General features: G+C 41.0%; 12 protein-coding genes and 2 non-coding genes across 19 annotated transcripts; 5 read left to right on the top strand and 9 right to left on the bottom strand.

Moving 5' to 3' along the window:
* Positions 1-5,027: 5,027 nt before the first annotated feature.
* On the top strand, positions 5,028-13,923 carry ccdc33 (coiled-coil domain containing 33). Its single transcript, XM_061077224.1, has 10 exons — positions 5,028-5,081; positions 5,878-6,068; positions 6,159-6,222; positions 10,975-11,170; positions 11,933-12,021; positions 12,121-12,264; positions 12,380-12,461; positions 13,449-13,489; positions 13,612-13,698; positions 13,795-13,923. The coding sequence occupies exons 1-10, from the start codon at positions 5,028-5,030 to the stop codon at positions 13,921-13,923; spliced, it is 1,077 nt and encodes a 358-aa protein (XP_060933207.1).
* A 438-nt stretch (positions 13,924-14,361) lies between these two features.
* LOC133009385 (cholesterol side-chain cleavage enzyme, mitochondrial) lies at positions 14,362-17,030 on the bottom strand. Its single transcript, XM_061076876.1, has 9 exons — positions 16,759-17,030; positions 16,379-16,534; positions 16,051-16,250; positions 15,748-15,951; positions 15,463-15,623; positions 15,232-15,398; positions 14,869-14,947; positions 14,574-14,765; positions 14,362-14,484 (listed from the first exon to the last, which is right to left on the bottom strand). The coding sequence occupies exons 1-9, from the start codon at positions 17,028-17,030 to the stop codon at positions 14,362-14,364; spliced, it is 1,554 nt and encodes a 517-aa protein (XP_060932859.1).
* Positions 17,031-17,659: 629 nt separating this feature from the next.
* Positions 17,660-21,256, bottom strand: stoml1 (stomatin (EPB72)-like 1). Of its 2 annotated transcripts, none has more exons than XM_061076292.1 (7): positions 20,977-21,256; positions 20,173-20,279; positions 19,924-20,073; positions 19,065-19,268; positions 18,769-18,985; positions 18,463-18,660; positions 17,660-18,305 (listed from the first exon to the last, which is right to left on the bottom strand). In XM_061076292.1, the coding sequence occupies exons 1-7, from the start codon at positions 21,116-21,118 to the stop codon at positions 18,100-18,102; spliced, it is 1,224 nt and encodes a 407-aa protein (XP_060932275.1). In that variant the 5' UTR covers positions 21,119-21,256; the 3' UTR covers positions 17,660-18,099. The 2 variants fall into 2 exon arrangements, with proteins under 2 accessions (XP_060932275.1, XP_060932273.1); XM_061076290.1 differs by having other exon boundaries at positions 18,463-18,663.
* Positions 21,257-23,704: 2,448 nt separating this feature from the next.
* Positions 23,705-25,993, bottom strand: nr2e3 (nuclear receptor subfamily 2, group E, member 3). 2 transcript variants are annotated; one of them, XM_061077092.1, is made up of 8 exons: positions 25,915-25,993; positions 25,437-25,587; positions 25,220-25,323; positions 24,837-25,100; positions 24,505-24,692; positions 24,168-24,408; positions 23,977-24,082; positions 23,705-23,837 (listed from the first exon to the last, which is right to left on the bottom strand). In XM_061077092.1, exons 1-8 carry the CDS (start codon positions 25,991-25,993, stop codon positions 23,705-23,707), a joined length of 1,266 nt encoding a protein of 421 aa, XP_060933075.1. The 2 variants fall into 2 exon arrangements, with proteins under 2 accessions (XP_060933075.1, XP_060933076.1); XM_061077093.1 differs by having other exon boundaries at positions 25,437-25,563; positions 25,894-25,993.
* Positions 25,994-36,912: 10,919 nt separating this feature from the next.
* Positions 36,913-49,062, top strand: arih1 (ariadne ubiquitin-conjugating enzyme E2 binding protein homolog 1 (Drosophila)). Of its 2 annotated transcripts, none has more exons than XM_061076602.1 (14): positions 36,913-37,389; positions 40,333-40,400; positions 40,495-40,642; positions 42,462-42,554; positions 42,642-42,697; positions 43,318-43,384; positions 43,540-43,646; positions 43,777-43,819; positions 43,932-44,003; positions 44,406-44,536; positions 44,768-44,825; positions 46,270-46,533; positions 47,029-47,141; positions 47,224-49,062. In XM_061076602.1, the coding sequence occupies exons 1-14, from the start codon at positions 37,102-37,104 to the stop codon at positions 47,306-47,308; spliced, it is 1,593 nt and encodes a 530-aa protein (XP_060932585.1). In that variant the 5' UTR covers positions 36,913-37,101; the 3' UTR covers positions 47,309-49,062. The 2 variants fall into 2 exon arrangements, with proteins under 2 accessions (XP_060932585.1, XP_060932586.1); XM_061076603.1 differs by having other exon boundaries at positions 46,273-46,533.
* A 1,146-nt stretch (positions 49,063-50,208) lies between these two features.
* On the bottom strand, positions 50,209-60,849 carry c8h15orf39 (chromosome 8 C15orf39 homolog). Its single transcript, XM_061076604.1, has 4 exons — positions 60,569-60,849; positions 54,367-57,556; positions 53,533-53,567; positions 50,209-52,076 (listed from the first exon to the last, which is right to left on the bottom strand). The coding sequence occupies exons 2-4, from the start codon at positions 57,512-57,514 to the stop codon at positions 52,071-52,073; spliced, it is 3,189 nt and encodes a 1,062-aa protein (XP_060932587.1). The 5' UTR covers positions 57,515-57,556; positions 60,569-60,849; the 3' UTR covers positions 50,209-52,070.
* Positions 60,850-65,947: 5,098 nt separating this feature from the next.
* ppcdc (phosphopantothenoylcysteine decarboxylase) lies at positions 65,948-72,231 on the bottom strand. 3 transcript variants are annotated; one of them, XM_061075906.1, is made up of 5 exons: positions 71,927-72,231; positions 70,139-70,234; positions 69,598-69,726; positions 69,345-69,513; positions 65,948-66,639 (listed from the first exon to the last, which is right to left on the bottom strand). In XM_061075906.1, exons 1-5 carry the CDS (start codon positions 72,095-72,097, stop codon positions 66,551-66,553), a joined length of 654 nt encoding a protein of 217 aa, XP_060931889.1. In that variant the 5' UTR covers positions 72,098-72,231; the 3' UTR covers positions 65,948-66,550. The 3 variants fall into 3 exon arrangements, with proteins under 3 accessions (XP_060931889.1, XP_060931890.1, XP_060931891.1); XM_061075907.1 differs by having other exon boundaries at positions 71,954-72,228; XM_061075908.1 differs by having other exon boundaries at positions 66,576-66,639; positions 69,418-69,513.
* Positions 72,232-73,705: 1,474 nt separating this feature from the next.
* Positions 73,706-77,603, top strand: hacd3 (3-hydroxyacyl-CoA dehydratase 3). Its single transcript, XM_061075905.1, has 11 exons — positions 73,706-73,881; positions 74,534-74,576; positions 74,672-74,745; positions 74,839-75,003; positions 75,122-75,167; positions 75,345-75,455; positions 75,562-75,689; positions 75,815-75,927; positions 76,457-76,563; positions 76,646-76,777; positions 76,873-77,603. Exons 1-11 carry the CDS (start codon positions 73,804-73,806, stop codon positions 76,947-76,949), a joined length of 1,074 nt encoding a protein of 357 aa, XP_060931888.1. The 5' UTR covers positions 73,706-73,803; the 3' UTR covers positions 76,950-77,603.
* On the bottom strand, positions 77,350-82,332 carry ints14 (integrator complex subunit 14). Its single transcript, XM_061075904.1, has 11 exons — positions 82,053-82,332; positions 81,857-81,964; positions 80,485-80,640; positions 80,055-80,173; positions 79,826-79,968; positions 79,647-79,739; positions 79,072-79,216; positions 78,817-78,950; positions 78,400-78,515; positions 78,155-78,220; positions 77,350-78,069 (listed from the first exon to the last, which is right to left on the bottom strand). The coding sequence occupies exons 1-11, from the start codon at positions 82,272-82,274 to the stop codon at positions 77,836-77,838; spliced, it is 1,536 nt and encodes a 511-aa protein (XP_060931887.1). The 5' UTR covers positions 82,275-82,332; the 3' UTR covers positions 77,350-77,835.
* Positions 82,333-83,312: 980 nt separating this feature from the next.
* On the top strand, positions 83,313-86,942 carry LOC133009009 (sodium/potassium/calcium exchanger 1-like). Its single transcript, XM_061076410.1, has 6 exons — positions 83,313-83,559; positions 83,822-84,894; positions 85,181-85,426; positions 85,508-85,597; positions 85,843-86,000; positions 86,137-86,942. Exons 2-6 carry the CDS (start codon positions 83,917-83,919, stop codon positions 86,354-86,356), a joined length of 1,692 nt encoding a protein of 563 aa, XP_060932393.1. The 5' UTR covers positions 83,313-83,559; positions 83,822-83,916; the 3' UTR covers positions 86,357-86,942.
* A 1,764-nt stretch (positions 86,943-88,706) lies between these two features.
* LOC133009386 (sodium/potassium/calcium exchanger 1-like) lies at positions 88,707-94,405 on the top strand. Its single transcript, XM_061076877.1, has 9 exons — positions 88,707-89,753; positions 90,837-90,896; positions 91,128-91,236; positions 92,196-92,276; positions 92,906-92,979; positions 93,122-93,367; positions 93,444-93,533; positions 93,910-94,076; positions 94,156-94,405. Exons 1-9 carry the CDS (start codon positions 88,707-88,709, stop codon positions 94,403-94,405), a joined length of 2,124 nt encoding a protein of 707 aa, XP_060932860.1.
* A 2,005-nt stretch (positions 94,406-96,410) lies between these two features.
* Positions 96,411-120,009, bottom strand: dennd4a (DENN/MADD domain containing 4A). The gene is made up of 31 exons (XM_061076621.1): positions 119,972-120,009; positions 115,405-115,736; positions 114,966-115,212; positions 114,804-114,873; positions 114,536-114,705; positions 112,911-113,149; positions 112,759-112,825; positions 112,547-112,605; positions 112,294-112,438; positions 111,735-111,910; positions 111,270-111,370; positions 109,989-110,207; positions 109,445-109,590; positions 108,773-108,793; positions 107,223-107,356; positions 106,778-106,910; positions 106,196-106,402; positions 105,955-106,083; positions 105,722-105,866; positions 104,299-104,421; positions 103,242-103,352; positions 101,867-101,944; positions 100,909-101,753; positions 100,609-100,825; positions 99,678-99,769; positions 99,395-99,570; positions 98,285-98,663; positions 97,686-97,803; positions 97,285-97,447; positions 97,132-97,196; positions 96,411-96,756 (listed from the first exon to the last, which is right to left on the bottom strand). The coding sequence occupies exons 2-31, from the start codon at positions 115,710-115,712 to the stop codon at positions 96,620-96,622; spliced, it is 5,220 nt and encodes a 1,739-aa protein (XP_060932604.1). The 5' UTR covers positions 115,713-115,736; positions 119,972-120,009; the 3' UTR covers positions 96,411-96,619.
* On the bottom strand, positions 102,259-102,332 carry trnai-aau (transfer RNA isoleucine (anticodon AAU)). Its single transcript has one exon. It is a non-coding gene; the product is annotated as a tRNA-Ile (tRNA).
* Positions 120,010-123,370: 3,361 nt separating the features above from the next.
* Positions 123,371-123,442, bottom strand: trnaq-cug (transfer RNA glutamine (anticodon CUG)). The gene has a single exon. It is a non-coding gene; the product is annotated as a tRNA-Gln (tRNA).
* Positions 123,443-126,301: the final 2,859 nt, after the last annotated feature.

The raw sequence follows: 126,301 nt of genomic DNA on the forward strand, positions 1-126,301 counted from the left end.
TTATCCATCTCCTACTGTTAAGTGCTGTGGAAGCTGGCGTTTCCCTCCCAGGTCTCTAATTACAGCAGTTGACTGTATGTGACCTCAGGCCCATGTTTTCAGGAAGGGATGTGTGTGTGTGTGTGTGTGTGTGTGTGGGTGAAGCTTCCTGGGTGTTGACATCATTGCATCACTTGTCTGCCCTCTGATGTAAATTCAATCCCTGTCACCGTCCAGCCAAAACAGAAATGATGCATTAGACTGCAAGCGTGCCAACCACTCCCTCATCAATCTCCGTGGCCTTTTCACAGCCTCAGACAGAACAAGGCGTGCCGATCATTTTAAATATGTTTAATTCATTTAACTTTCTTTGTTGTCTTGCTGTGATGTTGTTATTGCTGAATTTCAACACTGACATTGAATCATTTCTGCTAAACCCGTTGAAAAGTTTGTTTGTCTGAAAAAAAGTTTTTATCAGACACGTGACAAAACTCTCCACCTTTCCCTCTCGGGAGGTGTCCCCCTTGGATCCAAGCGACATTAGCGTTTTCATGTTTCTCTGAAATGTTCGACGGTAAGCTGGCTCCGGTAAATGTCAACTGATGTGTTAGTCATTAAGCTGTGGTTGTGTAGCATTTTGGAAAGGTCATGTGGAGCCAGCGGGGGAAAAGCAGCCACTGATACTGGGTGTACTGTGGCTGGGAGTGGCATGAACACCACAGCCAGCTGTTAGCATCACAGGGCGGGTCTGGATTGTTCATTGTCCCATGAGGCTTAATCATACTTCAGTAAATGAAAACACACAGGAACTGGAAACAACAATATTTTCATTGATTGGAATTAGTGTGTTGTTTTCCTTTCAAACTTAAATTCCTGCATTTTATTCAACTCAACTAATGTACAAATTATGAGTTTAGAGGTAAATGAACTTTACTCCAATATTTCAGCCCTGTGATGAACTGGGACCAGTCCAGGGTGTAGCCGCCTCCCACTCAATGTCCGCTGGGATTGGACGGATGGACGGATGGACGGATGGACGGACATTATAGCTGCACCTCAAACAGCTATCACAGTGTTGTGTAATCTACAAGTATATTTTAAATCCTATAATTCACAATTTTCTGAAAAGAATTTATAAATATTTCAGTATACAATCCCTGATCTGTGCTTAACATATTTTAAATGTTGGACTTTTCTTGTGGTGAAGCATTTTTATATATCGTACTGTTACTTTAAGGATCAGAAAATAATTCTTACACCACGCCTGTGATAGTCAATGCAACGTTATGCCTTTTGTTTTCTAGGGATCGGGGAGATTTAAACATGATGATAATATGGCTTTTTTTTACCAATTTAGCTAAAGAGAGACGTGATGTTAGGCTCTTAATTCGTTTTATGAGTAGAGGGAGTTAATATTATTATATCATATCATATATATAATTTCTGTGTAAAGTCTGGAGGTTTTATTGCAGCTTTATCTGAACTGCCCCACTGTTGTTACTGATCTGTGTGTTTGCACTCACCGACCTCACTATTCATTATCTTCAGGGCCGACCCTGCTTTTACGTGTGTGTGCCATTTGTTTATGAAGTGTTGTGGTTCAACGGCAGTGTAACCAGAATTGACAGATGTTGATTTACTGATAATCCTTGGCTTTGCTCTCGGTGTGGACCTCGGAGGCTGGCTCTTCGCTCCTCACACGTCCTTGAGTCAAAGCTGCATGTTGCCCTTGACACTCTCTCTCTCTCTCTCTCTCTCTCTCTCTCTCTCTCTCTCTCTCTCTCTCTCTCTCTCTCTCTCTCTCTCTCTCTCTCTCTCTCTCTCTCTCTCTCTCTCTCTCTCTGTCGCCATATTTTAAAATCCTTTATACCCACAGTCCACTAACGGCTCACTGCAGATGTGATTTATTCTGCTGACAGAGCACAGATGTGATTACACACTGAGCACAATATCATTTTTCTCAAGGGAGCCCAGTGATTAAAATTGCTGATGCCTAAGGACACATTTTAGTCACGACTGGTCGAAACAACAATTATCTTAAACTCAATTTGACATATATAAATGTTATTGAATCTTGAGCATGTTGCATCTCAATTATTACCAATTCGACTGAATTAGAATAAGAATCGAATTACAAATTCTAGTAAATAATAATGGTGATAATGATTGATAATATCAATGTAAGGTTATTATGTTGTGTACAGTTTTACATTCCCCTTTGTGATTTAAAATATCTGTTACCTGATATTTTTCTTTATTCTTGTAATATTTTAAATTAAATCCTTGGTGTGTTGCTTTTATTCATTAACTCTTTGTTGGTTATTATTTATTTGCTGATTTTGAACATCTCTTGTTCTTAGGTCTCTCTTGGAAAAGAAACAAAAAAAATCATGAGACTGTCCGATTAAATAAAGACTAAATAATTATGAAATTAAAAAAATTGACTGAATATCAATATTAATGAGCGGGCTTCTCAAAAATAGAACCATCTGTGTTTACATGTGTATAAATGCGGAACACTTGTTGTCCTGCTATTGCTTCTCTTGTCAAATCAAATTATTGCTCGACTAAGATCTGCACTGTATCAGCACAGATATGAAAAACAGACCAGACAACCCACACTGCTTTGCTAAATTCCTGGTGTGACTCAGAGACCATCCACCTCTGGGGTTTTTTCTTTCAGCTTCAGTTGCTATTAGTTCTCCAACATCCCTTTTACCCCAGTGGCCATTAGCACACTACAAGTATTTCCGCTCGGCTTGTCATGAGGAGACAGAAGCTGAAGGATGCTGAGGCCAAATGTGGGAGAAAACACAGGGAAAAGGACTGACGTCTGGGTCAGATGAAGGTTTGAAGCAAAAAAAGAAAGAAGTGGAGGACAGAAAAGGTGGGATATGTAGAGGAGGGGCCGGAAGTGTAGTGAAAGCTCCTGGGAGCCGCCTTGCTCTGGCAGCCTAATTGAAGCTCTGTGTGGCAGGCGCCTCACAGCTGTCACTCCAATGAAGAGGCCATTTGCGACATTTTGCAGGATGTGTGCTGAATTCTGATGATGTTACCTGGAGCCCAGGCCACAGACCTAGACCACCACTGACACACACACACGCAGCACACGTCCCAGTCTCCTCCCCAGCTTTTCACTGATTACATGTAACAGGGTCAGAGCCATTCTGAACACGAGCCGCGACCAAAACAGAACATGTGAATATGAATGATTGTGTTCTGAGGATTGTATAAATTTGTCATCCAGTTTCATACATGTTAATGCGATATTAGAGTCCGGGGGAAGCGTTTTCAATTGTACAGGTTGTCCCTCGTTGGATTACATGAGAATATGTCTTCTAGCAGAGCACATAGCTGCAAGCACCCACCCAGTGAATTATTCATCATGAATTAAAGCAGTCAGCTATGAAAATATTTGTACAAAAACTGAATAGAGAAGATTTTTGAAATGATTAAAACGATTTTTTTAAACAGATCCATGCACGTGTTCATTACTAGGTTATTTGTTATGAGTATGATACGTATCATACATTTAATTCCCTGTTAAGGTTGGATCAGAACAGACACGTATTGGCGCAGTCTAATTGTGACATGTACATGTTTGAACGAGAGGCTTTTTAAGCATATTTGTTTTTCTGTGTCCAACAGAATATATCGCTACTGAAACTACTGAAATTGAAACATGTTTTAAGAAGTGAACCTTTTACCTCTCAAACGTTTAAAAAGAGTATTTACATCATTGTTTCCATCGATGACTGATGACTCTTCCTGGCTTCCCCCACCTTAATCATTAAGTCTCAGGCAGATCCAGTTCCATCAAATGTTCGTCAGCCTCAGCCTCCACCACTAATGAGCAACTTAACCAGGGAGAGATATTGATCTATTGAGGGTTTTCACATTTTAATACAAAGACGTGAACATAAACACTTTTAGCAAGTTAAGCTTTTCTTTATTTACATTTTATTCACAATATGCAAAAAAAGCACTCACAACTAGTCGATTATTTATTTGCTTTAAGCTCTGCTATCCAGAAGTTTTCACTGTCCTGAAAGAGGCATGTTGAGCTACTAAAACAGCTCTTGCTCTCATCTTGGTGACAATAGACTGTGGAATATTAAATGGGGTTTAAAATAGTTATTTATCTTAAGACCAAACAGAAACACTTATTCAGAAAAGGACATATTTCATAGACATGGCGTTTTCACATGAAAACAAAAAAATGAGCCCTGTAAAAATTAAATCTTGCTGGGCATTAATGAGTTGACATCAGACCCTAAAATGGGAATAAATACCCGGCAGGAGCCACAGGTGCTGCTCAGCATGTCATTTAAAAAAATCATTAATCAATCCTCATCAATCTGCTTATCCAGGCCGAGACAGATTCAACTCGTCTTTGCTTCCATTGTTTGTCACATGCAGCTTCCAGCCATAAATATAAGGCCTGATTATATTATTTTTTGGTAATGGTAAACAAAGCAAAAGTACTCACATCACACTTTTACTATAAAGCTTTACTTTAAGAAGCAGTACCACAGAGTAATAATACTCTAAACTCAGATTTGGACTAAAGTAACATGTGAAGCTGCAGCATCAAAATCCACTTTAGGCAGCAAATGTGATCACATTTTGCAATTTAGTGTCAAATCTTGAGTTTTTGAGTTCATTGGAAAGTCCGAAGATACAGTTATTCTACAGTATAAGAGGAGCTTACAGCCTATGTGGGAGCCTGTAAATAGAATATGTACATATTACACACAGTTATACACACATATTATATAATGAAATACACAATTTAAATGTGTATTTTAAATGTTTACAACCTGATTATGTCCTATACAAGTGCAAGTATCTTTTCCATCTCTGCAGCCTGTACATCAACTCTTGAATATGAAACCCGATACGACGTTTGATACACAACACAAATCTTTTCCTCATGGGTCTGAAAATGCTGCTATGGTTTCTGTTGTGGTTACAGGTGGATCGTCCACACCCACACATCAGTGTGGTGTGTATTTCTTCCTAAAGAGGACTCTGACATTTTCTGTTCGATGAAGGCCTCCAAAAAGACTAAATCTCTGAGCAGCCGTGCAGCTGCAGTGAAGGTAGGCTCTGACTGAGTTGAGGTATTTGTGTTAGAACGAGAGCCTGTGGGAAGATAATAGATAATGACTCTGTTTCACATCGTTTCTTTGACTCCGTGCTACCTGGCAACCACGACCACTGACAGTGTGCATTGTATATGCAAGGCTCATACTTCAAGGACTATTGACTAAGAGCTCTCTAGATATAAAGTGCGTACTGTGTGCATGGCAACGTAACAGCCTTTATATCCCGGAGATGAAGAGGAGGAACAGGCTACATAGAAACACAGTGAGTGATGTGAGGTCAGAGCTACAACATTTTTGGGATAAAAGCTTTAATTTTCTGTAAAAACAGGGCTGGTGTGTTTAATGCTACCATAGAGCATTTGTCCTCCCACATGGTTATTGGAGATTGCTGAGCAGTTTGCTTCTCGAACATGTTGTTGTTTGCCTGTGTTGTTTCTGTTGTGTATCTAACCCTTGTGTTTACATAACATTTACTTTACTTCCTGTTGTGTATTAATAATAATTATATTGTTTTTTCTTTTTAGTATTTTTCCTTTCATTTGACCTTATTCAATCCTAATATTTAGGAAAGTACCAACATGATAAACTTTACCTATGTCACAAAGGGGCTTCACACATATCATGTGCAAGCAATTTACATTAAATATCCGTATCAACATCAAAAAAGTATGTTTGAGTGGATAAAGAGGCTGTCCATGCAAGAAAACAAGAAGACCATTAGGGTTAAAATATTCCTGAGACGATTTTTTACTCGCAGCTTTTGACACTGAAGACATTATTTCCTCTGCAGCCTCAGAAGGATGGTTATCATCTCCCATCTCATGATGCCCTGGCACAGATCCTTCCTGGTTACCGGAGCCCCGACAACAAAGCGAAGGCTGAGCTCCAAAATGCAACCCCACAGCATCAGAGGAGAGAAGCTACACAGGCCAACAAGCCCAAGATAAACCAAACATATCATGTGCATCATCCACATAAACGGTGAGACAGACCATGTGAGAAACAGCCTCTGCATAAAGGGACACATTTTACCGAAGTGAGTCACTTTTATTAAATTTGTCCCTGCTTCAGACCCCCACTGCATGATTTTGAGGGTGATCCCATCATGGCAGAGATCAACGACCTCCAAACTAAGGTGAATGGATATAATCAATACATAAACTTAATCAATCAGTGAGGCAATCCCCACTGTCAGGATTAGTTAGTGAACAGGGACATGGAAACCCTTGTGAGATTAGGCACTATACTGCCACTGTATACTGGGACACAAAATGGCAGCTCGTGGATCAGATTAACATTTCATAGAGGGATTGAGGGTAAAGTTGATGTGGTTTAAACGTCTGCTGAAGTCTGAGACTGTTGTACTAAATATCCTGGCATTTTCTCCTATTGTTGTGAGCTTTTCTTCACAATCAATTCTTTAACATAGTCGCCCTAAAGAATGGAACTGAAGAGTGGTCGGTACTGTAGCTTCACAGCAAGAAGGTTCCTGGTCCTAATCTCCGTTTGACGGTATTTGCATGTTCTCCCTGTTTTCGTGTGGGTTTTTCATCGCGTACACCGTATTCCTCCCACAGTCCAAACATCATGTCAGGGGTGTGACAAGCCTCTCACCCAATATCAACTGGGATTGGAGCTCCCTCCTAGACCCTAAAAGGATATAGTGGTATGGATGGATGGATGGATGGATGGATGGATGGACACACAATACTGTTCAGATTTGAGGATTGAATGAGATCTGGGTTATAACTGCAAACATTCGTGGATAACACCACTGCACCTGCATGATGGTATTTATAACAGATTCCAATATTTAAACTTCATTCTTCAGTGCAGCTTTGGTTAGCTGCTCTTGGAGAGCAGTGGGAGTGTTCACCAACAGATGCATAGACTCCTTTCTTTATTTTGGACACAGACTCATCACAGGGAGCCGTCTATCCCATCATGCCTGTGGGGGACACCCCTCCGTCTAACAGAGACACCATCTCATCTACAGTCATGATTGTCACCTCCTGCCTTCCCTTTCAATTAGATGCTCAATTTCACCATTGTGTCCCACGGGAGTAACAAGCGCACCATCCTTAGATTGGAATCCCCTGATATATACCCCTACACCCCCCACACACCCCACGTCACCCCGCTGCAGGACCCTGCTCTCAATTCAATTCTATCTATTCAACTGGATGGAGAAGAATGTGAACAATGACATACAACAGGCACATACCTTAAAGAGAAGCCTTGATAACCGCACTCTGCAACAGTGTGGTTTCTAAAAGAATGAAACATAGTATAAATTGTAATAATTTGATGATTTACATTATTTATAATATGGTGCAAACAATGTTCAGAGCAAAATAAGTCAATCCCAGACTGTGTACAAACGTTTTTTTCAATTCACAGGATCCGAGAGCTACTCATCGATTATTGTACAAAAAGACCAAAAAGGGAATAAAAAGAGATATTCAAAGGGGAAATGGTGAAAACACGTCTGACCTGTAATATTTTATATTGTTTTGACTTTGTAAAGCACTTTGTAAATTTTTTTTGAAAAGTGCTGTATAAATAAAGCTTATTTATTTATTTATTAGGGCCCGAGCACCGAATGGTGAGAGGCCCTATTGAAACTGTAAGGATTTTTATTATTTCCCTTTGGGGGGCTTTTTCAGGGTCTAGACATACTCAAAAAGTTATGAAACTTTGCAGGAAATTCAAGGTCTACGGATATTTTAGTATTCTGGAGTAATTTGAATTGGGTGTGGCAAAATGGCTCAACAGCGCTCCCTGGAACGCAGCCCCTAGGTTTCCCTTTGACCGATCTTCACAAAAATCGTCGCCTACGTGAATCATGAACAGACAAACAAAAAAGTCTCAAGGGGCATTATGAAAAACGCAACAAGAAGCCCGCCATTTTCTATTTAGTGGCCATTTTGGCCATATTCCACATTTTTACTTTGACGTATTTGTCCCAGGGCTTTCATCAGATTAACTTCAAATTTAGATGAGTGTTGTTATGGCAATTTTACGTAGTCGTCAGGAATAAAGAGTGAATCAAACAAACTGTTAGTCTGTATTTTATTACGAGGCCTCGGACACAAATCAAACTGAGAGCAAGGCTGTCTGCTTGAGAGTGCAAAGAGTCTCTCAGGAACTGGCAGTTAAGAAGCCCCCCTGAGTTCCTCAAAACACTCAGAGGGACTTTACACAAACACATGAACAGCACACGTGGACAGGCAGATCATCTGATCACAGCATCAATAACATCATAAAGAAACTTAAGATATAGCATTTGAAACAGGAACTTTGACTAGACAGTGTCTAGACACGATCTCCAACAATAGATTTTTAGAGAAAGTTTCGGGAACAAACACACATTCAATGACTCATATGAACCCAGGTCACTTGATGCAGATGAAAACAGAAGAACTTATGATCAGATACATTTGAACCTGTAATGTAATGTAATGTAATGTAATGTAACCTGTGTTGACCTTACAGGCACTACAGGAACAGTATAATTTTCCACTACAGTGTCATCACAACAAGATGGAGATAGAAACTGATTTAGAGATCGATTTTTCATCACACCGTGTGACCGTGGCGTGGCATCAAAGTTTGATTAAACGCCATCAAAACACGAGGTTCTGTATCTCGGACATATTTAGTTCAATCGAGTCCAAACTAGACATGTAAGACAAGAGTCCCGGCCTGATGACATCTACACAGAAATCATGACTTAAAATCACAGCGCCCCCTGGTGGCTTCAGGAAATGTCTTGTTTTTTGCATGTCTTACAGTTGGATTTATTCCTCCTCATCCACTGACCTCAACCATGTCAAACTGTATCAAATGGGTCTCAAGACATTGATAATGAAGACATAAGATTACTGTGACTTTTCATCAAGCGCATTATTAATGGAGTGGCATCAAAGTTCATCAGCTCGCCTCTCTATGCTGGAGTTAGGCTTCATTGTTCTAGATCCAGAGCTGAGTTCTGTAAACTCAAATAGACTAGAGTCATTAAAAGCAGTGATTTAGATTCTATGTGTAAATCTTTAACTTCTTTTGTCTCCATGTTTGTTGATCAAAGTACGTCATGGTGACGTTTCTGCTCTGCACAGAGATCAGCTGTCGATCAAACACTGACCTTCCTTTATCACACATATTTAGTTCTCACTTTGTGAGAAATCTATAATGACATTAACATGAATGTGTTTGAAAGAACTAATGTTGCTGTTGTTTTCTCATTAGAACCCGAGCACCGAGCGGTGGGAGGCCCTATTGTATTTTGAAGGATTTGCATTTCCATTTTGGGCTTTTTCAGGGCGAAATTGCTGTAACTTCGGTTTTCGAGTTCAACTTTCCTCAAACTACGTGTGTAGCAACAGCACCAAGTTGTGGTAACATTGTCCAATTGACACAAAATTGCTCACGCTACATCAGAGCGTCTGCTTGAGCAGATCTATATGTCGGTACGTAATATTAGTGATGGCGCCACCTACTGGCAACAGGAAGTAAGCTTTGTTTTACAACTATCATTCAATTTACATGAAATTTTCACATTGCGATAGCGTGGACCGTAATGAGCAATAAGCAGGCAAGGATCCACATCGCGTGATGGACGCACGAAGTGAAGTGTTTATCCCTGCCGCAGAGCGCAAAACACATGCAATGCAGAGACGTCTGTTGGTCATCGATCGCTCTCTCCACCGACCACTACATGCTCCAACGTGCGAGTGCTCAGGCCCGCCAGTGCTACAACGTAGCCCTAGTTATTATTATTATCATCATTATTATTATTATTATTATTATTATTATTATTATTGTTAATAAAGCGTGTAGATTCAAATGAATTTTTTTCTTTGTTTACTACTGGAGGTTAGCTTCATTTGACATTTATATATATATATAAGCATTTCTCCATGAGCCTTTTCAGTCAATACAATATATGTATTATGTAAAGCTTTAGTTATTTTTTATAATTCTCTTCATTAGGTTTTGCAACATAGTACAGTAAAATAATCTCACTTTGTGAATATACATCCCCTCCTACCCTATAGGATTATTGTTTACACTTTCTTTAGACTCTAAATTGTTTATACATATTGTTTAATGTGAGTTGATGACTGAATCAAATCAAATACTTTCATTTCATTTCATAAGAATGTTTAAGATTTTTTTTTTTCTGTCTTGCCCCTGAAATCCCCGCAAGACTTTAACATTTCCTGCTACAGTTCAGCAAATGGGTTTTCACAATAGGAAGCTCTGTGAATGCAGCGCCCCAATTTATGCAAAATCCTCAGTTAAAGCTCCTGTGGCCAAACTCCTTCACAGGAGAGGGTGTTATTGTCCCTCTGGATTTGAGGAGTTGCTGTCTGAACATATTGTAGCTCACCCTCAGACAATTGATTAACACTTCATGGATTAATTATCTTTCTTTTAGGCTCAGATACGTCCTATTTGTAAATTCTTATGTTATGTGCTTATCCGAAACCAGAAGAAATCAATTATTTATTGAGACCATGATGAACTGTACATGTGATATGTGTTTGTCTCTGAGCTGTTTTTAAATCCTCTCAGTACACAGACATGTCGACTACATCCTCCTCGATTTAAAGATGGAGCTGAAGAGACATCTAGAGGTGGAGATCTAGAACAACAAAACCAAACTGTGTTTTTCAGTTGTTAGGCATTGGCCATGTTTGATTCTTGAAATTTGAAGAAACAAAATAGACAAGGTTTGATAACAAATTACCTTGGAGGGAAGCTGAAGGGGATTTGCCTAAAATGGGAATTCAAAAACAAGGCATGAAATTACCCGTTTACAATGTAACAAGTATCCCCCTTTGAGCTCTTAGTGTGAGACTGACCGGCAACACTTCTCCATCAGGAGTTGGAGAACTATCGCTCGGCCGTGAGTCGGATGGCAGAAGACATCATAGCACTGAGGACACAGGTGGTGGCGTTGGAGACAGAAAACAGTCGGCTCCGCACCGATCTGTCTCTGCACCAGGACCTTGGCCGAGATCTGCTGGATGACACAGACATCGCCGTCATGACCAAAGCTGAGATTGCTGACCGTATAGGTGAGCCACAACATGTAGGTAATTACTCAACAAGTTTGTTTTCCATCCATTACCATTCCATGCAAAATAAATAATTTTATTTCTGCTCTTCAATAGTTGACATCTAATTTATAAAAATGCTCAGATTCAAAATACCCTTAAAAAAAGTTATGCAGTTTTCTTCCATGCCAGCGGTTGCTAAAGCGTCGCTCTGTGTTGTAAAGGCATTTCATTGGCAGATAAAGTAATGGTGTGGAGGCTGGCCCACTTTGTGTTTGCTAATCCTTGTGAGTGTCTCTGCCCATGCAGACTGTGCCATTTTGTGATAAGGCAGCTCATTTAGGCCACAGACCCTGATAAGCTCCGCGGGTATACATCCCTTATCTCCTGAAGGACATTTTGTGACCCTCAGTGAAAACGACGCTCATGAAGGTTTCTCTGCTGGCATCCGAGCAAAGGGCCAACATTTCAGTCCATTTCAGTCCATTCCAGAAGCAAAGTACTTATACTACAAGACTTATCAATCTGTATTTTTATTATTTATCGTTCAAATGTCCAAGCCTCAAACTTGAAATGCTCACCATGCAAAAATATGAAATAGTTCCATTGTTTATACATCTAACGTTAACTCTCATCGTAGATTTGATTTATTGTCAATGTACTTTTCTCAAATTAACACAATTCCAAAAACCAGTTCATTGAATCGGCACAAATCAGACGTAAGTGTATCTCTACACAGATTCATGCTTCAGAGTACGATTTGTCCTGCTATTCTTTTTTAAGCTTCTCTCAAATTCAAGCTGGCCAGTGAGACCAGTAAAGGGGTGACGCAGAGAGACAGAATCCAACAGCTGCAGGATGAGCTGATCAAGGTTAGAAGATACAACAAACTCTCAGAATACAAATTCAATTCAAACAGTTTGTGTTGATGCATTTGTACTGTTTCCTACTTTCCCTTATATGTTGTGCAGAAGAACCACAGAGAGAAGGAGCTGATTAAACTCACCAGAGGTCAGCACCACCAGCAGCAGCAGCACCAGCAAGAAGATCTGCAGCATCAGAGTTACGCAGCAAAGATGGCCACTTTGGAGACAACAGTGAAAAAACAGGAAAAGGTGAATAGTGAGCAGCATTGTCTCTTCGGCACTGATTGATTCTTACACAGTATTTTTTAATGGGGAGCACTTCTGTCTGGATAAATGTTTCATTTGTGCTATCCCAATTTTCCAGGTCATTGAGAAGATGGAGAGTAAACTCAGAGAGAAGAACAGACCAAGTATTGACAAGGGGCTGGTGGTTGAAAAGCACAGAGGTGAGTGTAAAGGTGAAAATACACACTCACAAAGCACCTCAGTAGAAACACGTCTGTCTTGGTTCCTGGAATCTGCTCCATGTCATCAGGACTGAATCAATGTTCTGTTGGACTCAGGTCTGGTGACTGAAGTTCACCAAACACATATTCATGCTCATGCTTCTTCTACTTTGTGACGTGGAGCAATATCATACTGTGACTGTAAAGGATGCATATGGTCAGCAGCAATACTCAAGTAGGCTGTGGCACACGAACGTGGATTCATCGGTATTCAGGGTGCCATCAGACATACCATTACTCCATTACCACCTTGGACACAAGGCAGGTTTGAGTTTATCGCTGCTGTTTCAATCGGTGTGCCTCAGCAGAGATTCAGATTCATTAGACCAGGCTTCTCTATAATCTTGATCTTCTGTGGATTTAGACCATTCGCCTCATGGTGGATACGTTTATAGTCTGTGATGCTGTAAAGAATGGTAATCTGAGCTGCTACAGTTGTTCTGTCAGCTCCAAACATTGTTTTTGCCGGTCTTTCAGCAGGATTATGCAAAAATTAATCAGATTTTATTCAAACTTAAAGGTTGAAGTTTGGGCCAAGGAAATAATTTTCTTCAACATTGCGTTTCTTCCTCCCAACATTTTCAGTTCTGAGAATATTTCATGGATCACGATGAAAAAAATAACCAGTCATGTTCAGGGGACTGATATTTATGAGTGTGTGCAATTTGGTGCAGATCCAGATAAAAATCTGATAAAATCTGGATCTAGTGAAAAAAAGATAAAAAGCTGGATCTAGTGAACTTAAATTTGGTTTCATTTGGGGACTGTTGGGCCTCGGTGGAGCTGAGCACTTTACTGAATGACTGTTTCAATGTTTTTTACACCATTCAGAGAAATTGCATGATTGGCCGAAGTGGATAATTGAATGACGGATGAAGGTGTACAGTTGGTGTATATTCACACTTGTCACATCTCTCTGTGCTGTAGGTTCGACTGACTGCAGAACAGAAGAGGTCATTACAGCACAGGTACAACCACGGAGTCAGAGCTCAAATACAAGCCCAGCATCAAGACTCCATGTCCACTAGAATGTATGACAATATCTTAATTTTGTCTTATATCTTATATATGTATATCATGTATCCCTCAGACAAAAGAGGTATCACTCAAGGAGAGACTGAGTCTACTTAATAAAATGGAGATGGCCGATGCAAGAGTCCATACACTGGAGGCTCAGGTGAGATACTGTGGAACTAAATTATTAGTTAATCAATAATCACCTTTTCATTATTGTTTTATTGCATTTTTCACCTTTTGTTTGCATCTGTCACAGCTGGAGGAGAACTCTAAAGTGTGGGGGAAACAGAAACAGGAAATGTTGACTAAACTAAATGAGCAAAGGCACGGCTTCATCGGAACATCATCCTCCACAATCCTTCATAATGTGTCTTCAGTCCGTTGAAGAAATTGAAATAATAATCAAATTAACAATAAATAATATTTATAATAAATACGGTTTATGAACTTTTTTATTCATTTGTGATTTTGTTTGGAATTTACACTTGAAATAAAGGTACATGTCAGTACATTGTACTGAAATTCACAGACTACACATTTCAATCATTACTAAGTAATGGTAGTACAATTCATATAATTGCTTTATTCACCAGTTATCAAATTACTGAGGTAATTCCTACATGGGCATTTATGCTGTTTTCCTTCCTAATGCTTAATTCTTGCTTTCAGTCAACATAACAGATTGGAAGATTGTATTTAGTATATTTATTGTATTGCATTATAAGTTCTTTACAATCATTTTTGATAAAGATCTTCAAAAATTAACCTGACTTTATCACACTCAAAAAATGTTAAGTAAGTAAGTTGAGTAACAAATACAGTGTTACCGACTCGTTTGCAGTGGTTTCAGAGTCAAAATAATAGGCTTCTCTGGTAAGATGATTAGCTCGAAGGTGCTCTGCACGTCCACGTGCCGTTGTTTCTCCACCCTGAAGTTCTCCAGCATCTGCAACAAAATGAAGCAAACGGTCAATATGATGTGTAAACGTGCAACAAAGCAGTGTGAAACTGCTCTTCGTTCTCTGTGTGTCTCACATGGATGAGGAAGAGTTGCATCTCTGTCTCTGCTATTCTGCGTCCCAAACATTGACGGGGGCCAAAGCCGAAGCTGAGGTTTCTGAAGTAGTGCATCTCCGTCCTCAGCCAGCGGGACGGCTTATACTGCTCCGGACGAGGAAACACCTTGGGGTCTCTTCCCATTGCATAAAGTCCCAACTGAACTAAAGTCTAAACACAAACCATAAAAGGACACCAAATTTAAAACATGAAATACAGTGAAAACATCAGAAAAACATCTGAAAGATTATTTCTAATTCCGACTGTCTCTTACCCCGGCTGGAATGTGATAGTTTTGAATGATGACATCTTCTGCGATGTATCTTTGCAAGCTCACTGCGACTGGGTGTATCCTGACGTATGAAAGTGAACATTTATTAACTTTGTGGCAGTGGATAACAGATAAAAAGTCAATATCAGAGCAACAATAGTATGTGGAAGTGGAAAATGTATTATTACAAATGTTAAATATTTATCCACCATCTTATTAGTGGGCCTTTTATCCAAATATTTGTGACAAATGATGCTATGATGTATTGTTGAATACATCCAAAATGAAATCAAAGTCTTAAAATGCATCTTAAATCCACTGCCCTCTATCTCTGCAGTAAAATTGTTGTGCAACTATGTCAATCACCTCAGTGTTTCCTTCAGAGCTCCTTTAACCAGGGGGATCCGCTTCAGCATTTCATTCAAGTCTCCCTGGCTTTCAGCCTGAGCTGCTGCCACCTCCGCCCTCAGCTCCTCCTGGAGGCTGGGGTGCCTGGCCAGTTCGTACAACGTCCACAGCAGAGTTATAGAAGTCTGAAATACACAGAAAGGGTTATGTGGTTTTAAAAAGTCTGGAAAGCGATGATCTGCTTCTTACCGTATCTACTCCTCCGGCCATCAGCTCAGTGACGCTGGCCTTGATGTCCTCAATGGAGAGCTTGTCCTGCATTAGAAGTCTGGCTAGGACCCCTGGGTATTTCTGCTGATTTCCAGTCTCCTGTCGCGACTGCCTGTAGATGTTTTGAATGCATCGGTCCGCTGAGGCAACAATGGGATGTAATTGAAATGAAAAGATTGTGGTTTTCAAGTGACCTAACTAAAAACACTATGATATCAAAGCTGTCTACATGAATGTTCATCCTGATTGTCCTCCGAGTCTAACCTTGGTTGAAGATCCCATCCCAAGCCGCCACGTGGTCCCGCCACACCTTGGCTCCAACCAGTCTCAGCAGACCGGGGGGGATGTATAGCATGGGTGAGGTCGTCTTGAACATGAGCGTGATGCAGTTAATGAAATGTTGAGCTTCAGGGTCGATGTAGTCCTGCATCAAACCCAGACGCTCGCCGTACAGCACCGAGCTCACCGCTGTGGATGAGAAATGATGTGAGGAGAAAAATAGTGGCACCAGCCTTCACAACGAGAAAAATATATAAATATCAATTGATTAAAAAATACCAGTCTTACATTCTAGTGCAAATTTAAAGAGCTCTTGAGAGATGTCGGTTGTCCATTTGTTTTGGCCACTTTGCTTTATCTTCCTGTGAACTCTGGCCACAAAATCCTGTCCCACTTCATCCAGCAAAGGAACAAAGTTTTCCATTATTTTGGGGGAGATAACCTCCTTGTTGAGAACCACTCGGTTTGATCTCCAGTCATCTCCATTCCTGTGGAAAGACATGGGCGTTAACTTAAAACTAGCAGGGACAGTCTTATTGCATTTAATAAAACATGCGTCAAAATATCAACAGCTGAAATTATACAGTTAGAAGGGGAAAGTGATGATACAACATACTTGAGTAAAACTCCATATTTGCGATTCCTGTAGTCCCTGTACGCTGTCCACGCTTCAACATTCAGCCTTTTTGGATAATGGCCCTCAGCTTTGAAGAGGATGGCAGCATCCTCAGGATTGATGATATTTACACTTTCATAATTACCTATTTTTTCTCTGAGATACACAAAGAGAAAACGAGAGGTGAAAATGACATAGCAGCTGGTTGTCTTGCAGAGGATTGTTGGTCACAGATAATCGTCATGAATAAAAACTAGTGCATTTGGACTAGGAAAATTGCATACACTCACGTCAGCCATTTAATATAGTTTCTTACTAATGACAGACAGTATATGAGAACACTATGCAGTCATTTATACAAACAGCCTTGCTTTTTATACCTGTAGATGGGTCCAAACTTGTTGAAGTTTTGCACCATAATGCGGTGAAGGTTTCTGAAGCCATCTTGTTTCCAGAAATTGTACAAGTTGGCCACTCCATTCTTCCACCGCCCAGGAATCTCGCAGAAAGGCCTGACGACGCTGCCGCTCCCTGGGAACACCTTTTTGATCACTGGTACACTGCTGCTGCAGCGCAGGCCTAATGTTGCCTGACCTTCTCTGCAGGACAGGGGCAGCTTCACAGTTCTGCGCCACACACTCCATCTGGCCATCCTCCCAACAGAAAGGCTCACTCTGCTCTACCTTCAGCAGCTACTCCGGCTCTCCCAGGGACATAGGCTGGACAAGGAGGCTGATCTAAATACTCACACACCCCCTTGCTGCGCCTATCAAGGTTTTTGTTGTGGAAGAAGAAAAAAAATCCTTGCAGATCCAATTCTGATGCTGCTTCTGATGTGTTTGAGTCACTTTGGGGACTGAAGATCACAACAAGGCATGTCAGGGTCGGCCCTGGCAATGTTGGAGACCTAGGCGATAAAATACATAAATGCTAATTCCTTCCTTCCCTCTATCATGGCAATTTTGCAATCCCACTCTGACAACAAGGAACGAGACACACATCTCTTGCAGTATTGAATATTATAACTAAAATTATATATACTCATAAAAGTACTAACTACAAATTTGGAACTCTGATTAACCATTATATTAATAACTATAACCAAAATTACCATATAGATAGTTAGCTAAGTTGAAGGATATAGAGATCTTGACAGTGTAGAGCAGTAGATCTCAACTGGTCTGGCTTTGGGAGACACCATCAAACCTTACTGACAAGCCGCGACCCAAATCAACGAAAATGTTCAACTTCTCAAATGTTTTTAATGAAAAGATGGTGCAGTTTGAAACTGAGATAGTACAGAATATCACAGTATGACTATGTCAACACAAAAAAAAAATTCAACACTCAATTAGCTGCATTTTAATTAAAAACCAAAAAGTGCATTTTAAGGACACAAGGTAATACAACATACATAACAATTCAGTAACCTAAGTAAGTACTTAAGTAACTTAAGTAAGGAGTGGGAATAGAAGGCACTCCGCTGCATAATAATCCCCTTCAAAATAAAAGCACAGGATTTTTTTCTTCATTTTTTTTTTTGCCCAGTGTTGTGACTATTCCAACAGAAAAATTTGCTGAAGACCTTCAAAAATGTGTTGTTTCCGTAAACAAGCATTTGCTTTGATTTGTAAAGGAAGACAAGGCCGTCACAGAAATTCACTTTAAAACAAATATAATCAGTGCACACATGAAAAACATCTATTTTCATTCAAGCTTTGCTAAGATCTCTGATTCTTAAGTAGACCTATGAGTTCCTCGAGCTTCATGGCTGTCGAAATGTCTCCCTGGATTTTAAGTCTGCCACTGGTGTATGCAGCATATGGTCGGAGTTCGCCGTGGAACATGGCCAAAAGGTCTCTGTCGCTCATACTCAGTGTCACATCTGGCTCTCGGCACAAGGACCCTGCTCCAACTGCACCACTGCCTACAGAGCACACACACAGAGTAACAGAGATATTTGATAATGTTAATACAATTTTCGTTTGCTTGATACATTTACTTTATGTGACTTGCATTCAATTACAGGATTTATCTCAATACAAATTATTACTGGATATTTACTACAACATATGAACCATTACCTTGGCTTAAATCCACAAAGTAAGTCCGATGGTGTCCATCTCCTGAGCTGATGTCAAACTGGAAGCAGGCCCCAACTCGGCAAACCAAAGCTTCAGAGAGATGGGGCTTTACCTGGCTGAGCAGCTCTTCGACACAACTTGAAGTGGACACAGCATTCTCAGGGACATTGCTGAGCTCATCTGTAAATGTAATGCAGTCTTCTGAGGAGGAAAATTCATAGTTTTATTGTACACCATCATTTTACAGGTACAAGTACATGTTGTATAAAAGCAGTTTATATAAAGTCTTATGTTCTGGGGCTAAACCTTGTTGAGGATGTGAACTCCCAGTACGGTTCAGAAAGTGCATGGCCAACTGCTGGATGGGGCCAGTGAGGCCTTCCAGTCCAGGCACAGATGGAGGAAGGATGAGGGATCCAGATCCAGAGGGGTATTCTTCTGGGGCTTTCAGGAGAGAGCCTATAGTAAGCTCTACCCTGTCCACCTCCAACCCCCAGGGCTGAGTCATCTCATTAATGTCCATCTGCAGACACCAAGAAAGGATTAAAGTCTGAGCTGAATCAGTGAAAAGCCAGCGCAGAGTAGCTTTGATGTCGTCTCACCCCAAGATATTCTCCCAGTTTAAGCCTCTGGGTCTGGATCTCCCGCACAGTCTTCTTGGCCAGGCTTTGGGTCAGAGCGTTCTGCGCCGTCATCCTGGTCGAGGCATTCAGGTCCTGGACTGATACGACTGACAGGACAGGGTTCCAGATCCTGAACTGGATGTCTGCTCCCACTGACAACAAACCGTCATCTTGAGTGGCAACCTGCAACAGCAGAATCACATTTGTATCAAAATGACAGAAGCGTTAACTTTGACCTACCGGTAATACTTTTAACATTTGCCACAATTTATGGAAAGAACCGACAAAACATTAATCACTGTTTAATACCAAACAAATTGTTTCCGAAAAATTAGGAACAAAGTGCTCAGAAGGAAAATCTTACCATCATCAAAAAAAGTGACATAAGCTTGACACGATGGGAAGTGAGGTATTTCATTGATGAAGCTGTTCTTGTGATATATTCTTATAAAAAACTAAATGTTGCCTTGATCCTGGCATTTGCATTGACTTGCATTGACAACTGGAAGGCTAAGCAATGTGAACATGAGAAAAAAAGACATTGACATGCTGCTGACATTAAAGCATTGTCACATGAATTACTGGCAGCATGATGATACAACTTGAAGTATCACACACTAATCAGAGTTATCTCAGCATCCGATTACTCTTTTCACCTTCATACTGAACAACATTGTACCCACACTGCCATCTGTAGGACAAAGTAAAAAATACACAACCAACAGAAATAAAGGTGTAAGTGGAATAAACAAACTCTAAGCATCCATGTACATATAGCACCTATTTCACCTGTTTGGTTTTCAGGAACATAAGTCATTTAGTCTGTTTGGTTGTTTACCTGGCAAGGAGGGATGTTGAAAGCACGGGTACGCAGGTCAACTTTCTGCCACTGGTCAATGAGAGGCAGCACGAGGACAATCCCAGGGCCCTTCGGAGGACAAACTCGCCCCAGACGAAACACTACCATCCTCTGGTAGTTAGACACCGTCTGCAGACAAAATCAGTGGCAGATGATTGGTTGCTTTTATCCTCAGAGAGTGGTTGGACATGCTGTGGTGAGACTGATGAGGGAATAATTTCAGCCTACTTTCAGTACAAACCATCCTGTGATAGGGAAGGTCACAAAGGTGCCGATGTAGATGAGAAAGATGACAATCATGTTGCAAGTCCAGGAGATCCATCCTTGGGAGTTATCTTAAAGAGAAGAAACAAATGCTCAATCTATAGTCACGGTTATTAAGGGTGTTTTCAGATAACCAGTTGTGGAGAGAAATAAAAAATTGTTGTAAAATGCAATCTGTTGCTTTGAGGGCCTTGAGATTTTTATTTATAATTTATTTTGTTTGTTTTTTATTTTAATTTTTTTTTTATTTACCGTGCACCAATTCACTTTTTTTTTAATTAAACTTAATTTTTTTATATTTTTTTATTATATATATATATATATATATTCTTTTTTTTTTTTTTTTGATTTATTTTTGTTTTCATTTAGTTAGTGATCTTGAGTTTTCCTTTAATGAAAAAAATGTGAAAATACAAACAAATACACGTATACAACGTATATATACACACATAAAAAACACGAATATAAATGTTGTATATATAATATCCAATGTATGTTATTATAATATATTTTCCAAAAACATAATAACTGTAAATGGTGAGTTTGAAACGAAACTAGTGGAAACATAAACATCTACTGTTCTTGATAAATGACAAGGTTATTTAAAGAGTAGAGGGAACTCTCTTAGTTACTTAGATCTGGTTATTTGATGCTGGGTGTGTTTGACCATAGATTTATATATAAAGACTATATATATATATATATAGTCTTTATATATAAATCTATGTGTTTGACGGTCATTATAGAACAGTAACATGTGGTAGTTACCGGTGAAGTCGTTTTCAGACACATTGGGGATGTAGTCGTATGACAGTCCTCTGTGGGAGCTGCGCTGCGTGTCTCTGTGCACGAACAGACCCGGAGTCGTCCCGGAGTCTCCCTGACGCAGCGGCTCGTACTGACTGAACATTGTGCTGTCGAACTCACGCTGTTTCTAATGCTGGGTCTATTCGTACTGTTTACCAGCGGTGAATACGTTGTTATGGATGCGTAGGTCGTAGGGCTAAGCTAAGCTACTGTGACGTTGTTCCGTGTTTTGTTGCAGCTCTTCTTCTCGTTGTTCACTGACTCACCAGTAAATCCGCTCACTACCGCCACCCTCTGGTCATGTAGTCAACTGCAGTTTCCAGTTCAGGACCATAGACTGTGTGTAAAAGTGTTCAGGACACAGCAGAGTTTAGCAGGGGGCCTTAGCGTCACCAGAGTGTAGCCCGATCCTCTGTGGACATGTCCGGCTCAGCCGCCTCTTGCAACCCGCACCCAGGGCCGGAGGTCGAACCCCCGGACCCAGACACCCAGGGTGACACATAAATAAATAAACAATAAGGCAAAATAAACAATAAGGAAAACCAGTGAAGGAGGTAAAATCATTAAAAGAGATGTTTTAAAGCAGCTTTATTCTATTTATAATGCACACGAATTCCACCCTAGCTTTTAACAATAATATGGTACACATTATGGTATATGAGTAATAAAATAAAATAAAATAAAATAAAATAAAATAAAATAAAATAAAATAAAATAAAATAAAATAAAATAAAATAAAATAAAATAAAATAAAATAAAATAAAATAAAATAAAATAAAATAAAATAAAATAAAATAAAATAAAATAAAATAAAATAAAATAAAATAAAATAAAATAAAATAAAATAAAATAAAATAAAATAAAATAAAATAAAATAAAATAAAATAAATCCTGCACAGACGCGATCTGCGAACCTCATACTCAGAAGCGGACTGCGCAGTATTCATTTAATTTAATTTAATTTAATTTTTTAATTCATTTTTTTTCTTTTAAATATTTTTCTTTATTTCTTTATTTCGGCATAAAGATGGGGAAGAGTAGGGTTACAACCCCCAACCTCCTTGTTGGAGAACGACCACTCTACCCCCTAGGCCAATCCTATATTAACATTGAGGATTGGATTACCGATTAATACCCATGAGAAACTAAGCACAGGAAGAAGATGGACAAATTATTGGGTGTGTGTGTGTCTGTGTCATTCTATGTTCCTTTTGATACACATTTAAGAGAAAACCATTGTATTTTCTTCTTTACTACATATATTTGACAGCCTTACTTATAAATTGCTTTTATATTTTTGGATTTTAGATACTTCATGATTTAACATGCTTTAAAAACCTGTTGTTAGAGAATAACCCAGTAGTTTCCAACCTGCGCTTCTGAAGCCAAGAATCACAGTGTGGGACACATTTAATTTAATATAATTCTGAAAATTCATGCAAAACCTTCTAGTTTATAATCGGTGATCAAATAAATGACTATTGATATTGTTCCCATCAACTAGCACAAGGAGTAAGGGTCACTCATTACTTATCATCTGATGAAAGAGAAAAGCTACACATTGTAGGAAAACATGCTGTTGCCATGCCAACAGTAACAACTTCCGAATTAACTGGCTCCGTATTTCAAAATAAAGCTCACCAAAACACTGCATGCTTTTCAGAATAAAGGCAAGAGCTATGCTGCTGAACATAAAGAAGAAATGAACAGATCGTTTCATTGAAAACAAACAGAAGATCTATTGACATTTAAATTTTTTGTTGTCAAATGGCTGTTAGTACTATTACATTAATGTCACTCAGTAAAGCACACGTCCACCAACATTCCCCTTATAAAACCACATTTAGATTCATTAGATCCTGATTGTTATTTGTCATGCTCAGAAGAATGGGACGTGTGTACAGACAAACAGCTGAAAACATGATGCCTCTGGTCACAGGCTGTTGCCGTCACAGAGGCCTAAAAACAAGGCACAACAACCACACTGCAATGTGGCAACTGTTTTTTAATTACCTTTCATACTTTTAATACAAATTCAAGAATCAACTGTACACATATGTAGAAGAAATATTCTTTGCACATAAACACAAAAATTAGCAAATCAAATATCTGCAACACGACATTTGACATCAAATACTAGTATTCAAAAATACACTGGAAGAAAAGATTTTGAGCAGGACATTAGGACTTGTTACATTTAATTCTTACATATTGGCTGTGAGGTACAACAACACTGATAACTCTGTTATGGGCATAAATTAGCCAAAAATATCAACTGCACCAGATTATGTTAAATAACCTAAACTATATTTTCTATGTTTTGTATGGTTTATATTCTTTGTTGCAGCTTTTTGTAATTTGTCTTACAAAATGTATTTAGGAAAAATACATAGTTTGATGTAATTTAAAGTAGAACATTTACCTATATAAATTATTTGTAAATAAATCTGTGAATGAAAAATTAAAACAAAAATAAGAAATTAACTTTCTTACATCAGAATTTCAGAAACCTTTACATGTTTTTCAAATGATATAAAACGATGGCTGAGTTCCCAAGTGAGTCCATATGACAATGATAGACATTCTTCCATTTTAATTTATACACACCTGTGCCTTACCTACTGTCTATTATGTTGAATTAAAAAATAAGTCAAAAGCAGGTGTAATTTTAGCTTCTGTTGATGCTTGTTCAGTTTTTGAACATGTCACACAGCAGCTTTTCCATGGGCGTGCTGCCAATCGTCTTGTGGAAAAACAGCCGCTCTATTTTCTCTGAGCTCACGAAGCGAAGCGATGGCAGCAGAAGCAACATTTTCCCAAACCTTGATGGACAAAGAGCAAAGTAGCATGAACTTAATGTATCTATATTTCCATTTGCATGACAAAATTCACAGACTCTAGATGTTCTTATGATTGAAAATCTTTGCATGCTGTCAGAGAACAGAAATACAGCAGGCTCACCTGGCGCTCTGGTCGGGGTAGATTGAATGAATATGCTGACCCAGCAACATCTGTGATTGATCCTGCAGATTCTCCACCTGCTCTGGGTCTTTGAGGCTACGTGTCTCTGCTCCAGGAAGTCAAAACCACACATTAGTCACAATGTCCATTAAAAAAAATTCAAATCTATCACTGAATGAACAAACCCTTACCTGGCTTGAACAGTACAATGGCCTTCAGGCAAGCAAACTCAGTGGGGTCAACAGCCAGGGCCTTGAAACGATTGAATGCCTCCTCCAGGGTGCTGAGGTCAGCGATGGGCAGGCCGATCCTGGTCTGTTGTGTCGGGGACAGATCAGGCAGAGAGAGTAGAGGACAGCTGTCCATGGGTAGAGACCACTGGATGGCGCACAGGAGGAACATCTCACTCCAAGCTTCTTCAAGAAGAATCACCTGAATAGATCACAAAAAATTCCCCCTTTGTGGTAAGTCTTACCCCTTCAGTCATATGTCATTTTGTTCCAGTAAACCTATGGCAGTCAGTCTCACCTGGTCTCGGAATGGCAATTGAGCGAAAACCGGCAAATTTTTTGCCCACTTGACCGACATGAAGAGGAGCCGTGCCGATGTCTCATACACACCCTCTGAACAGCTGGCAGTGTACGGGGACATACGGAAGTCAGAGGGAGTCTGATCTCTCTCTGAATCGTTGGTTGTCACATCGATATTCTCCTCCACTGCACATTAGATACAAAGAGAGTCAATCACATGTAGAGGCAATACTTGTGCTAATACTAAGAAACCATAATGCTTTTTAATGACTTGTCCCACGTTTGACTCCTTGTTTGACTCGTGTAATCGCTGTACCCGTATGATCTTACCATCCTCGGGTTCCAGCTTTGCACAGGTCTCAGCCGTCAGTAGGCTGACCATGAAGCGATGGTTGTTGTTGGGGTTGCTGCAGGGCTGTATGGAGGCAGAGGTGGTGACGGACGAGGTGACCAGAGGTCTGCAGACGGCCGACAAGTAGGCAGCAGAGGAGGTGAGTTCACGTGTGGTGGCCAGGTGCTCCTTTTTACTGTCCACGCTTATGGAGTCAAGACTGACATGTGCTGTGCTTCTGGGCTGTCGCTCATTCTGCACAGCTGCCAAGGGGACAGGTAAATAACATGTTGTGTTTTACAGTACATATTAAATAATAAATCATGTAGAGAGCAGGCAAAAGTAGAGGATTTATAATTTACAGTCAACTGGTATTTCTCACCATCTTTGTTCATGCCTGCTTGGAGACATTTCTTTAGTCGACAAGCTTGGCACTGGTTCCGATGAGCCTTGTCAACAGCGCACCTGCCAGTTCCAGCCTGACACCTATGATTTAGGCAAAAGTGTGATTTTAAAACACAAAAATGTAGATTTAGTTTTTCTCTTATTTACACGAGCCCTCATAAGATATGCAGTTTTATGCATTAAGTGCAGCTCACCTGTATATGAGTCTACGTCTGACACTGCGCTTGAAGAAGCCGCTGCAGCCGTTGCAGGCGTAGATGCCGTAGTGTTTACCACTGCTGGAATCTGAGCACACTTGGCAAAGCAGGCCTTGGCCAATGGCTTTATCTGGGAATGAAATTGTTTCTGTCAAGAAAGAATACAAGCAATCAGTATTTAAATTTTCAGACAGAAAATAAAATATTAATTTAGTTTACGTTACTGATTATGTGTTTTTTCTCCTGCCTATGTTGCTGATTATCTATTTTGTGATTATCATTTTTTTTATCTTCAAACTAAACTAAAGTTAGGTCTCAATTTTACAGATTTTAAGGAAATCATATATACATTGTTATATCTTCATATTCTAGGTATTCCTAAACAATACACAGTAAATGCAAACATTATGGACAACATAGTTCTAACACAACTATTTGCCGTACAATGATAAACATATAACGATTGGCGGCTCACCTGAGTTCTCAGTTCCATCTGTGCAGTCATTTGAGATGTCCGAAGAAAACATGTTAATTCTGGTCATGTGATCCTCCATTTTGAGATGAGTTCTAATATCTGAACTTGATAATTAAAGGTTTAAGTTTCCCCTCCTGTACAAAGTGTATTTCTGTAGTTGCCTGGCTGAATCAAATCATTTTATCAAGTCATGTATTGACCCAATGCAAAGCCCTGAAAAACAAAAAAAGCCTAATAGTTCGATGTAGTTTCTTCACAAGTTATGAGAAAGTAAACCTAAATTTACTCAGACGATCTTGATCTGGTGCTGACTTCCTCTCTCTCTGTGGCTTCTGATGTAATGTTGGGTCAACGGAGTTCCCAGTTCGTCTTGCTTCTTTCTCTCTTGTTAGAGTGAGTGTGTGAGCCTGAGTCGTGTGGGGGCTTTCTGGAGGAAGACAAGGAGATTAGCAACATGCGCTGTGTAAGCAAATGCTGATTTGCCATCCTCTTAATCTTTACTGTCCATGAGGATGAATCAATCAGTCACACCCCTCACAAGTATGATCGTATTCCACAACAGGTGAACAATGGAAAAGAAAAATTATATATAGTTTATTCTCACATTCACTGCCAATAAACAACTCCTAATGGAAAGACTACTGCATATTGATGGTCACCAGTGTCTCCTGATTACAAGTATAGTCACAAATTGTGTGTGACACAAAATATATTTTGTATGAATGATTATTATCATGAACAAACCTGAGGAGAGGTGTTTGTATGTTATCTAGCTTATTTAAAATCTGATGATGCTGGTTGAAACCAGCCGTGAGTCCACGACTGCATCAACTTATCTACCTGTTGCTTAAAAAGCAGTTTATTAGACTGTACGTATAACTGCACAAAAAGATATGTCAATAGACTGCTTATTGATTATTTGTCTTTCTCCTTATACACATATGTTCCACACCATCCTATTAACAGTGTTACTCTGCAGTCTGTGCCATATTGGCCCTGTCAATGACACTAATGGCCTCAGGAGCATTCACCCCAAATCAGCAAAGTAGCTTAACCTTCCATGAAACGTGGGCCTCCTCCTGTCGGGGGATCACATAAAGGGGGGGTGATGAGAAGAAAAACAATTAGTGCAGAGATTGAAAGACCAGCAAAGAGTTGACCCTTAATTCCATTCCTCGGCCATATGGTGGCTGCTCTCTGAGGCCTCAGTCGGGCTAATTACTGACCCGAGTACAATTTACTGTTAATAAGGATTTTCTCTCTTTCTTTTCTTACCTTAAGGTATTAAAACAGGAAATGTCAGAAACATCAGCAGCTGCGCTCGCTCTTTTCTTTCCCCGTCGATCAAGCAACAGTCGTGGCTGAAATCATTATTGGAAGATGGGGTTCAGCTCTTAAATCAGACTAACAACCAAGACGCTGAAGGGACTGTCTGCTCTGTCCTCTGCAGTTTGATTTCTATCACATCAGTAATCCCTATTAAGTCACACTTGATTTTAGGAGGACTGCTTAGTATGAAAACAGAGCTCTTTCTGTTGACTTAAACTGGTGTATAAAAGGATTACAGATCACAGGGGTGGAGCGGAGCCGCTTGAATTCAGAACATGTTGTCCCGATCAAATGTTTTAAATGCCCCTTTTGAAGCTACTTGTAATTTGAATTATTTTCTCAGCTATTTTTGTCTGTGGGAAATGGTAACAATCTGGAACTATTGCACATACCTCCAACCAAGGCCCAACAGTCTCCTTAAATTCAAGCTGCACCAAATTCCAAACACTCATGGATATCAGTAGCCTTAATTTTAAAAAAAAAATCAAGATCCACGAATTATTCCCAGTGAAAATTGAAAATGTTGAAAAATGCAATGTCAAATCAAATTAAAAACCAAAATCCTGGATCAGTCCCCTGATATTGCACACCAAACTTTGATAAATTATTTATCTGTATTACTCCTTGCAAAGAAACATACAAACAGACCAATACACACAGACAGGGTTGGGATGAGAAATGTGGCAAAATAGTGTTGTGAAGTTTATGCTTGAAAGACAGTTATTCTTTTTTCTTTACCCTGTAAGTGTTTTCATTCATTATCACTCATTATTTGTTATGTGCACTTGTTACAGCTTGTTTGATCGACCATGGGATCACTGGTTCAGCCCAGCATGTTATAGATGTGTGCTTTCTTTGTTTGCGTCTCACTCTGTCACTCAACACTGAGATCCACAGCAAGAAGAAACCGCAAGAAGGGAGCAGAGAAAAATGGGGGAGAGAGGAGAGGTGGGTGGGAAAGAGGGGAGAGAAGAGAGAGAGTTTTAACTGACCATTAAAAAAATTTTCTTCCACAACACTGTCTTTCACAGGAAAACACTTGCTTTTACATTGCACGGTCAATCTATATACCTTCTCTGTTCCTTCTCTCTGATAAGCCTGAAATACATTTCATACTGACCTAAGCAACACTGAGTATTGTAATCTGGAGAACCATGTCAGATTACATAACATGTATTACTCACATGTCAGAGGGAGCTGATTATCTTGTTCTGCACGTTAGCAGATGAGATATTACCTTTAAGGTGTATACTCACAGGTCAATTCTGAGAAAAACAATTGGATGGTTCATATAGGGTAATTTGTCACTGATAATAACTTTACACTAATATAATATATGGGCTCTAAACAAGTCACACATAGTGTAACTAAAGAGGTATCAATAATAGTGAAACCTGTTATAGACCTCCCTGTCGTTTTCTCTGATGTCTGACTGTCCAGGTGTCAGCACAGGTAAGATGCTGTCGCCATCAGAAAAATGCTGCATTAAGGAGGCAGGTTGATTAGTGTCACGTTTCTTTATGCCTCAGCCCTGTGTGTGTCCTACACATGCAGCCAATCTTTAGCAGCCCGCTGCCATCAGCCAACTGGATGATTATGGATTTAGCTGAAACAATTGTGATGACAGAGGCCTGCGGGCGATTGAACACACGTCACCGGTAAAACCCCAGCTCAGTTTCTTGGCAGATCAGAGAGATCTCCCGTTCACCCGTCTGAGAGCCATTAGCCTTCGAGACATTTCGCCTATGACAAACTTTTCACTGTAATCAATTGCAGCTCATAGACAGTTCATAGACAGTTTTATTGTCCTTCAGATGACGCCCTTGAAAGCTAGTTCACATCAGCCTAAGCAGCTTTTTGATATAATCTCTTTGAGTGTCAGCTTTTGTCAAAGAGTGAGATTAACTTTTAAAGTGGTCACTGTTCTTTTTAGACACATGGACATGTGCCTCAAGTAGCTAGTACATAACATATGTCATAGACAAGACTGTCTATAGTTTTATACATTTTGGTCTAAAAAATGTAATTATTCTGACTTTTCATCACAATAAACTTACTACGGTTATTTTCTGTTTTTGCATTAAGCTCAAATTTAAAGTTAACCAAAATGAATACAGGCGGTCAAATGTTTGAGCCGGATAATCTTCTTCCTGCCTTGTTATCAAGTCATGACATAAGCTTCTATTACACTGCACTCAGCATGTCTATCTGATTCCAGGTCGCTGCAGAGAGTGGTTAACTAGCTTTGTTGGGTTCACTTCAGCATTTCCAGTGCCCCCTCCGCCAACCCCCCAAGTTAGATGAAGTAGAAGGATTGAGGTGTCAGCACTATGGCTACCAGGGATCGCCCCGCCTTGCCATCTGTTGCCACTACCCTAATCCACACATGGAGAAAATCTCATGTCTCAGTCCATATCAAAGTCATGTCACATCATTTTGAACAGGTAAATTAACATCGCTGAGGCCCGCTGTAAGATCGATGAAGGGGTCGGGAAGCTTATTTAGTTCTAGAAATTAAAAGATTTTAATCTTTATAGATATGATGTTCCAAATCATTTACCAGAAATCTAAAAGTTAACCCTAACCCTAACCCTAACCACAAAGCAGAGTGCATACTTCCATCAGGGCCTAACAGACTGCTTAAATTCAATCAAGCTGAACAAGGTTATAAGCACTCACAGATATCAGTCCAGTAAATATACCTGATTCTTTTCATCAAGATCCCTGAGTTACTCCCATATTGATGAAAATGTAAAAAGCTAAACTTCCTTTAAAAAAACATTGGATCTTTGTCCAGATCCACCCGAAATATCAACTGAATATGTACTGGCCCATGTCCCATCTTTACATTGGTAAAGATGCTCAACTGTTCGGTACTTTTGTTGCAATCCAGCTGGCAAACCAACCTAAAAAACAATGTACATGGGCAAAACACAACCCCAAACTAAAATGCAAGCAAATCTTTAAGTTATAGGTCAGGACAGAACCCATTACATTTTGGTGAGGATTTGGAAAACAATGCGAAATTAGGCCTTTTTCAACATTTTCAACATTTTCCCACGGAATATTTCATTAAAATCTGAAAGAAATTAGACATGTTCAGGGGACTGATATCTATGAGTGTGTGAAATTTGCAGCTTGATTGAATTTAAGGGGACTGCGCTTTTTTCTGATTGTCCTTCTGGCAGGTAAACAGGTAAACAGAGGATGGACATATATTGCCGATGGTGTACATGAAGCTTAATGTAACCAGACATGGATTAAGGTACATTTGAATGTAACCTTTCTGGCCTTTGGGGCAATCGGTGGTCGTCCTATTATATCTGCCAGGGAAGCAGACATGTTTAGGGGACTAGGCTTGAAAATTCAGATCTAGTGAATTTAGATTTGTTTTTTTCCTAAGGGGGCTGTTACGCCTTGGTGGATGTTTGCACTCTCCTGAATTCCATTCTAGTTTAAGCTGTTCTTGTGTTCATTAATGTTGTGGTTCCCAGGTTGGCCTCTAGAGAGAGACAGACGCCTTCTGACTGTATCACAACAGTTTGTTTACAGGGTCTTTGCAGCAGCTGCTGAGTCAGACATGCTGTTTGAGCACGGAACATGTATAGGTTTACATATCACAGTACAATAACTGTAACCACATCTCCTGGGCCACATCCATGCTAATTTGAATCCACTTGCATTACACTTGTATTCGTTCAATATATGACCAGGTCAAAGCAATTTCAACATATCAATCAAAGAAATTGAAATGGATGAGGAAACCCCCTGACCACAGCTTCTTTTTATTTATACCTATAAATGCATAGTGATTTCCTGTGTTAAAAAAATACAACCCTTTGATATGTCAGAAATACTTTTATTTGGTCATTTTCAGTAACACAGTTATTCAATATAAAATTGGACCAACAAGAGCAAGCTTTCAGCCGGACAAGGTTCGCAGAATTTGTACACGTCATCAGGTGGATTCCTGAAATTGATTCTGATGCTGCATAAGCATAAGAACTACTGTGGGCGCTCTCGATTGATTGGTGCCATCCCCGAGCTTCTAGGACCTTCGGGAGGGAAAAAGCCAATTTGTGAAGTGTTAGGTTTAGAGTTGCAATTAGGGTTAGGGTTTATGGCTAGGGTTAGGGTTATGTATAAAGAAAGGTCGTAGAGACTTGCGAGTAGGCTCTACCTCCACTAATGCGGGTCCTCCCGATCTATTTGTCCCATCCCCTAGCTTCTTCGACCTTCGGAAGGGAAAAAGCCAATTTGTGAAGTGTGAGGGTTAGAGTTGCAATTAGGGTTAGGGTTTAAGGCTAGGGTTAGGGTTAGGGTTATGTATAAAGAAAGGTCGTAGGGACTTGCGAGTAGGCTCTACCCGCACTAATGCAGGCCCTCCCGATCTATTGGTCCCATCCCCGAGCTTCTAGGTCCTTCGGAAGGGAAAAAGCCAATTTGTGAAGTGTTAGGGTTAGAGTTGCAATTAGGGTTAGGGTTAGGGTTTAAGACTAGGGTTAGGGTTATGTATGAAGAAAGGTCGTAGAGACTTGCGAGTAGGCTCTACCCCCACTAATGCGGGCCCTCCCGATCGATTGGTCCCATTCCCGAGCTTCTAGGACCTTCGGAAGGGAAAAAGCCAATTTTGAAGTGTTAGGGTTAGAGTTGCAATTAGGGTTAGGGTTTAAGGCTAGGGTTAGGGTTATGGATAAAGAAAGGTCGTAGAGACTTGCGAATAGGCTCTAACCCCACTAATGCGGGCCCTCCCGATCTATTGGTCCCATCCCCGAGATTCTTGGACCTTCGGAAATGAAAAACCCAATTTGTAAAGTGTTAGGGTTAGGGTTGCAATAAGGGTTAGGGTTTAAGGCTAGGGTTAGGGTTAGGGTTATGGATAAAGAAAGGTCGTAGAGACTTGCGAGTAGGCTCTACCCGCACTAATGCAGGCCCTCCCGATCTATTGGTCCCATCCCCGAGCTTCTAGGTCCTTCGGAAGGGAAAAAGCCAATTTGTGAAGTGTTAGGGTTAGAGTTGCAATTAGGGTTAGGGTTAGGGTTTAAGACTAGGGTTAGGGTTATGTATGAAGAAAGGTCGTAGAGACTTGCGAGTAGGCTCTACCCCCACTAATGCGGGCCCTCCCGATCGATTGGTCCCATTCCCGAGCTTCTAGGACCTTCGGAAGGGAAAAAGCCAATTTTGAAGTGTTAGGGTTAGAGTTGCAATTAGGGTTAGGGTTAGGGTTTAAGGCTAGGGTTAGGGTTATGGATAAAGAAAGGTCGTAGAGACTTGCGAATAGGCTCTAACCCCACTAATGCGGGCCCTCCCGATCTATTGGTCCCATCCCCGAGATTCTTGGACCTTCGGAAATGAAAAACCCAATTTGTAAAGTGTTAGGGTTAGGGTTGCAATAAGGGTTAGGGTTTAAGGCTAGGGTTAGGGTTAGGGTTATGGATAAAGAAAGGTCGTAGAGACTTGCGAGTAGGCTCTACCCGCACTAATGCAGGCCCTCCCGATCTATTGGTCCCATCCCCGAGCTTCTAGGTCCTTCGGAAGGGAAAAAGCCAATTTGTGAAGTGTTAGGGTTAGAGTTGCAATTAGGGTTAGGGTTAGGGTTTAAGACTAGGGTTAGGGTTATGTATGAAGAAAGGTCGTAGAGACTTGCGAGTAGGCTCTACCCCCACTAATGCGGGCCCTCCCGATCGATTGGTCCCATTCCCGAGCTTCTAGGACCTTCGGAAGGGAAAAAGCCAATTTTGAAGTGTTAGGGTTAGAGTTGCAATTAGGGTTAGGGTTAGGGTTTAAGGCTAGGGTTAGGGTTATGGATAAAGAAAGGTCGTAGAGACTTGCGAATAGGCTCTAACCCCACTAATGCGGGCCCTCCCGATCTATTGGTCCCATCCCCGAGATTCTTGGACCTTCGGAAATGAAAAACCCAATTTGTAAAGTGTTAGGGTTAGGGTTGCAATAAGGGTTAGGGTTTAAGGCTAGGGTTAGGGTTAGGGTTATGGATAAAGAAAGGTTGTAGAGACTTGCAAGTTGAAATTGCAGGTGATGGTGACACCACTCCAGAAAACCTGAGAAAATATAAATTGTGTAACAAATAATTGAAAAACATGTTGCTGTCACACCGTGAAGTTTGCTTGATACGCATCACAGCTAAATCTTGCAATCTTGAGATAATTACATTCTTTATACAGTTAGAAAACAACATGGAATGAGGACACTGAATGTGTGTAAAATGATTGCATTGACATTCTTTACTGTCCCCTGGTGGTGATGCTAAAAATGTCTTTGCATTAATTGCCAAAAGGTTGTGCCTATCCTATATTTAACAGGAAATCAAGTTTTGCCTCTAAATTAAACCTAGAAATCACAGCAGTTAAACTATAGCCAGAGCTCACATGTTTTTCTCTTACCTCTGAAGGACGGGGCCTCTGATCAAAACCTAGAAATCCTGGTTAAAATCACAACACACATAGGCATTTAAATGATCTGTCACGTTTGAGCCTATACCAGCAGGAACAATCTGCCTCTTGCACTCTTGTGTGGATATAAGACTCAGGAAACCCTGATAACACTTCCTTAAATAGTCTCATCTAGTAGTGGATGGAGTGTTACATGGAATTAGTTTGGCATTAAAGTTCCTGTGGGGGTTTCCCCTCTGTAGAAGAGCGTCAACAGCTCAGATTGTCCTGGTGGAAGAATCAAAATCGATACAACTTTCCAAATTTGTAGGGACTGTTCAAAATTGAGTTTCTTGTATTGTGATATTGAGCTCAGAAATGTAATGCAGCTGACGAAGCCCTTTGGATAAGAAAGATCAGTAGATAAAGTGAACCTTGTTACCATTTGCAGTACAAAATCTGAACAAGAGCATGTTTTTGAAGATCACACAGAGATTATATGAATCTTTAGTAAATGTGGTTCATTTGGCTTTTTAATTTGTCCATATCCTTGAGATTTTGCGTGACCATAAAACTGCAGGCAGGAACCTTAGTCCCTTCAACCTGGCAAATGAGATCACCCTTCTCCCATCTGATTCAGTTGATGTGAGCCATTGGAAAACCCCTTGAATTACAGGCAGATGCCTTTGTTCAGGGTGGAAGCAACTTTTATTGTTTTCCATCTTTGTTGAAAACATTTAGGATACTAGTAAGCTGTGCAGACAACTCTTATTGTTCCTGATTTTTTAACAGCTCACTTCATCTGGAGTGGTGCAGCTCTGACAAGGGATGATCATCAACAATGTGCCAATGAAACACATTGATCACTATTGGATGCATATCTGTGTGTGTGTGTGTGTGTGTGTGTGTGTGTGTGTGTGTGTGTGTGTGTGTGTGTGTGTGTGTGTGTGTGTGTGTGTGTGTGTGTGTGTGTGTGTGTGTGTGTGTGTGTGTGTGTGTGTGTGTGTGAGTGCCTGTGTACGTGTGAGTGCCTGTGTACGTGTGAGCTGAACTGAAACCGGTGGAAGTCCTCGAGGAAAAGAAAAAAAAAAGAAAAATACTTCATTTAGTATATTCAGTCCAAACATTAATCAAGCTTTACAGGATGAGATTGTTTAATCAAAAGTAACAACGGCAGGAGTTTGACAGTTTGAGAATTCGGAAAAATGAGACAAAAGCTGACTAAGGGTTTCCAGACATCTGCCTTTTCAATTTTATTCAACAAACCTTTGCATCTGCCTGAATAACAGAGAGATAATTAGGCCAGTTATGAAATACCCAGTAGCATAAGAATTCCAGGGAAACTTGCTGAACAAGCTTTGTCAAAACCCATCATGCAAGACCGACACTTTCCAGCTGATTGTTAACATGTTTATTACTGGTATTTTTGATTACACGTGTACTTAATTAGTTTATGAAATTTAAATTATCCCTAACCCTTACTCGGGTTATCTTTGTCTAATATAAAAAATGTTTTGATGATCTGAAACAAGTGTGACAAATATGCCAAAAAATAAGAAACCCGGAAGGGTGCAAATACTTTTTCACAGCACTGAATGTCTTTTAACTTGATTATTTAATTACAAAGATGCATTTTCTTTTGTTCTTTACTTCCTACTTTATCAGTTTGAGGAATGAGAATATTTAGGAATCGTTATATCACATGGGTTTATTCTATCTATCGTTATTCACAACAATCATTCTTCTAATAGTTTTCACGACGTTACTGAGCTGTTGTGGACCATAAATATGTTATTATTATTATTATTATTATTGTTATTATAAATTGCGTGTTTGAAGTCGTTATAAAGGCATGTCTGGGTGAAAAAAAAGTTTTCCATGGAGATGTCCTTCATTTTTTGGAGTCTGGTCTCGTACAGTCCGGCTGACGTCAGGCCGCCGTCAGCGGGTGACGCTGTGTCTCTTTGTTGGCTGAGCAGCGGCGACGTTTTGTTGTTATTTCAGAGACAGCGAGCTCGAATCGTGGCAGCGGCAGCTCGTAGAGGCACTTCCGGTGGCAGCAGAAACTCCCGCACATCGAGGCAGCGGTCACAGTTGCCTCTGCTGATCGGGGGCAGTTGCAGCTGCTGCCGCCCTGTTTGAGGGCAACTACCGCTGTTTGTGACTCATTCAGGGAGATTTGGACTAGTTGCGAACTTGCTTGTTATTGTTCCGGGGCATTGATGGTTGAGACACTGCGCACAGTTATGGTGTCATCCTTTCACATCTGTTTTATTCTTATACTTTCTGTATGTACTGTATTTTAACATGGCCGAATTCCCCCAAAAATATTTTCTCTACTAAATATCCAGATATGTTGGTTTTCCTCTGAATGAAAAAAGTTTTTAAAGGGGTTTAGTTAAACTTAAATAAGATTTATTAAGCATTTTATGGGTCCATGCCATATTAATTATTTTATTTTTGTCAACTGATCCATTATAAGATGTGCCTGTGCCCAATTTCAGACTCCTTTCGGCGACACAGAACAAATAAAATAATAATATTTCTTTGAAAGCCAAAGAACTTGACCAGTCACCACATACTGTAGATGAGCACTTGGGCTATAGGTTTCCCTATAGATTAAGGAGAACAAAGATGTTCTTTTTTATTTTTTATGTATTATGTCCTCATATTGCTGAGTAATTGTTTTTTAACTGTATTCAAAAATTAAATTAAATGATTTAATTATTTAATTAAAGACACTATATTTATGTAGGCTATAATGCATATCTTTATCATATTCAATATCATGTCTTTTTCTTCAGATATCCAAATTAGATAGTTTTTTGAATGCATGGTCAGTTTCCATTTATCTACAAAAATTTGTAGAAAATGTCTTTCCTTCACTTGTTTTTAGGTCTCGTGGTAGAGATAATTTCAAGGTGGGTTAGCCTAGAGTTCTTTACATTACAAATACTAAGTCAGTTGTACTTTCCGATCCACACAACAGTCTCTGGGTAAATCATGTCAAGGTGATGTAACCAGTTTCCGTTCCATAGACAACCAAGATCATGCATATGGATCTGATAAATGTGGAGCTTTTCTTGGTTTATTTTTTGTCCAACCAGCGAGAGCTAAACTAATAACCTTTCATGAACCATTATTATATCTCATCTGCCTTTACACAGTGTGGCATCCAAAGCAGCTGCCTTTAAACAGTGTGGCAGCCAAAGCAGCTGCCTCTACACAGTATGGCAACAAAGACAGCTGCCTTTATATCAGTGGCAGTTGCTGTTGACACCGGAAGTGCCTTGCGAGCTACCGCTGCCACGATTTGAGCTTGCCCTTACTGTGTTATTTTCGCTGCAGCTGAAATCAGGCTCGGATAATTTTTGGTATAGTTTTTTCTCGTTCTCGGTTCCTCGGTCGACATCCCACACACCGCAGAGCCTCTGGTGTGCGTGTCGCGGGTTTGATATCCACCCCAGGAATGGACTCAGACGAGGGTTATAACTATGAGTACGACGACGAGGAGGAGGAATGTAGCGAGGACAGCGCCGAAGAGGAGCCCGAGGACGACACCCTGGAGCTCGGAGAGGTGGAGTTGGTCGATCCCGTGGTGGCCGGTGGGGATCGAGACGAATGCGGGGAGACAGGCGGAGGCAGCCACGGTCCCGGCGAGGAAGAGGAGGAGGACTACCGCTTTGAGGTTTTGACCGCCGAGCAGATCCTCCAGCATATGGTGGAGTGTATCAAGGAGGTCAACGAGGTCATCCAGGTGGGTATTTTGTTGTGTCAGTGGTAGGAAAGACCGGGGTCCGGGCTTGGCTGGAGCGTAAACAGGCCCTGGACGTTAGCTTAGCTGTTAGCATGGCAGGAGTAGTTTACTTGCTGGAAGTTGGCAGTTTCAGTGACCCGATTTACTCTAGACAAAAAAATATATTTATTCCTAATATAAACCCCCGTTTGTATGCGGTTCCATTGAAACCAAGACGTGGACCACTTTGAATTTGCACATTTAAGCAACCATTTCTAAACGAATAGTGTTCCAGGAAGTAGTCTCATCCCTATTGAGAAGTTGGCAGTAACGGTTGCTAAGCTAATGATGGCTCGCAAGTTAGCTAGCTTGCTAACTAGCCAACTGTAACCGTTTAAGTAGCACCTGACTTTAAATGCATTAAGTCTCCAATTAGGTCACTGCCAAGTCGGGCTGGATGACTATTGAGGTGTGTTAGTCGAGCAGATTTAAACTGAATCTTAAGAAACGTACAGAATCGAATGTCCGTGGACGTTATTCCAGTGTTGGACGAAAGGCTTGGTCATCGAGTTGGTTAGCAAGTTCCATGCTAGGTGACTTGCGTTTATGTTAACAAACTGTTTCATGGCGACTCTTTCCAGTAAAACGGCCGGATAGGTGGATCGTAAGAAGACATTGAAATCTGTTGGCCATTAAAGATCAGATTTGAGGAGGGGGGACTCAATGGAGTGCTTCAGGTTTGCGTCTACTTGAAGCCTCCATTTCCTTTCCTTTAGCTTCACTTGGGAACAGAATAAAATGGAAAGTGCTCCTGATAAATCTGTCACTTTTGACCATTGTAAGAAATTGCGTTGCCTTCAGCTCGTATCACATACATGTGAGTGTCATCATTCACTATGTAGAAGCCTATAGAACTAGATTATATCAATGGTAAGTTATGTGGAGACAGTGCAGCCACATGGGAGTTATTTCTACAGCAGAAACAGACATCTTGATTCTGCTATAAATAGTATTTATGTGTAACTCCTTTATTTTTTAGGTTTTTGAAACACTAACTTATAACTAAAATCAAATGTCTGTGTTCTAAATCAAGGTTGTGAGTGTGGAATATGTGACAAGATTTTCTGGTGCCTTGTGACTGCACATGAACAGGTTTTGCCTGGTGTCTGAAAACGCTGTCAGGAAAGATAACTCGGTACAGATAAACATCACCACAAACTACATCCCCTAAAATGATTATGAAATTAAATCGGCACCTTACTAATTCATTACCACCACAAAATGTACATTAAAACATTTATTTCAGTGCTGTCATATTGGATCAGTTTAAGTGGTCATTTTAGTATGCTGTCACACTGTCATACGTTATGGATACATAGACACTGATAGTATTATTGTTTTTTTAATATCTTATTTAAACTAGATGTTTTTATATATGTACATGTGGCTCTATGAATCTCTGATAAACAATTACAAAACTGAAGGCTCTGTGAAGTGCTTTGAAATAGTATATTTCCTATTGACAGCTGCACAGTGAGAAAGTATTTGGTCATTTTAATTTATTTGAGGATTAGTTTTGATTATTTATAGGTTTACTGAGCTTTAACACTAATAATCATTGGTAAACAACAGAAAACAGTCAGCTGCAGCCTCACATTTTTAGCTGGCACTTATTGTTGCTTCATTGGTTAAAATTAGAAACGTGCTGGTGGTTTGTTTTTATCAGTTGTAACTAATCAACTCGATAACGGGCCCTAATTAAACTTGTCTGTTGTCAGCCTGTCTGCTCTCTGCACACAGTTGTCACTACTTGTCAAATAAGACGCAACCACCATACTGTTTTGTGGGTTCCAGCTAATCCAACAGAGGGAAACATCTTCGGGTTTCACTTCATGCCACCGTCTGAGATGGCTTTTTTTCAAATATATATCATATCAACGAGTTAAGCTTGCAGACAATGACATACTATTTTCTTTGACTACACACAAAAGCTAGAACATGTATATGAGCATATGACAGCCCTGACTCAGAACAATATAAACATTTATCAGAAGCACAACTGTGTTTCTGATAATTTTCAGCTTGAATGGATGCCACAGAGAAAAGCACCAGCTCCACTCTCATCACATAGTCACACATGCAGGTCAAGAGTTAAGCATATAATTGAGTATTTGTGTTGCTCCTGAACCACGGAACTGGTGGTAGGAGCACATATTTATTGTATCTCTGCAATATTAAATGGACCTATAGAATATATACCAAGGTACACCAATGCTCTTTTTGTGGCTCTTGTTGGCCAAGCAATTTACTAAGATACTTTATGTTGGGGTTTTCTTTTAAGTTAAACTATCAGGAGAGAGTAGGCTTGTACAGTTAATGGTGTGGTCAATAACTAATGGTGTGCATAGAGAATATGCAAATAGAGCACAAATCCACCAACTTCACTTTAAAATGTGCCACTTGCTAGCTGAAGATTTCCATTAGTGACTTTCAGCTGACTCCGGCTTCAGGTAGTAACTTCATTAATTCAGCAATACCCAGTATTCACTGCCTTCATTCGTGTTCACATAATACAGCAATGTTAAGCTGCATGTACACTTCTTGCTGATTAATTTAGAACATTTTTTCAGATAGTGTCAGACAAGTTGATTGAACGTTATGTCACTTAAGAGGCTGTCGTTTATGATGGTAAAGCAATGTATTTTACTCTAATGAATTACTTTTCAGATGTTTGTTAAATCCAAACATCATACATGGGTGAATCGTATTGTGAGAACTATTAAATCTACAACTATTATAGGTGATTTCATTGACTTAATTTATTATAATGTTGGACCAGTCTTGTCTAACAGTGGTCTTAATTGATCTGAATTTGAGAGAGAGGGACCATCATAGGTTCCTCTTTGGTAGTAGTTAATTGTAAGTTTGTGTTTATTTCTGATCAATCCCTTTTCCCTCATTCAGAATCCTGCAACAATAACACGCATCCTTCTCAGTCACTTCAACTGGGATAAAGAAAAGCTTATGGAAAGGTAACAATCTGCATTACAAATTAAAAAATTTTCCCCCATTTTTGTACTTTCTCAATGCTTTTTTAAAATTCTGGTTTGTTTTTCATTTATACAGGTATTTTGATGGTAACCTGGACAAGCTTTTCTCTGAGTGTCATGTCATTAACCCCAGTAAGAAGCCCCGGATCCGTCCTGCAATCAACACTAGATCATCGGCACAGGACTTGCCATGTCAGATTTGCTATCTGAACTTCCCCAACACTGTGAGTCCTGTAATGACACTTGTATTACGCTGCAGGAGCTGAACGTGTGCTCAGTTGTAAAATGTAGTTTTATGATGAGATTATGTTGAATTATTAGATAATTTAGGTTTTTTTTGGCACAATAACACAAATAGATTTGCTTTTAATTTGTTTCATTTAAAGGGGTCCCCTAACTGACGCATTGTCACAGACCTTTAATCTTATTTGGTTAGTTATGTTTTATTTAACCCATTATCTATTATGAAGAACCAGGATTATTGTCGTCTGACACCTGTGATATACAGATAGCATGTAACTTAAAGGTACTTGATTTAACTCAGTATTTAATACTGTGGGTTAGATTTATAAACAGCACTGTGATTGATTTTAGTTTTCATGCTAAAAGAAAAGTATCATAAAGTATTTTTTTGGCCTCAGGGAGTCACACCAGGAACCTTGTTGCTCAAGGAACATGTACCCATGTCTTGTGCGTATAGGGATAACATGCTAAGATGATATCAACCGAGAAGGAGCCTGTACTGAGATGTCTACCTTCCTGCTTTTTCAGTCAGGGTTGCCATAGCAAAATGTCAAGGCAGGTTTTTCATAATAAAAATGCTCAAACAGTAAGTTGTTCCAATTGTAGGTAAAGATTGTTAATACAAAAAAAACTCGGAAAACTGTGTTATAAGTATTACATAACTGTTGTAAAGTTTAATGCTTCCATTTCCCTCTCACTTGGCATTACTTGAACAGCTGTTTAGTAGCAATGCTGATCAATTTCAGCAGGAAATAGCAAGTGATTGTGCTTCTACCAATCATAGCAAATGATGTTGTCTCAAAATTGGTTTAAAAAGTAATACAAGATGTTATGTGGACGTCGCCAAAAGTGCAGGGTGTCCATTAACTATCAGAATCGGAAGGTATTTATTGCCAAGTAGGTTTACACCTACCTGGAATTTGCTCTGGTTATTGGTGCATACAATGAACATAGAAACATAAAAACCCAATAAATACAACACACATAAGAAAAACAATAAAAAAACAATATATATATATATATATATATATATATATATATATATATATATATATATATATATATATATATATATATATATATATATATATATATAAAAATAAAAGATATAAAAAGTGAAATGCAAAACAGTAGAACAGTGACAACACTGTAATGTATGAACAGGCGGAGGAAATATAACTGTTGAAGAGGCCTTCTGCTGGAAGTTCCTGTTTTCATTAACATATATATATATATATGTATATGTGTGCATATTCATGATGCACATGAATATATATATATATATTCATGTGCATCATGTTTTGAAGCACATGGTTCCCTCCAATGAAACACTCCTCCCGTGGAAGAGTAAAAGGGTTCCTGGGAAATAGTGTTATTAAATCCTTTATCAGCAGGAGAAGCTCAAAGGTTAAAACAAATCTCTACAAATGAATCAAATGTGTGAGTGTATGGTTTCAATCATATAATACAGTGTATTATCTCAACAAATGATTAATTCATGTAGGAGCGGATTTAGTGTATTAAACATTAAATTGTCAGAGAGAAAGAGAAGAATAATTATCCCACCCGTTATATTTTAGTATAATATTTTTACATTGGAGTTCGTAGCACAGAATTATCTGTTTTGTTATAAAAACAGTTTGTAAAAACAAAACTGTTTTGTCAACAAGAAGATTTTTTTTTCTTTCAATAGCATCACTGACTATCCTGGTCACCAAAGTTCATATGGTTATAATCATGAGACGCCTTGTTTGTCTTATCTGGAATCACAATAGAGGCTTCTCTCCTTCTCTCCTACAGTATTTCACCGGCCTGGAGTGTGGACACAAGTTCTGCATGCAGTGCTGGGGAGATTACCTGACCACCAAAATCATAGAAGAAGGAATGGGACAGGTACCCACTGAGATTTACTGAGATGTATTCAGTCATTTAAGTAAACGCTGTCTGACTAATGATTTGCCTCCTTTGTTTTCTTCTCAGACCATTTCTTGTCCCGCTCATAGTTGTGACATTTTGGTTGATGACAACACAGTCATGTGAGTATCTGTTTTGTCCTTGTATTTTTTCCTATGTCTTTTTTCATTGGTCAGCAATAATCTGCATGGGGACATTTATACGATTGTCCTTTAATCCGTCATGCGGTTTTACAGGAATATAAACTGTAAATTGGATTAATTTAAACCTGACATTTCTCTGTTTTCGATCAGGCCACTGCTTCACAGTACTTATGTTCAGCCTGTTGTCCAACGAAACGTACCTCCATATTGGAAGCAAGGACACTAATCTCATGTACACGCTTTAAAGCTGACAGTAATTGTCTTAGCCTACATTCTGACCTCACAAGCTAGCAAGAGACCTAAACGGGGTGTCACTCATCAGTTAAGGATGCAGCATGCACTGACACACATGTTCCCCATGTCAACATATAATGTTCATGTTGTTCCGTATTAGTAGCCTGCATCAAAGCTCTTAGTTTTGTAATAATATAAAATGTGTTGTTGGGGCAATGTTAACTCAAGGAAAAACAAAGTTGTGTGACTTTTTGTTTGTTTGTTGCATTGCTGTTAAGAAGGTGCAATTCAGCATAAAAGGTTTTGATCAGTTATCCATTTTCTGTAATGAAGACTAATCATAATTGATTTGACTTTTCTTATAGGCGCCTCATAACAGATTCAAAAGTGAAGTTGAAGTACCAGCATCTAATTACAAATAGTTTTGTAGAGGTAAGCTTTGATTTGTTGTTTCTCCTCAAAATGGATATGAATAATATCTTTTTTTAAATGATTTTGAGTCATCAGATTATCTGTATGCAAAACCTGTAAAAACATAGCATCCATGAAACTGAGTTAATATACTGTCTCTCATTAATTCTGTCTAGTGCAATCGACTGTTAAAGTGGTGCCCTGCGCCAGACTGCCATCACGTTGTCAAAGTCCAGTACCCAGATGCCAAACCAGTGAGGTGCAAGTGTGGTCGTCAGTTCTGGTACGAGAGCTTGTTTAAAAAAATTGTGTATAAGACTATTGTGAAATGACTGTACGGTACTTGACTGTCGGCTCTGTCCATTTAACAGTGGTTTTTGAATTTGACTTATTTTTCTGATCTGTTGTTGCAGTTTCAACTGTGGAGAGAACTGGCACGATCCTGTTAAGTGTAAGGTAAGTCAGCAGAGATCTTAGCACCTTCTTATCAGAAAGACCTAAACTATCTCTTCATCTTGAGTTAAAATCAACATTTGCTGTTAACATGATTCTTTTATTTATTTTGTAGTGGCTGCGAAAATGGATTAAGAAATGTGATGATGACAGTGAAACTTCAAACTGGATTGCAGCAAATACTAAGGTATGTAATCAACAAGGTCTGTTAGGTTTCCTCAGATACTGGTTCATGATTGTAGAGAATCCATGCGATGGAATCAGAGAAATTTCAATTGTGGCAATACTGAAATGAGCACCGAGGTGTTTTTAAGGGTTTTAAATCATGTATTACAGTCAAATGACTCGTTTGATTGAATAATGTTCCCAGTTCCAAGCTACCAGGCCTTCATTAATGTTTTGGACAAAACTTCAGACTTATCGTCTTTAAAAATAAACATCTACTGTCCTTTAAGTAATTTTTTTAGTATTTCTCTTAAATTCCTCTTTGCTTTTAGTGTTGTATATGTTTTATTTTTCCGTTTTTTTGTGAAAAAGAAATTGCTCTCGTGCAGATATTTACAAAAATCATGATCCCCTCTACTGACAGGAGTGTCCAAAATGCCATGTGACCATTGAGAAAGATGGTGGCTGCAATCATATGGTTTGTCGGAACCAGAACTGCAAAGCTGAGTTCTGCTGGGTGTGCCTTGGTCCATGGGAGCCCCATGGCTCAGCCTGGTAAGAACTGACAGTTTAGAGAGCAAATGAGTAAATTACTATTTCCAAGTTGGATTATACTTCAAGAAAGTTTTGATGGTAAATAAAAGCTTTGTATTTAAGGAAATATGGTCTGGCTGGACTTAAATGAAGAGTCAGCCGCTTAGCCAGCAGCCAGTCTTTATGGAACGCTCTCAACAGTAGCAATGTGTGTTATCCTGCAAAACGTTTTTAATGGTCGTATTGTTTCAGGTACAACTGCAATCGCTACAATGAAGATGATGCCAAGGCAGCCAGAGATGCACAAGAGGTAATTAATGATCCTGAAAGTCATATTGAAAACGTTAGCACACTGTGTTTATCTTTGATGTATATTTGCAACATAATCACTTAATATCAGTGTGCAGCATTCAGTCTTATTAAAAACATGTAACTTCCATTTATAAACACAGATGCAGCAGCACGCTGCAAGTATTGTTTCCGTCCTTCTGCACTGGCTCACACGTTCACATTCAAGAAATCCAGAAGAAATTTATACAATTTGATAATCTCCAAAGCAATCTGTTTAAACTCATCAGTTATTTTTGTACAAAACATTAATACAGTGAATGCTGCTGTGTTGGCCTGAAAAGACATTGATCAGCCACAACATTAAATCCACCTGACAAATATGCAGGTCTCGCCAAAGTACCTCTGAACTGTCAAAGAATTGAATGCACAAAATCTTTTGAATTTGGAGACCTATCCAATATCCAAGCCCAACCATTCTTGCATAGTCTTTGCAGAGTGGCAGTGCAGGTTATCCTTGTTTAAGATGGATTTCCTTGCCATGAAGGGGTTTAATTAGTTTGAAACAATGTCAAGGTTGCTGGTACGTGTCAGGGTAATATCCACATGAATGCCACTACCCAAGGTTTCCCAGGTGAACATTGCTCAGAGCATCACGCCGTCTCCTTCGGCTTCATCTTTTTAGATTTTTTTTCCCATGGCGCCTCCTGTTGCCATCTCTTCCTCAGGTAAATGATGCACCCCGACGATCCACATGATGTAAAAGAAAATATGACTCATCAGACCAGGCCACTGTCCTCCATTGCTCAATGGTCCAGCTCTGAGCACAATGTGCCCATTGTGCACAATTTCGGTTGTGGACTGATTTGCGGCTACACAGTGAGCTGTGATGCTATGTGTGTTCTGACTGCTTTCTATCATAACCAGCATTTCCGCTAGAGAAGCATTTATGTGGGATTTGACCACACAGGCCAGCCTTCCCTCCCCATGCACAGCTATGAACCAAAGGCTCCCATGACCTTGTCACCAATTCAGCAGTTGTCACTTTTGGGAGGTACTGACTGCTGCGTACCAGAAACATCACTCTACACCTGACAGTTTGGAGATGCCCTAACTCTCATCTGGTGATCACAATTTGGCCCTTGTCACAAGTTGATCAACTCCTTACTTGCCCATGTTAATGCTTCCAACACACTAACTATAAGAAATGACTATTTACTTGCTGTGTCCCATAATCAATATTGGTCACTTACTGCTTCAGTGCTTTGTGTTTTGTGGCTGAAATCATAAATGTCTGTTACATCTTCAACAAACATGGTTAACTGTCCCACACTGATAAATTATGTATTGCCTGAAATGTTTGCATTATACAAACTAGATGTTTAATTATATATAGCTGGTTATCCAGTACCTGTGAGCTAGACTGGAGTAAAATCTAAAATTTGGTTCCATACTATGTGTGTGAGCAGCGATCCAGGGCGGCATTGCAGCGGTACCTATTCTACTGCAACCGCTACATGAACCACATGCAGAGCCTGCGCTTTGAGCACAAGCTGTATGCTCAGGTCAAGCAGAAGATGGAGGAGATGCAGCAGCACAACATGTCCTGGATTGAGGTGCAGTTTCTGAAGAAGGCAGTGGATGTGCTGTGCCAGTGCCGCTCCACACTCATGTTCACTTACGTCTTTGCCTTCTACCTCAAGAAGAACAACCAGTCCATTATTTTTGAGGTATGAGCAATATAATATTCTTAAGTTGATGAGATTTATATTACATCTGAACTAAGCCCTGTTTGTTTACCAAAGAATCTGACTCAAAGCTTAACAAGGAAAGCAGAAGCTTACTCATGTACTGTAATGGGCTAGAGAAAGCATACAACGTTTGATGGAGTAATCGGTGACATCACCACACAAGGTTTGAAGTTGATCGGTTGAGTGGTTGTTGAGTGAATCACAATAATTGCTTCCAGAGCTTTCTCTACTTATAGTTGGGAGCAGTAACAAACTAATATATATATGACGACACTTTTGTTTCAGTCTTTTGAGATATCATATTTTCATATTTGGTCTTACTCCGATAACATTTTAATATTACAATTGTAAAACCACTTTTCAACACACAAAATGTAGAATTTTGCTACAAAGCATAACCCTATCATCATCCTACATACTATACTAACCCTACTATATTACCAATATTGTGTGTCGCTTTTTTTGTTTGAACAGAACAACCAGGCAGACCTGGAAAACGCCACTGAGACGCTGTCTGGCTACCTAGAGCGGGACATATCCCAGGATTCCTTGCAAGATATCAAGCAGAAAGTACAAGATAAGTACAGGTCAGTGAAGGAGAAATGGTATTCCACGTCTTCCACTGTTTGTGCATTCTTGGACTAAAATGAGTGTCTCTTGTGTCTTTAGATACTGTGAGAGCAGGCGAAGAGTGCTGCTACAGCACGTGCATGAAGGCTATGAGAGGGACCTGTGGGAGTACATTGAGGATTGAGGACACATCCCAATGCAACGGACTCTTGAGTATCTTGACAAACTAGAGCGCTGATGCAATTTAACAGGGCAGCACTGGCCTTCTGCCGCCTTCCTTTGGCAAAACAACCACTTTTGCATCATTTTTCCTGGATTTGTTTAACAAAATCTTAAAAGTAAATTATATTTAAATAAAAGGTAGAGTAATAAAAAGAAAGTGTACTACAGTATTGTTAGCAACAGAGTGGAGTCTTGGGAAAGCAGAAAATCCATCTTAAACAACTACATCTTTTTGGCTTGTATTGTAACACCTCCCCTGAACTATCTTATTTTCCTGTTTTTTGCTTGTGAATCTTTTCTGTTTTTTGATTTTGACTTTTGTTTTCCCATAAGTGTGAAAATGTTTTCAACACAGCTTTAATTGTCCTGGCCATGTCTGCTATATGTGATGAGATCCTTGTCTGGGTGGTTGATTGCAAAGGGGCAAAGACATTTCAGGGGGTGGGGAGAAAAAAAAACCATCAAAAGAACAAAATAGCAAGTCTGTATTTTTCAATTTGTAAATAGTCCATATGCATGGAAGTTAAAGAGCAAGAGTGGCACGTGTTTGCATAATTTTGAAATTTTGAAATATTTATTCTTTTCCAATATTGATGAAGTTGTACTTGCCACGTAGGTTGAGTCTATGTGATCCCTCCACAGTTTGTGGGGGTTTGGTCTTTGGCAATAAGGCATTCGCCCTATCATCCTCAGTCTCTTCAGAGCGGTGCACAAGTTACACCTTATCAGTGGATCTCGATGGGGACTGATGGAAAGGATTTCTCTTAATTGCCAAGTGATCATATAAAGGATTCCGTTTTACAGTACAAAGGAAAGGACGTACGCACCGGTTCCTTGCCCCTCTATTCTAACCGTTTGCTGTACCCTCTTAGTTGTTGTTAGAGGTGTTTAACATTTAAGAAGATTACTAATTATTTGCAAGAGCCAAACTGAGTGACATTCACTCTTTTTTCTTTTTTTTTTTTTTTTTCTTTGCTTCTTTCGTTTTCTCTTTTACCAACATGGCTTGGAGTAGCCCTCTTAAAGCATAGCTTGCACCTTGGGGATTGAAGGAAGGTAATGGAATGTACTGACAGCACAGCTTTGTAGTGCGGCTAATTTGGCTGGATCACTGTCAAACAGGGTCAGACATTTGCATTGCTACGCAGGGAAGACTTGGACGGGACGGGGCTGACGATGGCCGCGCCTCTTTGAAGCGATCTCTAGCCTTGCAGTGAGACTGAACATTGCTTTAAACAGAGCTACACAGATGGACTTGCGTGATTCTTTGGCAGATGAGGAATATAGGGCAAACTTTCAAAGGTTGTAGGCCTGTTTTATAACGCTGATATGCTTTTGCATTAAAGACTGTATTATTTCTTTTCGCACATAGGTTGAGGATTCAACATTGAAATGTCAGTGCCCCTCCAGATTTTGCATTGTTCTGTGTGGTGGTTGCTCTGGTTGTCAAGCTCTCTGCTTGTGGATGCTCGTCCATGTCTCTGGAATATGGCAGTCTTCACAAGAACGACTGGAGGGGACATGTATACACAGGCACTGATACAAGTCAGGAGATGACACCAAAGTATCAGCCATCATTAAAACACATCCTTTACCCCAGTTTCCGATCTTTGGGGTAATCTCTCCCAAATGCTTCTTATGTGTTAAAACTCATTATTTTATCCTAGCAAATTATAAACTGTATTGTTTATTTGAATAAATGTCATGAGAAATCTCGTTTTTGGGAGTACTGTGTGAGTCATTAGAGTAGGTTTGGTCTCAATCATATTAAGAACTCAAACATCCATGATGCATTTTGCGACTTAGTGTTCTACAGAACTAGATAGAGCTGTCTTCCAGAATAGCGTGAAATTCAATAGGTAACTTATGGAATCATTCAGATTTTTAGGCTCAAATGTTTGCTTGTTTTGCACCACTTTTACTTTGCAGATTGTACGATAAACAATCAAGTGGTTGTTTGTTTGATGTCACTTTTTTCAATTTATTTTGTCTCAAGTCACAAACCAATGACGACACGAGCTGAAAGGATGATATCTAAAAGATGGGCTCTTTTCACTAATCTGTCTTGCAGGCAACGGCAACTATCGCTACCATCATTAGACTAATAAGCTCTCCAGGGCTCGCTCTGTTTTCATTGTGTCTGCTAGTAGATAAACATTTCATAATGATTGAAGTAACAGAAGCGGCTACTTACATTAATCTGAGACATCCAAAAACTTTTAATACTTTTCTACATATCTTTTCTTTATGCTATCAAAAGGTGTTTTATTTCCTGTTAGTGTAAAAATGTGGGAGAAATTAGTTGTCTGTTTTGGAGAAAATATTAAAGTGCAAAAATGTTGCAAACATTGTTCTGGCACGGGTGGTTGTTTGATGGACACGATGCTTTTTGTTGTGGCGACAGCCATTTTAATTAAATGAAGAAAAAAAAAATCTTTCTCCACAATGAATATTTGAGTTTTTAATGTGTCACATGTACAAGCTCTCCCATTCCCTGCAAATGCAGCAGCAGAGTTTTATAGTTTTTTTGCAACTCCAAACTTTGCCACTGGATGGGGACAAAGACACGGTTTCCCTTAAAAGGTAATGTTTACAGAAGGAACGGCTCTTTTTTTTTAAAGTGCTTTGTCATTTACAGCGTGACACCCACACTGATGTGACGGAAGAGATTAAACTGGCAGTCGTTATCTGTTGCGTGAGAAGTTAAAAGTTTTAAGCTGCATAAGACTTAGTTATCACACCACATTAACGGTTTGAGATAAGATCGTACGGTCAGTGGTAACATCTGTTCGCAATATGTGAAATGTATTTTTGATTGAGATTGTGCAACATGGTTTAAAGAACATTTGTAATGAAACTATCAAATGTGTATTTGTGAGAAGCCATGTCAGAGAGATAACATGGAATCACTCCATTTATTTATCACAACAGTGAAAGAAATATAACAATTCAGTCTGCACAAGTCTTATAAAATGATACAAAAATTCAAAATAAAATACAATGAAGTGAAGACTTCAGGTTCACAGTGATTAAGAACACTGCGACATAACATCTCAGCAGCCTGCGTGTCAACAAAGACAACTTGAGCAGATCAGTACAGAATATCTAAAAGTCCGTCCAGCCTCAGTAACGCACAACCACAATCATCAGGGTTAAAAAACAAAAGCCGTCTGCTATCACGACATTCATCACTGGCACTATTACTGTGAACCCATAAACACATGGTGGCTCGCACTGTCTGACAGTGAATTTGCTGGTTTCTGTTGCAGTAGCACATAAAGGGAGATACTACTTTTTTGCTTAGTATCTATGACTTGAGTCGTATGCAGAACTTCACATATGCTTTTTTACATATATTTTTGGAATAAGGATGCGTTTTTTTGTTTTTTTCTTTATGGCTGCTGTCCTTTGTGAGAAACTTATCGGTGAATAAACCAGAGTCACCGGATGAGTCAATGATAAGAGTTTAGCAACATGATGCTAAGTACGTCTTTAAAGAAGAATGTGCCCTGTGACTCAAAAGTGACCTAGCTGACCTGCCATTATTCAGGAGGCCAATAAGGAAGATAATTTAAGGCTTATCAGCGAGCAAACCCATTTCAATCTGCACAATCACCAAAACAAAACGGGCACAGTGACATTTGTATGACAGAACTAGTCATCAATTTTTAACCAGCCTTTTTTATAGTCTATCAGCAGTTCTAAGAAGTACTTCCACTCTGGCTCGCTGTCATACCTGACCTCAAATAAAGTCTTTAAAGGGTTCGTGTTGGCCTCATGGACACGCAGCACCTCTCCACTATACCACACTTCGGATTTGTCGTCTTCTTCATACAGATGGTGGATTCTCTTTCCCACCAGGTCGGGGTAGTAGATCCTCAGGGCCTTATTAGCCCTGTGCACGGCCGAACGCAGCACCCATCGCCTCCTGTGCTCAGCGCTGTGGCAGGCAGACAAGTAGGGACAGTATTTGATCTTCAGGAGGGATCGGTGTTTTCTTTTGGAAGAGCTGCTGAGGGGTCTTATGGCGTGAGCGAAGCCACCAGTTCTCCTCGACTTGTGGGTCACTTGGTGCGTCCTCTCGTCTCCCTCCAAACCCTGGCTTTTGGAGAGGGAAGGATTATCATATGTCCCAGAGTCTGACACCGCTTGGTAGTGAGCCTTTTTTCTGTTGAGACCTTCGCTAAACATCCTTCTTAGTTTGAGAACCACGCCTGAGCAAGTCTTAGATCTAACCTGAGCCTTGGCTGGTACTAAAGACTGATGAGCAGGCTGTGGAACGGAGTATTGCTCCGTTTCCGTGTCAGTGGGAGACTTAGAAAGCTCGTCCAAGGTTAAAGGACACATCCATGAATTCTCAGATGGTGGACTCAGTGGAATTAGTGAAGAATCCGGCTCTGCAACCTCGGCGTCACTTCCTCTGTCCTTACTCGCTTCAGACTGACTGGCTCTCAAGTTTTTTTTGCATTCTTCTATTACATTCTTTACTGAGTCGCTTGCTTCTTCCTCATCGGAAAAACTGTTGTCCAGAAACCTGCGCCTGGAGCTGCTCTTTACCCTGCTTTTTGTTGTGTTAGGGTTCAAATCTGGTTTCACTTCCACGTCCTTTGGGCTGCTCAGTTGGCGTGACTCTGGGGGTGAGGCCGGTGAAGTGCTGATGTCTGAGAACTCTGGGGCCTCCTCACTACTGTCGTCTTTCTCCCCGTTAGCAGGATCGTCCACATCTAATCCTGCAACACAGGGAATAAGGAGAAGTCAAATCATTACACAAATGTGCCACATGATTAAAACAAATAATTTGCTGAGAGAACGGGAAGCGTTAAGGCTTGAAAAGAATTTGGTTAGTGCGTATTTGGACAGCAGGTGAGAGAAGGACGTTCACACGTTATCAATAAAAAAAAACACCATGGAGATGATCCCCAAAAAGCCAAGCTACCAACTACAAAATCCAACACCTCAGCAGCACAGGTTGATAAAATCAAGCTTATTCTGCACACCAGAACAAGGAGAAACCTGTTCTATTAATATCAGTAGATATGGTGACTGGATGGCAGAATCCCGCACCATGAATCACCCTCTCTGCAGTGCGAGAGAGAGAGAGTGAGAATAGAAGTCTGCAGTGCGAGAGAGAGAGAGTAGAAGTCTGTGGGAGGAAATCGGGGGGGGGGACGACTCAGCTTCTACAAGGGATGCCATCAGCCGAGGATGAAACAGCATCGAGTCGGGGGAAATGTTCAGATACCACGGCAAAGAGCTCCCAAGCATAAAGTCAGCACCGAACAGAAACCTGATCAAACCCAATGCATTGAGCTGCGATTAGCGTGTGCCAAACAAAATGAAAGCTGACAAAGTAAAAAGGGTAAAACATAAAGGACAAGTCTGGCGAGGCTCTACATTGCTCCCTGGCGTCAAGGAAAGCACCAAAAGATTGAATTGATCCCACGCCACATGGACAGAAGAGAAGGCGGGCAAACTTTTCAATGAAAATCAAGAAGATCAGTTAGTGACTGACAGGTACGCCGACCAATCATTTCATTGGTATTGAATGGAACGATTGGTTTATTACAGTCCTGCAAGGGCCACAGGCAGGTTTATTTATTATAGGCCATCAGGACATGAAAAGGACCTCGACAAATAACCAAATAATAATAACCAACCCTGCCTTGGAGATTTGAAAATTGTCTAGTTTGCAACAGGCATTATTTGACTGATACTATACTGAGGTCATTATGATCAGCACGGACTGTATTTTTGTTCTCCTGCAGCTTTAAATGCAAACTAACCAAATATTCAACTGAAATGAGTCAAAACTAACTAAAGATTCATACGTTTCATTTGATTTGTCTGTAACGAAACAGAACACCACCAGTCTTGTCCTTTAAACTCAGCGCAGATGGTGAAACCATGATCACAATCTTCTGAAAACACAAAGGGCTCAGAAACGTGCCAGTGCTCAGTCCGATCCTCTGTGCGCTGCAGAATGTCACTTCCTTCCTCTTGTGCTATGGCCCAACAGCTGGACCCACACTCTGCACCCCTTCCCTCTACCCATCTATAACAATGTAATCATGCAGCTTCTTGCGATTGGTCATTGTTAGTGAGCAGAAATTGTTTGTGTTTTTCCAAATCAGGGAAAAAAAGCAAAGAAACGGCGATTGAGGGACAACAGAAAACAAATTAATATACCTGGACTCTCTTTTGGACGTCAGGTGAAGTGGATTCTGTAAAAAATAAATGGATTTTATATTGAATATGTATTGAGTGAATATGTTGCTCTGCTCTTTACAAGAAATGGCCAGAAATGCAGAAAATATGACTAAAAGATACAAAACTAAAACAATAAAATGTTTTATTCTAAAATCCAGGCAAATCTCTAAATCACACCCAAAGGGGATTTCCAAATATGTGCAAGGGAAGGCAGGACGCGCCATAGTTTTGGCCGTGATGTTACGCACACAGTGCAACAAATGATCACACTAAAGAAACACGTGTCAGGAAACAAAGATTTGTACGTGAAACAGCATCATATGAATCATTTCAATGTGTCTTGTGATCCATTATTACCAACATTAAGAACAGACAGAACTTTAACTCATGACTTAGATTTGTATCACTGCCAGACTAATAAACGGAACTTTACTGACAAAATAAGTTGCAGTCTCAACACTGGAAAGCAGGAGTAGTCAAATTGTAGTTAAAAAAAGGGATTTGTGTCAGTTAAGTAAATGTTTATTCTCTTTCATTTCCTGGCTCCTTCACCAACATTTGTTTGCGTCAGTGTTCGTCACTGGTGGTTGGTGTCCAGGATATCCCAGGAGGGGTAATTAACACAACTGTTGCTCATTGTAACATGTCTCCTGTGTGTGTCTTGACTGTACCAAGAGGCTAAATGGCAGTTTTACATCCCAGAGTGACATTAGTATGGAAAAAGGAAAAAACATTTTTCAAAAAACACGTTCGAAACTTCCATTACTATTTTTTTTAATAGGAAGAAATTCAGTAACTCTTAGATGCACTTACCCAGGTGTTTGCAGACACAAGCGTAATACAAGAGGTTGACCACGTCGGCGTAGATGTCGGGCAAGTGTTTGAGGGACATCAGCCTCCTGAGGCGGGAGGAGCAGGCCCGTTTGTGAAGCTGGATGAGGATCTTCTCTTCGGATAGCGTTGTGGGCCGAAGAGCCACTTTGTGCTCGTGCATGACCTGGTCGATGAAGCTGACCTGGACCATCGGGAACAGCAGCTCCTTCATCACCAGCATGGGCAGGAACACCGCCCCCGTCCGCATGACGTGCGGAAAGGGACAGAGCTCCTGGGAGGTGTACTCCTTCAGCCTCTCCAGGACCTCGTGGAGAGCTGACTTCATCTCCTCGTTGAGCCACACCTCTCGGGCTCTCGCACCCAACAGACACGACACTTTCTGGACTTTGGTAGAAGTGGCTGCGGGCTCCGTCAGCTGCAACTGGGTCAACCAGGTTCTGAGATCCTGTTCTGAAGAGGCTGACACAGATTTTGATATTAGCTTGCAGAGGGAGTTGTGTAACTCAAAGAAACGCTTGCGGACTGGCACTTGTTTTGGAATCATTTCAGCTTCTGGTTTCTCAGGTGGTGGTGGTGGAGCAGGGCTGGAATGTTTCATATCAGGGAGAATGATTCTGTAGCTGGAAAGTTTTAAACACTGGGGAGGAATGTTTTTGAAATTGAGCTTGCTCTCAGGTGGCTGAGGGGGAGTAGTGGATTCGGATGGAAGAGTGGACACCTGCTCCTTCAGCGTGCTTGCATCACCATCAGAAAACGATCTCGCCGGTCGACTCAACTCAACGGTTTTTGACTCATCCGAAGTCTCGTCTTCATCTGCAACCGAGGCTTCAATTTTGGGTTCATCTGGTTCACATTTCTTTATCACCAACATGTGCCCACAGTCAGAAGAAGAATCGGCCTCTTCCGCTTCTTGTTTGATTGTTACTTTGATGCAGTCCTTCTGACAAACAGGAAACTCGACTGTGTACGATGGATCGACCTGTTCCACTTTAATATCTTTCTGTTCAAAGGTTTCAACAACTGGCTTCCTTTTAGGTGGATCTGGACAGATTTTTTTGGGAGTGGGACAGACAACAAGCCGCTGTTCGTCTCCATCTGACTTTTTTGCTTTGAAGTCTGCCTTGGGCTCGGAGGACTGGACGCTTCTCACAGGAAATAGCACTTTCGAGACATGCAGGTACGCTTGGTACGGTGCCAGGCTGAAGACGGTGTCAATGACAGGCATCGGAGGAGAGGGAGTTTTATTTCCTGCTTGTACGTTCTCCATTTCCACCCTTTGACGTTTCTTCATGAGTCCCACTTCACATAAATCCCTTCCCTCTTCTTTTATTCTGACAGGTGGCGATGGGTGAGAAATGCTTCTTTTCAGGTGACCTTTAAGAACCGAGGTTCCTGAAGTAGACGTGGGGGCGTTGTCCTTACCTCCTGCTGCATTAGCAGGGGAATAAATAATTTGTCTGACATTGGCATTACTGGTTACAGCTGCTTGGATGCGATCAGCGCTGTGACTGGGAGACTGGGGCAGCCATGTCGCCGTGGATACAGGATGCTGCGTCGCCTGGGCTTCGCAGGAGTCCATGAGTCTTTTCAAGCCACCAGGTGAAAGGAGGTGTGGGTCCATGTGCCAGCTGGAGAGCGAGGGGAAAGCTCTGTTCACATTTATCATGGGAAGCGAGAGGCCAAGCTGGCTCCGACATCTGGTGGGACTGGTTAGATCCATGCCACGGTACGGCGAGTGAATTTGTGACTGGGCGACGTGCAGGCTGCGGTTGGGACTGTCCTTATGTGGGTTGGCTGCAGAGGTTAAGGGGTGATTCATATATTGTCTGGTTGGGGAAAGATTTATGCCATTACTGTGAAAACTAGGCGATGCATGTGGCCTTTTTTGGGGCCCTCTGATATGGCTTGCGTTTACATTAAATCTAGGGACTGCATAACACGGATAGTCGAAGCCCTGCATGAAGGAATGATTTGGTAATGTTTCAGTGCTAGGCAAAGGAATTTCACCGTTAAGTGACTGAGGCACGATGTAATGCTCCCTGGGGATCGAGCTTGTGTGTTTAAGAATAACAGGGACATCTCTCTGCTTACTGCCCATGTTTTTACACCGTGTGCTGTTTTGTACCTCCTCATTTGCGTGGGGGTAGTAAAACACTGGGTGATGTGTTATCTGACCATATTTGGACATGGGAGAGCGTTCCTGATAAACCTCTGAGGTCATATGCTCGTATGGAGGATGGGAGGGGTATTGGCTGGGGTAGCCTCTAGGGGAAGACTGTAACCGTTGGCTCTGCTCGCTTAAAGAACCAAATAGAGTGCGAGTCGGGGTGCAGGGGTAACTGCCGTAGTTGGGGTCAATCCCAGCAGGCAATGTCCTCCCCGCACTTGGACTGTACGTCTCCACACTGATCCTCTTCAGTTGCTCAGCACTGGGATCAAACTGTAAGCCTCTCTGCTGCAGCAGCACTTCTTGTGTCTTTCTCTGGACAGCCGGTCTTTCAGCGTAGTGAGCATCACTTTGCATCCAGTCGTGCTTGTATACAGGGTTTGGTATCCTCGGAGAGCCGTGCTCCACGCTGTATCGGTGCCCGATCATGCAGCCCAGCTCGTTACAGCAGGGTGTATGTCTGTAAACCGGCTTCGGGATTGCTAGGTAAACAGAGTTTTCGGATGGAGGAGATGAATTCTCACCTCCGCTTTTTGGTCTCCTCAGAGCAGCTGTGGGGCTGCCCATCTCCGGACTTTTAGTGTATAAGGTAAAGCCCTGTCTAGCTGGGCTGTGGCACAGGGAGGAAGCATGAGAATGGTGTTCCTCTGGAGAACTGCTGTCTTGCCTGTAAAATATGTGGTTTTGTCCCTCCATGCCAGAGAGGTGACTCATAGGACTTCGGCCATCCAGCAGCGAGGTCTTTGAGGTGCTCCAAGGTGGAGGGAATCCTGCTTCGTCCTTCCCTCTGGGGTCGTAAGTTAAGTAAGCCCCGCTGTACTGCAGCGTCTGCTTATCCAGGAAGCCGGGCATATGTTGTGGCTTTGACAGAACTGTGGCTGCTGTTGTCCCGTCGAATAAAGGCATCTTGCTTTGAAACGCTGGGCCCACGAGGGTATGTATGGCCTGGCTGTTCATCATGTTGTAACTTTGTTGTGATGGTTCAAGGATGTGGCTCCAGATCTAAAAAACAGAAAAAATCAAATTACACACCATACATGGTAATTTTTTTAAAGATGTTTTCTAGAGTAGTTCAAGAGATCAGTCTCTTGCATTAGCTGGGATACAGCCACGTCAGTAAACATGAACTCAGAATACATAACAGAAAAATAAACACTCATTATTGAACTACTGGCTTGAGGCCTTTTCGCAACCTTGTGGCTTTTCATGTATCACACGCACGTCCTTATCAGTTCATACACACTGGTGGTGAAATCCATCTATGTTCCCTTCATAGACACATACGGTCAGTGATGGTTTAGGGCAGAATTTTACGCAAAGGAAAGGGACGACCCATTGTCCCTTGGAAGACATCGGTTAGATTAAAGAAATACTTGGGTTTTTCCTGGGTTCAATTTACAATGGGTCATTAATGTCAGTTACATTCTTTACTATCAGGGCCATATAATAAAAAAGGTTATGTTCAATACAGTGGATATACACTTTATATTCCATATTTTTAAAGATACATTCAATTATCTTTCAAATAACTAATAATTAAATGACTAAGTGGAATCGCAACATAACAGAAAGCTTCTTCCTATAGACTCAGCAATTCAATAATGGATTGCTGAGGATTACAACAAAATATGTTATCCTTAAATGTATGTTTGAAAGAGAATAAACATTTACTTAACCGACACAAATACCTTTTTTTAACTACAATTTGACTACTCCTGCTTTTCAGTGTTGAGACTGCAACTTATTTTATAAAGATACGACAATGACACTAACTTCAAATAATTCTCATGTACACTTTTATGTTGCTACAATTTTGGTCCTATGAAAATGACTTGGAATTTGTCATGAAATTATTTTGACCAAGGTTCAATTTCACTTTGATCAAAGCAGAACTTATCACCTGACACTTTCTACTCTGCATTTCATTACCAAACAGTTAATTTTTAACACACACCGCTCTCCAAAGAAGTAACTATTGTTTTCTTTTTGAATTAATGTGCTGATTATTTTGTCGCTCATAATTTTTAAGAACACACTGTGGTCCGCTGATGTTGGTTTGTCTGACTGACAGTCTGAATCGTAAAAGTGGCTGGAACCAGTTAATAGTTCTTGAAATGATGATAACTGTGCCAAATAGCTGCTGATTAATTATCTACAGGGTTTTTTTCCCCCAATTGATTTTCTTTGGTACTTTAAACAAATAATTGCGATATCATACAATACCCACAACATTTACTATACATTTATTTGCAATATCTAGAAAGCTAAATAAAATCATAAAAAATAAATGCAACTTTTCTGAGCAGAGATACAAACGTGAAACTTTTCCACAACCTTTTCAACTCAAGTTCTCTCTTGTTGTGCAGCTGAAGTTATTATTAAAATGACGCATGTGTTAAGTCCTTATGACAAATGATAAATACATGTTTGTGCTGCTGCTGGTCTCATATTAGTCTATTAAAAAACGTATGGGAAATTAGTATGTGTCAGACAGTATTCATTCACAAAACTAATTATTTGTTAAGGGCTGCATGGGGGCAGGAGTCCATTCAAACTGTCACATGTGTATACACTGAAGTTGAAATAAATATCTTCCCCTGACTGTGCCCCTTCCATCTATTGATTTCTGTGATGTGTTTAATGCCGTTCTCCAGCACATTGAATCTACCTCTGTGTACGAAATGGGCTTTACCAATTAAACCAACTTCTCCATGCTTATCTCCCAATTCTGGCTTTTCCCACGGGCACTTGAAGGCAGCGCATGTTATCTGACAGTGTGTCAGCTTGTAGGAGGAGAAAGAAAGATGACCTCATCACGTGATGAACTCATAACTCTGCCGCACAAGAATCTGCAAGAACCGGCCAGGCAACCACCCTGCATAATGACTTGTTTTTATTGTTAATATATTGGCTCCTCTCTCTGAACCTAAAGCGACGGCATGTGAGAAGCACATTCAAAAGGATGGCATGTGCCAATTCCAAATTCAGATCTAATGAACATGTCAGCAAAATATGTCTGAACTGAAAGAGTGACGATCTCTGTGACACCTCTGGAGTTTGCTGCTCTGACAGAAACCCTCGTTAATTGTGAATCCAGTGTGATGGTGAGAACACATCAGTCCTGCCAGATGTTATCAGCTCATCCTGTTGACACCTTTCAGAAAAGAGAGATGGCTTATCTGCCCTCAGCGAAGACATCTGTGGCTTGCATGCGTGTGGAGGAAACTGCGCGCAAAGGTGCTTGCAACATACTCTCTGTGTGTGTGTGTGTGTGTGTGTGTAATGCTCTAACACACACACAATGTGTGTGTGTGTGTATGGGTGTGCGTGTGCGTGCATGCGCGTGCGTGCGTAGGCGTCTGTGCTCCCAAATACGTGGGGGGGGCACGCGGGGCTGATGGAGACTTCCTAGAGCAAACCGTCCAAACGCACAAAACCACGTGGGTGGAAGAGAGAGTGGGAAAATCTTCATTTCCCTGCAGCCTGTCTTTTAACAACGGTTAAAGCTTTAATCTGCTTACAAGCGAAGTTGTTCCAGGTCCAAGAAGGATGTCGACAAGTTCTCATGAAATGGTGTCAAGATTGACTCAAAATAAAAAACGGAACTTCCAAAAAGTTTCTTGTCAGCTTGTTTTGACAGACAGGTTGAAGAAGACTGTGGGGCGAGTGTACGTGCTGACCAGGAGTAAAAAAAAAAAACACATGACATTTACTTTCCTTAACAGTGTCAAGACAAAGAAAGGAAGACAAAGATTTAAATATTAAAATCAGAAGAAGTAATTCCCATCTAAGCTGCGAAAGTGCCATTTCCACACGATTGGAACTGAAACCAGGCTGTGCGTAAAAACGCAACCTGGATACAAATGTTTGCCACGGACGCGTTGACTTCTGTATTGAATAGTTCCACATGCTTTCCTGTTTGTTGCCCCTTCTGCTCGTCCCCTCTTTCGCAATCTGCAGCAGATTATCTCCCTCACATGAGCGGGTCTGAGCGGTAAATCAAACTTTTCTTACCTCGCTGCTGTGACGCCAAAAGGTGTCTTCCACAAAGACTCCATGAACCAGCGCTGCTCAGGAGAAGAAGTGAGGGAAACAATCCTACAGCCTGTGGTTCTGTCTCTGTCTCTGTCTCTGCTCGCCACACAGTGGACTGGGGTCAGGCCCGGATGCGCCAGAAGAAGAAAAAAACGAAAAGTCCCTATATGAAGAGAGAGAGAGAGAGGGAGAGAGGGAGAGAGAGGGAGGCCTGGCACGGGGTGTGAGGCTGGAGCGGCGCGTCCTGCGTCCACGCTGCTGCAGGAGAAGTTAACAAACTGAGGAGAAGACAAAAGGGAGGAGGAGGAGGAGGAGGATGGTCTTTGATCAATAGGCGGAGTCACACCCTCTGTCTGTTTTCTACTCATGTGATGTTTTTCTTGCTGCTTCACTTTCTCAACTGTATTGGCTCGATCCACTGCTGCGGTCGCCAAAACAAGGGATGACACATTAATGAGTCATGTTTATGATAGTTCCTTGACAAGTGAAACAAGTTGCGGGCTGTTTCGTTTTTTACAGGCTTTTCTGTTCCCCAAGAAGAAACAGCATTTTGTCCTTAAATCTTCAGGGTCATTGTTAAACATTTGTAAAACTGGACGTATTCGTAACAACTGATGGGATGTAACAAAGTACATCTATTTCATTACTGTACTCAAACACATTTTTCATGTATCCTTACTTTTCTTGAGTAGACTTCTGATGGGGTACTTTTTACTTTCACTCCATTCCATATATCAGCAAATTTCTGTACTTTCTATTCCTCTACATTTTTACAAAGCATTGTGTGAAACACCTAAAATGGATCAGGCCATCACCAAGACTCTTGAGATGTCAACACAAGTCATCTGCAGCGTTCTTAATTATATGACATGATTCTTGAATTAAACAATATATATTAGGCACAGTTAATGATGTAGTAGGCCGTTGCATTAACAAATAGGCTAGTAGTATTTATACTTTTAATACTTTCAATACTTTATATTTTAAAGCAAGTAATAACATATTTTTACTCAAGTAGAAAAGGTAATGTAAATTCTACAGTTTTACTTGAGTAGATTTGTATCTTTTTATTTGTACTTTTTCTTAAGCGAAACGTTTGAGTACATGTCTGCGCCAATAGTCCCCTATTGAAATCTGAAACCACACATAAATCTACTGGATCCAGATTTCATGATTTGAATTACTTACTGATAAATCAAGGAAAGCAGGGGAAAAATTTACGTTGCACTGTTTAATAGATTGAATAATAATTCCTGGATCTGCCTGGATCTTTGTTGGTTAGTTATAATCCAACTAAACAACAAACAAAAGGCCAGGGGTGAAAACATTACCTCCTTGGTGGATGTAACTATATATTATTACAACAGGAGGTCAATAAAAACATCACCAAGCATCCCAATGTAATCAGTGAGTTCCATTAAGATATCATTAGGACAAAATGATACATGGAAATGCTTAATATAACATCAGTAAAATGACATTCAGAAATATATGGATAATCATGAAACCATTAGTTTGGACAATGAATGGGCAGACACCATTATAAAATGACATGATGGAAATTATTGAAAAAGGAGTAGGTGGAGATCTCGCAGAGTATAAAAGAGAATCCTCATTTCAGGTACCAGCTCAGGGTTTATTCAGGGAATCTAACAAACTCCACTGAGACAAACTCTGCAGTGAACTTCTTTCAGTCATGTGGATACTGAAGGAGCAGGTTTATTACAAGGTGTTGGCGCAGGACTCACAGTATCATCACAAATACGAAATAATGTGATATCACCCTCGTTCTTTCCCTGCATGGAGATTTTCCTTGGAAATCAGGGTTTACAGCCGGTTATAGAAAGAATCCCTTAATTTCTTCATCACTTATCAACTAATTGTTTAGTTTAAAGAACCTTGGACCCGAAGCTGCCTAAAACTGCACTTACACAATGAACTGAACTACGAAATGACGCAGGGAGAAAGTCAACGATTAGTAGTACACACAGCAGTGGGACATCTTAGGGAGAAAATTAATTTGAATAAATTCTGAGGACAAGATCATGTGTCTACCTTGAGTACACCATCTATATTAATTCATTTAAAAAAGGGAAGAAATGACGAATAGAGATCGTTTGTATAAATGTAATGGTGCTGACGGCGCCACAGCAGCTCTAACAGAGATTCACCATTTGTTGGACCCAGACTAACATAGTTAATAATTGACTTCATTGACCAAAGTTAAAATTAGGTCAGTCATTGCCTCAGTAGGAATGTGTTTTTCCTTTTTTTTTTACCTCATGTCCCAGATCTTAGTTAATCCATGATCACTGACTCGAACATGTAAAAAACACTTTGTTTTTACATTTTAATAGAACTGGTAATGTGGTTAAATAAGATCATGGAGATGAGACATATTCAATCCTAAAACTAAATTCTTCCACTGGATTTACTCTCTGAATGAGTTCATCTCCTGTTGCACTTGCATCATTCCAGTCCCTCTTCACCTGTGAGCCGGAGTCTCATTTACGTGTCCCGGAGGAGCTGCAGTAGTTTGGTCTAGACAAGTTGGTGGCGTCCATCAGTCCCCGTGGCCTCGCAGGGAAAGAGATGCTCATCAGGGGGGTTTGACTGAGGAGGGGAGGCAGGGACTTGTCCCCACTGAGCGCTCTCACATCTCCCCCATTTCCAGTTACCATGGCATAAAGGCTTCAGGCGAACCAACACAGGGCGTCGAGGGGCTAACAATGTGCCATATGGGTACAACAACACAGGTCTTCCAAAAAAAGCATGCTTTAAACCTGTACAGTGGTGTAGTCAGTTTTAGAATTATGTTTCACAACTGGAGATGAAAATAAACACAGGCAAACAATGCTGCGTTCAAAGACACACAAGTGAAAAGCTGTTCTAAGGAAACAGGTATATGACTTTACAACAGCATTGTTCTGTAGGATACAGTATTAATAACTAATGCAAATAATATGTAAACAATATGTAAATATAAGTACAATGTGTCATATGTTCAAGACACAATGCAATTTATTCATTCCCTCATTCCTGAGTTAAGCCACACAGTGTTTACCACTTTTACGTCAATAAAGTGAGTGGCGGTCACATGGGGGGAGAAGCTGCCAGTCTCTGAAGATGGAGCTTCTGATGAAACGCTGTTGAACATTCCCAGAGGCCAGAAACTACACGTTGAGCCTAGAGACTTCTCAAGTCACATCAGTCACATCAGATGCATGTGCACCTGAATGTGCACATATTGGCACAGAGAACAAGACAGCCTACATGTAGTGGTTTGCACAGAAGCTAATGTTTTACCTAGGCCATACAGCAATTATTAGTTTTACAAAAAATGCATTATTATGCAGTTTGTTAAAAGTTCTTAATCTGGTAAAAACGTTTTGTATTATATTTATCACTTTTTTGTATATATATATATATATATATGTGTGTGTGTGTGTGTGTATGTGTGCCTCAAATCTGTCATTTAAACCTTCTAACTATACAGTACACAGTAGAATAACCTCTGCTTAAAAGTATCCATGTTTATACTGACTAACCCACACTTCAAGGTAACCAGGTGTGTCAGGTGTAATTTTACTTCCTGCTATTGATTTTATTAATTGTATTTCATGACCTGAGAAGTGCTGCTCTAACATTGTGGTTAGAACAACAATAAATGTTTCTTGTTCTCATTTTCCCAGATAAAAACCAGATGAGCTGATTAAATAAAGTTAAAAACATTTGAAGGTAGTGAGTTATGAGTGACGCATGAAGGCTGCTTTGTGATGAGCGGGAACTGCAGCTTGTTTTTTTCATGTTCGGTCACATTCGACTTCATCTAGAATTTGAGGAATGCCGAACAACAACAAAACGGTTTGATGGAGCTGGGTGGGATCATATTATCAGTGACAATGTTCAGAGATGTCTTGCAATAAATATTGTGTTTTGATAAACAGGAATGAAAGTGGCAGGGGAGAGGAGCAACATGTTTTGTCTTAGAAAGCACAGCCACAGCCATATCTGCAGTTTTGGCGATTTGACTATAGTTGTGAGAACACAGTGTTTATTCCCATAATGTCCACCTTGCAGGCCCTCCCCAAGTGCTGTCAAGGCCACGGTGACACTACCTCCCCTCATCCCCGTGGCTGACGTAACTTGCCTTTCTCACCTCATTAGCAGAATCACACCTGCGGCAGCCAATCGCAGCAGGACAAATTATGGCTCAGGGTAGGATGCTTTTCGTTTTGCTGAGCCATTCACGAAGCTCCATGTGCTGCAAGCTCCACAGCTCAACAATAGCAAAGCCCCGTGGGTTATTTGCAAACCAAATTTCTCCCCTGTTTACCTTGGAATTGGTGGCAACAGAGATAGCAAGATAAAGAGGAAAAAAGCAGAACAAAACTTTCAAATTTAACCCTAAGTTAAGCCTCCTTTTAGATTTTAGTGTTTGCGAATGAGACATTTTGCAGCTATGTTCTTGTCAACTATTTTCGGTTTTATCGACAATGTTTGAGGATTAATATCTGGAGCTCTAGTCTAACATGCATGTGATACTTGTCCTTCAAAGTAATAGGAGACATAACTCCTATATAAGCACTTTCAAGGTTCAGCTCCTTTACATGACACAGTTGTTACTCTGCTTTTTCTCACTGACACAATATAAACAAACCATTGTCTGGTTTCGTTCAACCTGCTCTCGTCTGTCTTCACGTGACACAGTCCAGACTGGTACGTTTCACTCTGTTAGAAGATGGAGCCTTTTCACATAGATAAACATGTCTAACGCTAATGTGAACCATTGGCTTTGTCACTTTTCACCTTTGGTACTTGAAGTCATATTCGACCCAAAAGAAAAACCCTTTGGAAAACGCATCTTCCTCTTCGTGGTCTCTCTGTGAGATTCTTTCTAAAATCAAAAGATGTTTTCCAAAAGGTATTACACATCTTATCGCCACAGAAATAGTGCCCATTTGCTGAACCACGGCTGCAATTAGCACTGCAATGGTCACTGAGGCATGTGTACCTCAGTTAACAGTTTTGATGTGTCACTGCAGCAAGGCCCCTTCCTGTGAAACTGCCTTAAGGGGCCATCTTATGCTGCTTCCTCTTCTCATAATTAACCCTATAGGCACCATAACAGATACGAGAACACGTTCACTATAAAATTACATATAAATGCATTTAATCCTTTTTTGTAATGACTAGTTTGCTGAAGCACACCTGCAGTATGCAACACAGTGAACATTTGTTTCTCTGCACACTGCAGGATCTAATCTAATCTCATAATGAAACACGAAAACAGTTTTTTTTCAAAGTGCATTTTGCTATTCAGGATAAACAAAAGAAGATGTTCACAAACATGACGGAAACTTTGTAAACAGTATTTTTAATCCAGTGTTTTGTACTTTACTTTTAATAATGACAACATTTACATTCATCCTTCTGTTATAAAAGACACAATTCCAATGGGAAAAGCTACAACCACAGTGACCATAACTGCATTGATAATTTCTGTATTGATCAAGCTTCCTCCAAGGAGCACATTACTACACACTCTTTCAAGGCACTGTTTCCTAACCAGCTTCTTTCTCTGTGAAACAAGGATGACATGCATAGTGAACATTCTTGGAGTTGGAGATCTGTGTGGCAGACAGACATTTAGACTGTAAACACACTGTAAAAGCCCGAACTGCATTTCTCAGCTCATGTGTGTCAGCTTCATGAAGTCATCAATGAAATATTGCTTTGCATACAGAAATGGAACATTATCCATTTTAATGAAAATTGGAGATAAACATGTCACTGTCGAAAAGGGGAACAACGAAAGAGTCAAAGATATGCAAATGAATGACCGTCGGTTCACGCCATCGCAAGAGGACAAGTCATGAGGTGAGTGGTATTTTGAAGACAGGTCATCGTGGTGACTGAAATTGGTCTTTGTCGGCACGTTACTGCTACACGAAGTGGCGTTCATGCTTTCTCAGATGACTCATCTGTTCTCTGAAGATACTGCTTCACAACAGCGACAATAGTTGACACCTCTGCCATGCCGCCTTTACCTGAAACAAAGTGAAGAATTACTAGTTCCACCAACAGGGAGGGGACAAATGATTCAAATGATTGTGCAAGCCCATGGCACGTTCTCCACACTCACAAACACACTTTGATGAATACATGTACTGTATTATAATCTGAACTTGTGCAGGGTTTGCATATCTCTCGGTGTGTATGGTGTGTTTTGATAGAATTTACCAGTTAATCAATACGACAAGGAACTATGAGAAACCTTGCCTGTGCCAAGACTTACACTGTTACACTGCTAATAATAACTTCACACTCGCTGTTGCTTCAAGTAAAAGGTTCCCAGTAGTTCCCAATACAGAACATATATTTGACATTGGAAATTGCTCTAGGTCACCATTTGAATATGTTTGTTGATATATGATTCCTACATTTGTATATGCCTGCTTTTCCATATGATTTTATTCAGAAGAAGTGTTTGCATTACTGTGGTTTGCGCAAGCATTAAAAATTGGTTATGATCCTACATACTCTCCTGCTGTCAGTCTATGTACATATGTCATTTGAAAAATTGGAAGTATGGGCCAGACACTAAGTCTAGACCTCTTTTCCAACACGTGTACTTTGCTATTCCTGGAGTCTCAATAGTTGGTCAAACGATTTTAAAGTTCATTGGCAAAGTTCAATGCAGTAGAGATCATTCTCTCACAAGCTGTACACCCGAGCTGGTTCCGGAACCCAACTGAAGACTGAGCTTCAAACCTTCTGCTTATATTGCCCGCCCTCGTCTCTGCTCTCGCCCTTTCAGCCAATTAGGAGTTGGGTGTCTCCACCTCCTTTCTGGTTTAAAAGATCTGCCTTTTCTCAAACATAATGGAATCATACTTTCCTAAATTGAATTTGTCTCCCCATACAGTTTCACAATGGGTCAATTCTAATGGAGCAGCGATTGTCTTGGAGCTGCCTCTATTTCTGACTTTATTAGATTTCGGAGATGTCTAACTGAATTTTATCAAAATTATTTAATTTATACTATACTGGATATATTATAATATAATTATGATCTATGTATGGGCTTAACCTGTGTGATGGGTGCTTGTCATTAATTAGGGTCACACAAATAATAAATTGAACATGCTTCGCTGAATGGGTGCAATTCCTTTCAAGAGGGACTGTCCCAATGGCTGGTTTTATTTAGACGATCTCAATGGTCATACACATTAAAGTCATATTGGGGTGAGTTAGACTAAAGGCACGTGTGTCGGGCTGTGTGCCAAAAAGCAGCACAGAACATAATATTGTTCTCAATTCTATGATAAAACAAAGAGGAAGTTTAGAGGATGACAACCCAAAGTGGAAACACACCCTCTGCGCAACAATCTGCGCACACACCAGGTTAAACATATGTACTCTGTCACATCAAAATCAGGCCATTTATGCTGATTATTTAAATGCAGGCTGAAAACATTTGTAAGGGTAATTGACGTATTTTCAACTGCCAGTAAATGAGTTGCCATTTAAGCTTGTTTTTCTTGTGTGTAACATTCCTTCATCTCAATGTATGAAGTCATGTTGCCGAGGATCGCAGGTGATAGCCCGGTTGCTCTGCCTGGCAAAGGCCCCAACAATGTGGAGAGCACTCCTGTGGTCCAACCAAACAGGGGGAAGGGCCAAAAGAATTAGGTGCACTTCCTTCCCGAGTAGCAGCGGAAGGCTCATGGATCACTGAATCTGGGTTATGAGAACACGGGAGTTTGTTGTGTATCTCGTGATAGACAAACCTGATCGAGGCACACCTTACAGAGACTGAAAAGTTCCCATGTAAACTGGGCGTGCACACAAAAACGGTCTTGAAGCAATTCTCAGTGGAGCAGCATGAGTGTTGTGTATATCGCACGTGTAACCACACCCAACTGATGCATCATAATGTACAGTACCCCTAACGATCACACAGAGTACATAAATGCAGCCAAGTGAGAAGTTCAAACACTGTGGAGGAAATATACGTGGCTTATGAAATCAACAGCAACAGGGGAAATTACCTGTTTTGAAACCTGTTTTTACAAAACAAATGCTGCCGTTTAAACAAAAAAAAATGAATTTTTGTATCTGTATACTTATCTGAGTGCCGTGTGTCTTGTTATACAACGTTTAACTATGCTGTTCTAACTGTTTTACCACTTTACTCACCATTGAAGCATGGATGTCGTTGTTTAGGATTATTAAACCATATTAAACCATCTTATTTTAGAATTATAACTACTTAATACTCTATTTGTACATGATTTGCAGACTTGAAAACTGTTAAAGTAACAATAAAATCTATATTAAAAGACTACAATGCAGTTTATTACCTCCGCCAAGGAGATCCCGTTTTCATCAGCATTTGTTTGTTTTCTGCATTACACAAAAACTACAGGAAGGTTTACAATGAAACTTGGTGGAAGGATGTGAAATGGGTCAGGGAAGAACCCATACAATTCAGAGCCAGGTTTTTGCTTTCTTCAACATAGTGAGATAGGGTGTTCTTGTTTTACATTTTCACCGCTAGGAAATATTGATGGATCGTGATGAAAAGTTGGCAATTTTATCACATTTTCGGGGGACTGTTAGGCCTTGGTGGAGTTATTGAGGTAATTAACATTGATAATTAAATTCAAACTGTTGCAGTTAGACTACAAATTGAATGTTGTTGGCATTCTAATATCTTTTTTCCTTTGTGTTTCCTTGCATTAAAATTCACCTTCATCTCCACACGCTAACTTCTTAAATATGCAGGGGATTTCCACATATCCAAACTCTTTCAGCCTGGATACCTGCTGGGCTGTTATGGGATGCTGCCACATAGCTGTATTCATCGCAGTGCAGAAGAGGAGAGGTCGAGTGGTATCCCAGGCTCTCACCACACACGTCTGCCAATAACAAACACCAATCACAAATCAAATATGATAAATAAATAATTGCCATTATAATTTGAAGCAGATACAACTTCTCACCACCAGATTGTCACAAATGCCATTAGCAATCTTTCCAAGCGTGTTGGCATCCAGGGGAGCAATGAGAAGAAGGTCTGCCCAGCGCCTGAGCTCAATGTGGAGCACAGGGTCAGTCCTCTCTGTCCACAGCTAGAACAGAAAAAAAGCTATTACCCACACAACTGACCAGAAACGGACTTCCTCATGTCTTTCATTGAATGTATGAGAATTTAGACTTCAGAGTTTCTCAATACTTCCTGTCCTTCCTGCATGTTTCACAATTATCTGTGGGCTCAGCATCTGAAAACCTGTCAAGTCACTATACTGGACGACTGATGCCAGACTTCAATTCACTCAATGTGGTTTCGAGTGTGGGATTAGATTATAATTTAATTTCAAGAGCCTGACGGGAGCTTGAAATAATTTGAAAATGATAGCTGATATATATAGCACATCCATTCATTTTGAGATTAAATTAAAAATACAAATGAAAAAAATATTGACAATCATGTCTGAGGACTAATGGATAATGGATTACTAGGATATTGAACCAATTTGTTACCTCCCACTCATCCTTGTCGCTGTAGATTTTTACAGAAATGTCTTCAGGGTTGAAGAAGTGCTTGGCATGCTCCGTAGTAACGACTCTTACTTCCACCTGAACCATAAAAACAAGACATTCACAGGGTTTTAAAAAAAAGTATTTTGCTGTTTTTCTACAGGTTTAAAGGGACTCTTACCTTTGTTGCATTTGAGAATTACAGCACATTCGAATCATCCCGCCTTCCTCCAATGCCCCACCCCCTCGTTCCCATCCGCGGTGTTTTTTCTTTTGTTTTTCCCCCTGGGAGCGGCTGTTTCAGTACGCCGTGGACCACTTTGGTCTGCCATCGTCAGTCGCTACGGTCGATACGGTCGCTACTCGCTACTGTCTGCCGTGGAATCAAAACAAACCCTATAGTTGTGGATGCGCCTTGATGACGCGGGCCCGAATGCGCCACAAGAAGCAGACGGGCTTCCTGTCTGTTTCCATGCAGCAAACAGACAGGTCTGTCGGCCAATAAGGTCCTTCGGTCCGAAGAATTTTATTGGTTGAAGTTTTCACTAAATATTACGAGAGTGAAATAATTGTTTGCTTTAACTCCTGGTGGGTCTGTCTTGCATTTTAGAGTGTCATTACCTTATTAATACCAATTTAACCTTATCCACAAAAAGTGTAAAAATGCAACAAAGGTAAGAGTCCCTTTAAGGATTTACAATTTAACATACCAAATAACAATTCTCACATAATTGTTGGTTTGGATGTGTGTAATAACACTGGGCACCAAGACAATCCTTTTCTATGATATCTCTCGTCCGCCTTTAGGGAATATCTTGGAATTTTTACCAGTTTCACATGGACTCACGAACCATAATAACAAGACTGTAATGCTGTGGTGTGGCTGCTGTTGTTGTGTTTCTGCTCAACAGATGCAACACCTCTATCTTGTGGTTCAGATGCGCAAACGTACTGGGCAGGATGAGAAGCTAAGCAGCAATAACTACAGACACCTTGAACATCCTACAGTGCATCAGTGAGCTGACAACAGCTGATCCTGTTACATTTGCCTTTTTTGTGGTGTACAGTTTGTGCAAATCCATCAAATCTTTAAAGGTGTAAAAGAATCTGCTTCGGCAATAAACATGTTTGAAAAAACAGAGAAAGTCTCAGTTGTGATTCATGACATTAAACCTCATTTTATCTGATTTGTGAAGCACTTTGTGATCTTTTTTTGTTAAATGAAATAGAAGTAACTTATTATTATTATTATTTTGAATTGTTGTGGCAAAATGAAAACTTAAATATACATTACTATGATAAGAACAATTGACAACGAAAGAAACCAACTTCGTAAAAACAATATTGAACGTGTTCTTGTATCAGTTTTTAGTTTGGTCCACAAATGGGGGGGCTTTACTGCAAACAGCCACCAGGGGGCAATCATAATGCTTTGGCTTCACTTTTGAGGAGTTGTCATGTCGTCCATCTTTTCATACAGTGTGTGGTTGTTCCTTGTGTCATGCACCAGCCCTCCACAAAATCAGATCAATAGCTTTTGAGTTATCCTGCTTAGAGACAGACGTACAGATAGACAGAAAAGACAGACATGACAGACAATACAAGACCGAAAGACAGACAGACAGATGGGCAGACGAGACAGTAAGACAAGACGGACAGACAAAACAGGTAATCAGACAGTCAGACAGATAGGAAGTCAGGAAGACAGACACTTAGAAACACAGGCAGACGTTAAACAGCCAGACAACCAGACAAACAGACAGAAGGACAGACGGGAATATCTCCTCTTACGAAGGGAACAGAAGTGGAGCAGCTCACCCCAGAGAGCTGGAGAAGCTGGGAGACCAGCAGAGGCAGCTTCAATGATGCGACGCTTCCGGTCACCGCAACAAGTACCCGGAAGGTCCCGGGTGATCTCACCAAATCAGTGACTGGCCGACAGCCGTGCTCCTCAGCCTGCATGTTGGCCCGTGGACTGGAAGACCTCCTGGGGCTCGGGCTGTGTGGTGGTCCCGTAAAACCACCTCCACGTCAGCGCTTCCGTAAACATTCGCAGCCGGCCAATCACAGGAGAGCACAACATACAGCTGTGACTAGTGATGTGAAGCGCGTATCGAGGCTTGTGATGATGACGTGTGTGATGACGTTCGAAGCCTCGCTAGCCGGCCGAACCACGTGACTGATTGAGGAAAGGGTTCGCAGGTTTGGTGTGTGATTTAAAATACAAGGGGCCGCGCAACGCAATGGATTCCCCCTCACATGTACTTGTCTTGGGACTTTATTCTTTATTCTTGTCTTGGTGGGGAAAAATTAATATTTATTTCTATAACTTGTACAAACTTGTATCTTTTTTTTGTACCCCAGCTTCATCTGTGCCCCGTGAAAGGATCTTTTTTAAAGCAGGCTAAATTATTTCTAAAAAAAGAAACCGCCTAAAACCCAGCACTGTTGAAAAGCTGTTGTTTTTAAATAAAAATTAATTAACTGTTATCCCTATTGTAGTCTACCGTTCAAAAGTTTGGGGTCACCCAGACAATTTCGTGTTTTCCATGAAAACTCACACTTTTATTTAATAAGTTGCTAAATGAATGCGCAGTAGCGATCTGCGCACCTCCTGCAGAAGCTGAGAGCACCTTCTGCGCAGAAGCGGACTGCGCAGGATTAATTTAATTTAATTTAATTTAATTTAGTTGCTGCACTTGGCAGCACTGACAGGCACTGACAGACAGTGAGGCCCTATTGAAATTGTAAGGATTATTATTATTATTATTATTATATATTATAAATGATTCTTACCAACATGTAAGGGAACATGTTCACATTGACCGATCTTCACAAAAATCAATACACATGTGTATCATGATCAGACAAACAAAAAAGTCTATAGTTGCCACAGGGAGCCTGCTTTTTTGCCTTTAGTGGCCATGTAGACCATATTCCACATTTTTACTTTGAGGTACTTGTACCAGGGCTTACATCAGATCAACTTCAAACTGAGATGAGTGTCATCACAACTAGATGGAGATACAAACTCAAAGATCGATTTTTCACATGGTGTGACCGTGACGGTGGCGTGGCATCAAACTTACATTTTGTCCCCACACACACACAAGCACATTCACATCACAACCCTCTCACCAATTTGTTTCCACTTTCCCTTTTGACCCCGCCATTGTATCATAAAGAAAGACACCATATTAATAATAATCATTCATGTATTGGCATCACAAACATCATTCATTCATTTATTCAATGCAAAGCTTCACACACCAAAGCCATGGTGTTATTATAATAACATTTACATTTAATTTCCACTTGATGGCGGAGTAGAGCAAAGGAAGCCCCCTAAAGCTTCGGCCCACGAGTGAACCAATTGGGTGGAAAGCTTCAAATCTTCATGAAGCTTCATCTCGTCATCACTAGTGGGGCTCGGGCTGTGTGGTAGTCCCGTGAAACCACCTCCACTTCAGTACTTCCGTAAACATTCGGAGCCGGCCAATCAGAGGAGGGCACAACATACAGCTGTGACGCGCGCGCGAGCACGTCGCTACGCTGTCGTCCGGTGAGCGCGCTCGTTGACAGAAGCTTCGTGCTAACCAAAGGGTGCTAACGAGGAGTTAGCATGAAGCGAGGAGCCTCCATTCCTCTGTGACTCCACGGATCCCACGATGCCGCTCACACCGCTAGTGAACTGGGCGCAGCGACATGAAGACATCTCCCTGCGAGTGGAGCTGACCGACGCTGAGGTGAGAGAACCAAGTTCAGACCACAGACTGTGAACAGAAGCGAAGACACTGCTCAGCTGAAAGGCTCTGAGCTACAGCTGTGTGTGTGTGTGTGTGTGTGTGTGTGTGTGTGTGTGTGTGTGTGTGTGTGTGTGTGTGTGTGTGTGTGTGTGTGTGTGTGTGTGTGTGTGTGTGTGTGTGTGTGTGTGTGTGTGTGTGTGTGTGTGTGTGTGTGTGTGTGTGTGTGTGTGTGTGTGTGTGTGTGTGTGTGTGTGTGTGTGTGTCAGTCAGGGGTCAAGGTGGTTAGCATGTGTCTGTAACTTCACTAAAAGATGTTCTCTCACTTCACACCCCAGGCTGAAAGGAGAAACCCCCTCCAGCACATATTTGTAAACTCTTCTCCTTTCTAAAGTCAGGCATCATAGTGGTAGAGCTAGTTTTTTACTGAGCCGGGTTTACCGAGTTATGCTAGGTAATTATTCTGGCTGGTTATTGAGTGTCACTGATATTGCTGGTTAATGTGTTGCTATTGTAACCTCACTTTGACTTATCTGTCTGTTAAACGTTTGATTATTATCTGTGTTCTTTGGTATCGTGCACAGGAAGTAACATGAAATGTGAATTCTCACACTGCAGGAGGAAGTAAACTCATCATCTGTGTTTGTCTTTACAGATTATCGATGTCCACGTGCGGGAAAATGTTCTTCTGTTCAGAGGTGAAATATGTTTCCTGTACCTCTAACTCTAAGACCAATGTGTCATTTTGGAAGTGTAGTTGTGTCACTGCTCACATGTGGTGTTTTGTGTGTAGCCCAGGGCCATGGTGCAAAAGGTCAAAATGAATACGAGTTCAGCCTCGAGTTTCTCTCACCAGTAAAGCCAGAGGTATGTATCCATTTTTAAAAGTGTTCAGAGATATGTAGTGATCTTTCTTCCTAATGATTTCTAATTTTGCTGACTGTGCCCGTGTGTGCTCAGGTGAAATATAAGTCCACCCAGCGGCAGGTGAATATCACAGTGCTGAAAGAGCAGCGTGGCTGGTGGGAGCGACTGACCGCGCAGGAGCGTAAACCTGTTTTCCTGACACCTGACTTTGACCGCTGGCTGGAGGAGTCGGACGCAGAGATGGAGATCCGTGAAAAGGTGAGCTGAAAGTTGTATCGTGGACACCCCACCATGTGCATTTAGCAGCTTTGTTTTGATTAAATAGCATGGACTGAAGGTTTTTGTAAATGTGTATTGTTTTTTCTATTTTTGAAAGGAGGAGAAAAAGAACAAGCTGAAGGCTGCGAGGCATAAAGAGGAAGGTGAATACAAATATTGACTAAAGGAAATGTCTCTGTTGATACGTACAAAGCCTGATACCGATTTTAATGTAAACCTTTTTTTATATCATATTTGGTTTAAGTTTGTTTATATTTTTGATGTTTTATTATTTGCATCAGGCTCCTGTCACATCAATTTCCTCTTTTCTAATGTTTCAGGGTTTGTCAGTCTGAAAACAGGATATCTGTTTCTATACAACCTGGTGCAGTTTCTCGGTTTTTCATGGATCTTTGTAAACATGACTGTACGCCTCTTCATCTTTGGAGAAGGTAAGAAATTGTAACGCTAAAGTCTTTCATTATTTCTCCTCCATTGATCAGTTACTTCACAAAAACCTGTTAAGACCTTTCATTAACATGACTCCTCTCATTCCAGAGTCTCTCTACGACACATTCAACTCCATATCAGATGTGATGTTCTTCTGCCAGATCCTGGCATCAGTAGAAGTCCTCAATGCTGCTTTTGGTGTAGTCAAAACAGGCGTTGTTCCAACTCTAATACAGGTATATGAAAATGTTCAGCATCATTCAAATCCAAAAATTCAAATGGTGTCACACATGTGCTGCATTTCATTTATAGAGTGAGTACAACTGTTTTAATTAGGGGTTGTTTTTTTTTTTTTTACAAGGTGGTTGGAAGGAATTTCATCCTCTTCATCATTTTTGGAAGTTTGGAGGAAATGCACCACCAGCCAGTCGTGTTCTTTGTTTTCTACCTGTGGAGCGGCATCGAGATTTTCAGGTAGGTCAGCGCCTGCCTTGTGATCCTTCATGCTGAGCAGTCATGTAGGGTGGAGTCCGTAGGAATGACGGTTATTTTCCAGTCAGAGTCTCAACACACCGGAAACAGAGAATCCAGAAATCCTCTAAATGTTTTGCTACTGAATTGTTTCTCTTTAATGTAATTTGTCTACAGTTACCAACTGTTTGACAACACAAGTGTGTATCTATACGTGCTTTTAGCTTTAGATTCTACCCACTCGGCAACATTTGCCTCTAAACAAAACCAGTTATGCAAATAATCAACTATTGACACAAGAAGCAGTCAGTAAAACCGTAATATGTAAATTCAAACTGCAGCTTCACATCACAGCCAATCAAAGACTCAGCTTCACAGAGGAATGGTTGTTTACCAACCAACAGACATGAACAGTTATTTTAGGATCAACGTGTCAGTTACCAACATTATGCTGCATCATCATGTGGATGGATTCTTGCAACACGACTTGTTAAAACTCCTGCCTAAAACTGACGTGAGGTTTTAATCTCAGGTATCCATTTTATATGCTGGGCTGTTGTAATACCGAGTGGGAAAACCTCACATGGCTGCGGTACACAATATGGATCCCACTGTACCCACTAGGTGTTCTAGCTGAAGGTGAGTCTCTCCACATCTGGGAGTTTATATAATTCTCCACAAAAATAAACCGAAGTTAATCTCCTCTCCCGCTCTCATGCAGCTGTGGCTGTCATACAATCCATTCCCATCTTTTACGAGAGCAAACTCTTCAGCATTCCTCTGCCCAAAGCCATCGGCACCTCCATCAACTTCTCCTACGTCCTGTACGTTTACCTCGTCCTCATGGTGCTGGGTAAGTCAAAACATTGTGTAACTCTCCCGACAAATATTGTGTTCTAATGTCAAGACTTTTTTGATACCAACCCATTGGTCCTTCGTCTTCCTCAGGGCTTATTATCAACTCTCGTCATCTTTACAAGCAGAGGAAGAGGCGTTTCCGTACCAAGAAGAGGAAATCAAATTGAGACTCGACACCAATAACATTCCTCAAACGCCTCGGCTGCCTGCTTATTTCTGAAGATATCTTTAAATGATCCTAACAAACGATGATCCCGTCCTATCAGGAATGTTATGAAGATATCTTCTGATTCCCAGCTTGTTTACGATGGATAAAATGACTTCCTTTATAATAATGTGACATTGTAATGGTTATTCAATATTTAATTCTCTCTTACTGGTTGATTTCTAATATGAATTTAGTGGAAAGCTGTTGTAAGCCATAATCTTTGATGTCCTATATTAATGTTCTTGTATGTTAGTGCCGTGGTATTTTTGGTTTAATACATTGCAACAGACAGTGGTCAGGAAATCCTCCCGTCATCATTTGGTGTTTGTATTAATGAAGAAAGCAAAACAATTCTGAAGTATTGTATATGTCATTATTCCAGATTTCTGATCCATCCCACAAACCTCAGGGAAAAAGTACACTGGTGACTTTTAATACAGAAACAGTCATGTGTCCCTTTTGCTCAATGCTGACTTGCTATGAAGAATTCTTATTTGTATAACTTCCTAATTCTGCTGATCACGTGAAATTTAGAAAAGCAAACATTAACAGTCACGTCTCAGGTTTCCTGTAACTGTGGCAGTTATTCCACACTGAATAAAATTGAAATTTGTATCTTGTTAATTTGTGAAAAAGATCCTACAAACTAACATGTAAAAAAAAAGTATGTACACGCAAACGTTTTTACAAATACATCATTATCTACATTTTTGCCATGTTCAGAGTTTCTGTAATCCATCAGGACTCGTTTCCAACAACCAGCGTGCAGCAGGTGTGGTCTCCTCGTGGTCCACACAGGGTGAAGCTGCTGTATCGTAGTCCGTCATCACCAAGTCACATTTGATTTAGCTGGAGAAGTCTGTGTGCATGGGGGCGATATTCTGATCAAAAGCAGCGTACTGGGAATCCCCAGTGCTCGCCAGTTTGAGCTGCTGTGCGGCGTGGGAGAGCTGGAAGGCAGCGTCGGGATGGGCCGAGTCGGGCAACATAGTGCACTCTCTCTCCAGCAGATCAGCCACTCCCTTCAGGAGCTCCCAGAAACCGAACGCCAGGGCAGCCTTCCGCAGGCGGTTCAGCTCCTGACAGGTTCAAATAAATAACAGTGATTTAAATTGGGAAGTTCAGCTGTGTTTTCCAGCTTGAGCAGTTTTTAGTCAAACCTACCTTATAGAAGGTTTGAGTTTTATCTGGTAATTTTCTTGCATTCCTCAGAATCTTCTGCACATCAGTCTGTAGAATGACAAGTTACCCACACAATGTGTTTAATAATCAAGCATTATAATTGAGACAGGTAAATCATGTTATGAAAGGGTATTTTGCCCCAATTCTTATAGAAGAATCAAAAGCCACTACTTTTGTCACTTCTCCAAAGACAATAATGCTGTGATACATCAGTGATTTTAGTGTACCTGTAGTCCACTGGCCTTTATCCACACAGTAACGTTCTGGGCGTAGCTTCTTTTGGCCGACGGCTGCACGGGAAAGGGACTTTTATCATCCTCTCCATAGGGATTTTCAGGAGCCTCTGAAATAGCAGAGAAGTTATGAAACGTGAAATCTCCCGTATCGCAATCAAAGCAGCTCACCTTTGTTCTACAACTGTGTAAATCATTAACTGCTTGATTGTGAACACAAATAGTCCCTTAGGAGTAGGCAGTCGTTTAACATTGCATAGGTTAATGTGTTTTAACATGAAAATACAGTTTCTACTACTACATAATATGATGCCTTCAGGAATGATGATGTTTATGAAAAGTGTGCCAATGCGTTTTTTCCCCCGGTGAATCTGCAGACAACCTTCTGTTTGTTTGTCAGTGACAGTTTACCTGAGATTGGTCCCAAATATGAGATCTTGCCCAGCCAGGGCAGGGGCTCTGAACCAGGCTCAAACAGAGACATCATCAGATTGGATTTCTTCTTACTGTCTGCTTGAGAATACAGCATACCATACCACTCTGGCCTTGGGAGGAAACAAATAGATTAGGTCTATTTATTCCTGAAAATGTATCAACTCTTTTAAAATTTAAATGGAAGTGAATATTGAGAATATGTTAAATATAATCATTTTTGCTGATTCTCACCCCAGCTGGACCAGCGCCACCATTCCCTCAACTTTCAGACTGCCGTGTAAAAGGACACAAAAATTGGGGCTTTTTCCTGCCATCTGACTGGCAGAGGGTTCCTCCTCAAGCTCATCTGTGGCTCCTGTGCCAACTTCGTCCACTTCTGAAATCAGGCAAAAATAGCACATGTTGCTAATAACATACGATCTGACATGTAGTATACTAAACCCTTTGATTATAGTCTTTGAAATAAAGATGTGTAAATGTTAAATATGACTGGTAAACATCAGAAAGTAGTAATCATTTGCTTCGCACACTATTTTAAAGATTATTTTTCCAAAGTATTGACTCTAATTTCTCCAGTGCAGTATCAGCAGCTTGTTTGCAGTTTCTCCTTGTTCTTCTTTTAAATTTGTATAACTAAAAAATCTGAGCTGTAGAAAATACAGATTTTGAAACAAGAACTTTTGGGTGTGGAGGGTTTACAATGCAGACGAAAAAAAATTAAAAAGGATCTGATGGTCCACAGGGCACGACGTACAGCGGTTTCATATATGAATATTAAAAGAGTAATTAAATTGTTCAGCACTAACCTTTGTTTACAGCAAAAGGCAGAACCAAGTGTCTGGATATAACAGGGGGACTGGCAATATCAGCAATTTCGATGAAGCCGACAATTTCCAAATCTGAAACATACATATGAAAATTACTTTGTAGAACGATAGTTTATATTTGACTCTAAGAATGAATAAATGTGAAGCCGGCTGGGTACCTGTATTGACTGCTCGTGGCATGGGCTCCACCTCATCATCCACCACAATAGGCTCAGGTCGGGGGAACACCTGAACATCTGACGACAGGTTCCCACAGTGCAGGACCGCATGGAAAGGAGAGTATGCATAATCAATCAGCCTCCTGGAGATAAACAAAGATAAAATGGTATAAAATATGCTTTAGGAAAGAAAAAACAAGATATGTTTGTTTGCCCAGTAATATCATACCCGAACATGGCCTGTACACTCTTCATGCAAAGTGGTCCCTCCACAGTGAAGATCTGTCCATCCCCCCCACTGAGGCGAAGGAGTTCCTCCAGGTTGTCCATAGCATCAGTCATCTGTAACTGCAGTTGCACACGAATGGAAGTTTCATTTGTAAAAGCAATCCAATGTAACGCAAGATTCCAAAATTATACAGAGATGTACATTAGAAAAACCGTCACGCACTGGACACAAATGTGAGAAATATAACACATTATAGACATTTTAATTAGCAATAAACATAATGTGTCACTACATAAGTACTAAACAAATAAAAAACATTTACAAAATTCTCTCAATGGTCACATATTGGCTGGCTTTAATAATTTAGTGGTGAAGTGGTGCATGGTGAAGCACCCTAAGTGCTTCACCATGCAAACAAGGTTATCAGTACCTCCTCTGCATTAGCCACACACATGATGTACAGTTTGGTGGGGAAAGGGAAAGGAAGTGGGAACTTCTTATCATCCGCACGGTGCTTCAGTGTTTGGAGAGCGTGCCGTAGAGAACCCTTTCCAATACCAAGAGATCCGTCAGTAATCAGCATCAACTAGAGGTCATCAAAAAGAGGAATACAAACTGAGATCAATATTTGTAGGGTTTCTGCACATTACAAGTTAAAGGTGAATGTCCCTTCATTTACTTTTTTTTTCATTTTAATGCTCTTATCAACATGGAAAAGTGGATTGGCTTGCTTTATGCAAATTTTTTATTTTATTGAAAAACAACATTGCCAAACAAGGCGGTACAAAGTAAAATTATAAAGTTCACATTTCAGGTAAACAAGGACTCTTGCTGTGAACATAGCAGTCAGGCCTCTTATTTCAGAAACAATGAACCGTAACAGTACCAATAGGATGGGGTTGTTTTGGGATCGGGGGTCAATGAGGAAGTGAAGGGTTGTTGATGTGTGCGCGTGACGGAGTAAGAGCGAGAAGTGCACATGTTCATGTAGAGGACAATAAAAGCTGCTAAACCACGAAGAAGTTCTGTGTCCTGTGGAAGCGGGGACGCTACAATAGCTTAAAAATATATATTTTAGTTGGCGAAATATTAAAACAAAAAGCGAAAGCAGGTCAGACTGGATCCGAACACAGACACTGAAGCTGCAGCTCTGCGTTAATCTCGCGTCAAAAAAATTGACGGCGTTAAAATGGGTTTGCGTTAACGCCGTTAATAACGCGTTTAACTGACAGCACTAATTAAGACCATAATGAATTAAATCTGACATATGTCATGTTGAAGCCAGATATGAAGGAATATCAGAATCCTATTACTTGAACATCCACATTATTGAAAATAATGAAAGTCTACTAGAGAATAACCCTTGAAACAGCAAGTTATCTCTTTAAACTACAGTCAGAGACAGTAGGTATCTATAGTCTTTCCCACAAGCTGAGTGTATTGAGATAAATTAGGACCAGGGTGTTTGTAAACTAACTAATCATTTTAATGTTGATCTTGTTTGAGATTATATAACAGCCTGCTAACATCTGTATCATTGAGAAAGAACTACAACACATGTAGACACTGAACACTGTGCATGCCAACAAGACATTTCTTAAAAGAAAATATGGCGTTAATGATGGTTAACATAATTGAGACCTACTTAAATGTATTTAAGACCTAATATGAAGTATTTTATATATTAAAGACTTTTTAAAGCCCAAAGTTTAGTTTAAATTTTAAACTGCTGTGTTTCCCCCATGGAAACACCGCATTACTACTCAGAGGCGTGATGAAAGACAGAGAGCTTTCCAAAGTACCTGGCAGGGACAGGCACTGCCCCACTCCTGCTGGACGACGTTACTAACGCCTTGAAGAGCCGATTCAACGCAGGTCTTGTCGTAGTCCTCCAGGCTGCCCAGAGCCTCCTGCACAGAAAAGGACATATTCAGTAAATATTCCCTCAAAGCTGAGGTGAGAGAAACCTTCTTTTCGACTTATTAGCGCCAACTTTACCTGTAGTGCATTGTAATCTCTGGTGAACGGCACCAGCAGCTCCCAGAGGGAAGAGAAGGCCATCAGAGCCGTGAACTCCAGACGGTAGTTGGAGGCCATGTGTTCAAACAACATGTTGAGTCCGTGCACAGCCAGGTTCTTCCTCTGAAACTCCTCGCTGCCATCCAGGGACACCGGCCGTGTCATGGACAGAGACACGTCCATCAAGACGACGGTAGGCATGGCTCGCTGCTTATACACTCACAACAATTCAGTGGAATTAAAGTGGCCTCCAGTGTGCTCCCACTGAAGGGAAAGACAAGAAGACGACAAATGTGAGAACGCCAGAAACACAACACTGATGTTTATAAGCTTCTCATCATGCATCGCGTTCGTGTTGGCAGCTGATCATAAATCATGATGGTGGATCCTGACAGTCGTGGTGGATCATGATGAGGGATTGTGGATCGTGGTGGCATCTGATCACGGACTATGATTACAACAAGATAGCTTAACATACAATACGCCAACTCACATATTCTACCATTACTGACAATACCTCCTCAAATCATTTCTTCTCAAAGATGTTTTAAATACAGATAAGTTGCTGATATGCATAGTTAGACGCAGCATGTATTGCACTTCCCCTGTTAATAGTTTTTTTGGTAGTTGTTCCTGACTCTAAGAGTTAAGGAAAGAAGATGTCGCACCTTGTTAAGCCCAATGAGACAAATTGTGAATGTGGGCTATAGAAGTAACATTTGATTGATTGAGAGATAAAATAAATGAGCAGTCGTCAGATATCTGGCTTATGACGCCACAGTAGAGGTAGTAATGTGACCGACATGACAAAATAAACATGCAATGACGTTCACAGCTAAAAAAGTGAAGGACACATCCCAGCAGAGAGCTGGAGGCTAACAGTTGCTAATTTACGCTAGCGCCCTGCAACAAAACGCCCAAAAGACCAAAGTAAATCAAGACCCAGTTTCTACTGAACATAAGAAAATAAACAGACACAAGGTTCAAACTTTGTGTGAACTTGAATTAGCAGAGCGTAAAATCAATAAATATATTAAGACATATACATGCCATTCAGTGTTTCGCTCGCCATACACTTCTGTGTTGTGCTGGAGTATGCAGCGCTATATCCGTCCGGGTGAAACACGTGTGCTGTCTATTATAATCAAATGGTTCCTGTGTAAGGAAAAGTTCATGTTTGTGCGCTAAGAGATTTACATAAAAACAATCTGGGAGTATCATCAATCATTTAAACAATGCTCGTGTTTAATCGTGCACATTATGAGTTTGAGTTTAGGGTTTGGATGTTAGTTCATATTTAAATGTGATGAGCTGGAAAAACAACTGGTCGACGAAAGAATAAACAACATTTTTTCTTTTCAGTTCAGGGAACATCGGACACGAAGGATTGAGCCACTCGATTTCAGCCCTGGATATAAAAAACAATATATTGGATTGTTGTGTATACAATAACAAATAATTGATGAAGTTCGGCCACTCTTTAAAGGTAAGACAGAGCTCACATTGTTTCTGTGTTTACAGCTGTAAATGAAAAATAACATAAATAGAGTAAAGGTCTGTCAGGCTGCAGAACCAGTGCTTCAGTGTGAGGACAAGACTCTGTCATAATCCCTTAAGATTTAAGACTGTGATGATGCATATGGTGAAGACTTGAAGAGATTTTTGATTAACTTGGATCTGGGATAAAAGTGCACTCTGTTTTTATTGCTGTTGCTCTCGTGTCTGAATAGAACAATTTTTCTGTCCAGGGATCGAAGGATGTGAAAGATCGGTCGGCGGAAGTTTTGGAATCTTCCACTCCATGCCCTGCCTGTGAGGAAGCTGGCCTCGAGCTCATGTGTGTATGTTTGGGAAAATGAATTGTTCAACAGGGAAGAGGCTGAAGCTGAGCTGGGTTGTGTTTCTCCTCTCTGGGGGTTTCCTCTACCAGCTGACCACCAGTGCCAGACTCTACAGGCCTCCGATTGGAGAGGACCACAGTTCAGCAGAGGCACCGGTGCTGGAGGAACCTGCCACTGCAACTCATGAATTAGAGCCCACAGATCAAACGGCGTGTAAGGTGCATGTAGTGAAACATCCGGACACAACAACGTCAGATTTGAAAGCATCCACCCCCACTGAATTTCCACCACTGACAACCACAAACTGGACTTTTGTGCCCTGCATCTACCTGGCCCCTGAGCCTCCACCAGAGACCCCCCCACCAGCTCCAGTTCCTCCTGAGGCTCCACATATTAGAGGAGAATACCCTGAAGATGTTTTTACTATAGCAGACCGCAGACGAGGCTGGGTGACCCTCCACATATTTGGGATGATTTACACGTTTGTGTCACTTGCAATTGTGTGCGATGCGTTTTTTGTTCCTGCTCTGGGGGTAATCACAGACAAGTTAGCCATCTCTGATGATGTGGCAGGAGCCACCTTCATGGCAGCTGGAATATCTGCCCCAAAGTTTTTTGCCTACATCGTAGGGGTCTTCATCGCCCACAGCAACGTGGGCATCGGAACAATAGTTGGCTCAGCAGTTTTCAACATCTTGTTTGTGATTGGAATTTGTGCACTGTTTTCTTGGAAGGTGCTTCATCTCACCTGGTGGCCACTCTTCAGAGACGTTTCCTTCTACATACTTGCCTTCATCTTACTTATCATCTTCTTCCTGGATAATGTCATAATGTGGTGGGAGAGCATGACGCTGGTGGCCAGTTACTGTCTCTATGTGATCTTCATGAAGTTTAATGTGCAATTAGAGCTGGCCTTCAAGAGCCAAATCCACAAACAGAAGAATATCGTTAAAATCCATGCTGTGGAGGAACCTGACAAGGTGAGCAGGACTGTGTCAAATGTTGTTCTGGTCTTAAATCAGATGGAATGCATTATTTTCTTTTTCCCATATTCATTAACTTACACTATCATTGATTGTCATGTACTGGGAGAAATGTTTGGAGAAAAAGTAACTAGACATTTGAACAAAGTTGATCTGGATATATTACATGTTACAACTCTGACTCATCATGAGAACAAAGCTATGGAACTTGGAAAGCAAAATGTCAAAAAGATATTACTACTTTATTATTCCTGATCATTATCAACTCACCATAATTTCCTAGGTGGGCATGTCTGCAAGAGAGAGTGGGTCAAAAGACTCTGACCGTAATGATGAAGACGAAAAGGATAAAAACAGTGAAGATTCCAGTGAAAATTATGAGAACGAAGTGACGGTGAAAGAAGAGGAGAATGAGGATAAGCCTCTGTCTTTAGAGTGGCCTGACACGCGACGTAAACAAGCCACCTACCTCTTCCTGCTGCCCATAGTCTTCCCTCTGTGGCTCACAGTTCCTGATGTCCGCAGACAGGTGAGAGGCACAAACATCTCTGGGATCATCTGTGGAAACTCAAATACCTGAACACTGTGTGTTTTTGCTTTGGACCAACAGAAATCCAGAAAGTTCTTTATGGTCACCTTTCTGGGCTCCATTCTGTGGTTTGCTGTCTTCTCCTACCTCATCGTTTGGTGGGCACATCGGGTCAGTGGAGGTTGTAATTCTTATAGGTGACCTTTTAAACGAGTTCCCTTGTTTTCTGCAACAAAATCTATTTTATTTTATATTATTCCATCATAGTCTGTACTCTATTTTTCTATTTTAAATCATCTGTTTTTTCATTGTGTCAAAAATCCTTCAGAAAGAGTGTATCCTATAGGTCATATTAAGAGTGTGTCCTGGCTGTAGATTATATAGAAGACTGGATTTGATAACACTTGCTCTTGTAGATTGGTGAAACCATCGGCGTCTCACATCAGACTCTAGTCATCCTGGCTTCCTTGTTTCATCCTGGCCTCATTACCAGCGCGATAGTTGCACGTAAAGGTCGTGGTAACATGGCTGTGTCCGGCTCTCTGGGCAGTAACATCTTTGACATCACTGTGGGGTGAGCTCTCACGTTCGCGACTAGACTAAAAAATGAATCCTGAATAACCTACAGCTGACAGGTTTCTCCCTCCCTCTGTCTTTCTCTCTGGGTGTTTCTGTCTGTTCCCCCTGCTCCATCTTATTCCTTTCACAAGTCTACCAGTCCCATGGCTCCTGCTCTCATCCATCCACAGTTTGGCTCCAGTGGCCGTCAGCAGCAATGGGCTCCTACATGCCGTGACACTCCTCCTCCTCCTCTTGCTCCTCTTTGTCGTCATCATTGCGTCCTGCAAGTGGAGGATGAATAAGATGCTGGGTTGCATCATGGTCCTGCTCTACTTCATCTTCCTGCTGTTTCATTTCATGGTTCAGTAGCTCAACATTAACTTGCCCCTTACTGTGGTTCAAAGGCCTTAAAACTTCTGTGCATGTTAAATCATATCCGCTCATGACACAGACAGATGAAAGTATAACTACTCAAAAGGCAAAATTTACCATAATGTCCAAACATATTATTATCACATTACATCTTGATTGTACTTCTGCTTCTGAACACACACACACCAGCAGAGTTTAATTCAGGATTAGCCAATAGGAATGCTATATATGAGTCAGCTGGTAAACCTATATGAAACATAGTAGCTGTTTAGAGGAGACATGTTTGTTCATCTCATGATTAATATAAAAGATTGTTTGTTATATTTTTCCATTCAATATTTTTATATTAGAAAAAGATGACCACTTTACATGTCCACATGCAAGTTGAGAAACATACACTGTTCACTTGAACATTACTTTATACTGACATATAAAGAAATATATATATTTTGATCAAATACATGTATAATTAAACATATTATCAATATATTCAATTTTAATCATTCTGTTTATTTCTGCCTTTCACGCTATATTTCTTCTCCTTCTCTACAGTATATTTTGTGCCTATATCAATAATTAAATTCTTCACTTCTCGCTCTGTAAACTGCTTTGTTTGTTTTGTTTCTTGTGATTTTTTGTGATTTTTCATTCCGTAATGTGATGGAAATCTGGAAATACAAGAGGCTGGAACACCAAATGTGTCTTTGTGTATTCTAATAGGAGCTTTCTGCAGAAAGAATCAACACAGAGAGTCACAGGGATCTCAGAGTGACTAAGGCTGTTTGTCTGAGCCAGTTCATACTGGTTCTGAAGTGTAAGCGCAGTTTGAAACAGGAATCCAAACACAGAAAACTGATTTACATATGTTTCCTTTGGAGATAGAGCAGACACAAATTCAGTTCTTTGCAGAGTAAATAAGTGATAAAAAGGTCACAAAGGTTTCAGGTCATAAAAGTTCAGATCATAAACAATTCAGGTCATAAAAGTATTTAGACAGGTCTGCAAAAACTTACTTTTCAACTACACACTTAGTTTTTTTTCCCCCATAGTAATAAAACTGGGGAAAGTACAAAAAAGGATAATATTTGATCGGTCTAATTGTCTGCATATTAAATGATGTAGAGCGATTGCTTTTGCCAAGATTTTTAATTTCTTCATGTATGATGTTGTGAATAAATAATTTTATTTCTATATTAAAATTAAACAATGTTAAAAATGGAGGTACAGGGTTTTGGTGTGGGCAGCCCCTGATATTCACAATAATATTTCCCTGTAAATGCTTAGACCACCAGTGCAAATGATGGTTGAAGTGGGAATATTACACATCTTTTTCTACCCCCACACATTTTCTATATAAATATGCTCTTAATTAAGCCATAGCCCTTATCTGACACACAAGTCCTATTGTTCTATCAGCAAGTTAGAATATTAAAAGCTGCAATTGATCATGGTTTCAAATTTGTAAGTCATTTATCAGGGAAGTTATACTACATCAAATAAAGAGTCAATTTCCCATTTCAAGTTGCCATAACCTAGGAAGACATCTTTGTTATCCTTCCTTTGTCTGATCAACAGTTAGACAGTTTGTCTCAGTGTCAGGTTACATAAAGGATTTATTCAATAGTCGTGCCTATGTAATACAACAACATCAAACCAAAGCACCACTTTCATTTTGTGCTCAATGAAATATTACTATGGTAGGCTCACGATAAAGTGAGAGTGAGACAATGCACATAATCCTCTTAGAAGACCTCAGGTATTAGGTATTATGCTGATCCACTGTGAAGACTTGTCCCGTGTCCTACATAACCCGGTGGCCGCTGTTTGCAATAGTTTGGACTTTTGCTAGTGCAACAATATCCAGCCTAAGAAATCTGCTTTTTGGAGACTTTTGCAAAATCTTCACTTAGCGGTAAGTGTGCATTTGGGATTAAACTATCATACAACATTTTCTGTTTATTTTAATCATCACACAGGTTTTAATTCTCTAAGCATGTAAACATCGACTTTGCTTGGTGTTGTAGTTTATTTACCGGAAGTTCAGTTGTAGTCTTACACATAAAACCACAAAAAAAATGTAAATAGTATAGTAATAACAGATTATCTATGAAGTGCATTGCATGGACAGTTCAAATGTTTGGAAGCATACATAACTTATCTATGATGCTTCTTTTAATTTGTTTATTCTTTTCCAAGGAGCCGAGGATGTGGCATGAATCCGTCCACTGTAGTTTTAAATCCAGTCACCCCATGGTGTGCTGGGGAGCGAGCAGGACTTGTCGTCTTCCGAAGCCCATTTATGCAGCTTAATTCGACATAGCCAGTACCCGCGCTGCCCTGCAGGACCATGCACTATACAAGAAGGAAGAGGCTGCAGCTGAGCCGGGTGGTGTTTCTCCTCTCTGGGCTTTTCCTCCTCACCCTCTACCAGCTGACCATCAGTGCCAGACTGTACGAGCCTCTGCCGATGCCTCAGATTGGACAGGACTTTGGAGAAGGTTCAACGGAGGAGGTTGATGAGGCTACAGTGGAGACTCTGGTGCTGGAGGAACCTGCCACTGCAACTCATGAATTAGAGCCCACAGATCAAACGACGACTGGGGTGCATGTAGTGAAACATCCGGATACAACGACGTCAGATTTGAAAGCATCCACCCCCACTGGATTTCCACCACTGACCACCACACACAGGACTTTTGTGCACTGCATCTACATGGCCCCTGAGCCTCCACCAGAGCCCCCCACACCAGATCCAGCTCCTCCTTTCACCACCATCACTCCAGCTTCTCCTGGTGAGGCTCCACATATTAGAGGAGAATACCCTGAAGATGTTTTTACTATAGCAGACCGCAGACGAGGCTGGGTGGCCCTCCACATATTTGGGATGATTTACATGTTTGTGTCACTTGCAATTGTGTGCGATGAGTTTTTTGTTCCTGCTCTGGGGGTAATCACAAACAAGTTAGCCATCTCTGATGATGTGGCAGGAGCCACCTTCATGGCAGCTGGAGGATCTGCCCCTGAGCTTTTCGTCTCTTTGATAGGGGTCTTCATCGCCCACAGCAACGTGGGCATCGGCACGATAGTTGGCTCAGCAGTTTTCAACATTTTGTTCGTGATTGGAATGTGTGCTCTGTTGTCTCGGGAGGTGCTTCATCTCACCTGGTGGCCACTCTTCAGAGACGTGTCCTTCTACATACTCGACCTCATCTTACTCATCATATTCTTCCTGGATAATGTCATAATGTGGTGGGAGAGCATGACGCTGGTGGTCAGTTACTGTCTCTATGTGACCTTCATGAAGTTTAACGTGCAATTAGAGTGGGCCTTCAAGAGCCAACTCCACAAACACAAGAACATTGTGAAAATCATTGCTGTGGAGGAACCTGACGAGGTGAGAACACGATCCGTCGCTTTTTGTGATGCTTTATATATATTTACTGGCATAATATATTTTGGTGTTTAATGTTGTAAACATCAAACATTGCAACAAGAACGATATACACTCTCAAAAGTGTAACCAACACAAGCACTCATGTATAATCAAAAACTGTTTATTACTAGAATAGAAAACCATATTAGTCATCACTACACATCTCTCATCTGACCTGTGGAGTTATGTACAATATATGTCAGGAGAGTGAAAAGACACGAGCAGACGCCCTGGTGAACCAAAGCTAATCAGCTGCAGCGAACTAATCCGTAGAGGAGCTCCAGCTCTGTGCAAACTGTAGCATCAACATTAACTATGTGTGGCCCTGGTAAATGTGATTGAGGCTTAATTTACACAGGGTAAGCTCCAGTGTTTGTGCACACTATAGTTTACTTTTGGAGCTGAGTCCCCAATGAACTAATGTAATCATATATAATATAGTAATATTATAGTAATTTTTTCATGGACTACAATTTGGGGAAATTACCATTTCCCCAAATTGTAGTCCATCAACATGATTCAAACATCTGTTTTATTGTCACGTAACACTAGTTCAAGTGTGAAATAGCAATGCATCAGATTATACTGTTCAGTTTATACTTAAAGGTCCAGTGCGTAAGATTGAAGTGAAAGGGATCTATTGGCAGAAATTTAATATAAAATAATCCTAGTGATATTCTCACTAGTGTTTAATCATCTAAAATGAAAGGATTGTTGTTTTCTTTACCCTAGAATGAGCCTTTTTTCAATGGAAATTATTTATGTTAACATCGGGAGCGGGCCCTCTCTACGGAGGCCGCCATGTTTTTTAAACATTAGTTCAAACTGGACAAACCAAATACCTTTCCAGTTTTTATGACAAATGAAGGCTGCCCCAGGTGCTCTTCAATGTTTAGATGGGGAGGTTGAGGTAAGGTGGTATTCAGCTGTACCATGCAACTACACCACTAGATGTCACTATATTCTACACACTGAACCTTTAAATGTCTTCGGTCTATCTCAACAAATGAGTGATTATCACTGACAAAACATTGTTGCACGCAGACAAATGGGATAGATGAAGACAATGCTCCTCCTCCTCAAAAGGACAAGAACCGGTTAAAGGTAAGAAATCAATCCACCATTCAATGAACTATTGTTCATTATCTTTAGCTGATGTTTTAAATAGCTTCTTGTTAGTTCATGCTAATAAGCAATCATCTACCACATGTAAATGCACTTTTCGAATGAATTGACAGGGCTGACCTCCACTCTAACAGGATTGTCTAACAGTGGTGTGTCCCTGTCTGTTACTGCCAGTAGCTGTACTGACCTCAGGTGTCTCTCTCTCCCCAGTTGAAGCCGTCCCTTCAGCGAGGGAGAAGTTCCGCTTCCTTACACAACAGCACCATGAGAAGCACCATCTTCCAACTCATGATTCACACGTTAGACCCTCTAGGAGAGGGTGAGTACCATGTCGCCGTGACAACAAGCCAGATACTTGATAACTATGTGTCTTTTCAACTGTTCTTACGACTGTTGGATTAGCAAAGAGTCCTTTATGAAGGCAGCACTAAATCCAAGCAGATAAATACCTCTTATAATCTATGGAGGGATCCACTCCAATCATGAAAACCATGATTGTACAATCTGTATCGACCCACTATATATATATATATGATTCATTTTGGTTGCATCAGTTACAATACAGAGAAGTAGGAAGATACTGAAGTTAAATCTAGGACTACACTGTTTTTCTCCCACAGCTTTTTCCGACAGACTTTTAAATGTTTCCTTACAATGCATTGATCATATTAGAATCATCTTTCAGCAATGTTAACGTTTTTCTGTTTTCTGGTCATGGTAGAGAATCCTTTGATTTTTCTACCTGTGATCGTGGCCTCTGGCTTTGTCATCCTTCAGGCCTCTGGGCATCAAACTAGCACACTAGTCTGTACAATCTGTATCGACCCACTCCCCTTTATCTGTTGTGGAGATGCATTAAAGCATCTGTACAAATATTGTGTTGCTCATTTAACATATCCTAAATGTGCTGCCAACAAAAAGACACTAACACAGTGGTTTCTCATATTTGGTTAATATGAGCACAATTAAAAGAAAAACAAGCTTTGACTTAAGGTTTAAATGCTGTGAATATCATAATCAAAAAGAATGTTTACAGTTTCCACCTGACCATGTACTGCACAGTTACTAGCAACTTTGTTTTTTTAGTGGTGAGAAGAAGAAAGATCTCCGGTTCACTTCCTTTGATAAGCTAATCTTTCCTGTCGTGTCATTGTTCTCTGATTAATTATGCTGCTGGTGTTGTTTATGATGTTAAACTGCTTGTGTTTTACTTTGTGATTAATTCATGATCGCTGCTGTGACGGATTAGTGTGTTTCTGCTTGTTTGATTGTTCGTAGGGAAATTTATGGATAAGGCTGAGACTCTGAATAATGTGGCTTGCCGGAAGGAAGACAGCAAAACTCAAGACAAAAGTGAAGGTAACATGGAAGCATCCGCTGGTCATACGATTCATTAAGCTTTCAGATTCTGTTTCTGTCTGCTGTCTGTGCTGTTGCTCATTAAACTATAGATGAGTCTTAGGTTCTGTGACAATGGAAGGATTAGTCTATAAAACACTCCCTCCATTAATGTAATAAGATAACTTTGTTTTGCCACCCGCAGAAAATGTGTCTTTATCATCTTTTCATGTTACTTGGTAGCAGGGGGTTGACCTGTAGTAAAATATGAAATATATCAATTACAATCGATCCATCCATTACACAAGGAATGCATCAAGTTCTACACAGATAAAATATACTCTATAACTAATAGCACTCCGTAGAGCACATACCTCCGCCAAGCCTCAGCAGTCTCCTTAATTTAGATCAAGCTGCACCAAATTCACACACTTACAGATATCAGTAAATGGTCTGTATTTGTATAGCACTTATCAAGTCTTGATGACAAAGCGTTTTACAGCACAGTTTTGCGGTTCAGTATCTTGCCCAAGGGCAGTTTATTTCTCCATAAAGGCCAGTCCTGAAGTTAAATGATATGGGAGTTACTTTAGATAGCGGACTGAGAAGCTTGAGGGAAACAGACTGAATGTTTGGAATTTCTTTTGCAGATGGTGGAGGAAAAGCTGAGCAGACCAAGGAGCCAGAGGCTGTCGAGAACAAGGAGCAGCCGGAGGACAAGAAGGTACGCTCCAACCACATCCTGGTGATTATCACAAAGCCCAGAAGTCAGTCATTGGTGCCTGGAGCTGCAACTTAGAGCAGAAGGCCTCTTTGGGCTCTTTTGTTCTTTTGTTCTTATTTCTCTTTTTCACCCAACACGTCAGGAGGATGTGCCGGCAGGAGAAGATGGGTCAGGGGGATCGGAGGACTCTGACAGTGATGACAATTGCAGCGATGAAGACAGCGAAGAGTCCAGTGAAGATGAGGATTATGAGGAAGAGGAAGGTGAGAACGAGGATGAGCCTCTGTCTTTAGAGTGGCCCGACACGCGACGTAAACAAGCCACCTACCTCTTCCTGCTGCCCATAGTCTTCCCTCTGTGGCTCACAGTTCCTGATGTTCGCAACCCGGTGAGATACACGTACATCTCTGAGATCAGCTGTGGAATCTCAGAGGTCTGTAGACTGACCAGTTTTGCTTTTACAGAAATCCAGAAAATTCTTTGCGGGCACCTTTCTGGGCTCCATTCTGTGGATCGCTGTCTTCTCCTATCTCATGGTGTGGTGGGCCCATCAGGTCAGTTACTCAAAACATATCTAACATTTTAAAAAAGAGATTTGAAACGCTTTATGCTGAATTTTTAAACAACAAAACATCTCCCATATGAATTAGTGTGCATTTTTTTTTGTATTACTCAACGACAATAAATATGAGACATTTACAAATTTCAGACAACAATCTATACACTACAAAGCTCAGGCAGAGGCCGTGTGTGTGTGTTTGTGAGAGTCTTTGTGAGGCCTGATCAGTTAAGTACAAATCTGGTTGGTTCTGGCAATGAAATCTGTTTTGTATTAATGAAGAGTTGTAAGAAACTGAAAATACAGTTTAGGTTCCTCTAAAACTCTCAATCCATAACTATGAACTGAAAGCCTGTGGTCTGTTCCTGTAGGTAGGTGAGACCATCGGCATCTCAGAGGAGATCATGGGCCTCACTATCTTGGCTGCAGGGACGTCAATCCCTGACCTTATAACCAGTGTGATTGTGGCACGTAAAGGCCTGGGGGACATGGCCGTGTCCAGCTCTGTGGGAAGTAACATCTTTGACATCACTATTGGGTGAGAACCAGTAGCATGACAGTTTTCTTAGTCTTTTGTTTTTACCGTTTCTCTCACTCTGTCATTTTGTTTTCTAAAGGCTTCCAGTCCCGTGGCTCATTTTCTCATCCATCCACGGTTTCGCCCCTGTGGCCGTCAGCAGCAATGGGCTCTTCTGTGCCATCGTGCTCCTCTTCCTCATGCTGCTCTTTGTCATCATCTCCATTGCGTCCTGTAAGTGGAAGATGAATAAGGTGCTGGGTTTCACCATGTTCCTGCTCTACTTTGTCTTCCTGGTGCTCAGCGTGATGCTGGAGGATCGAATCATCACCTGCCCTGTTTCCATCTGAACAGAGGTTCTCCCTTTTTTTCCAACTATGAACCTTTACACGCATGGATCTGCATAGCTGAAGAAACTACAGAAAGCGGCTGCCGCTGACACTGGTCTCACTTCTCAGCAGCAGTACATATAGTTTACTACAACATTTTCTAGACCTTGTTACATTTTTAACTTTCAGTAAAAATGGCAGCTTTTACCTTTTCTATTCAAATCAGGAGATGTAGATCTACTGTCTTATGTAGGGCAGAATGTGCAGTGCAAGTATATTCTACATTAATAGAGAAAACAATTTTTTCACTGGTTATTAAACAGCATCCACAGAAGGGAAATAGAAATCTAGAAAATGGGCACATTTTGGAAAAATGTAGGTTTCTACATGTAGATTTTGTATGAATTGTAAGTTTACACTTGCTCTAACTACTGTTTTATAACATTACAAAGAACCTCACTCTTCATACATACACATCAGAATTACAAGAATAATCATAGAACATATGTTGGGGAAAGAAATAACTTTATATCCATTAAAAAACGTGTTTATTCATAACTGAAAGCAAAGTATAGATCCAGACAGATTTATTTTAGGTAAAAAATCATACAAATTAGTTTCTGTGTTACAAATGATAAATAATACGTCATAGACATCGTGTAAATTGACAAATTGTGTAAACAACATGTAGACATCAATTGATGTTTTGGTCATCAGTATTTTCTTGTTTCTGGTTACGATTTACACGGTGTTTATTCCCAACACAGAGCTGCATCTAATCCAGCATCTAATCCAGCATCTAATCATTATGAGTAACTGTGAAGTTCAGTTCTGAGCTGTGCAGCTGCGTCACACTGAGGACAGCAGGGTATTTAAAGTGAGGGACAATATCAACACAGTGAATAAACACACTCATTGTTGAACGTCCTCTTGAATCAGGGCAGGTCAGAGCTGTCGATCACACTTAACACCTTTGACACATTAACAGTTTTTTAAATGCTCAGTGCAAAGAGTTTAACATTGTCATCTGCTAAATTAACCTTTTTCAACAATCAGTTTTATTTTAAGTGGTTAAAATGAGCATTAGCTGTGCACTGTTGTCCAAATGTCTAAAACTGACATCTACAACAGAGTGAAGATCAGAAAAAACAATACAAAATACTAGAATCAAATACTCTGTACAATTTCATAAATCTGTTATTAGGTCAATACATGAATCTCTATCAAAACGTGTGTTGATTAAATCAACAAAAACTTTTATTTTATTTGTCTGATATAGTTTGATTGTACCGTTTTTAAGGACATTTATCCTTGGTGGTCCCATATAACACAAATGATTTAGTCTTCATTAAAAAAAAAAGGTATTGCATTAAAATTAAACGTAAAGTATAACTTCCCTTTTGGGCTCTTTTGGTACATTGTACAAAAAAATATACATGAATAAACATTGTGCAAATAATTCAAATTAATTGAGTTCTCCCTTTTTTAATTGGAATTTCTGTTTTCAAATGTTTAGATACTAGTGTACTCAGGCTTATGGACATGACCCTGTCGGCTTTCCAAGATGCAGATCAGGACGAATTTCTTTGCTTTTTGTGAACTGCATGTAATGGAAACATCAGACAGCACAGTGAGTCCTGCAGCTGCCAAACAGAAAAGTCACTTAAGTGTCGGCTGCTTGGTCACAGAGTCACGTTTCTGAAAATGAACAGCGAGAGCTCATCTCTTCAAAGTGCTTTGTAAAAACATGAATGTCTAAAAGCTAGGTACATACTGTACACATACACACGCACACACGCACAAATTGCACAAACACACGCACACACTCAACAACAGTCTTAACAAGGTCACCAGGACCACTGAGAACTTTAGACGAAGTGATCATATACTTTGAAATAATTACTCACAGCTTTAACAGGAATTACAAGTCATAAAATAGACTGTATATTAACTGTATATATAACTGACTATAGTTATACTGAAAATACAGTGGAATTTCAAGTATTTACAAACACAAGCCCTGTCCCATCATGTCTCTCAGCTCTAACAGTATAAGAACCTTGGTGCAGTTGCTTTACATTAAGTGTAATTCAGCAGTTGTGCTTTAAAGAGCTCAGTGCCTCAGTCAGGTGAGATGGTCCTGAGTCTGAAGATCAGTCCAAAATAAAAGGGAGGAAAGAAGAAAGCAGTGACCTCGGTTGAGGAGGAAACATCCTGGGACAGAGGGGACGTAATTTACAGGCTGGGCTCCCTAAATGTTCTCCTGCACTCCATGACCCCTGGTCCAGGGGGCCGGTCGCAGTTGTGCGTCAGTTTAACCAAGTCTGGTGTGAGGCGGTCGTATGCCATCTTGTACTCCCGGTCAAAAGCATCTTGAAAGAGAGATTAGTTAGTAAAAAAATCTGGATATAAAATTCACTTGGTTTAGCATATTTGCATACTGAGAGTTAACTTTTTCTAAACAGCACAAACAACCATATAAAGGTGGATGACACGTCTCCTCTGAGAGTGCTAGATCCAATGTATTGGTGAAATTAAAATGTTGGCCTGCAGGTGGTGCTAAAGTCAAGCGTTCACCAAAAGGCATTCAAATTCTCTCACAGGGCACCACTGATATCTGTACCACATTTAAAGGCGATCCACCTGATTGTTGTTGAAATGTTTTAATCTGGAACAAACTCCAACAGAAGGACATTACCATCCCATGTCGCTATAGTAACGCAAGGTTACAAGGCTTTTAAACTTACCTATATTAATGTTGTTCTTTCCCAAAGCCACTAGAGCAAGGAACAGTAAATCTCTGTAGAGGCTCCTGTTTGAGGAAAAAAAAGAAGAAGCAGTGTTAAACTTTCTTGTCACATCATCCTCCCTACTTTACGCTGACATCTAGATTTCCTCACCTCTGTCTCTTGAAACCCAGCTCGGGCCCCAGCAGCTGGAGGATCTGACTCATGGGCTGATAGAGATCACTCTTCTTAATGCTCCTCACAAAACCCTGCAGTAGCTCCACAGTGAAGAGCTGGCCCTCCTCACACAGCCCCGAGCGAACCAGGGAGTTGGCACCTGCAACGCAAGAGCGATAGAAGTCAGGCTCATCAAAGACTCGTTCCTCTCATTCACCAAGATTCAACTGTGAAGCTGAAGTATTCATGGGTTTCTAGTTACTTCATATGAATGATCTAATTTGCATGTAAATATCTGACCTCGATGAAAGTCTACAGTGTTCCCATCACTTTCTGAAAGTAATTGCACCCTCTGATTCATGATATACACCAGTCGAGTCAATGCTGAAAGGACTTACAGTGTGTGTTCCACAGGACGTAACAGGGTTGAACTCGGTCTTGGTGCAACTTCAGGTTGTCCCACATAATCCTCACAAGCACCTGCTTGCTGTCGTCTGATGAGACGCTCGGAGGAGTCTGAAGAGAGGGAAAGTGCGGAGGATTAATCCCTTGTTCTGGAACTTACGGCCCTGGTGGGCATTTTAATGCTGTTATAGTGTTGAAATTACCTGTTTTTTGTTAGTTTGGAGCTTTTTTAGTAACATTTTCAAAGAGGTGTATGTTTTTTAACAATTCCGACCACTAGGAGTCGCCAATGACATTAATAATGAATTAATATATAAATATTAATTAATAGATGGGACAAGGACCAAACAAAAAAGTTACGTTCTTGTTTGATAGCAGTATCTCAAAGAGGCTCTCTGTCATTTTACTTAGATGTTAAACAGGTCAAATGTTTGCATGCTAACTTTAACATTAGTTATATATATTCAATATCCTATTCCTTATATAGATCCCCATAAGAGCTGTATAAACAAATTGTGACTAAATGGTGACCATATTGAATGTGTCAATTGAAAGAGAGATATATGTTGGTGAGCTTAACAGACTTATTTACCTGGTCACCCTGGCGACAGTGCTGGGAGGCCAGGATAAGAGCCGGCAGGATACTTGGCAGCTCGAGCCTTCGGAAGTACCACACAAGGTTCCAGAAGACAATGGGGTGTTGGTCAACAACACTCAGGGAGGAGATGGCCTGGTCGCCCTCATTCACCAGCAGGCTCTCAAGCTCCTTCCACAGAACCAGAGGGCTGAGGTAGGGCACTGTCACCGGAGCAGAGGCTGGCGCTGCCGTACCAGCACTCCCACTGCTCTCCTGTCTCTGCGGGGGAGCTGCAGATGCCTGAGCCGCACAGTCAGTCCCAGACATTTTGGCTTCAGGATTGAGTGATGCAGACGTGTCCTCCTCTATAACAGGATTACTTTCCTTAGAGGACCTGAAGGAAGACAAACCATTTATCTTTTTAAAGAGGCCTCAGGGATAAACGATGTCTGGTCAGTGTGTGAAAGTGCTTTTCAGAAAAGTGCCAGACAGCAAAACAGACACCAGGGGTGGATCCAATGGTGGGGCCAGCAGAAGTCCTGTCTTGTTTTTAAATAAACTCGTTACCAACAACACTGACAATAAATATAATTTGTGAAGAATTGCAATTTTTAAGCTATAATTAAAGAAAACGATGTGGCTGAAAAGGGAACAATTTCAAAATGTATTCAGTGAAATGTGGTTTTGCTCAAAGCTATAGAGCTAACACTGAATATGGTCTGGGGCACACTGGATGCGAAGCGACCGCTGAACAGCTTGGTTTTCATTTCCACACCAGCTGCTGCTGGGGGAAGTCATGGAAGTCGCGCTGCTCTTCTATCTTCTATCTTTCCGCTGTTCTCAGCAGAATAAACAGTGAAACTGATCTTTCACCACAGTTTTGATGCTCTGTCTAATATTTTTAAGAAATATCTATATCATCTGTTGAATATGTCCCAAACGTAAATGTTTGCAACCCTTCCTGTACCTGCTTTCAAAATAAAGGCACTCCTGCGTTTCTGTTGACTGATTCCATTCATTTATAAAACAGCATAGAAGCGGTTCCACGTCCAGTGGCCTTTGGTGTGTTCCACCCCCCATAGAACTTATCCATACTCTTTTGTTGTGTGTAAAGAGAGGATTTACCTGCTCTTTGGTCTAAGATCTTTTATTTCCACGTTGAGGAATGGTAGGAAGGCCGTGCCGCAGAAGGGACAAGTGCTGTTGAGGTTTGAGTCGTTTGCCGTCCAGCCAGCCATGATCTCCTCATCATACACCAGACAGTCACAGGTCTTACACAGCGAACAACTGGACATCTGCACCTGCAAAGAGAATCATCAGGATGAGGAGGAAATCGGTGGCAGTGCAGAGTCTGAGTCACTCTCAAGACAAGACTCTAATAAGAGATATCCATAAGTGAGTAACTTACCTCTATGGTGTAATTGGGAGTTGGCTGGAAGCGGCTGGTGTCGGGGGAGGAATCTGGAGTGTGAGGAGTTTTAGAGGGAAGTGCCAAACCACCTGGATATGATGGAGGATTATATAATAAGACACAGAAAGGAAAAAGCTAAATGCAAGATTTACCACTAATATTAAAGGTGGTCATATTTCAATTAAATAAAGCAAGAGTACAAGAGTGAAACAAAGCAGCACCCCGTTTCTCAAAGTGTGCAATCAGGTGAAGTGAATCCTTGTCTCACATCTGTGTGCACGTGAGTGTGCATGCACGCGTGTATGCTCATGTGTACGTGTTTAGCATATAGGGCCTGTGGCGGAGGGCAGGAAAGCCCACACACTGCAGCCATCTTGCCTGCTGGCCTAGTTTCCCACATAACAACACCCAACTCTTCCCATTACTGAGTCACATTCTCACTCTAATTTTAGCTTGGTGAGGTTATATGGATTTTAGGTGTTTTACTGGGAACCAACACAATGTTTCATTTCAACTATATCAGAGAACGGATATATCGGCCAGTGTTTGGACTTGATTTAGACCTGTCATTAGACTTGCCAGTACTTTTAACTGTTTTTCAATCATTGATTAAAACATAATGTTTTATGGGAGACTGGTTTTAATGGATTTTGTTGTTTTTAATATTTCCTTTTATGATATCTCATTCATTTAGTTTTGTCTTATTTTGTTCTGTGTTGTTATATTTCCATGTCATTTGTAAAGCACTTAGAAACCTTGTTTGGGTAAATCCTATATAAATTAAGGTGTATTATTAGTAGTTTTATGATGGAAACAGTCTGCGTAACATTTCTGTGTACATGGTATATGTATCTTATCGCAATACATGTAATATATGCTATAAGGTGATTAAGTGGCCAAGAAATGAATGAAATGATGTAAAACCAACCAGAGAAGGAGTTGTGTCTGAACACTCTGTTGGGGGTGCTGGGGCTGCTCAGGGTAGCGTGGCCCACAACCGGGCTCCTCCTGAGTCTGGACATGCTGCCGTGCTGAGGGGACGTAAAACCATCTGGGTCCAGGCAGGAGTCGTTATCGAGCAGCGAGGAGCAGTCTGCCTCCGCTGACGTCAGGGACGAGACACTGATGCGGTCACAGTTGGAATCCTGAAGGAAAGAAAAAGAGTCATTATGGACACAATTTCACATTGTCTACAGAAATATTGGTGACAATTGTTGCACTGCTTAACCTGTGTCAATGAAGTCTGGGAAGACAGACGAGAGTAAAAGCGGCTGGCCTTCTCAGCCACGCCTTTCCCTGCCGATATGACGCTGCTTTTGAAGATGTCCAGAGTTGGCGTAAAGAGAGAGTCCATGGAGAAGGACGAGGTGGAGGGAGTGGGTGATGAGGGTGACGCTAATGAAGAAGGCCTCTCTCTGTCTATGTTACAGATACCCAGAGGAAGAGACGGCGACGGTCTCAGCCTCTCCTTGGATTTGACGGGCAGCGGGAGGTGCGTGTTGGAGCGCAGTAGAGTGGAGGGTCTCGGTGAGGTGTGAGGGGATGAGTTGGATCGAGGCGAGGGGCTGGAGGGGGTCCGCAGGTCCGTGCTGGGTGTGCGGCTGCTCGGGGGGCTGCTGCAGCTGCTCATGTACGTCTCGATCTCCTTAGCCAGGTTGCGGTGAGTGGTTGGCGTGCTGCAGTCGTCTTCCTGGTCACACTCTTGTACAGTCTCTGTCGCCATCAGTGACAGGGGGTCAAACCCTGTCTCTATACCTGTCCTCCTCACAGTCCCAGCACTGAAGCTGACGCTCCTCTCCATGGAGACGTCTGACCTCTCCACGACCCCGCTGCAGCTCACACTCCTCTCCACCAGAGGTTTGTGTTTGTCAGTCTCCAGCTCCTCCTCCTCGACTCCGTGCAGCCTGTCAGCAGGGAGGTGTTGCTGCTTCGCTGAGCCCAGATGAGGCACGCTGAACCTCAGGGTTTCCAGTCCACCAGACAAGTCGAGAGATTTTGGCCTCTCTGTCTTTGACGCAGCTCCACACAGAACGGTGTCACCAGATTGACTCGAAACCAGCCTGCTGCCATTACCTGGGACATCAAAACGTAGCAACACATTAATCTCTGACACACTGAAAACCTGTGGAACTGTTTTATGTGACCATCATGGCCTTATGTCAATCTTCTCTCTGAATAAAACTCACCTGCGTTGGCGACTGGTGATTTAGAAGTTTTAGTAGAAGTTGATTTGCTGCTGCTGTTTGGAACCTCAATCTCCGGTGCTGGAGAATCAAATCATATCAAATTGTTAATGATATAATACATAGATTAAGATACATTTTATTATCCCACACACATGCACAGACATGCACAGGCACACTCATGCAAGGAGGGAAATTGCCCGGGGAGCAGATGTTAGGGGAGTAAGGTGCCTTGCTCAGGGGCACTAGACAGGGTAGGGAGAATCCTCTTGGATTTTTGGACAGATCAATCCAGGTTCGTCTTTTTGTTGTTTCTCCGTGGAGCCAAACCAGAGACCTTTTCTGCCCATAGTCCAAGTTTCTGCCACTAGTCCACCGCCTCTCCTAAAAAGTTATGTCCAGTACGGGGATCGAACCCGCGACCTTGGCGTTATTAGCACCACGCTCTAACCAGCTGAGCTAACCGGACTACTTCATATTGCAGTCATAAGAATAAATAAATCGGCATTTAAGATAGAAAAACAAACATTTTGTCACTGCAAAGGTTTAGTTACTACAATTAATACAGAGTCTGACTGAATTGGACTTTTTGGGGTGTCGTAGCCACAATTAGGTAATAAACATTTTCTAGACAGATGTATTGGCTGATATATCTAGAATAATAAATTAACAATGACTCTTAAGATGCCAGTAACAACCAAGAAAAACATGAAATGTAATTTTAAGTTTGATATTTTACTGTTTAACTATAAACACCTATCCTTTAAAGGAAACACAAACAAATATACAAAACACATATTTTCTACATGGTTTATTCTGTAAAATAAAAGTTTTCATATCAGCAAACGTAAATGCTGACATGTCTGTGAAAAGCTCATATTGTCTGATATTATCGGCCAACCATTATCATGCTCTTAGATATAAATGTACAAAGTGCTATTGTTTGTGCCAATGAAAAACTGTAGCTGTGGGGCAGAGATGGTTCCTTATGGGACGGGTGTTTATCTTAAAAATCAGACAGAAAAAATTAGTCTAATATATTTTGCCAAACCAGTTTTCTAGTTTGTGATGACTGTCGCTCATGAGGACTGCGACAGAGAGAAAAGCCTGTTGTTATTTAAAATAGGATTTGAAACCAATCCTGTCACGCACCCAATCACCTGCTTATGTAACACATTTATCCATCAGCCGAATCTGTTTCTCCAAAAAACAACTAAATATATCTGCGAAACGACGGGGAGAGAATACATTACACCCACACTGTGACGAGATGCACAGAGAGAAGTTCATAATGCCGACAGTGAGCAGGGATTTATTTCTGCAGACACGGTCACAATAAGTGATGAAGATTAGAGAGAGCAGCTAATCCATAACTCACTGGACTGCCTCGGCCCTTTGTCTTCTCCCGGCGGCGTGCTGTCGCTCTCTCGGCCGCACATCCTCTCCTCCTCTTTCGAAAGGGAATCGTAACCTTGGTCTGACTGTCCACCTGAAAAAAAGATAAGAAGACTTATTCCTCTGAAAACCACCGAGTTGTTTTTTTCATACTTCCTCTCACTTTTTCAATTTCTCTTCCACAAAGAGCTAAGCACAAAGAAAAACTGTCACATAGTCTCCGTGGACCGTTTTTAGGAGACAGCTGATCTGAGAGCTTTTTTGGTGACGTCCCCCCCCCAAAGCTCCTGGCACACAACACTCCCAAAATAGAAAAGCAGGAGTAGCAGGAGAGTGAAAGAGGCTTTGAAAACTTGCATCATGTCCACAAGGTCAAACTGCAGGAAGAAGTACAGAGCAGCTTGCAGGTCTATGATAATGTTGGTATCTAAGCATGCTATCACTGCTGGGGTCTGTGTATCTACAGTACATTGGTCATCATGTAAGGCAAAGAGCAAACGGAGAAACCGTGTCACCAAGTTAAAGTATTTTTATCCTGAGTCCATGTATAATAAAAGAATAGGAAAGAAGATCCAAAGCTTTTTTCTGCCGCTGTACAGTAACAAAAGTGGCGAGAAACCTGTCTAGCCGAGATAACGGGGATTCAGTAATGGTTAAATGTATCTTTACTAGTTATAGAACTCTGTCCAAAGACGGATATGGATTTGGTGCAGATTTAATATTAGTCACTATGAGACATAATAAAATGACATGATGTTTAAGGCGTTTCTTGGATCTGGTGTCTTTTGTTTTTTTTTATTCTGTGGGAGTTGGATGATTGACAGAAAGCAGAATGTGCTGAATACAATGATGTCAGAACAGTTGAGTAGAGTGACATTCAAGCAGCTCAAAAGAGGTTTAGTAATGATGTGGTTCGGGGACTTTTTAGGTGGTCGATCGAATGGAATTTGACAGAAAGAAGCTGAGACACAAGCAGCAGCGCCGACACAATCGGAGTGACACAGTTGGAGTAAGAACAAGGCCGAGCTGCTGTCTCCTACCTGTACTGAATCCGTCATCACTGGAGTCCATTTTGGTGAAGTCGGTGTCGATGGACGTGCGCTCGGCAGAGTCATTAGTGCTGTCCAAACTCCCGTGACTGACGGTGTCGAGATCACTGCCGTCTGACAAGAGAGAGGAGGAGAGGGTCAAACAAATGACAGAGCTCCAGCAGGGTTATGAGACCAGAGGCCAGCTGAAAAAGGAGCACTTTACAATCACTGAACCGAGAGGAAATCGTTATCATCCACTACAAAGAAACAGGGATGCTCTGAGACCACATACGAGGCCGTCACCATCACTGCTTATCATCAAAAGGAATCAGAGCGCTAAAAGAAAAACTGTCTGATTTGTAACTCAGAGGATCAGAGCGATGAATGACTCAAATTAAGTCTCATATCATTAGTTCAATAATTTCCATTCTACTCAACATGATCACGTTTCTGGAATCCTCTTTTTACATTGCAGTATAGTAAGCATGATGTTTTCATTGGAGCCCCTCACACTCATACATCATCATGGCCATGACAGTCTGGGGGCTGTTGTGGGAATTAGAGATTGACATGAAGAGCAACCTGTGTGCTGAGACTGGGGAGGAAGCCGCCTTCACACCGTTTAATTAATGTCATTACAGGAATGCAGGATGGGAACAATCTGCTGCAGGAGGAGAGAGTTGGGATGAACCTGGTTATGAGACGAGGAAAGAGATAACTTCTCCCTCAGGATCACACTCATTTACATGTTGATTCACTAAGCACTGCAGGAAGTAAGACAAGCTCCTGTCAGTCTATTATGACTGAACTGAATGCAACCCCAAACAACTAGAAAGTCTTGGATTTAAAGTAATTTTAAGTGTGGGGTATTAGGGGAAGATTAGCTATTTAATTATAAATCAATGATGCTCATATCAAATTTTCTGGGCATTTCCAAGAGCTTCATAGAGAATTGTAAAGCTCCTTTCCCACTTTTGTCTACAGCGGGAATGGATTCAATCTGCATTCACTCCCTGGTCAAATGACTCAGCAGTAGACAAAGGATTTTAATCGGCTCTGATCGGTAGTGATGAAAACAGGACACCAGGGTGAACGCGCTGATTTGGCAAAGTGGCCAGTTTCCAATTGTCGGTGCGCCCGTGTCGTCGAACATGACGCACTGGGGAGAGACTTCGGGGAGAGGAGTCTCCATTTTTAGCGGGTTTGTCCATGTTTAAAAATCCTGCGTATACTCGCTTATTTTATCATGTAAAGGAGGTATAATACGCATATTTCAGCTTAGAATAATCACAACATTTGTGAAGGGAAGCCTCGACGTATCCACTTGCTAAAAATCAATGTTTTCTAGAAGCATTTTATCAAGAGGTTTGCGGTAATTATGGGACAAAATAAAAAATATCATATAAAATAGCCAGGACATTGGTCTTTTCACCTGAAAGCTGAGGATCTCTGTGTGGAGTCGGCTGTTTTCTCCCTGCCTGCTTGAACTGGAGCACGCCGAGAACCACGTTCCGGAGCTTTCCCCAAAGGAAGTAGCCTCCTCTGGTGGTGGAGGGCCACGTGCTCTCCAACACCGCCTGGAGCAGGAACAAGCACGTCATGTAAGAATCATGTATTTTTAATTACGTATTATTTGCAGATACAGTTTATATCAAGAGCAAACACCTTGTTGTAGTATCCGTAGGTGATGGCATTGGGTTGGACTCCTGCCTTTTTCATCTCAAACAGCACCCTGACGGCCAGGACAGGCTGACTGTACTGACCACACAACTGCAGCAACACACGGTAACACACCTTTGACAGAACACAACAGGGATTTCCTGTTAAAGGCTGTGCACAGTATCTTAAAAAAATAATCATTCATATCATTAATACGTGCACTGTATATGTTGATTTAGTTTGCTACCTCATCGGGAGCCTGCAGCTTCTTCTCCTGCATCTTCCTCAACACGTCGTAAGCTGTGCGCAGAGCGCGCACTTTAGAGTGACAGGTCCCGACAAATCCCGGCAGGCAGATGAACCACAGGCCGTAGCAATGACTCAGCAGACACTTGGACCACATCTGAGGTATGGATGAGTAGGTCTTGGCCATCTTCTGAGCCGATTTGATCTCCTGAAATTAAAAGGAACACATTAAATGCACAGATGATTCATCTTCTTCAAGACACTGATTTGCAATTTACATTCAGATTTACGGCCCTACTATCCATCACTATGAAAGATGAGTGCAGCAGTAAATGAAGCTTACTCAAATAATGCATATGCAATTTATCTATAATTATATGGTTGCAAAACAGCAGTGGCTGGTTAGAGAGATAGAAGCAGGGGAAGTTAATTCATGTATGGAATGTCTTGTACAATTAATCCTCATACACCTCTAAGACTGAGTAGAAAGCCATTATCCACCACTGTATTATCAGTATATGATGCTAATAATACATTATTTTTTGTACGTTTTCTAAGAAACCTCGCTTCTCACACGGCTGACCTGTTTGGAGCGTCTGAAGATGGCCGTGGGGCTGGCTGGGCTGCTGTGGCGAGAGGCCACGTGTGCCGATGGAGGATTTTGTCCCTCCAGTGGCTCCAGGAGCTCAGCGTTCAGTACAGGGAACCCAGAGTAGCTGCAGAGAGACATTACGTACGAATGCTCATATCTTGTGACAGAAACCGAGAGAGACATAATTCCACTTTTTACAAAAGTCATGCACAGGCATCGCAGTATCACATCCTGGAAGCTCCAGCACCAACACAAGCGTCCAAAAGCGACTTGTTCCAGCTCAACATAAGCTCTGCAGCGGTGACAAATGCTTTAACAGAAGCAACTTACACTCTCTGTAAGCCGTATTGTGTGCAGCCAGAGTATGTGAAGTGCTATGAAAAACACAATACTGTTTTGTATCTATTGCTAAAGAGACTGAGCCACAGTGTGGTACCTATAGCAGAGGGGATACTCCTCTCCCTGTGGCAGCGGAGGCAGCTCCGGGGGGTTGATATAGACCGTGTGCTCGCTGCGGTGGGATTCATCCAGTTCGATCAGCCGGGTGTCCTCTGGCCGCTCGCTGTCCATCTGGTTTGAAAGAGAAACACACTTTCATCAATGCTTTTCATCTTTGCTCTTAGCCGCTTGGAAGATCTCAGGCATCTGCTAATGTACAAGCTCTCAGATCAGATCAGACACCAGGGTCAGTGAGGACAAACAGATGTCACTAATGAGTCCATCAGCATCAGAAATATGGCTCGTGTCCCGAGGATGCTGCCAAGCCGGGGACCTCAGCCTATGGATCTTCTAAGACTAAATGAATCCAGGCTGCAGTGACCTGGACAAAATGCCAAGTAGCTCCCGGGACATCATTACACTTTACTGCTTTGGCAGCGATGCTCGATACTTAGCTGCCACATTTGCTTCATTTCAAGTGACCAACTGATTTGCTCAATTGAGACAAGTGTGCAGAGACCGACTACTGTCTGCAAACAACAGCACCAGCATGAAAGAGGACAGTGAAGGTAAAGTTTACAGAGTTTAAAGAGATTCAAAACCCCTCCTATGCTAATGTGCAGTCACCTGGATCATCTGATTCGATTACCAGGTCAGACGTGAGCTTTAGATAAAAACCTGAATATTACAGCAGCAGCTGAAAAGCTCCCCAGTGACACCACGTTACAACATTTGTTCCACTCAGCCGAGTACATGATTCAGTCAACTGACTGTCACTGACCCGTTTGCCCTCGCTTCGATTTCACTCTGCGTCTCTCCGCTCGTTGCCCTTCCTCTTACACCCGAGAGGTCTTTCCCAATCACGCACTTGTTGTCAACCTCAGCATCATTGACGCTGAGTGAATCAATGCTTCCACTTCTCGATAATAACCGCAGCGGCCATTCATACAGGAGCTACTAAATGTTCAGGCAGGATGTAAATGTGACTTCCCGATTTCACAAGTTTGCAAGCACACAGGGTTTTTTGGAAGGGAGTGGGATGTTTTGTCTTTTTTGTGTGTGTTACAAAACATGTGTAGGCAGGATGTGTTAATAAAAGCTGTCAAATCCTCAAATGATTCATCCTCTAACTGAGAACTGAGCCACAAACCCACAGAATTTCAACATCTAAACTCCCAACAATTGGACAAATGGGTCTTATTATTGTGCATTACAGTTCACAGAGGTCAGGACAGTGCACAGAATAGGAAAAGCAGAAATAATGAATATCTCACAGACCTTAGCTCTAATTCTGGATGTGGTTCATTCTAATGGCACCTGGTTCAATAATGCAGATCGCTGACACAGACTAATGCACATCCTCACATTTAAGACCTCTACACTTTTAGCTTCACTCCATTTAAACCTCACTGTGATTAATCCATAAAGAGTACACACACAAATTTGGAGCTGAGTCATGCTGTGAGGACAATGGAAAATTATACCGGATTCCATTACTGAAAATGTGCAAAAACATGTACGCAGTTAACACGAGGTCTAGCAGCTTACCTTGCTTCCACTGGTGAAGAGCTACCAGGCAGCGATCAGGACAAGCAAAGCATCAAGGGAAACGACAAAGGCAGGAAAAGAGAAGAAGAAATGACCAAGAGCAGAAGAAAAACATTTTTTTTAGTTGAAAAGAACAGTGGAAGATTATAAGTGATTAAAGCTTAGTGCTGAAGGGAGACGTTGGGCTGTTAGTTCCTTTTTATTAGTTCCCACTATTTGCTTATTGACTCTTTCAATTTAGATGAGGACGTCAATTAGAAATCTTAATTAAGAGGACAGCAAGTGATTTATCGTTTTGCTCTCATCCTAAGCATTGTATCTGCAAATGAGTGGAGGCCACTGCAGCAATTTGGATCAATCAGCCCGACACTGATGATGAATGAGCCTCTGGGCCGAGACATTGTCTTTCGTCTGTTGTACACAGTCCGACTGGCAACATGAGAACGTTGCTACACACAAAATACAAACAGCAATACTTTTTCAGCTGTTTTAAGTCTAGTCAAAAGCTCTGTTAGCAGCAATCTGCAGACAAAATAAATAGCCGACACAACTGACTTTTGCTCTCCACAAGGCCTGTTTACCTGTTCATAACCAAAGCCTGTGCAAACATGATTGGTCAAAAAGTTCATATAAGGATTAGTTCTTAAAAGTCGGACGAGCTGTGAGCCTCACCTTATCAACGCACTCGTCAAAGAAAGCCAGGCTGGCGTCTTTATCACTGACAAAGGAGCACTCCTCTATGAAACGGCTGAACATTTGAGTCTTGATCATCAGGGAGTAGAACCTCTGGTGGGAGCGGTCTCTGCTCTTCAGGAAGCCTATGAAACAAAGCATCTTATGAAATCAGGCACATGAAGGGTGGACATTTATCTCGGAAAGCTGTTGAGAGCATTTTCATTTTACAGGACGCAGACCACAGGAAATTAATTCTGTTCTGTGCAACAAGTTGCTCTCTGCCGCTCCGCTTGCATAAGAGTCCACAGATGTGTGAGGACATTGTGTTGTTATTCATGGCCGTTCCTCTCGCTTGTTATCCAAGCCTATTTGCCACGGAGGCTTAAGATAAATCACCAGTGTCATTACAGAAGTGATTTAGGACAAACCTAACCCCCTGACCGACCGAAACACTAAATCACATGAAGGCAAGGCAACAACAGCTTGTCAGTGTGCTTCGTGATCACATATAATAAAACCTATGGCAGACAGAGGTGCCTACCTTGCAGGTCAAAGAGGGAGCTGGCGTCTGTGGTTGTCTCAGAGGGAGCTTGGGTGATGGGCAGGAGGTAGGAGCGGTAGCCTCGTAGGATGGCCGCCATGAAGCGCAGGAAGGCCTCCTGGATTTCCAGCTCCAGAGTGTGGAGGCTCTTCCCCCCGTTTAGCTCACTGTCAGTCACTGTGTGCTCTATCTGCACATCATCCCGGCTCACCTGAGAACCTGGAAGCACACAATCATCGTAGGACATGAACAACATGGGAACACAAGCTATTACTACAGTTCAATCAAATCAGTGCTTAAGCTACTTTTTTGTGCGATAGCCAATGTAAGCACTCTTTCCACAATGGGACATAAGCCGGGCCTATTAAAGATACAGGCAACAAGTTTTTTTACTCCTTTATTGGTGCAATGACAAAATAGACAATGAGTGATATAGAAGAAGGTTTGGCTAACAAAAAGCAAGACAGCAAATTATAAATAATACAAATTAAAATAGACAGAGCAAACATGCTGACAACATGCATGTTAGCAGGTGTGTTTAGCATGTAAAGTGAGATGAATTTGTAAGTATGCTATGCTAATTAGCACAAAACACAAAGCAGACGTCGGTGGTTAATGGGAGGGTCAACAGTTTCGCAGGTATTTGGTCAAAGAAGTAGACCAAACTAAATTATTTTGATCTAAACCTTTATCTAAATTGACCCACCCCCGTCAGTTTAAAGCCTAAATCGAATCTGCTCCTTAAATGAATGGGGCCCAAGCCCAAGCCCCACCCTACAACCTAATTTCAAGTCGTTTTTGCATAATCCTGCTAACAGACAGACAAACAGCTATGAAAACATGACCTCCTTGGTAGAGATAATCTGCTGCAATCAAAGGACTTTCTTTTTCAAGGATATTGATATTTATAGCTGTGACGATGACAAGGCAGATATTTCTATTTTCTCTTCAAACAGGCAACATTAGCCCGTAGCTCTGCACTGAAATTTGAGTAAAAAGCCTAAAGCGATTCTGGGAATCACAGTGGATGACTAATTGAAGTGTAGTGAGAGAGGCAGGTAGAGCAGCAGTGGCTGTACCACAAAGATTCAATTACACGTCTTCCATAATACCTCCTGGGATGTACTTAACATTACAGGTTGTTTTTTTATGTAACAATGTAAGCATCTAATGAGTTTTCCTGTAAGATGACTGTACAGACTGACTCAACAGACTCAAGTAGCGAGCCTAAATTATTCATGAGAACACATATGGAATGACACAGCATCAGACGGGACTCACCCTCAATGAGCTGCTGATAGAGCTTATTCAGAGTGTTCAGAAGATATTTACAAGCTCTCCTGGGCAAGATTTTCCATGTTAAAGCCTTCTTGTCTTCTTTTCTGAAAGCACAACATATGGTCTTCATTACATGGGAGGACAGTAAAGAAACATTAGAAAATGATTTGAGGAGGGAGATTAATTTACTGACATGAGCTCCTACAATAAAAATTACAAAATAGCTTTATAAATGTGGGAAACGAGCGTTTACCACATGTGCTTTTGTGCATCGTGAGAATATTTAACATTCCAACTCTTATCGGTACATAAGAGAGGCTCTTACTGACAGACACCGATAACCTTGGGAGGAACTTAAGTTGTCAGACCAATAAAAACCTAAACCAGGGGAAGAGGATTTTTGTTTGGATTTCTCAATGTAGAAGGGGGCCATCTATCAGGGAGCAGCCACGGTTAGAAGTCACGTACTGGGAGATTGTGTTGGTGTCCAGATCCACACAGCTGATATCAGATGGGGGCACGTAAAGGTCAAAATATCTGGAGTCCAGGCCCACGATGAAAGGACAGGGAGCGCTGAGCACGTCGGCCAGGGCCAGCGGGCACAGAGGGATGTAGGGGCAAGGCCAGTGGAAGGGAAAGATCATCTGAAAAGGGAACAGACGTGCATCAGAACAATGCAACAACAAAACTGCAAAAATTAAAAAGATTTAAGTTGTTTTTCAGACATGGACACCAGCTTTTCTCTGGAGGTTATTCAGAGTTAAGTGCAGGTCTGACAGCCGCTTTAAACAGCGAACTAGTCCGTAACTTTTAATGAACATTTCGTTAAAAAACATTTTTCAAAAGTAATTGCTCTTGAACGCCCCTAATACCCTTAGAGGAGGTTCTCCTTTGATGTGATTATGGGTGATTCATCGATGCCACGGCCCTTCCCTACCTCATCCACCATTGTAACTATAATCACATTAAAAACCACCCACTTTATTATTGTGAGAAATGGAAAGGAAAAAAAGAACAAAGCACTTACAGACACGAGGGCCTCAGTAACACTGGTGAGTACAGCCGGACGCAGGGAATGAACCAGGATCTTGTGCTCTGTGACAGCCAGCACCAGCAGAGTGGCGGCATTTTTCGGGCCCAGATTTAGCAGCAATGTGGAGAGGCTTCCACCACTAGCACACAAACACACACGCATAAATAAATAAAATGTTCCAGATAAAGAAAAACAAACAGAGTATGTCTTCATATTATAATTATATATTTCACTGCTGTTTCCCCACCTGAGAGGCAGTGGAGAGGAGACAGGTTGGCTCAGTATCAGGCTGTCATGTGGAGACAGCTGCGGAAGAAACAGAAGAATATTACAGCATAAGTGGGAGGAGGATTTTCCCCGTGAGTATAGCGTGTTTACAGATATTAATGTCAAACCGGGTAAAGCACTGAAGAACTGAAGTCTTTACATCACAAGACAAATTTCACATTTTAAACTCACCTGCACGAGGATGCGCGGCCTCTGAATGGAAGGGAATGGCACATTTTGCATGAATTGCGAGATGTGTCTGGAAGTGAAGAGATAAAAGAATAAATGAAGCCCACCGAGACTAAGAATTAACCAGTTTCTGATGGACTTAAAAACATGCCTACTTTTCAATAGGCAGAGCGTGTGGTCCAGAGATGGAGTATCGGTAGAGGAAAGTGAGAAAGCTCCTGAAGGACTGGAAGAAGGGCCAATGGGAGAGCAGAGAGATGCTCTTGTTGCTGTAAACACTTCTGGTCCCGTCAGGTCCGAGGCCAGAGCTCGGCAGGCTGAGCTGTGAGCGCTGACGCTCAGACAGGTTCTCCTCTGAGAAAGGCTCATAGAACTGGATGGCTGCTCCGTACACCTGCACATTAATGGATCGCGATAAAAGAGTTGATTATATGTACAATCTATTCAAGACATGCACATGTATGCACACACACAAAAATACTTAAATCTAGCTGCTTTTACATATACATTCTCCTCAGATTTCCCAGAGGAGCTGTATTGCAAGAATGCAAATGTCCATGTCAGTTGCTCTCGGCATGTTAATGTTAATGTCTGAGGGAGCTCATGTAAGAATACAGCAAGAAATTGTCTGGAGAATTCACAGCGAGCGGATGAGCGCTTTGATGACATTGCGACAGAGGCAGAACTGAAAATACCTAAAAGAAAACGTCAGGAGGAAAAAGAGAAGCAATGAACGAAGAAGACTGAGACGAAGAAGTCAACTTGAAAAGACAACGAGATTCGAGAGCTTTTGGCCATATGGTGTTGATGATCTGGTAACAAAAACACATGTTATCCGCAGCTGTCCCCTTTATTATCTACCGAGACGTCACCTCTTGAACATTATCATGTTGTGGTGAAAGCCTCTGACCCAGACAATCTCCTGCTGCATTACTCATATGAGAAAGGCAAAGTCAGGACAATGTCCAGACCCAATTTTCTTGACATCAATCAGACTTCATGTCTTCAAAACTCGGCTCGAGACTCAAATCAAAGCGTAGTGAATGGACCTTTGAAAGAAGTTATTCAGGTAAAATGTCCTTTTCGGAACCACTGATGAATTTTCCTCATCATAAATCAGTGAAATCATCCTCAGCCCTTTGAAGTCTTTCCTCCCAAATAATTAAACAAATCACACCAGGCATGAAGCGCCAGGAGACTCGCCTGCAGTCTCGAGGATGCAAGAAAGGAGTGGGCACTGAGTCATTCAGCATTTAAAACTTCTGCGAGCCCAAGTGGTGCATGATTTATCCATTATTCAAAAGATGAGCTGCAGAAAAAAAAAGATCTTTTATGCTGCATTGCTTTAAAGGCCGACCGGGCGGTAAGTATTCCAAACACATCCTTCAGACAATTTCTGATTCCAGGTCGACTTTAGAAGTTGATTAAAATAGAGTGCTATTAAATACCACTGCAGCTCATCAACAAACTACTCCATAAGGGATACTAATGCACAGAGAGAGGCAGAGGGGGCGGTAAAGATGGAGAGACCGGCTGAAATGGAGCAATTAAGGGAGAATCTGTCAGAAAAACAGATGCCAACTGTGTGTTAATGGCTTAATTATTGAAGTGGTAAATGATCCCGAGCAGGACTATGACGTAAGTGGTGGATTTATTTGCCGATATCAGTATTCCAGTTTGTGTCGTTTCTGTGTTTTACAAAACAGCCATAAATAAGTGAAAGAGATCAAGGCAAAGGAGCCCAGATGTTGGTGACACCCGTGTAAGTAGGTGGTTTTACCTTTCCTCCGGAGGCCCCCGTCAGCACAAAGGTGGAGAAAACAGGCAGGGAGTGTTTGGTGTGTGCCGGCCAGCACTCAATCGTGGCCCCCATGGGAAGGCAGAACATAGGCACGGACTCCGGCAGTGGGAAGGACTCGTAGTCCTCCTCAGGGTACCTACACAGCAGAGCTGGACACAAACACACATACAGTATAACATATGAACAGGCAAGATCATATGATAATTACTGACACATCCACAAAACAGACTCTCTCACACTAGTTTACCTGCTTTGTATGCAATTGTGTTTGCTTTAGCCAGAGATTTCTTATAACAAAGGTAGACTGAGGATCCCCACTGGAAGAGGAGAAAAGACACAGGACATCACACGTCGGTAAAATCCTAATCTTTGCACATAAGATATAACTGTCCATGAAGCTGTGTCCCACCATGCTGCTGTTGAGGTTCTTGTCCACCTTGCAGAAGGTGTGGGGGGGTATCTCCCCCTTGCCGGGGACGATGATGCAGACATCAGTGACAGCGAGTGAAGTGTGCGGCTGGCTCTTGGGAGCACGGCGGTAGGTGATGTAGATGCGTTGGGAGGACGAGTTGCTGATGTTGGCAGGACGACCTGAGGGCGTGGTCTGGACGAGGTGACATCCAGACTTCAGTTTCTCTTTCCACTCGTACAGAACACTGAAACACGAGTTTTGAAACAAGACATTCTTGAAAACACATATTTTAAGTGGAGAGTTTTTGATGATGTATTCGTTGAGGTGATGTGAGACTAAAGGATGCGTTTAAGAGCAGATTACAGTGACCCAAGGCAGAGAGGTGATTAGTGGTGCCGGGCAAGTAAAGGGTCAGAGACGGAGGATTACTGCTTACCCAAGATCTGTCAGTGGAGGCTTATCTCTGCCTCGCCTGAAGCACAAGAAGATCTGCGGGCCCCTGAGGCTGGCTCCATTGAGCTCCGCAGACAGGCCTGAGGGGGTGCTTTCCACACAGGTGAAACCCGGGGGTACCTCTTCGCCCAGGGAGCGGATCACCACCGCTACGTCTGTGATGGGGGCTTTGGGTTTAACAGATTTGGTACCGGCATCGTCAAAGTGGAGTTCCTCCTCCAGAGGCTTGCACGAGTCGGTGAGGCCGGCAACCACAAAGTAGTCGGCTACACGAGGGCCTTTATCCTCCATTATTTCCCATTCCCTCACTGTGGGCTGAAGGTAGAGAGAGAGAGAGAGAGAGAGAGAGAGAGAGAGAGAGAGAGAGAGAGAGAGAGAGAGAGAGAGAGAGCTTCCATTATGCATTTGAAACGTATTCCAGAGGTGGTGCAGCTTGAAAAGAGGGAAATGGCCCTTTGCAATCAGGAAAACAGACCAGGCTGAGTAGAATGGGCTGAATAGTACACCTCTCTACAAACGCATTGTTTGAATTATCTTTCTGCTATTGAATTAAACATGGGACTCATGAAACATGTCAAATGTAGACATTACATTACATACATATTCTATACTGTGCAAATAACCAGATATAATGGGAGCATCTGGAAGCATTTAACATGCATTCCTGTCTGCAAAAACACCATATTTCACAAAGAAATATGGGCGGGCCTAAGACCGCTGACCTTGCTATATGACCTGACTGATTATGTAAAGTAAAACACATGCCTGCGTGGAGAGGAAAAGTACCAGAATATAATTGGGCGTCGAAAAATGAAGAGAAGGCAGACTAAAAGCTTTTTTAGGGGCTTTAGCGAGGTGATATTCATACCGTGTGTATCATTCTGCATTAACAATGTTGTGGTAAAGGAAGGAGTGGAGCCGGCGCCTGTGAGTCAGCTTGTGACAGCTTTATCACACCGCATGGAGCCCGGGAAGCCCTCTGAGCGCCGGGCCAGCTCGTGCTCCAGCTGAAGAGCTTGCTTATCTCACTCAGCAGTTCCTCCACACTCACCAGCAAACTGATAAACAGCTGCCTGTTATTTCCCACAGTGGGATATTGAGGGAGTTAGAATAAAGTTACCCCCACTCCTCCTCCTGCGCTATACATGTGTCGCTTCTAGGAACCATGGCACACCAGAAGCGGTGACCATATCTCGTCCACTTAGGACTTTGGCTTTTAACTAAGGGATCTGTGCTGCGTTCCTCCTCGGGGTCGTATGATGTGACAGAAAGCTAAGCCCTTCTTACGGGCTTAGAGGGTGAAACTGGCTTTTAACATTTGGAGAAAAAACTAAAAACCTAAAATAATCTATAGTAGCAAACACACTACAGCTATTCCAGCGTCATGCTGAGGGGTGAGAAGCTGTAACTGGTGCAGTCAGAGAATGATTTGCTTGAATATCTGAGCATAGAAACCGCAAGACCAAAGAAAACAAACCACCAACAACATTCTAATATATTTCCTTTTGTGTTTTTTTCGCTCTGTGCTTCAGTGATGGAGAGATATTTTCAAAACATGACTCATCATCACTCATGTTCTCGTTGCAGAGACTTTGTTCCCAATGTTCCCTGGTTAGCTCACTGCAGTTTGGATGCACGCTATTTGTACCCTGCACTGTGAGCCTTGTGGGTAAATCCACACACTTATACGGTATCTATATTTTCTTGGCATCTTAGTTCACTCAAAAGTGTTTTGAGGGGTACAAGCGCTTCCTAAAAAACAAGAGTCCAGAATTTGACACATTTAAAGTTGCTTACTTAGTTGGTTTAAGTTGACTTGTCTCTTTACCATGATTCTAAACCAGTTGTACTTTTCCAAGACTTTGACAAAGGCTATTTTTACTCAGCAGACTTTATTTTTTAAACACAGATTTGTCTATAAAAGAAGATTTTTCTTTTCCTCAAGCTCCCCTGCAACCATGAAGGGATAAGTGTGCAGATAATGGATGGATGGATGGATGGATGGATGGACAACTCGCACTACTGTAATCACCAATTTAGCGGTTTCATTATCACTGGAGTCCATGCACTATACTGTACATTTAGACAATTGGTCAAAAGGTTTACAAACTCTTCGTCATCACTGTTTGAGCTTGCACAAGAATTGACACTGCAAGACATTGATTATGATAAAGAGACAGAATTCTATTTTATTATGGGACCTAACAACCACACAACATTAAAGGCCCAAACTATCCTGTTCATCCACTTTCATTTCACGTGACATAACTCTAAAAAAAGAAATCCCTGCTCTCAGTAGACACTGCAGGGGTGCAGCTAAATATACAGCTGTTGGAATCGCAGTTGTGTCGTACAATGCTTGGAAGGTTCAGGATTAAATATACATGTAATCTCCAGCTCCAACTCTCACGACATCCACTGCATCTATTCCTCCCCCTCAACAGGAAGCCGAGGCCTGGAAAAATATCTAATCCTCACCATAGCAACAGCATTAAAATTGAACTGAATATTTCTCCCTGCGATGCTGAAATGAGCCGAGAACGTTGCTGTGGTTAAGAGTCGAATAATTTGGGCAGCGTCGTTACCACGGATGTTTTCTTCTCATAATTTCGGAGCCTCGGACAGAGACAGAGAATACAATCATTTAGAAAAATAGCCTTGATATTAACAGATACGTCCTGAATATGATATGAACACCAGTTTCTGTCTGTGTTTAATGTTTTCTGTGTTATTGGTCTTTATGTTGTATTGACCTGGAAGCTCCTGTTCCCTTTTTAACTAGCAAAGCTTCTGTCTGTGTTTTCCATTAGTCTTTGAGGTGGGTTCTGATGTAGGCTGCACTAGAGGAAAAGGTTACTGCTGCCACGTGTCTCGTTCTGTTTTGTCTCTACACTGCATCACTGTTGTTATTGTGTCCATCAATAGGAAGACTCATCACGCTTTTACATCTGCTTCAGTGACCAGAACATTAAAAACAAACCTGATTTGACCAGATTTCGTCCTATTTTCTACCTTCCTACTATCACACTTAATGCGTGCGACTCCATGTTACCACAACCCTGGAAGTACTACACTGAAGAACTGCAATAATTTCATTAACCACACTTTTCTTCACACAAATAAGGACATGGCGGATTTCCTCTTTTGCCAGCTTCCCCCATTCACATCCACTATTGTTGTTATGAGTCACCTCTGACCGGCAGCTTTGCAAGAATTTCTTCAAAACTTGTGCAATATTGTTCCCAACATTTACCCCCTACAGGGAACCACAAAAAAAACCCCACATTGTCTTAAAACACAACGCATCATATTCTGTATATTTCCAGTAATTAACATATTACAAGATGCCTTTGGTCAGAGGACTTGTGAGACAGTTTCCCTTGTTGTTCAGCTGAACATGTTTTCTTTCTATGAACACTTTGGGTGTATAAAATAATCTAAATTTAATTCCAATGGATTTTAACAGTGCATGTCCACACAGAGTTACTTTGTTAAAATGCAAGCGCCAACGGGTTTGAGGTTAAATTTGGATGAAAATTACGCATAATGAAAAGCTGTTCTTGTTTTTACTGGGTTGTGATTAGACTCAAGGCTAATGGGAGCTTTTGTAACTTGAAACAAAGTAAGTGCTGACACATCTCCCCCAAAAGAGCAGAAGTTCAACCATAAATCCTTTTGATTTGGTGCTGTGCAATAAAAGCCTTCTGACTTTTGCTCTGAGCATCCCAGCGGCTGCTGGTCAGGCAGCCAGCCTGTGCTGGGATTATGGAGGGCTGTGTTAACAGCAGGGGGGGGGGGGGCAGTCTGATCGTGGGGAGGGAACCACCACAACATTTCACTCAGCATCTGTTCCCTCTTAGCCATGAAGACAACCCTCACCCACATCAGCCATTTGCATTCCTCACATTTGACAGGGGGGTGGTGGGGGGACCCTGCGGGCTGCCTGATGAGGAAACCACACACGCCCAAGATAAACACAGCAGAAAGATGAAGAGGGTGCACGAAGGTGCGTGTGCTGGATATTAAACACCGGAGGAAGCCTGTGTGATGAGCTTGAAAACGGTTTGAAATTGTTTGAATTGGCACAAAGAAAAGCGTGCGGCGATAAATACACCACTGACCTCAGCGAGCACAACAACACAGAGGGGTTCTCTCCCATCACATCACAAGAGGCCATCTTACCAAGCATCTACCAGGGATGCAACCAAACCAGCCTGCGTTCGACTCGAAGTGACCAATCAGCGCAGTGATGATAGTCAACCACACACAGGCAGTAATGATATTAATCATTGAAATATTACTGCAATGCATGCAGCTCTATGGAAATAATATAACGGTGTTGTTTTAATTATAGTAACCAGTAGCCATCCAGCATTAGAATGAGATTTCACATGAACCCGTTTGTAAAGGGGATCAGCTCCAATAAAACCAGTCACACAATATGAAAGACACGCAGGGAAACCGCTTCATTATACAGACTGTGTGTGTGTGTGTGTGTGTGTGTGTGTGTGTGTGTGTGTGTGTGTGAGCGTGTTTTTAAATCTACTCACATCCCAGATTCACGACGATCACTCTGTCGATCACGAGCTGCGCGTCCACGTTGAACCTGCAGATTCCTCCCGATGAGAACGATGCTGAGCGTCGCCTCCTCTCTGATGTCTCTGTCCTGAACGTGTTCTCATGAAGAGAAGAAGAGGAGAAGGTCGCTCTCAGAGGGGTGGACGCGCACGAGCAGCCTGTGTAGTTGCGAGCTGCGCTTGATCCAGACCTGCGCGTTCACGTGACTGATTACAAACGTCACTGACGTCACTGGTGACGCTGCTGGCCGCTGTGACAGAGGAACAACCACTGCACGCGGGATGAATTAAGAAATATGTTGGGTATGTTTTACCATAAACTATGGTGAAATTAACCATTAATTACCATCATTATTATTATTATTATTATTAGTAGTAGTAGTAGTAGTAGTAACAGTAGTAGTATTAGTATTAGTATTCACATAAAAGTAAGTAATTATATATATTTTTCTTGTATCTGTTTTAAGCAAAAGCCCCCAAAAATGAAGCTAATTAATTTAATGAAATATTCATATCTGCAGAAGAAAACAGCAACACAACTCATATGATTAGTGAGCGTCTATTCTATTATCTTATTTTCTTTTGTCCAGCTTTATTTTCAATGCCAAGGGTCATGAGTGAATAGGACAAAGAAAAACAGTTCATAGTTGTAGTAGTTGTAGTAAAGTTGAAACATTGTGAGTGTCATTTTTGGTAAAACTGAACTGTTGCACAAAACTGGTGGTTTCTGAGGTGAGTGACTTGGTCTGTTGTCCTACTCTCTACTGCCTCCATGTGGTGGTTAACCAGACTCGCACAGTTTCCTTACAGACGATCATATTTGAACAGCAGCTTAGATGTATGAGTTTGCTGTGTCTTGTCTGATTCTGCAATTAGGTTTATATCTTCCTCATAAAAGGTATCTGTGCTGCAGCTTAGTGGAATAATCGTTCATGACGATTATTAAATCAAAAGTGTAAGACATGGTCTCACCTTTACAAAGATCTAAGATGTTGGAAAGTGAGGGACAACTTTTGATGAAAAATAAGAGATATGACCGGTTGAGTGGAATACATCTATGAATGATGATTACCATATGAGTTGAGAAGCTGTGGTTTGCTAAAAAGAAGAAATATATAAATCCAAGAGACAACCCTGAGTCTGAATGATAACATCAGTGCAACAAATTGATTGAAGGCAGCAGCAGCAGACACTGTCTGAGTTTTAATTTGTCTGTGTTAGATTGGAACATGCACAGATTGAAAGCCCCCGACTTTAGTCCTAAACGTTCTATTCAGTTTTCATTAGAAATAAGAGCTGTTAATTTATTTATAGTCAGTATTTCCAAGCCACTACATCAAATTCAGAGGCCTTTGATTGGGCAAATTAGGAGTTTCACTTTACCAACATCTCATTGATGGTTTCAGCACATAAAACTATATATTTATATAACATATACTAATCTTCCAGTCAGCTGTGGCTCGGGTAAGTTGCCCCTGATCATACCTGCAGACTGTGGGTGGTATATAAGTTCTGCATGACTGTGTGCATGAATGGATGAATGTGACCTACGCGTTTTTTTAAGTGGTTGATAAGATTGGATAAGTGATTTCTAAATATAGTCCATATACTGTAAGTTCAAGGTCGAATGAGAATGAGTTTCCTCCTCAAAGAGTTAAAAAACACAGACTTTTATATTGCTTCAGACAGCTTTTATGGTTGTTAAATTAAATTAAATGTTATAATCTCCCTTGGGGCCTAGAGAGGAGACTATTTTGGGTTTTAATTGTGCATTTAATTGTGCAAATATGAAATATTAAACTGCTGCAGGGTTTGGGTGTTTAAGTCTGACTAAACTACAACTAGCAATTTAGCAGAGGTCTCCCAATTACCTCTTGATAATTATGGTCATTTATTATTTATCTGCATTATCTGACAATATTTTTTCCCCGTTTCCATATATATCAAGATCATCAAGTAATCATTTTGTGTCCTCAAATAACTTACTACCTAAAAAACCCTGTTGGAGCCATTGAAATAACTTAACTCTCAAGCTGCCAAAGCTGGATGTGTGATTTGAAAGACAAATATTAAATACAAGAACTGAGCTTCATCTGGACCTGGTTTTCAGATCCTCAGTGTGAAGCATCTGCTCTGTTGAAGTATCCTGAGAAAAAGCTACCTCCAGGGTGTTTGTCATTATCTGACTATATGATCCCTGAACCTTGCTGCTGAGGGGAGCATGACACACTTTGATCACAGCGTATAGCTCAGTGTGTAGCCATAGATCAAACACACAACAGACAGATTGTGTTCGTGTGCACTCACATAACAAGGAGAAAGTCATGATGGAGTCTGGGATGAGGCCTGTCGATAACTACAGCCACTGTCACACAAAAGAAAAGAAAGAAAACAGAGTTAAACAAAACAATGAAGACAGCTATAAGCTTTTACTTCACCAGCACATCGGACATTCATTTGCACTAACACAACAGAAGATTATATTCGTTAGTCTTGTTGGAGCTGAATGCAAAATTTACAGAACAGCATTTATTGAGCAAGAAAACACAAAGGACCTCCTAACAAACACGTGACAGACACAGAGAGAGTCTTCGGATTTATTAAGGATATTCCCAAGCAGCTACAATTAAAAACATAATGAATTGTGTTAAAAGTAAAAGCTTAAAGGTTATTGTCAAGTTGTGAAATCATCATGAATGATACGTGTATTGTGAAATACGTTAAAAACAGTGTTTGTCTGAAAAATCCAGATGAAACTACTTTCTGATGCAGTCTGAGTGTTGCGTTCCCACAGGAAGTAACATCACAAACATCTACATCGCGGCCTCTCAGATTGCTCCTCTCTACGGTCAATGTCACAAATGGTTATAAACATGTTAGTTTGCAGTGAACTTGCTGGTTAAAAGTAACTATCCTTAATAAAAATAAGAAAATTTAACTTTGATCAGTATTTGAGGCTTGTAACTCAGTCAGTCAAACTTCATTTATATAGACCCTTTCATGCAGGTCAGTCAAGTCCAAAGATTGGATAAGATAAAACTATATTTTCCCCAAAACTAGGGGAATTAATTTAAATGAAGATAAATATGAATAGAAAAATGGCTATTAAAAGTGTTAAATAAATTCTATAAAATAGATTAAAACAAATATATATAAATAAATAGCAAAAATAAAAAACTAGAGTTAAACAGAACTTCAGATAAAAGAGATAAAGTGAGAATATAAGCTGAATTTGCCTTTAGTAAGATTGGGCTACTTCTTTAAAATCGGAAGAGCCATAAATGGAATTAATATATGAAGATATTTATTTTAATTTTCAATAAGTAGATAAAGAAGGATTCATAGGTTGATTAATGACGATGAAAAAAAGACAGGTCCTACCGAGATTTGAACTCGGATCGCTGGATTCAGAGTCCAGAGTGCTAACCATTACACCATAGAACCACGTGATAGATATGAGCGTAGCAAGTGCTACTTAATCTGAATCACAATCACGTTACTTTTGAATGATATTTATATGAGCTTTGATCAGTTATTTAAACACCGCGTGTAGCCAGAAAACACAAGTATAAACTCTGTCTGCTTTCAATTCTCAAACAGTCCTCACTGAATCACGCTGCTGAAACAATCACTGCCCCCTGCTGGAGAACAAGAGGAACGGCAGAGTGTATCCCTGTATGCATGGAGTTTATGTTTTTAACGTATGTTGATTCACTTTAATGGACAATCTGGTGAAATGTTTTTTATATTAAGCTGCGCTACATTCATGTTATTTAATACTGAAACACGAGGTCGTCCATTCATCTCCTCTCAAGATTTGTGTGTGTGTGCAGAGTGTGTTCTCCAGATGAACGAACACCATGTTTGAACTGGGAGTTTTACAAGAAGGCCCAGTGAAGGCTTCTGTGACCGTAACCAAGGGCGACATGGCTCCACAAGTGAGACAAACCCGATAATGACCTCTTTCACCAGAAGACTGTAAATTCATGAGAGGACTTGAAATTGGATTAATATTGTCCTTCATGGTCATAAACTGGGTAATAAATAATAACCCTTGTGTGGGCCCCTGTAATGGAAAATTACTGGTTTACATATGTGAATCTATCAAAGATATATCTGCATACAATACCTGGTAATAACTAATTCTATCCACGTCTCTTCATAAATTACGACGCCTCAGTGAATTCATAAGCAGCACCTCACCACTAACGTCACCTGAGGAGGCGGGCTGACTGCAGTGAGTTTTCTCAAAAACACAAAATACCATTGAAACAGGCGCCTCAGATAAACATCTATATGTAGAGCTGCAATGTTATTTCACCTATAGTTGTGATGTTGTTGACTTGAGGGTAACTTAAGCAGCAATCTTCTTTCTGTCTCATACGGAGAAAAATCATCTCCGGAGACCTCCGATTTAAACCAATGTGGAAATAACTGTGAAATAGTATCCCGTGTACAGACCTCTCTAAATAAGAAAGAGCATATGTATTTATATTTATTGATCCAGGCAGAGGAGTGTACTGTTGAGATTACTGTGCTACCAACAACACTCCTTATCTAATATCTTCATGTTTGCCTAATGCTGGGCTCTGCTTCAGGTGCATTACATCCTGCTGCTCCAGTTTGCTCCGATAACCCAGATCCTCACCTGCCTTCCTCTCATGTGAGTCTCTCTACACATCCTGCTCCATCGTCCATCCTGGCTCAGTCTCTGAAAACCCTTCCCCTATTCACAGCTAAAGATCTACATGTGAACTTTTTACCTTCAAATGTCTGAGTCAGAATTATAATCCTGGTTACATCCTGTCAGGATTAATTTTATGCCTGAAATATAAATGTGTTTCTTTGAAAAAACAAATAACTTCCTCTGAGACAGCTGAAATAGAAATGATGGCACAGATGTGGAGAGAGGAGGGATTACGAATCCAGTATTCCATAAAAGTTTAGATTTACATTATTTGATGTTGCTCTGCAATGAAATCTGACCCAATCATTTTACAGAATGGCTAAACAATTAGTCAAGCATCATACAATTTAAATTCACAGTGACCCAGGAACAGTATTCATGTCTGAATTTGAACAGGAGTTGTGGTTTTGGTCCCTTTCCAGGGAAATTTCATGCTGCAGGGAAGAGTCTGATTTTCACAGTTTGAACACTTTTTACCTTTTCATCTTTTTTCCACATCTCAATCTGACATCTAACAACTTTAACAAAATCCCTGTTTGATCTCTTTCTCCCTGAGTGGTGAGGAATCACACAGTTTCAGAGGATATTGAACAAACTGCCCCTAAATGTAAATCTCTTTGATTGCTCTCGCCGCTGATGACCTCGTCTCTCCCTGTTCCTCTCACTATCTCTGAAGTACTTGCACGTATTCAGTCCATTAGCTCTGTGACTTAGTGGCTGGATTTCCCTTCCGTCGGGCATCACTCAGGGCTTGTTGGCCGTCAGCTGGGCAGCGTGTCCATCAGCTGTGGAGCTATAAAAGATCCCAATAACCAAACAGAACCAGAACGAGGGAGCTTACCCCACCTCCCAGAATCAGAATATCCTCACTTTCAGTCGAGACAACTTGTTAAATAACCCCTAACAAATCTACTGTGTAACTAACTAAGCAAATGTCAGATCCATGAACCAATACCTCAGTTAGTGCCTAGAAAACACTGCAGTTCTGTAACATACTCTAATATTTAATTTGATCTCCTTTTACATGTATTTTATTGATGCGTGCATGTGATGTCACAAGAAGACATTTAATTTTGTTTGCAATTTGCATAGGGCGATTTTAACCATTGTTGTTTAATGCAGACCTGATGGACAGGTTCATAAGTAGATAAAAGAATAACTTAACACCTCCTAAAAACCTTTGCTGACAACTGGTGCTTTAATCTGTCGTCACACAACAGTGATGAACAGGTGTACTCTAGGACCTTTTGACATCACTGTCAGTGTTTGTTATAGCGCTGTGCATGAGTCAATCTGCGTCTCATTGATTTGAAAGGAGGCTTGGTGTTGAACAACTGCAGGCCCACGAGCAGATAATCCTTGTGTAATGCGAACACTGTATTTCTGTTGTTTATTTAACGATGGCAGTGATTAAAGTTTCCGTTGTGATTAACTTCCCAGAGTTGTATAAATCTGTTGGAAATACAAACGGCTGCTTAGTGTTTTCTGATAAACACATCTGATACACATCTGATGGGTGATAACACACTACAGTACTTCATCAGCTGGATTTTCGTTATCAGATAACATTGTCTCAGCAGTACCAACAGCACACTGTGTAGGGGTGTAGTTTTGGC

This window comes from Limanda limanda, chromosome 8 (genome assembly GCF_963576545.1).
Source record: "Limanda limanda chromosome 8, fLimLim1.1, whole genome shotgun sequence".
NCBI lineage: Eukaryota > Metazoa > Chordata > Actinopteri > Pleuronectiformes > Pleuronectidae > Limanda > Limanda limanda.

Excerpts from the sequence above, each read along its gene's own strand:
- ccdc33 (XM_061077224.1), top strand. The coding sequence starts at position 5,028 with ATGAAGGCCTCCAAAAAGACTAAATCTCTGAGCAGCCGTGCAGCTGCA. Across the intron at positions 12,022-12,120 it reads TGCAGGATGAGCTGATCAAG|AAGAACCACAGAGAGAAGGA; the intron begins GTTAGAAGATAC and ends TATGTTGTGCAG. Across the intron at positions 13,490-13,611 it reads AAGAGGTCATTACAGCACAG|ACAAAAGAGGTATCACTCAA; the intron begins GTACAACCACGG and ends TGTATCCCTCAG.
- LOC133009385 (XM_061076876.1), bottom strand. The coding sequence starts at position 17,030 with ATGGCCAGATGGAGTGTGTGGCGCAGAACTGTGAAGCTGCCCCTGTCC. Across the intron at positions 16,535-16,758 it reads AAGTTTGGACCCATCTACAG|AGAAAAAATAGGTAATTATG; the intron begins GTATAAAAAGCA and ends TGTGTATCTCAG. Across the intron at positions 14,766-14,868 it reads ACTATCACATTCCAGCCGGG|ACTTTAGTTCAGTTGGGACT; the intron begins GTAAGAGACAGT and ends GTTTGTGTTTAG.
- stoml1 (XM_061076290.1), bottom strand. The coding sequence starts at position 21,118 with ATGTTCAGTCAGTACGAGCCGCTGCGTCAGGGAGACTCCGGGACGACT. Across the intron at positions 18,986-19,064 it reads AACTGGGAGAATATCTTGGG|ATGGACATTAATGAGATGAC; the intron begins GTGAGACGACAT and ends TGGTGTCTGCAG. Across the intron at positions 18,306-18,462 it reads CTTTGTGGATTTAAGCCAAG|GCAGTGGTGCAGTTGGAGCA; the intron begins GTAATGGTTCAT and ends TGTGCTCTGTAG.
- nr2e3 (XM_061077092.1), bottom strand. The coding sequence starts at position 25,993 with ATGGAGGATCACATGACCAGAATTAACATGTTTTCTTCGGACATCTCA. Across the intron at positions 24,693-24,836 it reads AAAGCTGGAACCCGAGGATG|TGGAGGAGAATATCGATGTG; the intron begins GTAAGATCATAC and ends TCTAATGTGCAG. Across the intron at positions 24,083-24,167 it reads CATTGTACTGTTCAAGCCAG|AGACACGTAGCCTCAAAGAC; the intron begins GTAAGGGTTTGT and ends TTCCTGGAGCAG.
- arih1 (XM_061076602.1), top strand. The coding sequence starts at position 37,102 with ATGGACTCAGACGAGGGTTATAACTATGAGTACGACGACGAGGAGGAG. Across the intron at positions 43,385-43,539 it reads TTACAAATAGTTTTGTAGAG|TGCAATCGACTGTTAAAGTG; the intron begins GTAAGCTTTGAT and ends AATTCTGTCTAG. Across the intron at positions 44,826-46,269 it reads CAGCCAGAGATGCACAAGAG|CAGCGATCCAGGGCGGCATT; the intron begins GTAATTAATGAT and ends TATGTGTGTGAG.
- c8h15orf39 (XM_061076604.1), bottom strand. The coding sequence starts at position 57,514 with ATGATGAACAGCCAGGCCATACATACCCTCGTGGGCCCAGCGTTTCAA. Across the intron at positions 53,568-54,366 it reads TTGTGTCTGCAAACACCTGG|AATCCACTTCACCTGACGTC; the intron begins GTAAGTGCATCT and ends TATTTTTTACAG.
- ppcdc (XM_061075906.1), bottom strand. The coding sequence starts at position 72,097 with ATGCAGGCTGAGGAGCACGGCTGTCGGCCAGTCACTGATTTGGTGAGA. Across the intron at positions 70,235-71,926 it reads GCTCCACTTCTGTTCCCTTC|GTGGAAGTAAGAGTCGTTAC; the intron begins GTAAGAGGAGAT and ends TTTATGGTTCAG. Across the intron at positions 69,727-70,138 it reads GCGACAAGGATGAGTGGGAG|CTGTGGACAGAGAGGACTGA; the intron begins GTAACAAATTGG and ends TTTCTGTTCTAG.
- hacd3 (XM_061075905.1), top strand. The coding sequence starts at position 73,804 with ATGCCGCTCACACCGCTAGTGAACTGGGCGCAGCGACATGAAGACATC. Across the intron at positions 75,690-75,814 it reads TTGTTCCAACTCTAATACAG|GTGGTTGGAAGGAATTTCAT; the intron begins GTATATGAAAAT and ends TTTTTTTACAAG. Across the intron at positions 76,778-76,872 it reads CCTCGTCCTCATGGTGCTGG|GGCTTATTATCAACTCTCGT; the intron begins GTAAGTCAAAAC and ends CGTCTTCCTCAG.
- ints14 (XM_061075904.1), bottom strand. The coding sequence starts at position 82,274 with ATGCCTACCGTCGTCTTGATGGACGTGTCTCTGTCCATGACACGGCCG. Across the intron at positions 79,740-79,825 it reads GCCACGAGCAGTCAATACAG|ATTTGGAAATTGTCGGCTTC; the intron begins GTACCCAGCCGG and ends TGTATGTTTCAG. Across the intron at positions 78,516-78,816 it reads ATATTTGGGACCAATCTCAG|AGGCTCCTGAAAATCCCTAT; the intron begins GTAAACTGTCAC and ends CTGCTATTTCAG.
- LOC133009009 (XM_061076410.1), top strand. The coding sequence starts at position 83,917 with ATGTTTGGGAAAATGAATTGTTCAACAGGGAAGAGGCTGAAGCTGAGC. Across the intron at positions 85,427-85,507 it reads TTCCTGATGTCCGCAGACAG|AAATCCAGAAAGTTCTTTAT; the intron begins GTGAGAGGCACA and ends TTGGACCAACAG. Across the intron at positions 85,598-85,842 it reads TCGTTTGGTGGGCACATCGG|ATTGGTGAAACCATCGGCGT; the intron begins GTCAGTGGAGGT and ends TTGCTCTTGTAG.
- LOC133009386 (XM_061076877.1), top strand. The coding sequence starts at position 88,707 with ATGCACTATACAAGAAGGAAGAGGCTGCAGCTGAGCCGGGTGGTGTTT. Across the intron at positions 89,754-90,836 it reads CTGTGGAGGAACCTGACGAG|ACAAATGGGATAGATGAAGA; the intron begins GTGAGAACACGA and ends TGTTGCACGCAG. Across the intron at positions 94,077-94,155 it reads ATCTTTGACATCACTATTGG|GCTTCCAGTCCCGTGGCTCA; the intron begins GTGAGAACCAGT and ends TGTTTTCTAAAG.
- dennd4a (XM_061076621.1), bottom strand. The coding sequence starts at position 115,712 with ATGGAGGATAAAGGCCCTCGTGTAGCCGACTACTTTGTGGTTGCCGGC. Across the intron at positions 114,874-114,965 it reads AGAACCTCAACAGCAGCATG|TGGGGATCCTCAGTCTACCT; the intron begins GTGGGACACAGC and ends CTCCTCTTCCAG. Across the intron at positions 100,826-100,908 it reads CCCAGACTTCATTGACACAG|GATTCCAACTGTGACCGCAT; the intron begins GTTAAGCAGTGC and ends TCTTTCCTTCAG.